Below are 144,179 nucleotides of genomic sequence, written 5' to 3'. Positions count from 1 at the left end.
TTACACTACAAATAAACTGCAGAATTTCAAAATATTGTGCACACAATTTTCAATTTTTTTGCACAGAATTCCGCCAGAAATAGTAGATGTGAATAACTTGTGTACTCTTTCCAAAAATACTACGTAGGACTAGGGGGCATGTGATGAAGCTACTAAGTAGTAGATTTAAAACAAACAGAGCAAATATTTCTTCACACAACGTGAATTAAACACTGGAATTTGTTGCTGGAGAATGTGGTGAAATCAGTTAGCTTAGCAGGGTTTAAAAAAGGTTTGGCTAAATTCCTAAAAGGAAGTCCATAGGTCCATGGTGCCTACATCACAAGCATACTTAACCAGATAGAACTCTGGATGCTAGCCTACAGATTAAAACTAAACCCGGGCAAAACAAAATTCTTCCTAGCCTCCCCCAATGAAAAAATCAAAGACTCCACAATCCAGGTGAAAGGTCTGGTCTTCCCCCTCGAACAAACATTAAAAATACTGGGAGTCACTCTAGACAAACATCTATCGCTAGAAAATCACACCGATCTTACTGTCAAGAAATGCTTCTCGGTCCTCTGGAAACTGCGCACCATAAAAAAATACTTTGATGACTCCTCTTTCCGCCTTTTGGTACAGTCCTCCATTCTCAGTGTACTAGACTATTGCAATGTCATTTATTTGAGCTCCACGAAGAAAACCAGGAGGAGACTAAAATTGATCCAGAACACTGCCGTCCGCCTCATATTCGGCCTGAACAAATGGGACCACATCACGCCTTTCTACCACCAACTGCATTGGCTCCCTTTCGAATCCAGAGTCCTATTCAAATTCGCCTGCTTCTGCTACAAAACAGTTTTTGGCCTACTACCTAGTTACCTAAATCATCATTTCACTCTGAATCTCACCAACAAGAAATCTCGCAGAATCCAGCTGTTCATCTTCCCATCACTAAAATTATGTCACTTCAATAGATTTCTCGACAAAACCTTTGCGTACCAGGCGGCTAAGCTGAACCCTTGGCTTGCCCAAATGATACTCGAGGCCCCCTCTTACCTTAGTTTTAGAAAACTTCTCAAAACACACCTCTTCCGCGAACAGGGCTTTTAATCCCCCTTGCCCCCTGCTTCTTCCACTCCCCCCCGTTCCCTCTACTCCCCCTCTTCCCCCCCTCTCCCCACTAGGTCTCTCTCACGTTATCGCTTACCTTCCAACCCTACCTCTGTCTTACCGTTACTTCTGCTAATTCCCAGTTAAAGTGTTCCCCACGGCCCCCTCTTCATTGCCTGTAATTTTGTTAAAATTTTGTAAATCCATGTGTCACCATGGATCTTAATTAATGGATGTGAACCGCCTAGAACTTCTTTGGGTATGGCAGTATACAAGAATAAAAATTATTATTATTGAGATGGCTTGGGGAAATCCACTGCTTTTTCCTAGGATAAGCAGCATCAAATCTGTTTTACTACTTGGGATCTAGCTAGGAACTTGGGACCTAGGTTGGCCACTGTTGGAAACAGTATACTGGACTTGATGGACCTTCAGTCTGTCCCAGTATGGCAATTCTTATGTTCCTTTAAATATTCATCAGCTCATGTGTGATGTCTTTTTATCTGGAGACAGGAATGACTGGGAGTCACTCTTGCCTCCTAAGGTATGATCATGATGAGGATTTGAGGGTACCTGGGGGAAAGTCTGGTGGTTGATGGGTGCCACTAGACATCAGTGATGAGTTTTTTTCAGTTGGGGGAAGAGAGAAGGAGAAGGTGTCACTAGACATAAGGGAGTATTGTTGTTTTTTAAGTCAGGGTGGGGAAGGAGGTCATGTTAACTTGTTATTTATAAGTATTGATAAGAATGGTTTTAGTTATTGTATTACTTCCGGGTTTTGTTGCTGGTTTCTTTGTTTTGTGATCCATCTTAGACCCAGCAGGAAGTGGGCAGGGTACAAGTAAGAAGATTAGATTTGATAAATTTACAGTCATGTGACTCTCAAGAAGAGGTCTGTGAGTTCCCATAAGCTACTGTTCCATGATATCTTTATTTGCTGGCTCTTTAAATCACCTCAAAACCTATAAAGATGCCTTGGTATGGTTTCCAGATGCTAAAGAAGCCAAGTATATAGCTGCATTACATCGTCACTGAAGACACATAGTTGCTATAATCATGGACTGCCCTGATGGAAAGAGTAGAACTTTTCATGGTCTCAAATATTAGTTCAGTAAAAAGGTATCATTTGGACTTTGCTGAGATATTTCTGTGCCACATTGCTAAGTTTGATATTCCAGAAAATGCCACCAGATGGCGACATCACTCCATCTAATCTGACTGAGAGCCCATCACAGGGCAATTTAGTTTGTTTTCATTTTGTATTAAGGTATCTCCAGATACTGTACACTGTGCACCTGCCAAAAGTAGAATAAGGACCTTCCCCTGCTATCCCCCTGGATCTCCTATGCTCCCTGACAAATTCCCTTCTCTTCCATCCTTACAGTTGACATAGTCTATGGGTGATTTTGATTTCCTGAAGTAATACAAGGTGAAATGAATGAGCACAGGCCATCTTCTTCAGCTTATAAAACTGCAGAGAATTTATTGTCTCTGATGTAATGGCAGCAATCACTTTCAGATGTTAATAGGGTGAAAACAGTAATAGTGAGGGTAGCAGGCCTTCATGAGGAATACTTAAACAGTTTCCTTGTTTTTCTTCTGTGAAGCAAGCACAGTTGAACATATTTTTTTTTCTTGAGGTCTGCAGCAAAAGAGACATCTGACTAGATATAATTGCTCATTTATTCTAAGTTTAGAATTTAATCCTTGTTTCATCATTCCCCATTGTGCCTTAAAGCTTGGTTAGTGGGCCTTATTTATAGGCGCAAACTTTTTCATCTTTCTTCTTCTCTACTTTCTTATCTTCCCTCTTTGCTACCCTCCTGATGTGCTCCCCATAAATGTCTCTTTATTTTCTTTAATGATTGTAGTTCATCCCCCTCTCCTTTTGTATTGGTAATTAAATTTGTACGTATATATTTTATTTGTAATTAATTGTCTTATAATTTGCATTGAAATACTTGATATTGCATGCACAACAAATTTTAATAAACTTGAAACTTAAAACAGCCCCTTGGACCTTGAGAAAAGAAATGATGCTTTTACACCAAAAGCATGATTCTCCATTCGAATTAATGGTTTTATTTGTGATGAAAATATGAGAATTTGTTTGTCGTCATTAATATACAATAATTTAATCTCACATACTCTGCAATTAGTTTTAAAAAATTTCTGCTTTCAATAAAACTCATATATCTAGAGTTATTTATCTTTCTTTTTTTAAACTATGGCCCTTTGAAAAGTGCTGAAGTACCCAATGTGGCCCTCTTGGCGAAAGGTTTGGAGACCCCTGCTCTAAGAGATCCCACGTGCCTATCCCATGCTTTCTTGAATTCAGACACAGTCTCTGTCTCCACCACCTCTTCTGGGAGACTGTTCCATGCATCTACCACCCTTTCGGTAAAAAAGTATTTCCTTAGATTTCTCCGGAGCCTATCATCTCTTAACTTTATCCTATCACCTCTCATTCCAGACTTCTTCAAATGAAAGAGACTCGACTCAGGAGCATTTACGCCACATAATAATAATAATAATAATAATAATAACTTTATTCTTTTATACCGCCATAACCAAAAGCTGGACAATCAGTGAAATACAATAATACAGTAAAAATTACAAATACAGTGGTACCTCGGTTTGTGAGTAACCCGGTTTGCGAGTGTTTTGCAAGACGAGCAAAACACTCAGCAAACTTTTGACTCGCAAATCGAGCACTGCCCCAATCAACGAGCACTTACAGTCCAGGAAGCGCTGCTTCGGGGGATTCCTCTTCCGTCTTCCAGCCAGCCTTCTACATCAGGTGTCTTCCGCAGGTTGGAGGACCTCTGTCTGGGCCTGCGCGGCTGGGTGCTGTCCCGCCTGCGCGTTGCGTGTGACACGCACAGCGTCAATCATCGGCGTTGTGTGTGTCGTGCGGCGTGTGGGTGGGGTAGCGCTTGGCTGCGTGGGCTCGGGTGGGGGCTCTCCTGCATGTGAGGGGCATCCGACGTGGAGGGCTGGCCGGCGGATGGAGGAGGCATCCCTCTAAAGACACTGCGAGGTTCTCCGGTGGCTGGCATCCCCCCCGAAGCGACACTGTGGGGTTCTCCAGTGGCTGGCATCCCCCCCAAAGCGGCACTGTGGGGTTCTCCGGCGGCTGGCATCTCCCCGAAAGCGGCACTGTGGGGTTCTTCTTCAAATGACCGACGGAGGAGATGGCAGTGCAGCACCCGTCACCCGACAGGTATAGACCCCGGGTTCTAGAACGAATCATCTGAGTGTCCATTATCCCTAATGGGGAACTTTGTTTTGATAAACAAGCATTTTGGATTACGAGCATGCTCCTGGAACGGATTATGCTCGTATTCCAAGGCACCATTGTATTTGTAAAATAGAATTTCAATAATAAAACTCACTAAGTAATAAACTTATCAAACAAAGTGGTCTTAATTTCTGAAAACTGCAATAGGATAACTTAGCTTGCTGAATACATTTACCTAACCAAGATTGTTGCCTACCAGTTTGAAACGCTAGGGTCCTATCTAAGAAGGTCTTATATCTACACCCATTAATTTTTGGATAAGCAAATATGTAGAAGTTTCAAGTTTCTTTTGATGGTCTATGCAACACAAAATGAAGAAAAAGGTAAGCTGGAGACAATCCCGATATCAGCTTAAAGCAGACGCAGGAAAATTTGAATAATACTCTTACCTCCTAAAGGTAGCCAATGAAGTAAACGATAATATGGACTAATATGGTCGTTCTTATTTAAACCAAAAACCAATCGAACAGCTGTATTCTGAATTATCCTTAATTTCCTTAGAATTTTTTAGGGTGCTCCTAAATAGATGATGTTACAATAGTCTAAAATAGATAAAACTAATGCCTGGTGAGTCTGTAAAGTGTACCCTGGATAGAGTGGTAGGTGAGTTATCCACAGCTGGTACTGGAATTTGATAGTGATTTAATTCTTCAGACTTATTTTAGACATATGAATGATAAATTTTTCAGTTCCACAGTATGTCTTTTCCCCTACATTTCTCAAGTAACACATAAGAGAAGAAAGGACTTTTTGATTTATTGGTCAAGGGTTTAAGATTTGGGATTATGATAAACATACAGAGGGCCTCAAAATAGTACCTGGAGGGCTGCATGTGGTCCCCGGGCCGTGATTTTGAGACCACTGGCTTATTCTCACCCGGGCGCTGTGATCACCTTGCCCCATCACTTCTAGCATAAAGCCCTCTTCAGTAGATTAGCCAGCCTGCCGCTAAAGACATTTCTTCCCTTCTTTGATAGAAGGATACCATCCCTGCTCAGCAGCCCTTGGAAAATCATCCCATGGGCATTTACTCAGTTTCTTGTATAAGAACAAGTCTAAGTGTTTATGTTAAGATGTATAAGTAAGGTGTGCTCTATGGACTTAAATCCCCAGAGGGCTTTGCTTCTCCCAGAGAGCTAGGCCACATTCACAGAGCTTAAACCCTATTTCTTCTTCAGATTGAGATAGAACAGTTGCCATATTTGTAGACCACTTGGCTGCATGAGTATCTGAGTCTAGCATTATTCTCCCACCAGGTTTTTACCCTTTATTTCTAACAATCTAATACAGCTTAATTTTGTAACTAAGTCTGGAGAACAGTGTTATTTCCACAAGGTGTGGACACACTCCCAGCTCCTTTTTTGAATAGGAGGGGCTGGTAGAATAAGAAGATTCTGTGACAAAGTTGAACTGCCGTGAAGTCATCAATTGTAAGTGTTTATTCTTTACTTCATGTTATTAAAGAAAGCTGATCAAGAACTACAGAGTCTGGCTGATAACACTAAGATTACCGAAGTAAGGGTTAACTGAAGAGGAGCTTCATACAATTGCCAATATAACTCAGAGTGAGGAAATCTACAAAGACTGTTCAGGGAAGCTGTAAACTGTCCAGTAAAGCTATAATCAGCACACTTGGCCTCCCTCAGAGATGGAGGAAAGGGCTGAGTAGGGCTATTGATGTAGATATTCAGAGAAAACATCGCTATTAAAAAAAATGCTGTCCAGGGGGGTTTAAATACTGATCTGCATATATCTCTAATGACAGCAATTTCCAAAAATGACTTGGGTAAATGAGCTATACGAAATTGCTCACCCTTCCTCTGGGTTAAACCATGTACTGATGGTTCATTGTGTGAGTTTCAAAATCTTGTTTTGCTTTGACTACAGCTGTTCTTTGTCACCCCCAGAAGGTTCCTCTCTAGGTGATCAGCTGTCTTGCTTAATGGTTGAACCAGCCCTGCTGTCAGCATGGAGTGTGCAAGGATTAGGGGACACTCAATGAAATTACATGGAAATACTTTCATAAAAAAAAAAAAAAATAGGAGGAAATATTTTTTCACTCACAGAATAGTTATGCTCTTGAACTCGTTGCCAGAGGATGTGGTGACAGCGGTTAGTGCAGTTGGATTTAAAAAAAGGTTTGGGCAAGTTCCTGGAGGAAAAGTCCATGATCTAGTATTGAGACAGACATGGGGGAAGTCACCGTTTGCCCTGGATCGGCAGCCTGGAATGTTGCTACTATTTGGGTTTCTTAGCTTCTGTGGAAACAGGATATGGGGCTAGATGGACCATTAATCTGTGTGCTATACTTATGTTCTTATGACAAAAGATCCGTGGACAAATCATCCCTGTATAATGCAGTAAGATAAGCCTGTCATAAGTGTCTTGAGATTCCACCGACAAAATTAGCATAAACCAGTTTTTAGTGTCCTAAAACAAGTAATATGGAGCACACTCTGAATAACATAAGAGCTAATGCTCTGGTATGAGGGCAGTAAAAACCCTTCAAGTGTGAAAATGGTGACCTTGTTCAGAGCAAGCATTAGAGTCGGCTGCAAGTATACTATGAATTGTTTTGCCATTAACAGGGAACCGTCCCTACTGATTCTGATGCAGATAACAAGCCTATGAAAAATACTAATGCAGATAGTCTGCTACCTAAAGCAGGTGGAGGCAAGGTAAATGATTGGACCTGATTTACTAAGCTTTTATTTCATGGACACGGGATCCAGCCCATGCAAGTGGTTTTGAATAGATGTGCATATTAAGGACTGGTTGCCAGATTTCCTCTAGAAAAAAAGAGGACACCCGGTCCCGCCTCTTTCTGACCCTAGCCCCGCCTCCAGCCCTGCCTTGTTCCGCCTCTAGCCCTGCCCTGTTCTGTCCCCAGCCCAGCCCCCACACAAACCTCCCTGAGCTCGGGAACGCGTATGACATCGACGTGATGACATCAGGCACATGCACGCCTATATGTGATGTCATCACGCCGACGTCCACGCCTGCGCAGATGCCCTACAGGCGCAGCCCTGAGGCCGGGGACTTCCAAAACTCAGACAAACTGCCGGGTTTTGGAAATCTCTCTGGGCACCCAGACAGTCCTCTAAAAAGAGGACAGTCCGGGTTTTCCTGGATGTCTGGTTACCCTCGGTTTCTCCCACTCCATGTCTATAGAAAAAATGTTTTATTAAATCAGGCCATGGATTGTTGTTGTTTTTTTTTTTTTTTTACTGTTGCTATTAACTACATCATTTACCTCACAATAATCCTCATTTACCTTGGAAACCACAGCAGCAGTTTGTAAGCATCAAGATTATTTGGCATAATTGTATTGTATTTGGTGTGGGGAGATATGATGCAGACATTTAAATAATCAAAAGGTATTACTATATAAACAGCTCTTTTTCACAGATGGGAAGCAAGTGGAGCTAGAGAAAAGGAGGGTGAAGACCAAAGGATATGCAGATGACATCCTTTCTCCCTCCTCCCCCAACATTATATTGTAAATCCCACTTCCTGTTTCCTCTTAGTCCATCCTATTTCCCTCCCCATATATATTTACTGTCATAAACTGCCTCAATGGTAATGCCAGTTGGTGGCTTATCAAGATAGAAATAAATTTGAAAATAAACTTAGGAAGTGAATTGCAGTTGCAGGATGGTAGAAAGGAAATGACATCAGGAATCTACTATTTCACAGGGACGAAAAGACGGGGACCAATATAGTGACGGAATTGCATGTGGCCAAAAACCCACACTGACCGCTGCTGGCTGAATACTGCCCCTTTAGAATATAAGCCTTCCAGGGACAGGAATACACCTAGTGTAGCTGAATATAACTCATCTTGAGTTACTACTGAAAAAGGTGGGAGCTAACCCCTCCCCCCCCCCCTTCCCAGGTCTATAGTAGCAGCAATTCCAGCAAGAACAATAAAAACTCAGGCAGCCAAAAACACTTACCCCTCTTTTACAAAGGTTTTCTTTTAATGTTATGCTCATGTGTGTTTTTTGTAATCTGTCAAAAATTATAGACTAGGGGACACTAGATGAAGTTTCATGGAAATGTTTTTAAAACCAATAGGAGGAAAAAAAATTTCACTCGGAGAATAGTTAAGCTCTGGAACACGTTGCCAGAGGATGTGGTAAGAGCGGATAGCGTAGCTAGTTTTAAGAAAGTTTTGGACAATTTCCTGGTGGAAAGGTCCATTGTCTGTTATTGAGAAAGACATGGGGGAAGCCACTGCTTGCCCTGGATCGGTAGCATGGAATATTGCTACTTCTTGGGTTTTGACCAGGTACTAGTGACCTGGATTGGCCACCGTGAGAACGGGCTACTGGGCTTGATGGACCATTGGCTGATCCAGTAAGGCTGTTCTTATGTTCTTATAGATTGTTGGATATAAATGTTTTTCCACTTTCCAAACCTTGTGAAACACACTAAAATCTTATATTGGTAGGCTGTCACACAAAATATAATCTTCAAGGTAAGTATTACAGAGAGAAACCAGGGGTCTCAAGTGCTCCCAGCCAGAAGCCCAATGCGAATGGCCAATGCGGTGAGCTATCATCGTTCCCGTTTATTTTCTCTGTAAAATTTTTAGCTATTTTTTTGCTCTTTAATTTTTCAACTTTTTTTGTTGTTTAACTTATTTTATGTTGTATATGCTTTTTACTACATTTAGCATTTAACACGACTGTGTTGCTGATCTGTTACTCTTCCACTTTATGCATGAGTAGCTAAAGTTTGTTTAATAGTTACTCATGCATAAAGTGGAAGAGTAACAGATCAGCAACACAGTCGTGTTAAATGCTAAATGTAGTAAAAAGCATATACAACATAAAATAAGTTAAACAACAAAAAAAGTTGAAAAATTAAAGAGCAAAAAAATAGCTAAAAATTTTACAGAGAAAATAAACGGGAACGATGATAGCTCACCGCATTGGCCATTCGCATTGGGCTTCTGGCTGGGAGCACTTGAGACCCCTGGTTTCTCTCTGTAATACTTACCTTGAAGATTATATTTTGTGTGACAGCCTACCAATATAAGGATATAAATGTTTTACATTTTAAAAAAAATATATTCTAAAAAAAAATAAAAATAAAAATGATGTTGGACTACTTCTCCACTAGAAGGATAATATTTTGTAGTTTTGAAGCCTTGAAGTGGTAGGCCTTAAACTCTTCTGTCTTTTGAGTGTGGATGGTCCCTCGCATCTGTTTGTAAATTCTGAATGAGGTAATGGTTGGGTCATGGTGTTATTGGCTTTTCAAGGAGTGTTTGTACTAGGCTGAAGAGAAGCCTTTCTTAGAAAGCCACAGCCCAGGAAGGAAATTACTATACAGTAAGTCACAACAGATAATTGTTACCCTTCAGGATTCTACAGAATAGAGCAATGTAGAAAAATTTCCCAGCACTAACCAAGGCAAATAAAGGTGGCCAAGTAGTTACTATTAGAGCTCAGTTACTCAGGACAACTGACAAGCCACAGCAAGAGACACAACAGATTTCAAGGGAGCATGAAATCTCTGCTTTTCTTCTTTCTCATCGAGGACTCCACCGGACAACAAGACAGGACTCATTTTCTCTGTTTAGTTTCATCCCAGCCATTTTGTGGAAAGCTCTCAGTAAATGAAGGAGTGGAGTATCGGGTCAACCCTGCTTTTATCAAATGGAAAAGCAAAACAGCCACTTGTGTACTATTCCCTCAGACAGGAGCCTAATCCTGATGGAGGAGTAGCATAATGGTAAGAAAAGTGGCCTGAGAACCAGCTCAAATCTCACCGTGGCTCCTTGCGATCTTGGTCAAATTACTTACCTCCACTGCATCAGGTACAAACTTAGAAGCCAATATTCAAAGCAATTTAAACAGCTAGGAGAGGCTTCTGGCCATTTAAATTGCATGTCCAGACAGGGCAGGATTAACCAATAGACCAAGTAGGCACGTGCCTAGGGCTGAAATTGTCAGGGGGGCCTGATGAAGGAGGGCATCAACATTGTTTTTTCCAAGCGGCGATGGGCCCCTCCAGCATCGATCGGCAACGCGGGCCCCCCCGATTGGCAATGCAGGCCCCACCCTAATCAGCAACGCAGCCCCCCCCCCCCATCGATGGAAAGTAAGACAAGCAAGCAACGCGGGTAAGAAAGGCAACGGGAGCTGTAATTATGCAAGCAGTACTGCTTGCCCAAAGCTTCCCTCTGACGCAGCTTCCTGTTTCCGTCTGGGCGCATGATGGGGTGGGGTGGGGCAGGGGACCCAGTGTACTTGGGTGCCTAGGGGCCCTCAACGAATTAATCCTGCCCTGTGTCCAGGGCTAGTGCCGTATAGTGCCACTGAATATACCCAATTAGCATCGAAGCCAAAACTGGCTATTATGTGGGTAGAGCTGACACATATTTCGTTAAATGCCAATATTCAGCAGAAGTTCAAAGAGCCCTATCTCTATCTGGTTTAACTTATCCAATTAAATGCTGAATATCACGTAGCTGGATAAGTGTTAAGGGCCAGATTCTATAAATTGGCGCCTACATTGTAGGTGCCACTCCACACGGTTGTCAATCAATCGCTATGTATCACTTATAGAATCACGCTTGGCGGTGAACTTACGTGTTGATAGGCTCTGTAGAGATAGGTGCTGGTACATTAGGCCCTGTTTTACTGGGCCTAATTTACCGGGGCCTAACTTGGATGCCTAGTAATGCCTAAGTCAACCATGCCTATTCTCCACCCCTAACCATGCCTACTTTGCAGGCATCATTAGGCGTCAGAGGGTACCTTGACTTAGGTGTCACTAGGGTCCGCTCTAAGTTCCACATGGAACTCTTAATGGGCTATTATTATTATTATTTTTTAATTATCAATTAGCTTCAGTGGTGCGGTCAATTACCATATCATTTAAGCTAACTGAAACAATTTGGGTTGTGAGTGGATTTTAGTTAGGTGTCGCTAGGCGTCCGCAATTAGGGGTGCCTAGCAACGCATTACTAGGGCGCCATTTATAGAATCTGGCCCTATGTGGCTAGGTATAACCTGATATTCAATGATGGTACCTGGACATGGCCCAGGATTGAATATCTTGGGTTAACTTCTGGCAGCGGCCAAAAAATCCCACTGACCGCTGCTGGCTGAATACTGCCCCTTTAGAATATAAGCCTTCCAGGGACAGGAATACACCTAGTATAGCTGAATATAACTCATCTTGAGTTACTACTGAAAAAGGTGGGAGCTAACCCCTCCCCCCCCCTTCCCAGGTCTATAGTAGCAGCAATTCCAGCAAGAACAATAAAAACTCAGGCAGCCAAAAACACTTACCCCTCTTTTACAAAGGTGCGCTAAGCTTTTTAACGTGCGCTAAATATTAGCGCACGATAAACACGTGCTAAAGGCTAACGCATGCATGCTATCCTATGGACGCGTTAGCGGTTAGTGCACGCGTTGATTCCGTGCTAAAACGCATAGCGCGCCTTTGTAAAAGAGGGCCTTAGGCCCTTTTTTACTAAGGTGCGCTAACCGATTAGCGAGCGTTAAATGCTAATGCGTGCATGTCAGTCTATGGATGCGTTAGTGTTTAGCACACGCTAATTCAATTAGCGCGTGCTAATTGGTTAGCACACCTTAGTAAAAGAGGCGGTTAGATTTGGGGTGAAGTCTTTGTGGATTTTCCTTTTGAAAACCGGTGTAAAGCTCACAGATAAAATGTACCCACAGACATTTCCATCTGCTTTTTTGGGGGGGTATAATTTTGCTTTATAGTAGGCTCATAATTTGAAAATGTGGAGGGGCATAATCGAAAGGGACGTCTAAGTCCGTTTACGTCCATCTCGCAAGTCGTCCAAAGTTAAAAAGAGCCTAAGACACATTTTCGAAAGAGACGTCCAACTTTTTTGTACTTTCGAAAATCGTCTAATTATACGTCCTGCCGATCTGATCGTCCAAGCCGCTAAATCGTCCATCTTTATACCACATTTCCGTCCAACTTTCCGTCCAAGTCTAAAACACCTAGAACAAGCCCTGTTGGACGTGGGAGGGGGTCTGCAAAGTGATGGATTGAACACCCAGACATGCCACCTAAATAGTGGGGTACCTTACAGGGCACTGCTGTGAACTTCACAAAAAGGGTGCCATGGCTTCTCCTCACTACAGCTCCCTTGTAGGTCCCCCCATACCACCTCCAGAATCCCCTAGACCCACTTATCTACCACCCCAATAGCCCTTATGGCTTCAGGAGCCACTTATATGCCAGTCAAAAAAGGTTTTGGGGTGTATAGGGGAGTGCACATGTTTCAGTATCAATGAAGTGATTACAGGGGCTTATGGGCATGGGTCCTCCTCTCCATGGGTCCCTAACCCACCCCCAAGACGCCTCTGTGCAGCACGACTAGGCTTTCCTATGCCAGGCGGCCAGGCGATGATGGTCTGGAGGCTGAAATTTAAAGTTGTGAATAAAATTTTTATGGGGGCGGGGGGGGGGGGGTTGGTGATCACTGGGGTAGTGTGTGGGGGTCTGTGTTATATGTTTTCAGTGCTTATCTGGTGAGTTTAGGTGGGTTTTTGTGACTTAGACCATGTTTCACATGGTCTAAGTCACAACGTCCAAGTTCCGTCTAGGCTCTGTTGTTAAACTTTTGGTTATACATGCTGTATGACTAAGTCTAAGCCGGGGATTATGAGTTGGAAGCCTTTGGTGAAAATCTCCTTTTTCCAGATGAGTGTATTTTGTCCACATTGTTTTTGATTGTGTGCTTCACATCTCCAAGAGTTCTTGCACTAATTTAATCAAGCTGTAGCCCTTGCTAACTAATTGAGTTAAGTTTGGGATTCTGGCCTGTATTGCTATATACTGACGCTTATACATAAAAAAGATTTTGAAAAAAAGTGACCAAAACATGATTTTGTATGTATGAAAACGAATGAAATAGTGACTCATATATATGTTCACGGAGTTTTTTTATAAACCCGTGATGATGAGTGGAGGGCTGGGTACTTGTGTAGTCCCAACCTCCCTCAATTGAGGTTTATTTTTTCTCCGTTTCAATTTTTGGTTTACTTGCTGTCAGCTTTGTTTCTGGTATACATGGCCTGTATGTTTCCCTGCTAATAACTGGATTTTACAAACACGTATTTTTAATATATTTATTAATTATTTGGACGTTTTGACCTTAATAAATTGCTAAGTCTAAGCCGGCCCACGTCCCGCCCAACTCCCGCCCTCGACACGCCTCCTGAAACGCCCCGTGTACCTTTGGACGTTGAGCGGCACTATGAAGGCCTAAGTCATTTAGAAATACGTCCAAAATCCGGTTTTATTATCAGCGCTTGGACGTTTTTGAGAAATGTTCGTCCAAGTGCCGACTTAGGCCAGGTTTTTGGACATTTTCCTCTTTCGATTATAAGCCCCACAATCTCTGCCCCACCCCCTTATTCTATAAAGTTGTGTGCCCAAATTTATGATGGTAACTCTCACCTGTCCTAGGGCTCCTTTTACTAAGCTGTGGTAGCGTTTATAGCACGCGCTAACCCTCGCACTATGCGGACAAACTAATGCCAGCTCTATGGAGGCGTTAAAACCACTAGTGCAGCTTAGTAAAAGGAGCCCTTAGTTTTGTCCCCAACTGCTCAGAAATAATTGTAAGAAAAAACTGCTGAAAAATATTTGTGTGCAAAAAACTATATTCACCAGCCTATATAAATATATATTAAGTGATTGATTTATTATTTCAAAACTTGTTTAGTGCTGTGATTTCTTGAACCGTGATTCGTATGTGAAACCAGAGACCGACGTGCGGAAATGAAAACGTTCCTTCGGTTAAGAATTCATTACAGCTCTCATGAGGGTCCTCTGAAGTAGCAACTTGCGAAATGCGTCAGAACCCTGAAGCCTAAAGCTAAGTAAAATTTATCATTAAATAGTATGCAATTTTCTGAAAAAAGTTGAGATGTGTCCCAAGTGAGAAATGTGTTATGATTGAGAAAAGAGACATTCAGTGGTGGATGTATAATCCATGCAATGGTCTCAAATTCAAGAAATCTCCGAGTACTGAAGAAGTTTTGAAATAATAAATCAATCACTTAATATATATTTAAATAGTTTTGTCCCCACCTTTTTTCCCATGGAAGATACTGGAAGACTCGCACATACTCATCTATGCCGGAGCAAAATTATGACAAATGTGGTCTTCCTGCTTTTGACCTTTGCACTCAAGTTTTATTTCAGTTTTATTAGTAATATAAACTCACTTTGACTTGTCAGCTAGCCTGGCTCTTTATCATTTTTACTATCTTTTAAGGCTTTTTCATTTTCTATTTATTAACACATTTTTCCTTTAATTGACTGATGTCCCATAAGTTTTGAGAGAATTTGTTTTTGATGGGTGTTCTCACTGTGCCATGTATGTTATGCAACCATGCACAACTCTTTGCTAACAGATGTGATCCCCTTTCCCTACCCAGTCTGTCCAGCAGTCTGTGGCAAAGATGCCAATGTACCCATTGTATCATTTCCTCTACCAGAATCTCCCCAACCCTGAGATGTCCTGTCTCTCCAAATTAGATTGCAAGCTCTTCTGAGCAGGGACCATCTATTGAATGTTAAATGTACAGTACAGTGCTGCATATGTCTTTCAGTGCTATAGAAATGATAATTAGGAATAGTATGAAGATCTTAACTCTGCTTGCTCCCTAGTGGTCGATCTGTAATATGGTATATAGGCGGTTTAACAAATGATATTAAACATAACATAAACATAGCACTATAAACAAATTCCATGCATTTGGTTCAAGAAAAATCCCTGTATTAACAATATATCTTTATTATTTAATAATTTGTTTTCTTAGGTACTTTAGCTAGATTGTGAGCCTTCGGGACAGTTAGGGAATTTCCAAGTACCTAATTTTTACTTTTATTTTTGTTTTATTGTAACCCGTTCTGGGCTTCTTGGGAGGACGGGCTATAAAAATGTACAAATAAATAAATAAATATGCACAGTCCCAGGCTGGGGATTTTAGGCCAGTCCTGGATTTTTGATCACCCCCCATCTTGGTGCATCTTAGGACTTGCAGTACTGATGTCAATGGGCAGAATCAGACATCATGTTATTTTATGCTATATATCGCCAAATCCTTGCAGCATATCGCTATATAGAATTATACATAGGCTACGTAGAGTTCTACAGGTTACATAAAATTATACCTGTAATGGCTATATCACTTGAAGCCCAAATGATGAAGCAATACTTTTCCATGGATCAGAAATGAGCAAAAGATCACAAATATCAGTGATCAGAGAGTGATAAAACAGTGATAAAACAGTCGTAAGAAGACTCGAAGCGATCCAGAGGAGGGTGCCGAAAATGATAGGAGGTTTGCGCCAGAAGATGTATGAGGAGAAACTGGAAGCCCTGAATTTGTATACCCTAGAGCAAGGGTGTCCAACCTTTTGGCTTCCCTGAGCCGCATTGGCCGAAAAAATGTTTCTGGGGCCGCGCAAACGCTGCAGCAAGACAGAGGAGGTAGCTAGCAAGACAGTAAACACCCAGGGGCAGCAGAGGAAAACACTGCTTCACCCTTGACCAGGGCCGCACAAAATACTTCACAGGGCCGCATGCGGCCCTTGGGCCACAGGTTGGACACCCCTGCCCTAGAGAAAAGGAGGGACAGGGGAGATATGATTCAGACGTTCAAATACTTGAAGGGTATTAACGTAGAACAAAATGTTTTCCAGAGAAAGGAAAATGGTAAAACCAGAGGACATAATTTGAAGTTGAGGGGTGGTAGATTCGAGAGCAATGTTAGGAAATTCTACTTTACGGAGAGGGTGGTGGATGCCTGGAATGCGCTCCCGAGAGAGGTGGTGGAGAGGAAAACGGTGACTGAGTTCAAAGAAGCGTGGGATGAACACAGAAGATTTAGAATCAGAAAATAATATTAAATATTGAACTAAGGCCAGTACTGGGCAGACTTGCACGGTCTGTATATGGCTGTTTGGTGGAGGATGGGCTGGAGAGGGTTTCAATGGCTGGGAGGGTTTAGATGGGCTGGAGTAGGTTTTGACAGAGATTTCGGCAGTTGGAACCCAAGCACAGTACCGGGTAGAGCTTTGGATTCTTGCCCAGAAGTAGCTAAGAAGAAAAAAAATTTAAAAAATTTAAATTGAATCAGGTTGGGCAGACTGGATGGACCATTCGGGTCTTTATCTGCCGTCATCTACTATGTTACTATGTTACTATAGTATAATTTTATGGTTTATAATGTGATTTTTTTCTATGTCCTGTCTGGTAAGTATAAAAATAGTTCATCGTTTTGGCTTTAAAGGTCTAAAAAACAGAAAAGACGGTACCAAGCCTCGGAGTAAGACAAACCACCAAAGCCAACCTTCAGTTACATATACTTTATTAGTAGTTAGTCCAAAGTTCAAAAATGAGTCCTTGACCATATTTATACAAGGACTTGTTTTTGAACTTTGGGCCACCTACCAATAAAGTATATGTAACTGAAGGTTGCCTTTGACATCTCCTGTGCCTCTTCTTTTGGTGGTTTGACTTTAAAGGTCTTACATTCTTGGATTGTTTTTAAAATTTCCTTGTAGTACTCTCACCATAGAGCAGGGGTCTCAAAGTCCCTCCTTGAGGGCCGCAATCCAGTCGGGTTTTTCAGGATTTCCCCAATGGATATGCATGAGATCTATGTGCATGCACTGCTTTCAATGCATATTCATTGGGGAAATCCTGAAAACCCGACTGGATTGCGGCCCTCAAGGAGGGACTTTGAGATCCCTGCCATAGAGTCATAGGTACAATGCTCTGGTCTCGGAAGTGCTCGCCCAAGGAAGTGTCACCTGATTAGCTTTGTGGTAGAGAGTGAGAATGACACAGGGACAAATTTATCCCCGTGAGATCCCTGACCTATCTCTGTAAGCTCTGTCCTCATCTGCACAAGCCTCAAACACTTAAAGGACAGAGTTTGCAGGGATGGGGCAGGGATAGAACTTGTGGGGACAGGATGAGGATGGAGATAGATCCCGCGGGGATGGGGACAAATTTGTCCCTGCGTCGTTTTCTACTTTGTGGTGTTTAATGTGATGCCTGTGTGTATTTAGGGTAGCCAGATTTCCTCTTTAAAAAAAGAGGACCCCTGCCCCATTCCACCCCAAGCCCACCCCATTCTGCCTACAGCTCTGCCCCCGCTCCCAGCCGGATCTCTTGTCTCCTTCCACGAGGTCTGGAGGGCCTCTGCGTATGCATGGTCGTCAATGCGATGACATCATGCGCATGTGCACGTGTATGATGTCATTGCGTTGACATCCACGCATGCGCAGAGAGTCTCTAGACGTGGCTCCGATCTCAGAACTTCCAAAACCTAGACAAACTTCAGGGTTTTGGAAATCCTTTCGGGCACCCGGACAGTCGTCTAAAAGGAGGACATTTTGGGTTTTCTTGGACGTCTGATAACCCTATGTGAGTTGATACCTGTCTTCCCAGCATAGCGTCCTTCTCCCCATTTTTTGCACTGAATAATATACAGTAATACTACATTTGAAAACAAGCGTGTGTAGGATCCCATTTGAGTGAAACAAGAAACTTGTGGAGAGTTGATGTCCAAGATGAAAGCTTTATTTGAACAAATAAATAATCCGCACAAAAATGTCTAGAGCCTGAACCACTGGAAACAAATGGACCCAACACGGTTACACTGGAAACATATGGACCCAACAAGTTACTTTCATTATCGAGTACATTTCGACTGGTGCAGAGGTTTAGGGCCTGCATATAGGACCTATAGGGACCCCTGAGGAAGACATAGTGTCGAAACACGGACCGTGTTGGGTCCATATGTTTCCAGTGGTTCAGGCCCTAGAGATTTTTATGTGGATTATTTATTTGTTTAAATAAAGCTTTCATCTTGGACATCAACTCTCCACAGGTTTCTTGGTTCGCTTGTGCTCCTTTTTGTGGAGGGATCAGGGTCAACTCTCTTGTTTTGGGATCCCATTTGAGTGACTCTGGGATCCTATGATATTTTTTTAAATTTACAACTGAACTACAAAACGAATCTTAACCAATAAGAAATAAACAACAGTAATAAGAACAAGCGGCTGCATTCTTAGTTGTTACATGGCTCAAATTATGATAGAAATTAATATCAAAGTAAATTCTATAGAATATGAAGTAAGTTCACAAATGTTATAAAAGGGGGAAGCATTGTCTGATAGGCTGATCTAGATTGGGAATAATATGTATCTACAATACTCCAACCTCTAAGAAATGACGATACGTGATTGTGCTTTAACGCAATGATTTTTTCATATTATCTATAGGCACATAATGTATTCCACCATTCATGGTAGGAAACTCTTAAGTTGTTTTTCCAATAAGTGACAATAATATGCAAGGCTAAAGCAATCATAAAATCAAATAATCTAGAGAAGGCTGGCTTTAAATCAAGATTGGGGTCAGACGATTGAAGTATAAGAGTTCTATAAGTTATAGTAAACACATTAGAAATGGTATCCCAAATTTGAGACCAATATTGTGATATTTTAATATGTGTCATCTTTAGCTTATTTCTTACCTGAAAATGAAGGCATTGCCTCTGAAAGCTAGGCAAAAAGGCCCTGATGGCCCTGATTCTATAAATGACTCTTAAAATTAAGCACCTAGATCAGTGCACCTGGCCCATCTAGGCACCTCACTTAATTTAACGGCTAAATCGGCACTGATAATTAACAATTAGCACTTTGTAATTGCCTAACTTGATAGGTACTTTGAGGTAGGCGCCTAATTCAAGACACCTATCAGAAAGTAGGCATGGTTAGGGGGGGGGTAGTTCATGGGCATGTTTTTCATGTAGGTGCCTGTTTTGGTTCTAGGCACACTCATTAGGCCAAGAAGGCCCTGGAATAAGGGTGCGCCTAAGGTTGGGACACCTGCCTATAAGAGGCGCCTAGCTTATATAGAATTGTGCGACTTACATCTATGCCCTGACCATCAGACATTGCTCAGTCTCTAGTCATCCCTCTCCGTTTTCCATAATAGGGAAAGAGGATGGGTCTGCCTTTCTGTGGTTTGCATATCATATACAGGTGCTTATTTTGTACCTGGGGCAACAGAGGGTTAAGTGACTTGCCCAGAGTCACAAGGCACTCTTGGGAATCATAGTAACATAGTAAATGATGGCAGATAAAGACCTGAACGGTCCATCCAGTCTGCCCGTAAGTTATATTCATTAAAAAAATACATGATTAGATTAACTTGTCTCTTCTTTAATATTTCTGGGCCTTAGACTGCAAAGTCTGGTATTGTCCTAGGTTCCAAATGCTGAAGTTACCATCTAATCAAGCCATTGTGACATCACTGATAAGTTTGGCTCTTAAGCATTGGTGGAATGAGGTATTATGACATCACAATCTCAGCTCTGGAATGTTGCTACTCATTTGGTTTCTGCCAGGTAACATAGTAAATGACGGCAGATAAAGACCTGAACGGTCCATCCAGTCTGCCCGTAAGTTATATTCATTAAAAAAATACATGATTAGATTAACTTGTCTCTTCTTTAATATTTCTGGGCCTTAGACTGCAAAGTCTGGTATTGTCCTAGATTCCAAATGCTGAAGTTGCCGTCCAAGCTCACTCCAGCCTATCCAACCTTGTTTGCAGGCCATCTACCGTAAAATCTGGCCACTAACATCCTCCTGTTCCATATCAGTGGAGTTCCCATTGATGCTCACCCTACACCGAATCACCATATATGGAACACAGACCGTGCAGGTGTGTCCAATACCGGCATTAGTTCTTTATTTTACATCCTTCATTTTCTAATTAGAGATCCTCTATTTTTATCCCACACTTTTTTGAATTCCACCTCCTCAGGTTCTCAGGTCATCTGAAAACTTGTCTATTCTCTAAAATGTAACTTTTCTTTCCCTCTCTGGTACACTAAGCCCTCTAACCTCTCTTCATACTTATTTCTATAATTCCATTGGAGTTCCGTTCTTTCCCAATTCCTGTAAACCGTGCCAAGCTCCACGTTGTGGAGAAGATGCGGTATACAAACCCAAGGTTTAGTTTAGTTTAGGTCACTGGACTAACCAACAGGCTACTCCTCAACGCCACACTTTATCAGACCCAAGCAGGCTTGACTTTTATCACTGCTTCTGCCACCACCACCTCTACTTTTAGCCTCTCGGTCAAGAAGTGTTCCCTTAGTTTTCCTCCTTCCAACTTTGTCTTCAGTAGTAGTTTTTATTAGGTATAAATAATTCATCTGGATAACCAGGGAAGACACAGCAAGACAAATACCTTGTTTTCAACTGAGTCTTATTGGCGCGGGAAGATGAAAGAACTGATTCCCTGAGCTTGAAGCTAAAGCTTTTTCAGGGTGACAGTGCTAAATTATTTTTACCATGGGGAGCACAGTTGCATTTAAGTTCTCATCCACTAAGGTAAATGATTCTCAGAGCACGTAATCATTCAGAAAGAAAACGGACACTTTTTTAATATGCATGCTAAACTTAATGTTTGCTCAGGTACACAATTAGGGGGGGTAATTCTATAACTGGGTGCGCTGATGATGCACAATGAAAGCCTGTTCTATTACTGCATCCAGGTGCTCAGATTCCATCAAGTTTCATTTAAAATTTGATGTAAACGCTTATAGCAGTGTGTTGCAAACTTTTAAAGCTGCGGCACACTAAGCTCGGGGCTGCGACTGGAGGGCACCAGGAAATGCGCGGACGTCGAAAAGATGCCTGTGATGTTATCACATCGACGTCCGCAGCCAGTGGGCGGGGGGGGGAGGGATGTACTGTAGAAGGAGCCGGCGAGGAAGAGAGGAGCAGGCGCCGGCTGACCGGCTACAGGATGCGCCTCTCGCCGCGAGAGGCATGTCCTGTAAGCAGTCAGCCGGCACCTCTCCTCCTCGCTGGCATCTCGTGGCACACCTGGAATCTGCTGCGGCACATAATTTGTGATACACTGCATTATAGAATACTAGCGTAACCTGGTATAGGCGCATCTTAAAATTTAGGCCCCTCACTTTCACCAGGTACAGAACTGGTTGGGCACTTGAATGTGGCAAGGTGGTGCATAACTTACTGTTTCTGTAAGTTGTAAGTGGCAGCCCTTCCGTGCCCCTTCCATGGCCCTCCCAAGCTCCACCCATGTGACTGTCCCTTTGCCCTTTGGTGTTATCCCCTGGATTCTAGAAATGGTGCCCAAAGTTGTGTGCCAAAATTTGGGCACATGCCCAACTTGCGTGTGTGCAACTTCATTGGTTATTGAGCTCTTAACTAGCAATTGGGCACTACCAACCAATTATTGTGGTCAATTGGTATCAATTAGAATTTGCATGTGCAACATGCTGTGCGCTATTCTGTAATGCTTGGCGCCTAACTCTCATAGCACGTATCTGAAAAGGGGGTGTGGCCAAAAGCATTCTGAAAAGTTGCGAGCAGATATACAGAATTTAGCCTAAGTCTGCCTAACTGGTTTCAGAAGCCCAGTGCCCAAAAGTTAGGCGCTGGATCCGTGCCTAAGCTCTATTTTATATAACGCATGCATCCTTTATAGAACAGCATGTAGTGACAAATTTTGGGGCGCCGTTTTCCTCTAAGGGGTTAATTCTGAAAAGGTTGCCTAAAGTTAGGCACCAGGATGCCGAACACTAAGGGCCTGATTCTCTCCACACGGGTCCCGATAGCAGATTATAGGCTTTGTCCTCCAGGAATTTTACCAAACCTTTTTTTAAACCCAGCTATGCTAACTACAGTTACTATGCAACGAGTTCCAGAGCTTAACTATTCTTTGAGTGAAAAATATTTCCTCCTATTTGTTTTAAATGTATTTCTATGTAACTTCATCAAGAATCCCTTAGTCTTCGTAATATTCGAAAGAATAAAAAAATCAATTCACTTTTACCCCTTCTACACCACTCATGATTTTGTAGACCTCAGCCATCTCTTTTTCCAAGATGAAGAGACCTAACCTCCGTAGCCTTTCCCCATATGAGAGGAGTTCCATCCCCTTTATCATCTTGGTTGCTCTTCTTTGAACCTTTTCTATATCTTTTTTTGGAGATATGGCGACCAGACTTGAATGCAAAACTCGAGGTGAGGTCACACCGTGAAGCAATACAGAGACATTATAATATTCTCGGTCTTATTTACCATCCCTTTCTTAATCATTACTAGCATCCTGCCGGATATATTGGTGGGCACCATTGAATCTGAACATAGCTGTCATGGTAACCAGCTCACTTCTACTGCACAGATCCTGCCCATCAAACACGAGAATGCATCCTTCAGTCTAAAGCTGACGAACCAGCATGCCTCTCCACAGGGGATTGAAACAAAGGATTTCTGGCTGTTTAAGACCAATTAAAGCAGTCCAGACAGAGAAGCAATAAGGCATCATTTTCACAGATGAACACAGGAGCAATGTTCTTAGGAGAGAATCTTTATTTAAAATACAAATAAATATTTAGATGTGATCAGATGTGTTCATCATCCATGATAAAGGAATTGATTCACTAAAGCAGTGTTTCTCAAACTGTGGTACCCGTACCCCAGGGGGTACGCGGGCTGGCCACCGCCCGGGATCTCTCCCTGCCTGCCTCCCCTCACTGAAGCCACCACTGCCATTGCTGCAGATTTTTCCTTGCCTCCCCACCCCACCCCAAAGCTGCCGTGCTCCATTCCCCCGCCGCCGCCAATGCAGCAACAGAGATGGGCCAGGCGTGTGCAGTTACTGCACAAGCGGCCGGCCCACAAGCCTTCCCCCCGACGTCAATTCTGACATTGGAGAGGAAGTTCTGGGCCAGCCAGGCAGCGATTGGCTAGCCCAGAACTTCCTCTCCGATGTCAGAATTGACGTCGGGGGTCTGGGGCGGTTTGTTAGACTTAGGGGTTACTTGGCTTGAAAAGGCTGAGAAACACTGCACTAAGGGACCTTTTTTTCCCCTTATAATATGGTAAAGGTAAACCTCTGAGTTAATTTCTGGGGGCATTCAGTTATCAGAAAGGAAATGTTTAGTTATCAGAAAGGAAATGTTTCAGTTGTGCGCTAACTGTATCACGGATAATGGGATAGTTTATAGTTTATAGTTTATTCAATTTTTGATTAAACGCTTTTTCGTTTCTTCAAAGCGTTGTACAGAATAAAAATAACTTTACAGAAAAAAGTAAATAAAACATTTAATACAAACTTTTAAGATCAACATGACTGACGTATTAGGTAATTATAGACAGGCATGCAATAGACACGATTGGTAAAGGGGGTAAGAAATACAATTGATAAAATAAAAATAAGAAACATTTAAGGTAAACACAAAAGGAATTAGGGGGAAGGGTATAAATTAAAAACAAGTATTAATTATTTGATCTCTGAAATGTGCCTCTTTTTTTTTTTTTTTTCAGTTAAAAGTTTCGTTAAAAAGGAAACATTTTAAGTTACTTTTAAATTTTTTTAAGTTTTTTTCCATTTTTAAATATAGTGGAAGAGTGTTCCAGATTGTAGGGGCTGTAACTGAAAAAATTGCAGTTAGCTACATTTATTTGGGCAGACTTAGCTGCACAGTTTTATCTACCATTTTAATAAGTAATAGGTAGTAACAAACTGTTAAGATACAGCCTTCACCGTGCTTAACCCCCATTCCCTGTTACTTGTTAATGTGGAAATAAGCGCATGCTAACTGCAAGGGGGAAGTTTCGGGATATTTAATTGCACAATTTAGGGTTTTTAAAAAAAAATATAAATCATTCTTTACGGAGTGCATCCATTTTCACCTTTCCACCGGTAAAAAGTTGTACTCATAAGAGGTTTTGACCTAGGCTGATTTCTTTTCAGGCTGCTAGTTGGGATGACGAATTTCGAAAGCTGTTCACGCTAGAGAGTTGCGCGGGGACATAAATCCCACCCATCCCTGCCCGTCCCTGCCAGAATCCTCTCCTTCCCCACCCGTCCCCACCAGGATCCTCTCCGTCCCCGCCAGGATCCTCTCCGTCCCCGTCAGGATCCTCTCCGTCCCCACCCATCCCCGCAAGGAATTACCTCCATCCCCGCCCGTCCCCATAAAAAGCAGCAATTACTTCTGACAGGATCATCAATTCCACAATTTCTTTTGCTGTTTTCCTTGTGGAATCTCTTTGGTGGAACCCTTTTTTTGTTTTCTGTTCAGGTAATTAACTTATAAGCCCCCTCTTTTACTAAGGCTGACGTGTCCATTATATTATATGGACGAACCCTGCTTCCAAAGCCTTCCATCCCCATGGGAGTCCCGTTGGCTAGACGGGGGTCCCCGTGGGAGTCCCGTGGGCCAGAGGGGGGTCCCCGTGGGAGTCCCGTGGGTTAGGGGGGATTCCCGCGGGACCTGCGGGATTCCTGCGATCCCCGTTCCCGTGCAGGCCTCTAGTTCACGCTGTCCTCCTCATATTTGCAATTTAGAAACTTACTGAAATCATTTATTTTTGTTAAATTTATGAGTAACTGAAAATCTGGTCATTTTCTATTACTAAATTTTGGAAATCACCGTTATTGTACGGCCTCTGTACTCTTTTGTACACCGCAACGAACTGAAAGGTATTTGCGGTTTAGCAATAGAAACGGAAACATTAATAGAGTCACAGTGGCATAGCTGTGGAGGGAGGGGGGCTTTGGGGGACTAGACCCCACCAGTTTGGGTTCAGGCCATCCCTCATGCCTCCACCCGTACACTATGCTCAAATTATCAAGAAAAATTAAGTTGTGTGCGGATTTCGGCTAGATTTCCCTGATTAGGGTGCCTAGCGGCACCTTAGCTAACCACCATTTATAGAATTCCCCCAGTGTGCCCCAGCAGGTATTAATATGTGAGGAACATGGGTATGTCGGGGGCATTCTGATTATTCTTGTGGACATTTTATAGAACACTAGCATGTACATGCCCAGCTACTGCATTTGGGCACCATCGTGTATGCCAGACATAGACATGGCGTAAATCAGGAGTCCCCAAAGTCCCTCCTTGAGGGCCAAATCCAGTCGGGTTTTCAGGATTTCCCAGATGAATATGCATTGAAAGCAGTGCATGCACATAGATCTCATGCATATTCATTGGGGAAATCCTGAAAACCCGACTGGATTCGGCCCTCAAGGAGGGACTTTGGGGACCCCTGGCGTAAATGGTCATGCCTAAAGGTTGGTGCTTAACTATAGACTTATACTGGTATTCTATAATGGATTTGCTGCACAACTCTGCCGTAATAGTGTAGCGGGAAGTTCTATAAAAGGTGGTTAAAGTTAGGCGCTTAACTTACCCCCCTTTTTAACAAAACCGCGCAAGAAGTTTATAGCACTGGCTGGCGCTGCTCCGACGCTCATAAGAACTCTATGACCGTCGGAGCAGCGCAGAGCATTTAGCGGGCCAGCCAGTACTAAAAACCTCTTGTACGGTTTTATAAAAGGGGGGGGGAGGGGAGTTAATTAGTTTTATAAAGGGGAGGGTGTTAATTAGTAAATGCCTTCAATTCTGAGCTTTAACAAGCTCATCATTGAAAAAAAAAAAAATTAATTGGGAGGCAGACGCCTATCTTCTTAGGTGCGATTCTACAAAAGATAGGTGCCTGTCGGCTCCTAATACCAAAGTAGGCATGTTTGGGGGTGGAGCAGGACTTACCCCCCCTTCTACGACACTGCGATAGCAGTTTTTAGTGCAGTGAGCCGCGCTGAATGGCCTGCGCTGCTCACGACGCTCATACAGTTCCCATGAGTGTTGGGAGCAGCACGGGCCATTCAGCGCGGCTCTCTGCGCTACGAAACTGCTAGCGTAGTTTCGTAGAAGAGGGGGTTAGGCACCGCTAGGCGCGATTCTCTAAAGAACTTAGGTGCCTCTAATGTAGGCAGGGCAGAATTAACCAATAGGCAAAGTAGGCACGAGCCTAGGGCCCGAAATGGTCAGGGTGGCCCGATGAAGGCCCTCCCGATCGGCAACACGGGCCCCACTCCGATTGGCAACGTGGCCCACCCCCCCCCATCGACGGAAAGTAAGACAAGCAACGCGGGTAAGAAAGGCAACGGGAACTGTAATTGTGCAAGCGGTGCTGCTTGCCCAAAGCTTCCCTCTGGCGCAGCTTCCTGTTTCCGCCTGGTCGCATGGTGGGATGGGGTGGGGCACGGGGCCCAGTGTACTTGTGTGCCTAGGGGCCCTCGATGAATTAATCCTGCCCTGAATGTAGGCCTTGAAAATCCTGGCCTACATCACAAACACCTAAGTTTTATATTAGGCGCTGCTCAGTGTGATTGTGTAATGAGCGCCTAAGTGTGATTGACATACAATGGGAACCTAACTTTAGGCGCTTATCTTTTTAGTCACCCAGTTATAGAATCTGGCCCTTAGATCCCAGTTTTTTGGAGTCTTTTGGTGACCTATATAGAATTTACCCTACTTGATAATGGGCAGAAATTCAGGGTTCATAGACAACCCCGCGAAAGACAAAGGCGCGCGCCGACAACTGAGCGCAAGACGGAGGCGCACGCCGAAGAAAATTAAAGTTTTTAGGGGCTCCGACGGGGGGTTTTGTTGGGGAGCCCCCCCAGTTTACTTAATAGAAATCGCGCCGGCGTTGTGGGGGGTTTGGGGGGTTGTAACCCTCCCCATTTTACTGTAAACTTAACTTTTTCCCTAAAAACAGGGAAAAAGTGAAGTTTTCAGTAAAATGTGGGGGTTACAACCCCCCCACACCCCCCACAACGCCCCCACAATGCGGCGCGATCTGTATTAAGTAAAGTGGGGGGGGTTCCCCCATGCCCCCCTCGTCGGAGCCATAAAACAGTAATTTTCTGCGGCGCGCGCCTCCGCGCTGCGCTCAATTGTCTGCGCGCGCCTTTGTCCCGGCGCGCTTTTGACCTGACTCCGAAATTCAGTCCTTTAGTCTCTTTTGGAAAAACCTTTTGGTAAATGGAATCCTAATAGTTTCAATGCAAAGGAAATAAAAATGGTAGAAATAAATTAGCCTAGTTCACTGCTGAGAACAAAGTACGAGATCTGAGGCATCTTGGAGTGTGCTTCTACTTCTCTACCATCGATGACAGTGTCTTTGCGAAAGGTGTGTATTATTTCAGAAGAAAAGTTAACTCATATTCTCCGGTGAAATAACATCACCAATATGATTCAACTGGCACCAGGACCCGATAAGCTGCAAAAGCTATAATCCACCATACAGACAATACAAACAAGAATAATATGGAGAAAATGAGTACCGGTAGTCATCCAGTACAGAGTCCACGTTGGGTAAAGTAGGAAAAAAAAATAAAAATCAAGAGACCTCCCCCACAAATTCTAGTTGCTTCCTAAGTTCACATCCCCAGCCGCATTGTCTTTATTCACGTTGGGTTGTGGTGGGGTTTTGGGTGTCACTTTGGCTGACGGGTTTGGCTTGCCCTCTCTTGACTTTTGCAGCCTAGGGGTGGCTTGTTTCGCTGTCTCCGGATCCCCCTCTAAAGGCTTTGGCGCTTCCTCGGGGCCTGCAGCCTTCATCGCTTTATCAGCCGAGCTCTTTTCTTTCTTGCTTGGTGTCCCTACTTGGCTTTTCCTTTCCGTAACGTTGGCTGGGAGACTTGATAATTCTTGTGCAGTTGGGTCTACTGTTGCTAGATCCGTAGGTAGCTTTGTATCTTTCCATCTTCTGGCTCCAGATTTTGAATTATATTCATAAATTTTGCCAGTGACTAGGGAAAAAATTGCAGACACGGGCTTATGAGTTAATTTTAATACACAGTTTCCCCCACATTCTATAAATGGTGTTCAAAGTTAGGTGGTAATTCAATGTGCAGTGAAAGAATAGGCACCGTTAAATGTACAATATAAATAATTGCCACTAAATTGGCAAATTATTAGTGATAAATACCAATCGTTGGTGTTAAAAAGGTACTAATTAGCATTAATTTGCAGTTGTTTACATGACAGACTGATGCTCCTCCTCCTGCTAATTTCTATTGTGCTGCTAGATGTATGCAGCGTTGTACATTAAAACATTCAAAAGACAGTCACTGCTTAGTAGAGCTTACAATCTAACCAATCAGACCAACAGGACAAGTAGGGGGTTAGAGAGTTTCTCGGGCATGGGTAATACACCAGCGAGTGGGGGTTAGGAGTTAAAAACAACTGCAAAAAAGTGGACTTTAAACCTGGAGCTTGACCTAGTGACTCTATTCTATGAACTGTGCACTAGAGAATGACACGGTGGCTGTTATCCGCGGCTAGTTACCGGTAGCTGCGGGTAACCCACCAAAATTTTGGGAGGGGGGGATAAATGCTCCCGGTGGGTTTGGGGACAAGGCCATCCACTGCCCCATGGAACGGTGAATGGCCTTGTCTCCGCAGTTAAGGGAGGGAATGCGCGTGGTCACCGATCGCGCATGGCCCCCCTCCCTACCTACCGGCCACATCTATCTCCCCCCCCTCCCCCTTACCTTTGTGGCACGTTTTACTTTACAGTGTAATTTGTTCAAGCCGCCGGAGCCTGCCTGAAGTCGCGTGCATCTGTGGGTGGAAGCTTCTCTGATGCAACCGTCCTCCACCACCCCTTACTACGCCACTGTGCATGACTTATACTATTTACCAAGTTTATTTAAGATTTACTACCCCGCCCTAGGGAGAACCTTCAGCGTGGCTTACAATCTACAACAGTGGTTCCCAAACTTATCCTGGGGGACCCCCAGCCAGTCAGGTTTTCCATATATCCCTAATGAATATGCATGAGAGAGATTTGCATATAATGGAAGTGACAGGTATGCAAATCTCTCTCATGCATATTCATTAGGGATATCTGGAAAACCTGACTGGCTGGGGGTCCCCCAGGACAGGTTTGGGAACCACTGATCTACAAGAAACTGTAATAACAATAAAATCTACATAAAATACATGAAATTAAGGTTTGGGAAAAGAACTACAAAATGCGATAGAGAAAGTAAGGGGAGGAAAACACAGGGAAATTTTTTTCTGTTTTTCGTGATACCAACAGCACTATCCATTAGGGATGGGAATGTGCATCAGAGAAAAGGTAGGCTTTCAGGCTTTCCTGAAACTTATCGATAGAAGTTATTGATTTAAGCGGTAATGGCAGGGAGTTCCAGTATTTTGGGCCATTAACAGAGAAAATTGCGTCTCTGACATGTTCATGAACGATTTCCTTGTGGGACGGAATTACAAGAAGTTGTTTGTTTGCGGATTTTAGATTTCTTACAGATGTATATGGACTCAGCAAACGTGCTAGATACTGTGGCTCATCTCTCTTCAGTACCTTGTGTGTAACTGAGTAATTTATATACAATGCAATATTTCACAGGGAGTCAGTGAACGTTTTTCAAGAATGGAGTGATGTGGTCAAATTTACGAAGACCATGAATTGGTCTGATACCTGTATTCTGTATTATCTCTAATCTAGGTATATCCTTTTGACAGAGTCTGGCATAAAGAGAATTGCAATAATCAATTTGATGAATGACAAGAGATTCAGCCACTCTTTCATTTTCAAACTAACTGAGCACTGGAACATAAGAACATAAGAATTGCCACTGCTGGGTCAGACCAGTCGTCCATCGTGCCCAGCAGTCCGCCCGGCGGCCCCCAGGTCAAAGACCAGTGCTCTAAATGAGTCCAGCCTCACCTGCGTACGTTCCAGTTGAGCAGGAACTTGTCTAACTTTGTCTTGAATCTCTGGAGGGTGTTTTCCCCTATAACAGACTCCGGGAGAGCGTTCCAGTTTTCTATCACTCTCTGGGTGAAGAAGAACTTCCTTACGTTTGTACGGAATCTATCCCCTTTCAACTTTAGAGAGTGCCCTCTCGTTCTCCCTATCTTGGAGAGGGTGAACAGTCTGTCTTTATCTGCTAAGTCTATTCCCTTCAGTATTTTGAATGTTTTGATCATGTCTCCTCTCAGTCTCCTCTTTTCAAGGGAGAAGAGGCCCAGTTTCTCCAATCTCTCACTGTACGGCAACTCCTCCAGCCCCTTTACCATTTTAGTTGCTCTTTTCTGGACCCTTTCGAGTAGTACCATGTCCTTCTTAGAAGTCTAGGCCCCTTCGTTTTATTTCGGAAAGCTCTGAAAACTTTCTTATTTACTAAACACTTTGGAAACTAAACCATTCTGGTTTACATTCTTCTTCCATATTTATGTACTATACTTACATTATTGTAAACCGAGTCGAGCACCTTTTGGTTGAAGACCCAGTCTATAAAATTAAGTTTTAGTTAGTTAGAATGGACTAGAATGTTCAGGGCTTCAGGGAAAAATAATGAGCGAATTGATCTTATCAAACATAATCTGAGAAAAACGAGTTTTTCACTACTTTAGAAATTTGTAGATGATAGGTTAGTTTTGAGTCTAGAATTACTCCTAAAATTATCTGTGATGGTAAGATTACTGGATCGCGTGGGGGTAAATATTATCGTTGTTGATTTTTCTGGGTTGAGTTTTAATTTCTGGTTGTGCAATCAGTTTGTAATATCCTTTTATATGTTTCTATTAGTGTCTTTTTACTTGAGCTCCTATTTCCTCAATATGTTCCATTACATTAACCATACATACAGTAGTATGGATGTCCTGTGAGATTGGTTTCAGAAGGATGCATTTGACTAGGGTTACCAGATTTTACTCCTATAAAATCTGGACCCATGGCCCTGCCCCCAGTCATTGCCCAGTTTCACCCAGCCCCCCCCCCCATTCTACCCAAGTCATGCTCCATTCCACCCCAGCCTCAACCCCCAGCCCCGCCCACCTGTTCTCATCCTCGGGACTGTGTCGGGAGGGCATCTGTGCGTGTGTGGATATGTAATGACATCATGAACATGCATGCATGATGTCACTGCGTTGCATCTGCACTTGTGTAGATGCCCTCCGGACGCAGTCCCGAGGTGGAAGCTTTTCAAAACCTGGACAATGTGCCGGGATTTGAAAAGCTGTCCAGATGCCCAGATATGTCCTCTAACATGAGGACATATCCATGGAAATCCGTACATATGGTAACCCTACATTTGGCCAGTTGTAGCAACCATTCTTCTGTGGTGCCTGTTGCTATGATGACCTTGCCTCAGAATGGGAGTTTGATAATAATAATAATCAGTTTATATACTGCAAGGCCGTAAAGTTCTATGTGGTTTACAATAGTTTAAAAAAAAAAAAAAAATCAATAAAAGAAGTTGAATAGAACTAAAAAAGTTAAAAGCCAATAATTAGAGACACTAAAATGATCAAAATAGTGCATAATAAAATTTTTACGAATTAGCTGCCTAAATACTTCAAAAAAAGATATGTGCATGACACAACATAGAAAAATGAGAGGAATGGAGGGAGATAATCAAAGAAAAAATACTAATTACTCCAATATTATAACAACACACACCAAAAAGCTAGAAAAAAATGTACTGTTTAAAGCGAAAGAAAAGCCTCAGCCAAATGGAGAGGTGTACCCACACTCTTCCAACCTAGCATCATAGGCTGAAAAACTTTCACAAAACAATAATTACTGGTAGGTGGGAGCATATGAATAGCCAAAGAAACTCAATACTGCGGAAAAAACCTACTAGTAGGAAAAGACGATCATTTTGTGGCAAAAAAAGCTTCAGGGCCTTGACGCCAACAAACCAGGCTATCGATTCACAGAAACCAACTGCCGCTTACTACCAGCATAGAAACACGATGGCAGATAAAGGCCAAAATGGCCCATCCAGTCTGCCCATCCGCAGTAACCATTATCTCTTCCTCTCTCTAAGAGATCCCACATGCCTATCCCAGGCCCTTTTGAATTCAGACAAGTCTCTGTCTCCAACACTTCTTCCGGGAGACTGTTCCACGCATCTACCACCCTTTCCGGAAAAAAAAAAAGTATTTCCTTAGATTACTCCTGAGCCTATATCACCTCTTAACTTCATCTTATGCCCTCTCATACCAGAGCTTCCTTTCACATGAAAGAGACTTGACTCATGCGCATTTACGCCACGTAGGTATTTGAACGTCTCCATTATATCTCCCCTCTCCTGCCTTACCTCCAAAGTATACAGTGTGTTTCCTTTTCTCACAGCATGTGGAGCTGGTGGGGGTGGGATGGTGGTCAACAGTGGAAGATATCCAGCAATTGAAATGCTGCATTGATTTGAACCAAATGTGCTATTCTGTGACTTTAGGTCTTTATCCTCTCTTTAACTGGTGGAAGAAAGCTTTTGAAGAATGTGGTACTTTTGATCATAATAAATTCTCCAGTTTCTCCATTTAATGTCAGATTGGAGCTGTCAGGCAGCAACTCGGGAAGTTGATTTCCATCATAAACAACACTTGAGTTTCTGATTAAGAAAAAGGTTTTGAATAATTTATCCCCAACCAGGGCTGATGTAATGGTATTAGGTACCCTAATACCAGCCTCCCCCCTCCCCCCCCCCGGGTAAATGGCTTTGAAAACTGTCCTAGTTTCCTTGAGAAATTCATTTTGCTGTATGAAGAAGTCTAGAATTCTGATTTATGGCTTTCGGTTTTTGTTGTTTTATGCCTTTGAAAGATATTAATTGTGATGTGCTTTGGGATAATATTATTTGGCTTGTTTACCACAGAATATAGTTCTGATCTTTTTCCCCTCGAATCTGTGAGTGGGTGTATTTATGCGACTGTAAATGCTGAAGCTGATTATACATTAATTATATCATAAACTCTCTGTTTTTCTTATTGAAAATGAGACCTTTTTTGGTATTCATTTATTTCATGGAGGAAAATAAGGAAACAGCGAAGGGAGTGTAAGCTCAATGCAAAGACCTCACTGCAGCCTCTTTGAAGATCTCCATTCCTTTGTATTAACTGAGCTAACACAGGAAGGTAATTTTCTAGATCAGCCACCTATTTCAAACAGAAAAATTGGTGCTTACTTTTCTTTGTAAAATACTAGTGTATATGGTCAAAATAGTGCCTTCATTTGAGGCTCAAACCACCATCTTATCTACCTTAGACTATTGTAATATCATATATCTAGGGTCAACCAAGAAAACATTGTTAAGACTTTACTTGGTTCAAAATGCAGCCGTACGTTTGATCTTCGGATTAAGAAAGTTTGACCATGTAAGCCCTTTTTATGCGCAACTTCATTGGCTCCCTTTTGAAGCTAGAGTAATTTTTAAATTTGGCTGTATTTGCTATAAAGCACTCTTTGGGCACCATCATACTTGTCTTCCCAATTAAAATTATTTATATCAAGTAAGAATACAAGAAATTTGGGTATGTTTATGTACCCTACTCTAAAAGCCTGCCGTTTTAAAAGTTTTTTTAGACAAAACACTGGCTTTTCAAGCAGGAAAAATGAATTCCTGGATGTGTTCTCTGACTGACCACTTTCAATCGTATTATGTGTTTAGAAAATCGATGAAAACCTATTTGTTTGGTACATTTATGCAACGATTTTGTATTGTGTTTTACTGAATTTGTGCCTTCACTGATATATCTCAGTTCGCTTGTTGTGAACCGCCCGGATCTACTGGTTGGGTGGTATATAAGAAATAAAATTATTATTACAGTGGTACCTCGGTTTACGAGTGCACCGGTTTGCGAGTGTTTTGCAAGACGAGCAAAACATTTGCAAAATCAGAAACCGAGTGTGGCTCGATTTACAAGCGCCCCCCCCCCCCCCCCCGCGATCACGCACCCTCCCCCCGGGATCCAGAACCCCCCCGCCGCAATCCGGCAACTCCCTGCTGCGACTGGGCACCCCCCCGCCGCTTCTTACCGTCTTCTGGGCACCGGCACTGGCATGTCCTGTGCGTTGGTGCCGGTGCCCGAAGATCGGCCTCCTCTTCTGCTGGGCCTTGAGCATCTGCACATGCTCAAGGCCTGCGAGTTCACTTTCTGTCTCGTAGAGAACGTGAACGTGGGGGGGGGGGGGTGCCGGATCTCGGGGGGAGGGTGCCGGATCACAGGGGGGGCCTTCGGGGGGAGCAATGCTGGTTCTCGTGGGGGGGGGGGGGGAACTTATCAAAGCGAGTTTCCATTATTTCCTATAGGGAAACTCGCTTTGATAAATGAGCATTTTGGATTACGAGCATGCTCCTGGAACGGATTATGCTTGTAATCCAAGGTACCACTGTATTATTATTCTTATTATATGCAGCCCCGCGGCTGATGCAAAAGACTTTGCCTACATTTACCATAAACATGTGCAAATTATAGCATTCTATATTTTATGTGTCCACTAGCTCGTATTGCCCACAGTCTGTTCCAGAGGTTGAGCGAATTTTGGTTTGAGTTTTGCTTTCAGATCTCAGCACTGAATCTGACCAGAAATCTGGATTCAGGTTTTAGCCAAAAATTCCTGTGCATTTTTGGCTGAAACCAAAACTCACGCCCCCCCCCCCCCATGATCACTAGCAGACTCCCTGCAATCACTCCTGGTTAGGGTTATCAGATTTTCTGCTTGGAAAATCTGGACCCCCTAGACCCTCCCCCAGGCCCACCGAGTTCTACCTATCACTGCCCTGTTACAGAAGCACAGAGGAAGGGATGGAGAATGAGTGTGTGAAATTGGGGGGAGGGGTCAGAGAAGAGGGAAGGGGAGGAGCACCCTGCCTCAGGTTCTTCTCTCACCCTCGCTATGCCACTGCCAACCAGATAAGGATTTTCAAACATAGACCTCAGCGGTGATACCCAGGATTGCCAGCTTTACGCATAACCTTGGGAAGGAGTGTTTCTCCGAAACACGGACTGTGTAGGGTCCGTATTCCATGTACATGAGAGCCATTTTTAATGGATTACAAATTTATATTTATTTTTATATATATTTATATTTATTTTTATATTATATTAATATTTATATTTAATAAAGATTCCTGTCCTTGTACATTTCCATCTGCAGTTTCTTTTTTGGTTGGTTTTTTTTATTTTTTTAAATTTGTGCCATTGTTTGGAGAGTGAGCATGCCTAAATATAGTCACATTTCCCAGGCAAAAGCACTATTCTATAAACTGTGCCTAACTTTAAGCAAGGTTTATAGAATAATGCTTTTTTGAGTGCCACATATAGAATTTAGCCCTTTGTGCTGTAAAGCCATCGCTGTTTTTGCTCTCCACGCAGGAGACTTGGCAGGTTTCCCAGTTTTATGGATTAGCCACTGCAAAAAATTTGTACTTGTAATACCAGTGTTCTTCAACCACCGGTCCATGGACCAGTGCCGGTCCACAGAAATTTCCTGCCGGTCCTTAATGGCGAGATCCTAACAAGAACTGAAGCAGAACGAGACTTAGGGGTGATCGTCAGTGAGAACATGAAGACTGCCAATCAAGAGGAGCAAGCTTCATCCAAGGCTAGGCAAATCATAGGTTGCATACGCAGGAGTTTCGTCAGCCGTAAGCCTGAAGTCATTACGCCATTGTATAGATCTATGGTGAGGCCCCACCTGGAATACTGTGTGCAATTCTGGAGGCTGCATTACCGTAAGGATGTGCCGAGACTGGAGTCGGTCCAAAGAATGGCCACCCGGATGGTCTCGGGACTCAAGGATCTCCCGTACGAGGAATGGCTGGATAAGTTGCAGCTGTACTCACTCGAGGAACGCAGAGAGAGGGGTGACATGATCGAGACATTCAAGTATCTCACGGGCCGCATCGAGGTGGAAGAAGATATCTTCTTTTTCAAGGGTCCCACGACAACAAGAGGGCATCTGTGGAAAATCAGGGGCGGGAAACTGCACGGGGACACCAGGAAATTCTTTTTCACTGAAAGGGTGGTTGATCGCTGGAATAGTCTTCCACTTCAGGTGATTGAGGCCAGCAGCGTGCCTGATTTTAAGGCCAAATGGGATAGGCACGTGGGATCTATTTACAGAGAAAGGTAGGGGAGGGTTATTGGGGTGGGCAGACTAGATGGGCCGTGGCCCTTATCTGCCATCTATTTCTATGTTTCTATGTCCACAGGGCCAGCACATGCATCAGGCCCAAAACAGTGTTCTTCAGCCGCTGGTCCACGGTGTGATCGATGTGGCGTTATTTTCGAGCCAACTCCCTCTTCCTAACTGATTCAGTGCACAAAGCCATGGGCAGTGGCTTCTACGGGCATCCTGCAATGTCAGAGGGAAGGCTTCCAGATGAGGCACGGGACGTGCAAGGTGCAATTAGTACTATTAGGGGGGGGGGGGGGGGGGGCGGGGTCTTAGGAGGAGATTGGGTAGAGATGGGCGGGGTCTGGCCCACAACTTATCCCAGTGTTCTTTAACCGCCAGTCCACGGACCGATGCCGGTCCACAGAATAATTCTTTTATTTCTGCCGGTCCATAGGTGTAAAAAGGTTTAAAAACACTGTTATACAGATACTTTCAGGCCTTTTAAATCGCTGAAAAGTCTGACATGATCTGTATAAATGTGGCCTGGGACAAGGTGGAAGCGGTCCGAAAAAATGATTCCAAAAACAAAAATAGGGCAGTGGAAAGGATGTTCTTAATGTCAAAGTTGATTTGTTGAAACAAAATTATATCCGATAAACGTTACAAACTTGTCCAATCCATGCAGAAAACATAAAATCAATAAAGCACAGGCACGATGGAATGAGACCCGACACGGTTGCATTGTTTATTACACGCGTGAATCACGAGGTTCGCATTTTCTACTACAATATAAACACAGCGCTGGTATATGCCATTGTTATGACCACAAATTTGGATTCAATTCATGTCCATTTAATTTGTGGCTTTTTTTTAGCTGGACCCCCGAGGAAGGCGCTAATAGCCGAAACATGGACCTTGTTGGGTTCGCATTACATTGTGCCTGTGCTTTATTGATTTTATGTTTCCTGCATGGATTGGACAAACTTTTAACATTTATTGGATATAATCTTTCCCCCCCCCCATTTTTACAAAACCACGAAAGCAGTTTTTTTAGCGCAGGCTGGCACGCTGAATGCTCCTGATGCTCATAGAACTCTATGAGCGTCGGGAGCAGCGCACCAGCTGGTGCTATAAACCGCTTTTGTGGTTTTGTAAAAGGGGGGGGGATAATTTGTTATAACAAATAAACTTTTACATCAAGAATATCATTTTCACAGAGCTATTTTTGTGTTTGGTTTGACTTTTCCTGTCTGCCCTCTGGAACTTGCTGGGTTTCTTTTTTGTTTTTTTTTACTTCCCAAAAATTTATTTGCATACTGCTCGCACATTCACTGGTCAATCTACATTTCATATGAATTAAGTTAACCAGAGGGGTCAGCATTTAAGTTTATCTTTATTACAAATTTCGACTCCGCTTATACTGACACAACTTAAGGTGGTGACTGGGCCAGCTCATTATTGGCCTGCTTGATCCTTGACATGGACTCTGCTTCCCCATGTATAGGGTTGCCAGATTTTACGCTTGTAAAATCCGGACATCCTAGACCTGCCTATCTCTGCCCCAGTCCCATTGCCTGCTTTGGTCGGGCAGGAGGCAATCCGTGCATGCACGGATACCACACAATGACATCATGCACGTGCGTGTGATGTCATTGCGTGGCATCCACGCATGTGTGGTTTGCCTCCTGCCCGACACGATTGAGAGAAGGTTTTTCAACACCCAGACAAAGTACCGGGCTTTAAAAAGCTTTCCGGACCCTCGGTCATGTCCTCAAAAGGAGGGCATTTCTGGGGAAATCCGGAAGTCTGGTAACCCTACCCATATATAATGATAATTCCAGCTCATTTGTATAGGAAACATTACTTAAACTCTTACTTGGATCTACAGCTTCTCCATCAAATACAGTGTTCAGCCTGGTCAGTTCCTGTCAAGAGACACAGAAAGCGGCATGACGTGACGTGTCAGAACTGTAACAATAAGTCATTTGCAGTGGATCCAGCATTCACATTCCTGAACCCAACCCAGGTGTTATCTCCCTCTTCTCTTGGCACACTCTGTCTCTCCCACCTCTTTCTTATCTCCCAAGACATTCTCTCTCTTTCTCTGTCCCTTTTCAGTTCCCCTCCCCAAGACTCTCTTGCACTCTCTCTTCCTTCCCTCCCTTTCACTGTTCCCTGTTTGCAAAGCATGAATCCTGCCAATGGAGGGGGGGGGGGGTGCTGTTTCATTATCACATTTTCAGTGGCCGAACAGGTAGAAAAGGCGACAGTGAAAGCTAGAAGGCTGCTAGAAGGTGCATAGAAAAAAGAATGGCCATTAGGAAAAAGGAGGTAGTGATGCCCCTGTATATGACTCTGGTGAGACCTCATTTAGAATATTGGGTACAAGTCTGAAGACCGTAACTTCAAAAAGATATAAATAGGATGGAGGAAAGGCGGGAGAGGTGAAATATGACAGAGATGTTTAAGCACCTATGTGGCATAAATGTGCATGTGAGGCGAGTCCTTTCTTTTGAAAGGAAGTTCTGGAACGAGAGGGCATTGTGTGAAGTTAAGAGGTGATAGGCTCAGGAGTAATCTAAGGAAATACTTTTTTTACAGATGGTGGTAGATGCGTGGAACAGTCTCCTGGAAGTGGGGTGGAGACAAAGACTGTATCTGAATTCAAGAAAGCGTGGGACAGGCACGTGGGATCTCTTAGGGAAAGCAGGAGATCGTGGATACTACGGATGGGCCATTTAGCCTTTATCTGCCATTAGTTTCTAATTTTATCTGCAGGACTCCAGGGAACCTGCCTGTTACTAGTGATTGAAAGCACAATATTGAAGCAGCACCCCCTGGTGGTAGCAATGCAGTTGGAGGACTCCCGCTCAGCTTAGATGGAACAGTGCTCCCTTCTTCTACTCCTATGGCACTGGGGCTCTTGAACTCTCATAGTGCCACTCCAGCAGGTTCGATCCTCCATTTATATGTCGTTTACCAGTGGGGCGCACATGCCTGCAAACAGTGGCGTAGCAAGGGTGAGAGGCACCTGGGGCTGTGGTGTCCCTCCCCCGTCCTCTTCTCTGCCCCCACCCACTTTCGCACGTGCGCCGTTTCCCTTGTACATTTGTAACGTTCCTGGCACAAGCAGCAACCCTCAAGCTGCTGTTGCGCCAGTGTCGGCTCTTCCTCTGACATCACTTCCTAGGCCCGGGTCCAGGAAGTGACATCAGAGGAAGAGCTGCCACCAGCACAACAGCAGGTGGGGGGGAGGGGAGAGAGTGGTGGGGGAGGAGCAGGAGGCGGAGAGGAGAATGGGTGCCTATACCCTCACTAAGACGGTGCCCGAGGTGGACTGCGCCCCCCAACACCACCTTACTAAGCCACTGCCTGCTGATGAACGCATGTGCATTCCTGCCAAATAGCTAGATATTGGGGGCCCATATTGGTGTCTATCTATCTGTAAATGACAACAACGAATACTTGTCTTGACAATAATATCTGTCATACTTACTATTTGCTTCAAAAGTACCCAAAGTACCTGCTCGAACTAAGCACTAATCATGATGTCTCCCTATCTTTCACTTATCCACTAACAATCCATTTTGATTGCATAGGGAATCAAGTTCCACTCCTATAGCTCTGCCCTTGCCTCCACGCTCTTGCTTCCCGTTCCCTTCAGCTCAAAAATGCCTTTTCTTTCCTTCATGGCCTTCAGCCCCACCCATGTCCCTTTTACCAGCCCCCTCTTGTCCTACACAGACCACCCCTTAATCAGTCTACTCCGAGTATCTTCACAAATATCCTCAACAGCTGGAACCTCCTCAAACATGTAGTATACTAGGCCGATATCCTCCTAGGCTCTAACATTTATGCATGGGTTACACCCATACCTATTTTGGAAACTAGCATATATATATATATATATATATATATATATATATATATATATATATATGCGTATATGTTTAGAATAGTATCATACAAAACCAAAAGTGGATCTTATTAATTGCCAAAAGGTCATAAAAATAAAAATATTTTCTAGTAAATCAGTTTTTGGAGGAAAGATCTCAGATAGGTTGCTGATATATTCAAGTCAGCTAGAATAGCTGTTCAGCCAAGGCAACCATATTCTAATCATTGATCTTCCACCACCTCCTTAAAGCTTATGAATGTGCAAACTGCAACTATATCATTTGGGTGTGCAAAATTGCAAATCTACCACTATGCAAAAATTAATTATATAATTCATTTTTTAAAAGTTTTTGTTTGTATGCTTCTTAACATTTCATCCATATAAAAAGCATTATAATCATTGTCAGCTATCAAGGCCACGTTTCTTATATAGGTGATTCTGACAGGCCCGTTTCGCCACGCTTCCTCAGAGAATCACTTGAAAGAACAAATCTCAGAGGGTAAGTGCACATTGAGCATGTACATGTGTAAATGCCAAAATTCCACCTAAGCACTATGTAAATATGCATGTATTTTGCGTAGGACATGTATTTGCAAGGGAGCATACAAAGAGTGGGACTCACACTTATACATGTACCTTATACCATACTATATAGTACACATGTAAAGTTGGCATTTAAGTGCCCGCAGTTACATCACGTCTATGTCTGAAATAAACGTCTGTGCCTATATCCCAGTTAGGCTAGTGTTCTATAAGGGAATGTACAAATCTATGCTTCAGTATAACAGTGATTCCCAAACCTGTCCTTGGGGAGCCCCAACTAATCAGGGTTTCAGGATATCCACAATGAATATGTGTGAGATAAATCTGAATGCGTTGCCTCCTTAGTATGCAAATCTATCTCACATATATATATATATATATATATATATATACTAGTATTTAAGCCCGTTACATTAACGGGTGCTAGAATAGATGTGTAGACTTTTAGCACAATGGGTCACTGAGGCGTTTCTTTCTTTCTTACTTTATGTTTTTTATCTCTCTCCCTGCCTCCCTTTCTTTCTGTCTCTGTCCCCCTGTCTGTCTCTGTCTCTTCCCTGGCCCCCTGTCTTACTGTCTCTCTCCCTGGCTAGCTGTCAGTCTTTCTTTGTTTCTGTATTTTCTCCCTTCGCGAGTGTGGGGCAGTCTTAGGCGCGCATGCGCACTCCTTCCGGCCACGGACAAACGGAACACGCAGGTAGGAGTGCGCATGCGCCACTTAGGGTTTTATTATCTAGTCATTAAGCCCGTTACATTAACGGGTGCTGGCATATATGTCTGTCTGTCTCCCTCCCGCTGACTCTCTCTCTCTCCCTGGCCCCCTTTCTCTGTCTGTCTTTCTGTCCCTCTCCCTGCCCCTATGTCTTTATTTCTTTCTGTCTCCCTCCCTCCCGCTGTCTGTCTGTCATTTTTCCCCATTTCCCTGTGCAGTAGCATTTCCATCCCACTTCCCTATGCAGCAGCAACAGCATTTCCTTCCTATCCCCCCCCTTTCCTGTGCAGAAGCAGCAGCAGTATTTCCCTTCCCCTCCAAGTCCCTGTATAGCAGTAGCAGCATTTTCCCCCACCCCCCTTTCCCTTCTCTTACCACGATCTGGCCTGCTCTGTTCGGCCCCTCCCCCTTCTTTTACTGACGTTGTTCTGCTGATCTGGCCTGCTCCTGACCCTCCCACCGCCGACAAACCTCCGGGCTCCAGTCGCGTAGGCAGCACTTTAAACACGCTGCTTCGCGGCCTTCTATTGCCGATTTCCTCTCCCGCGTCTGTCTCCGATGATGTCATCAGAGACGCAGCAGAGGAAATCGGCAGTAGAAGGGCGCGAAGCAGTGCGTTTATAGTGCTGCCTACGCCGCTGGAGCCGGGAGGTTTGTGGAGGGTCAACGGGCGGAGCGGGGCTGCTCTCCACCACTCAGTTGCTGCCACTGCCCCACAGGGCCGCGAGTGTGGGGCAGTTGTAGTCGCGCTTGCGCACTTCTTCAGGCCACAGACATACGGAACACGCAAGTGGAAGTGTGCATGCGCGGCTTAGGGTTTTATTATAGAGATAAATATATATTGTTTTAGTTCAATCTTTATTAAAATTTCAACATCTTACAGAATAATGCAATTCACAAATAGATCATAACATATGTATACATACATTAAGAAAATCTTAGCAAAAACACATCAATATCTATCCACCCTCCCTCCCTCCCTCACCCAAACCCCCCACCCTCCCAATTGTCTGGCACTGCTTAACAAAGCCCTCTAAAGGGCCCCACACCTCTTTAAATGAGGCCATTTTCCCAGATTTTTCAGCTAAATTAGCTTCATATCGATAATCGAGGCACACAGTTTCCCACCAAAAATGGAAGTTCACGCATATTAATTGTGGATACCCAGAAACCTTGACGGGCGGGGGATCCTCCAGGACAGATTTAGGAACCACTGCTTTATAGAACAGCCATTTTAGTTTTCAAGTCCTAAATGAAGCCATGCTTCCATGAATGCATTCCACTAATGTCTACGGTACGCTACTCCCACTATTTTCTCCCGCATCTTATATCATTTCCTCTCTCTACGCTTTGTTTAAATGCTAAGAACATCGTTCCTCCTTCACTCTCTTGATTTCTTTTATGCATTGGAAACATGCCAGCAGACAAGCTCTAGCAAGTCTTACATGTACATTTTGGAAGTATACAGCTGAAAAATGAATTTGGAACCTGTTTGGGTAAAAAAGCTCTAGAGAAAGCTACTCATTACTGTTCCCATACCTTTATACTGACTTGTCTACTTTATATTTTCCTTGTATATAATTAGGTAGTCCTTCAGTGCAATGCAAACATGAAATAATAATAACAATAAAAACCAAATAAAGTTACCCTGGACACCTCGCTTGCAGGGTGCAGTCAATTACATTTTAAGTAAACACATAAATCCTTGTATTCAAATTCTTGGAATTCAGCCTAACCATACAGTTCAAGCTGGAAAGAAAGAACGCTTTTTGGAAGTAAGTTACTTTTGTCTTTTCATGTTTAGAAATTTTTTGGCAATAAACAAACTGAGTTTAATTAGATCCTCAGTACAGGACTACACAGTGCTGTGCATCAGGAATCGCATATTAATTAGAGAAGCAACAGACATATGGACTTAAATGGTACGAAAAACGCTGTAATGCTTTACATGAAAGAAGAGAAGGGGTGTGAAGAGGGTAACGTTCTTCCCATCAGTACTGCTGCTGAATAGCAGTTTGGATAATATCGAATGAGGATTACGAGGACACGCATCACAGCCCCCATCGCAGAAAGTGCAGAAATCTCAGATGCTCTGTAAAGAAACCATATTCCCTGCCTCTCAATATTTAACTTAAAAACATGTCAATAAAAAGTACTGGCTTAGAAATTCTAATACACCAGAGAAGAAAAAGAAAAAAATGGAATCTCCACAGATCAAGGTGAAACAAAAAAGGGCGGAGGTGGTCAACAAAAGGAGACATGAATCCCAGAGGGCTGACCCAACACGGCCGTGTTTCAAATTCCTCTTACTGACCTACATATGCATTCACTCAGCTGCACCTCACTATCTCTCTTCACTTAGCTCCCCCTTATGATTCCCCCCCCCTCCCCCCATGAGCTCTGATCAGCTGGTAAGTTCCTCCTTTCTGTGCCCTTCTCTTCGGCTGCCAACTCCAGACTCCAGACACTGCGTTGCTGTGCTGTATGCTTGGAACAAGCTACCCGAATCCCTACGGCGGGCTCCGTCTCTTGCAGAGTTCAAGGCCCAGTTAAAAGCCCACCTCTTTGAGAGTACTTTCAACTCCTAACTCCTCTCGCCTTGGGTTCTGCATCCCCAACCTTATATGTCGTGTCTGTCTGCCAAGTTAGATTGTAAGCTCTTCTGAGCAGGGACTGTCCATAAATGTCAAAATGTACAGAGCTGTGTATGCCTTTCAGCGCTATATAAGTGATAAGTAGCAGTAGTAGTTTCAGCACAATGCCTGCGTTAGGGGTCATTGCATGTGTAAGAGAGCTGATTTGGACAGTATTCACAATTCCCAAAAGTCATATATAACATCAAAAGCATCTTAGAACGTAAGAATAGCCTTTCTGGGTCAGGCCAATGGTCCATCAAGCCCAGTAGCCCGTTCTCAGGGTGGCCAATCCAGGTCACTAGTACCTGGCAAAAGCCCAAAGAATAGCATCATTCTATGCTACCGATCCAGGGCAAGCAGTAGTTTCCCCCATGTCTTTCTCAATAACAGACTATGGACTTTTCCTCCAGGAACTTGTCCAAACCTTTCTTAAAACCAGCTACGCTATCCGCTCTTACCACAAACTCTGGCTATGCGTTCCAGAGCTTAACTATTCTCTGATTGAAAAATTATTTCCTCCTATTGGTTTTAAAAGAATTTCCCTGTAACTTCATCGGGTGTCCTCTAGTCTTTGTAATTTCTGACGAAGTGAAAAATTGATCCACTTGTAGCCGTTCTACACCACTCAGGATTTTGTAGACTTCAATCATGTCACCACTCAGCCGTCTCTTTTCCAAGCTGAAGAGCCCTGACCTTTTTAGTCTTGCCTCATACGAGAGGAGTTCCATCCCTTTTACCATCTTGGTCGCTCTTCTTTGAACCTTTTCTAGTGTTTCCAAGTTCCAAGTTTATTATATAGTTTGATTAATCGCCTAATCTACATTCTAGGCGATATACAAAATAGTAAAAGTATTTAAAAACATAGGTAAATTATTACATAGACAAACAATGAATTAAAAACAAAAAAAAAATAATTAAGTACAATATAGAAACAATAGGAAAATTCTTTAAAGGTTACAATCTGTATCAAATTCAAAATATAAAGGTAAAAACATTAGGAGGGAAGAGCAACATAAAAAAAAAAAAAGAAGGAAATAAAAAATAAAGAGGAATTGAAGAATCATTTAATCACTAAAAGCATCATTAAAAAGGAAACTTTTAAGCTTAGTCTTGAATTTATCTAAGTTCTTTTCTTCTCTTATATAAAGTGGGAGATCATTCCAAGACTGGGGGGCAGTCACTGAAAAAACAGTAAGACGTCTTGTATTAATGACTCTCAATGAGGGAATGGCCAACAAATGTTGATCCTGGGATCTCAGTGTTCTGGAAGTAGTGTAAGGAATTAAAACTCTAAAAATAAAAGCGGGGGCTTGAAATATTAATGATTTAAAAGTGCCGCTATATTTTTCATGAGATAAGGTGACCACAATTGAACACAATATTCCAGATGAGGTCACACCATGGAGCGAAACAGGGGCATTATAACATACTTAGTCTTGTTAACCATCCCTTTTTAAATAATTCCTAGCATCTTGTTTGCTTTTTTGGCTGCCATCGCACATTGGGTGGTAGGTTTCACCGTATTGTCTATGATGACACTCAAATCCTATTCTTGGGCACTAACCCCCAAGGTGGACACTAGCATCTGGTCTTAGATTACAAACCTCTCTACAACTGTTTAAAGTAGACCTCAAGACATTCCTTTTTACCAATGCTTTTACACAGCATGGAATTCTTGTCTCTCATGATTGATTGCCTCTAATGATTGATTCACATTGGCTTCCAATAAGCCATCGAATCACATTCAAAATACTACTTCTAGTTTTCAAAGCCCTAACTTATAAGGAACCACAGTTCATTACTCGGATGCTTATTCACATACAACGCAGCTAGGACTCTTCGATCATCCTCCAATAATTTATTAACAGTTCCATCTTTGAAAAATAATCGGAACCAGATGACAGGATATGTTTTCGGTCACAGCACCTAGGGAACTCCATTCCTCAATTTATTAGAAACGAAAAAGACCTTGTCTCCTTTAAAAAATCCTTAAAAACTTATCTCTTCAAAGATGCTTTTAATCTATGATTTTCTCAACCAAAATTTCTTTTTAACTTCCTATTCCCCTTATGTTATTTTCCTTTATATGTTCTTCAACTCCTGAAAAGAAATGGTAACTTCTCCCTTTTTTTCCTTCCCTATTCGTGTATTGTCTTTTTTAGTTTGTCTTTTATTTATTACTAGCTGATGCCCCGGCGTTGCACAGGTATTTAATTATAGCAATAACACTGTCAATGGATTCAAATAAAGATACTTTATAGTGGTGAATGAAATTATTGTTTTACAGCTTAATAAAAAGTACAATATTCAAATTATAATGTGAAATATTTGACAAAATGAAGACAATACAACTAACGCAAAACGTGATTATAAACAACATTTTTTGTTTCACATCCAGGAGCAAGAACATATAAATTCTTGGGTGAACCCACCCTTGAGCAAGCAACATAGAGTTGTGGGCCGCGAGACCCCCAGAACATATCACCCCAGGTAGTGAGGGATCTGCATACCAAGTGTCGTTCAAATCGGTCAAGCCGTTTTTGCGTGATCGCGGCACATACACACACACATACCTCCGATTTTATATATATAGATTAGTTGTTATATTTTAATTTGTATTGTACATCGCTTAGGAAATTAAATAGGCGACTTATCAAGCATTAATAAAACTTGAAACTTGTATGTGTCTGGGGGACACAGCTAATCCTAATTTACTTATCTATCCCTCTATCTTATCAACTTCATGGTTCCTCCCCCACTATCCTCTCTCTCTCGTCTAGTCGTATCTATCTTACTTTCCCCCCTCTTAGCTTTGTAAATCACTCAGCTGACTGTGCTTGATGGGCAGGATAGTAAATCTCTCAAAAATTTGGAAACGTGGAACAGTGGCTGAAATGCTGAGAATAATGCGATGCTCGCCACAACACCACTTTCATTGTAGGTACCCTGGGAATTGCGAAAACTGCCTAAATCAGTTCTCTGACACAGGCAAGAACTCCTGAAGCAGACATTGTGCCAAAATAGAGTTATGTTGACTCAGCCCAGTAATAAAGACTTTACACTCACACCTGGGTTTCACGTCTCTGTTTGTTGGGCCATCTCTGCTCTGTGTTTCACCTTAGATATAATAATGATAATAAAAATGAACAAGACATTTATTTGGCACCTTTTACTTACCCAAACAGTTTCTAATTTCTCTTTTTTTCTCTTTTCTGTGGGATATAAAATGTATATTTCAGTTACAGAAGGCAAATAATAAACTGAATGTAGATGATTCATCCCTTTAATGAGGCACTAGCTGCAGCGGCTGTCAGCCAAAAGAAACAACCAATGGCTTACAAATCTCATAGAGGAGATTTATTAAAAGAGTCCCCAATAAACATGGCAGTTGGCTAACAAGATCCCAGATAACAACAAACTAATAAGAAAACGAAATATTTGATTTATTCACTACTTGCTCTGGGCGGTTAAGAACAGGTGTCTAACTTGGCCGTGTTTCGTCTAGGGCTGCTACGGGGGCACAACGCCTCCAATACGAGTTGCAGTATAGCGAATCTATACTGCAGCTCGGATGAGCCACAGAGGTCCAGATGTACCAAAGGGCTTTTCCCAATTTGTTTCAATGGAAATGCTTAGCCTATCTGTCTCCTGCAGCACGTGAATGATATTATTCAGAATTTACGAGGGTCATTTCATAAATAATACACACTATTTTTTAAATTTGACATGTTAAATTTTTTTTCAAGTATTTCTTTACAATCCTTCAATATAGTCTCTCTGCTTTGTAGTGACCAAGTCCCAACGTCCAAGAAGGTTCATTATTCCATCCAAGACGCCGTTTTTGTTCAGTTGCTGAATGGCTCGGGTATCGGAGGAAAAAAGCTCTTCTAGAGATGCAAAACGATGTCCACGCATAGGTTGTTTCAACTTTGGAAAAAGGTCGAAGTCTGGTGGACTCATGTCTGGACTGTAGGGAGGATGGGGCAACACCTCCCAGCCGTATTTACGTAGTTTTTCAATGGCAACATTCCCTATGTGCGGGCGAGCGTTGTCGTGAAGAATGAGTGGCCCAGCCAAGAGCAACTGAGGTTGGGTTTTGTCCATTTTTATGCGCAAAAAAATCATGATAATACACTGCTGTGACACTTCTTCCACATGGAACTTTGGGCAGGATTTACTAACCTGCCAGATCGGGCCCGATTCGGGCCCAATCAGGGCAGGTCCAACTAATTCAGTAAACTTTAACATGCAGATGAGGGCGGTCGGAGGTACGCCCCCATCTGTAGGCACGGATCGCACTATAGCGATCCCCATGCATGCACAGACCATCTGTAGATGGTCTGAGCATGTGTGGGACCTCCGTGCCATCGGAGTTGGGGTTTTTTTTTCTTCTTCTTCTTAGTGCAGCCAGGCCCACAAGAAAGCCTACAAAAATGCTATTGCCGGACCTCAGGGCTGGCAATAGATTTTTTGGGGGGCGATTGAGGAACTTTTGGGAGCCTGTGGTTTTAACCCGCTTAAGCCTGCGGATTAAAACCACGGGCTTGCAGTGCAGGGAAGGGTGGGAAAATTGGGGCAGGCAGGCAAGTGTGTTTGGGTTCTGGGCTGGAAGGCAGGTGTGTTCGGGGCAGGCAGGCAGGCACGTTCGAGGCTGCAGGAGGCATTCGGGGCAGCAAGAGATCGGGACTAACAGGGCAGTCGCAAAGGGCTTCAGCGACTGGTCCTGAGCAGTCGCTTTTTGGGAGCACAGTCGGATAGGAATAAAGTTTAGTGAATCGCGTCCCTGCCTACATTTGCATGTGCGGATCAGAGGATGGTCGGAAGACAGGTAAGTGAATCGGGCCGGGGTCGCTAAGGGTCACAAACCGATCGGTACGCTTTGTGAATCTAGCCCTATGTCTGTAATGATGATGCCTTCATGATCATAAGCAAAAATCATCATTTGTTTGACTTTTGATTGAGCTCATTGAAATTTTTTTGGCCATGGGGAAGATGGAGCTTTAAACTCGTCATTGAAAAACTACACAAATACGGCTGGGAGGTGTTACCTCATGCTCCCTACAGTCCAGACATGAGTCCACCAGACTTTGACCTTTTTCCAAAGTTGAAACAACCTATGCGTGGACATCATTTTGCATCTCTGGAAGAGCTTTTTTTTCGCCAGTACCCGAGCCATTCAGCAACTGAACAAAAACGGTGTCTTGGATGGAATAATGAAGCTTCCCGAAAGTTGGGACTCGGTCATTGCAAAGCAGGGAGACCACATTGAAAGATTGTAAAGAAATACTTGAAAAACAAACAAACATGTAAATTAAAAAAAATAGTGTGCGAACAGCCACCAGGATGGTCTTGGGGCTCGAGGATCTCACGTATGAAGAAAGACTAGAGAAATTGCGGATGTACTCACTTGAGGAAAGAAGGGAACGGGGAGATATGATTGAAACGTATAAGTATATCACGGGGCACATCGAGTCAGAAGATGATATATTCCGGCTCATGGGACCCTCAACCACCAGAGGGCATCCGCTAAAAATCAGGGGAGGGAAGTTTCATGGCGACTTCAGGAAGTATTTCTTCACCGAGAGAGTTGTGGATCATTGGAACAGACTCCCACTCCAGGTGATAAAGGCCAGCAGCGTGACGGATTTTAAGAGAAAATGGTATACTCACGTGGGATCTTTAAGGGAGTAAACTCAGGGGGGGAGGATACTTGGAATGGGCAGACTTGGTGGGCTATAGCCCTTTTCTGCCGCTTTTTTCTATGTTTCTATGTATGAAATGACCCTCGTATATAGCATTCCACGTCAGGGAAAAGGGACTGGACTTGAGATATCACCTTTCTATAGTTGCAATCAAAGTGGCTGACAAATTATATACAGGTACGTATTTTGTCCCTTGGGCAATGGAGGGTTCCGTGACCTGGCCAGAATCAAAAGGAGCTGCAGGAGGAATTGAACACAGTTCCCCAGGTTCACAGGCCTCTGCACTAACCTCTAGGCTACTCCTCCACTCCCAGGGTGTTTTCCCACAAGCTAGCTGGGGGATGCACAAAACCTACAATCGTCTACCCATCGTCTAGTGATCGATCAGATCGGATCGGATTCCCCGACCCCATGCACCAAAAACTGCTGTCCGAGCGCTTTTCCCCTCGATCGCCTAATTTCTGATCCGATCCCTTCAAATTAGTAAAACCCCCATGCAAAATAGCCAAACGATTGATGCACTAACATGGCTTGGTTATTTAGCAATCGGGTTTTACTGATCGGAAAACCCGATTGCTCTAGATCTGTCGGTAACTGTGTCAACCGCGTCGAGCTTCCTTTGCTTGAAGACCCGGTATATAAAGTTAAGTTTTAGTTTAGTTTAGTTTTCAATGGCACAGATATTCTGCGTGCAAATCGTTTGCTTGCAAACTTGTTAGTGCATCGATGGCTGTTGGGGAATCGGCCGGGGAATTGGCCAACAGCAAATCAGTCGGTAATACCGACTGACTTTTGTGCATTTAGGCCTATGTGTAGGTACCTACTCTAAGTACCTGACAATAATTAGGCACCTCATCCTCGGTAGATAAAGTGAGCTGCTTAAGATCAGGCCTAGCTTACCCATTGGTCAGGACTTGGTGTTTGCCTTCAGCATCTTGCCCTAACGCGCCTTTGTAAAAGGAGCCCTTGGCAAATGATCTTTGTTATAGCAATACATTTATATTTACCTCTATGTACAAAACAGAGTTTTAATATTTAAAAGTTTGATGCCCAATTGTGCATCCTTTCGGGATTGCTCTGGGATGATCATAATTGTTGCGTTTAATTATCAAAATCTTGGAAGGTGTGGGCTAGGGGGCCTGTTAATGATAAGTACTCTGTAATATTAAGTAATCCTTAATATTAAGAAGAAAAACTGTTTAGCATATACTTATTTAGCTGCTTAGAAAAATAGCACAAAAAAAAAAAAAAAAATTACAAAAATGAAGTAGAATCAATGACGATTGCCCCAGCAAAGGTCATATTCCATGGCTGGTACGCTGATGATTCCTGAAGATCGACTGATTGCCTGTCGGTTGCCTTAAGGTTTGCACTTTACCTTGTTGTATGATTATCAATAATGAGAAGACATATCTTAATCTGTGAGGCATGAAAACACATCTTATATTGTATGATGGCTGTTCCATCAAACAGTATGATGCTGGGAGGACTTCAGAATGATAAGGCAAGAAAGGCAGGCTGGAGGAACAATTTAGAACCACCAATAAATGCAGCGCAGAAGAGGGTTTGCCAACCTTAATATTTAATTTCCGAAATGCTATTCTGGTTGTTATAAAGAAAGGTAAGTAAGAAATGGAAAAGTTAAATAAGGTTTATGAAAATACAGGTACATACCTATGGTTTTGCTTTCAATTCTGCAATAATAATAATAAAAAATTGTTAAAATACATTTGTGCTAGATTTTGTGTACGTTGAAACATAGAAACATGATGGCAGATAAAGGCCAAATGGCCCATCCGCAGCATTCACTATTTCCTCCTCTTCCTATTGGCTAAGGCTCTTTACACTTGCATTGTGATGTCATAAAGCCTTATGGTTATAGAAACATGATGGCAGATAAAGGTCAAATGGCCCTTCCAGTCTGCCCATGTGCAGCATCCACTGTCTCCTCTTCTCCCTATTGGCTAAGGCTCTTAACATTTGCATCTCCTCTTCCTATAGGCTAAGGCTCTTGTGCAGTCATAGAGCTGCCCATCCGCAGTAGTCATTATCTCTTTCTCTCTCTGAGAGATCCCATGTGCCTATCCCAGGCCCTCTTGAATTCAGACACAGCCTCTTTTGAATTCAGACACAATCAATTTTGTTTGCTGTGTCCTGTCAACAATTAAAATATCAGATTCTGCTGTGACCCCTCTCAGTCCAAATTAATTTACCGTGCCTAGCAAAAAAATCTTCACAGTCTTGTACATTTTTCACTTTCTGCTATCTATAAATACAATTCAAAATAGAGTTTGTTTCATTGATCTTTACAGTACTTTCAACTTAAAACCAGAGAAAACAATGAAGGGAAGTAAAGGTCATATGGTCTAGCCAGTTTACCCATCCGTGTCTTCTACCAGTGGCATAGCAAGGGAGGTTGGCGCCCTGCATCGCAATGCCATGCACCCCCCCCCTGCTGCTTGAGCACCTCCCTACTCTTTCCGTTGCGGGAGCGCCACCCCCGTGTACTTCTTGAAATATTTATAACAATACCTACGGAACATAAGAACATAAGAAACGCCTTCACCGGATCAGACCCTAGATCCATCTAGTCCGGCGACCCACACACGCGGAGGCCAAGCTAGGTGCTCCCTGATGGAGACCTTGATTACCGGTATCCCTCAATGTGATTTGCAAGAAGGTGTGAATCCAACTTGCGCTTGAATCCTAGAATGGAAGTCTCCGTCACAACCTCCTCCGGGAGAGCATTCCAAGCGTCCACCACTCGCTATTCGAAACAGAACTTCCTGACATTTGTCCTGGGCCTGCTGCCCCTCAGTTTCAGTCCATGACCTCTTGTCCGTGTCTATTTTGTCAAATCCTTTTAATATTTTAAAAGTCTCTGTCATATCCCCTCGCAGCCTCCTCTTTTCGAGGGTGAACAGTCCCAGTTTTCCTAGGCGTTCCTTGTAGCTCAAATTTTCCATACCTTTTACTAGTTTCGTGGCTCGCCTCTGCACCCTCTCCAGCAGGGTTATATCTTTCTTTAGGTATGGAGACCAGTGTTGGACATAGTATTCGCATGAGTCGAGTCTCTTTCATTTGAAAGGAAACTCTACAATGAGAGGGCATAGGTTGAAGTTAAGAGGTGATAGGCTCCGGAATAATCTGAGGAAATACTTTTTTTTACAGAAAGAGTGGTGGGTGCGTGGAATAGTCTCCCGGAAGAGGTGGTGGAGACAGAGACTGTGTCTGAATTCAAAAGGGCCTGGGATAGGCACGTGGGATCTCTCGGAGAGAGAAAGAGATAATGGTTACTGCGGAGGGGCAGACTAGATGGGCCATTTGGCCTTTAACTGCCATCATGTTTCTATGTTTCTAACTGAAATCTGGTATAAATTCTGGCATGTAAGTTAGGCACAATTCCTGGAGCTAATATCCAGTTGAGGCTCACATATGATAGTTATGTGGGCCCTGGCTAATCATCGACTAACACCTGCATAACTTTTAATATGGTCCTTTAGCTACTCCAATCCCCCTTCCACCCACTGAAACAGAACCCTCCTTCTGATTCCCTTCTCCCAGCTCACAACATCAGGACCCCTCTCCCATCTCTCACTAGTCTTAAGAGACCCCCTGCCTGCCTCAGATCCATGGTGCTCCAGTGGGGGCAATGAGGGCAGGATCAAATCCTCCTCGCCATTGCCCCTAGTGGCCGCATCATTAAAATGGTTGCTATGACCTCTCATGGCAGCCTCATGCTAAACATGGCTGATGCTTGAAGAAATATCATCACTATCGCTGCTGAAAACTGAACTGGCTTTTCTCACCTATGTACTCCCTTTAAAAGCAGATGTGACTACAAGAGTGAAGGAAGGTATCATGTACGTGGAGAATGTTGTGAGACTGGAAATTCCGCCGTAGAGATTTCCAGCAGGTGTCAAGTGATGACTAGGTTAGCATCAATTAGTATCAATTAACTGAAGCTTGGCTGCCAGAAATGTTAAAAGTATTATGAACAGGCTGCTAAGAAGCACTTCATTAGGACTGAGAGTGAAAGGAATCAACAACTACCGGGGCATACAGCAAATTTTCTGATCTGCTACTTACGAAGGTGCTTTATGCGCTTTGGTTCTTGGTGGGCAGCGGATACATTTTGCTAAGCGGTACAGAAGATACGCCAATAATCCAGCTAGAAGAATGCTGCCTAGGGTGATGATGAATGGAACATACCAGGTTGATGCAGAATAAGCGTTTTCACGTTTTATCAGATATGTTATGCTGGGCTGTGGGAGATAAAAAATAAAAAGCAAACAGCTTTTACAAAACATAAGATGGGTATGTGCAGAAAATAAGAGTTGTTTCACGCCTGTTAACTGCAGGAGGTATATGTGATAACAGGTTGAATTAAAATATTGCTCCTATTGTATAATACCTATTTATTTAAGTTATTTATATACAGTACTCCTCCGAAATTCACGGGGGTTACATTCACGGAGTGACCGTGAATGTCGAAAAACCGTGAATATCGGAAGAGTACTGCAATCGGCACTTCCCCCCTTCCTCCTCCTCTCTTGCTCCAGCCCGAGCTGCGCCATTTACCTGGTCGTCTTAGTTGGCGGCGTCTCGGGCTTTCCCGTTGCCGGTTCCTGCGCACTCAACCTCCCCCTCCTCCTCCCTGTGCGGGAAGCGCGCTGCAGGTTTTCACGAGAAGAGGCTGACGTCAGGAGTGATGCGATCGCCATGTTGGTGGTGGGAGGAGGGAATTTGTAGTTCTGCTTTCCCCTCTCACTGCGTTGTGGGAGGGTGCACGGGAGGCACATGGCCAGGGAAAACAGAGAGCTTTTCCATTGGTCGGTCATTCGCGTTATTTTCTGACCGGAAGAGGTGGTCAGAAAATACCACGAATGACTGAGTCCGTGAATCGCCGACCACGAATTCGCGGGGGTGTACTGAACCGCCCATTGTCTAAGTGGTTTACATTCAGGTACAAGTCATTTGTCCCTATTTGTCCCGGTGGGCTCACTTTCTGTCTAACGTACCTGGGGCAATGGAGGATTCAGTGACTTGCCCAGAGTCACAAGGAGCAGCATGGGATTTGAACCCACAACCTTAGATTGCTGAAGCTATAGCTCTAACCACTATAAACCAATGGAGAAGAATCTTGTAATGAACAAAAATACGAGTAGTGTGTTCAAACGTTTTCAATAACATCATAAACCACAAGACCAAACAAAATGTGACTTTTTTTTTTTCTGTCAGCAGAATCCTTTACTAATAATGTCTTTGGACAGTGGTTTAGTAAAGCACATATAAATCCAAAGGGGCATAATTTCCATTACTGTAACTAATTAAGTTATTTCCGTAGAAAGAATATCAACAGGTCAGATTACAAAACTTGGGTTTCAAAATAAGCATGACAGCAGCAGGACCTGTATCTCCTGTGCCACGACGAGTGTCTTTGAAGGCCTATGTTTGCATATTTGACTGCGCCCTGGCCAATAGCAGTATAACATGCTAATTAGGACTAGTAGCATCACAATGGGTCATTCAATGCACAAATTATTTTAAGATTAAAATGAATTGTGACATCTGAGCTTAACCTTAGTGCATCGACTCCAGTTGAGCCAGACGAGTTTGAAACTGTCACACGTTTACACAAAGGGCTATTCACCGGTAAACAGACTATATCACGGTTGTCGGTTTGATGTCGAATTTATTCTGAATGCTCACAAACTAAGGGAGGGGAAAGGGAGATGCGACATTTGGATTTAACTGACACCTTTTCAGGAGTTAGGTGGTTCCTGTCCCTGGAGGGTTACAATATAAGAGATTAATTCTATAAGGTGGACAGTAATATTTCCATGCCAGTTATGAATTTAAATGCATAGAATAGTAGCATGTGTGCATATGTACAGTATATGCCTGTATGTTGCCTAGGCGCTACCCTGTAACCACGTGCACATGTGATAGTGTGAGATTAGCAGGTGGTCGCACATATGGGTAGAGCTCACATTGACGTGCGTAACTAACAGAAAACTAAGTTATAAGTGTATCACTGGAACTAAGCTGACCTGGGGGAAAGTGTGGCGCAGTGGTTAAAGCTACAGCCTCAGCACCCTGGGGTTGTGGGCTCAAACCGATGCTGCTCCTTGTGACCCTGGGCAAGTCACTTAATCCCCCCATTGCCCCATGTACATTAGGTAGATTGTGAGCCCACCAGGACAGACAGGGAAAAATGCTTGAGTATCTGAATAAATTAATGTAAACCCTTCTGAGCTCCCGTGGGAGAGCGGTATAGAAAGTTCAATAAATAAGTAGTGTGAAAAGTTTCAGCCTCTGCTAACCAGAGCTGGTATTGTGATGTCATAATGCCTCATTCCACCAATGCCTAAGAGCCAACCTCATCAGTGATGCCACAATGGCTTCATTGTCCTATACTTGGCTCACTTTTACTACATTTTGATTTCTAGAGTAGTGCAGTGGTTAATGCTACAGCCTCAGCACCCTGAGGTTGTGGGTTCAAACCCACCTGCTCCTTGTGACCCGGGGCAAGTCACTTAATCCCCCCATTGCCCAGGTACATTAGATAGATTGTGAGCCCACCAGGACAGGCAGGGAAACATGCTTGAGTACCTGAATAAATTCATGTCAACCGTTCTGAGCTCCCCAGGGAGAATGGTATAGAAAATGGAATAAATAAATAAGTGCTTACATTTAAGCTAGTATTCTATAAAGGAAAATGGGCACCTATTTTTCTTTATAGAATATGCACCAATCAGGTGCCTGTATATAGGTCAACCAGTATAGAATTGTCCTCTAAGATTGCATCTGAAGCAATGGAGGGTTAAGTGCCTTGCCAAGGATCAGAAGAAGCAGCAGCATTGGGATTTGAACCCTGCTCCTCCTATTTTGAAAACCAGCAGCAAAAGTCTGAACAAATAGCAGCCAATGCAATTGTCTCATTAATGAGGCAACACAATACCTCCAAGGGGCACGACAAAGAAATCTAGTTCAAATATTCTGTGGAGGAGTGTGTGGTGCGGTAGTTGAAGCTACAGCCTCAGCAGGGTTCAAACCCCGCGCTGCTCCTTGTGACCTTGGGCAAGTCACTCAGTCCTCCGTAGCCCCAGGTACGTTAGATAGATTGTAAAACTGTTTATATAACCTTGATAGGCAGTATATAAAATCCTGATAAACTACTGTACTTGCAACTTCCTAATCACCCCAACAGGAAGGGTATTACAATAATCTAATCTCGTGGCCACTATCTATTGGACCACAGGAATGAAATGCCTATGCTGATAAAAATGAATGCAATTTGCTAATCTCTTCCTGTTTGTCATTCGTTGTTAATGACGTTGCCATAATCCTCCTTTAGACTAATCACATCTTAATGACACTGCTAGACTGTACTGCTGACACAGGGAAGCAGGTCCAAAAAGCCCCATTTTAAGATCAATTTTCAAAAGTCGTCTGGGTAAATTGCCTGTCTGAAGATTGTCTGTCTGAAGATTGTCTACCCTTTCACTGTGTACAGGTGAGGATCAACACAACACACTTTTCTCTGGACAAAACAATTGCATGTTTGGGCCTGCAGGGTGGGGAGATAGTTCACCAATGTATAGTTTTGCATTTTCAAAACTGTGGATATTGCTTTGCAGAGAAAAGGTACTCACAAGAAGAGCAAGTATTTTTTCTTTAGGTAGTTTTTCAAGGAAATCTCTGTGTATGTTTTCCTTTTAGAGCTGGTAAGAATTTTGCCAGTGAAAGTACCTGTGATCTTTGCATCTAACTCAGGGGTCTCAAAGTCCCTCCTTGAGGGCCGCAATCCAGTCAGGTTTTCAGGATTTCCCCAATGAATATGCATGAGATCTATTTGTATGCACTGCTTTCAATGCATATTCATTGGGGAAATCCTGAAAACCTGACTGGATTGCGGCCCTCAAGGAGGGACTTTGAGATCCCTGATCTAACTTCTATGTACATATGAGGGTGAATCAAAAATTAAAGTAAATTATTAAATTACATGATAACTGGAAGAGAGCTAGTGAAATGCAATATATGTACTTATACATTGCCTGTTGGATAGTTCATCCATGCACAGTACAACGCTCGGCCTTTAGCCGTGTGACAGCCACGAAGTCAAAAGCACGGATGCTCCATTGCGAGATTGCACCATCGAAGAACAATGTGCAGCAGTGCGCTTTCTTTGGCCAGAGTTTTAAAGCGGAATGAACAGGTGTGACCGACAAAGGTCATTCTAGTTGCCCATCAACATCGTGCTCACAAGAGCACATTGACAGGGCGGATGCTTTGATTAGAGAAGGCCAATGGATAATGGTGTCTCAATTGGCTGCAAATTTGGATATCAGCTAAGGATCTGCATTTGCCATAACGCATGATGACCTGGGATACAGGAAAGCCTGCGCACGTTGGTTTTCCAAAAAAGCTAACTGATCGTCACAAGCAACAATGTGTGGCGGTTGTGAGCCCCTTTCTGAGACGGTATGAAGAAGATCCGAGTATTCAGCGACGAGACACGTGTGCGTCACTGCGACCCAGAGAGCAGAAGACAAAGCATGATGAAGTAAAGGAAACGGTGCTCACCTGGCTTCGGGAGCAGCCGAAAAACTTCTCTGCAGTAATGCAGAAGGTAGTCGAACGATACAACAAATACGTCGTCTTGCATGGGGACTGTGTGGAAAAGTGATTTGTCCAGTTGCTCACATTCGCTTCTATTAAATGTATTTTGCCTTTACTTTTTGATTTATCGTCATATAACCAATGCTAAGATTTCTCCAATGGTCGTCTTAAGATCCCAATATTTTCCACATTAGTCACTAGGTGCCTCTGCTGCTCTTTGCTAGCTCAGTTGATGCCACCCCTAAGGATTGCTAGAGGAGTTGAAGGGAATAGAAATGAACTCTGAAGGCACTTTAAGTTCTTTATCTGTTTATACAGGTTGCAAAATCCATACCATATCATACCATACTGATTCTTGTATCCCGCAAATGTCGACTAGGAATCATTGCGGCTTACATAATATTAGAAATGATACAGAGGAAATGATTACGAATGCTGAAATGCTGGGGCATAGTAAAGTATTTAAACCGGTTTGGGGCCCGTTGACATCTTATATTACTTCTTTGTAGTTGTTTTTTGTCTTTAATTCTGTGCCATCTCCTTGCACATCCAGGGTGGGAAGGAGGGAGGGGGGTGAGATTCTGTTATTGTATTATTTTAAATAAGTGTAGATTATTGAAAGAGTATATACGTGGAGGGGCATAATTGAAAGGGACATCTAAGTCCGTTTTCGTCTAAGTCGCAAGTCGTCCAAAGTAAAAAACATCCTAGGACACATTTTCGAAAAATACTTCCAAAATTATTATTTTTTTTTTTTTTCGAAAATCACCTAACTATACGTCCTGCCGATCTGATCGTCCAAGCTGCTAAATCGTCTTTCTTTATATCATATTTTCGTCCAAGTCAAAAACGCCTAGAACAAGCCCTGTTGGACGTGGGAGGGGTCTGAAAAGTGATGGACTGAACACCCAGACATGGCACCTAAATAGTGGGGTACCTTACAGGGCACTGCTGTGAACTTCACAAAAAGGGTGCCATGTCTTCTCCTCACTACAGCTCCCTTATAGGTCATGGTGAGCCCCCCCAAACCACCTCCAGAATACCCTAGATCTACTTATCTACCACCCCAATAGCCCTTATGGCTGCAGGAGTAAAAAAGGGTTTTGGGGGTGTATAGGGGAGTGCACGTTTCATTATCAATGCAGTGATTACAGGGGCTTATGGGCATGGGTCCTCCTCTCCATGGGTCCCTAACCCACCACCAAGATGGCTTAAGCCGCCTATGTGCTGGACGACTAGGCTTTCCTATGCCAGGCTGCCAGGTGATGGTGGTCTGGAGGCTGAATTTTAAAGGTGTGATTACGATTTTTATAAGGTTGGGGGGGGGGGTCGGTGATCACTGGGGTAGTGTCTGGGGGTTTGTTTTATGTGTTTGCAGTGCTTATCTGGTGACTTTAGGTGGGTTTTTGTGACTTAGACCATGTTTTAAATGGTCTAAGTCACAACGTCCCAGTTCCGTCGATCCTGGGATATATAACTTTCGGTCTAAGTCTAAGCCGGCCTTCGACCCGCCCAACTCCCGCCCTCAACACTCCTCCTGAAACGCCCTGTTTAGCTTTGGTCGTTCAGCGGCACTATGAAGGCCTAGGTCATTTAGAAATACGTCCAAAACCCATTTTTATTATTGGCACTTGGACGTATGTGGACAATGTTCGTCCAAGTGCCGACTTAGGCCGGTTTTTGGACGTTTTTCTCTTTTGAATATGAGCCCCATAGTGATTAATCAATGGGTGGGTGGGATAAAATGATTGATTTTGAATATCTGTAAGTTGAATGTGCTTTTCTTGGCTTGTTATATGTTCTTATACCTGTGTATTGCACTGTTAATATTTAAAAATTAATAAAGATTTATTACAAAAAAAAGAAAAGAAATGATACAGAAGTATAGACTTCGTGCACATGAATACGTTATAGCAGGTCAGTGCAGTGCGTTGTCAGTGCCTTTCTGAATTGGAAGTACATGGTAAGTCGTCGTAAGCTGCTTGGGAGTTTGTTCCAGACTTTGGGACCTTGGAATTCAAAGATGGTCTCGAAGAAAGCTTTTCTCCGGACCTGGCGTGGGGAAGGGAGTGGCAGCTTCCAGCATCGAATTGTCCTCGAGTCGTTGAAAGACTGTATAGCAGAAGTGAGTCCAGCTGAGTTTTCATGGACCATACACGCAATTTTGAACTGAACTCTGCATTTCACTGGTAGCCAGTGTAATTCCTTGTGGACTGTTTTAGAAATCCTAGGATTCTGCACATGGAGGGGAAAAAAAAAAACCCCTCACACCTCCCCCTCCCCTTCTTGTAGTGTTGACTCTGCAAAAATGACCAACTGCTTTGACACACTGCATGAGTTATTGATGGCAAGCGTTGTGCACATATCTCGAACTGAATTGATTATTTGCCGCTTATGGTCTCGGGAGAAACTGAACAACACACGTACATCCAGATCGAACATTTCAATTTTCTTCTGGCTACAGTGGAAGTTGTCGTTGTCAGGCTGATTCTGTTACTATAAATGCAATCTTTTGTTTTTTGCAAAGTTCGTCCCGTTCCTGCGCATGTGCTTTTAAGTTTTACTGCCACCAAGTAAAATAAAACCAAACAAAAACTTTGAGGGTCCTTTTACGAAGGCGCGTTAGGGCCTTAACGCGTGGAATAGCGTGTGCTAAAATGCAGCGCGCGCTAGCCGCTACCGCCTCCTCTTGAGCAGGCGGTAGTTTTTTCAGCCAGCGCGCGCTAATCCGGCGCGTGCGCTAAAAACCGCTAGCGCACCTTCGTAAAAGGAGCCCTTAGTTTTATACACCGAGCCATCAACCAAGAGGAGCTCGACTCGGTTAACAATAATGTAAAACATAATACAGTGGTACCTCGGTTTGCGAGTGTTTTGCAAGACGAGCAAAACATTTGCAAACTTGGTGCCTCGTAAACCGAGCTTGCCTCGCTGTACGAGCGCCCCCCCCGGCGATCCGGCATCCCCCCCAGCGATTCGGCATCTCCCCCCACTCGCATCTGCCCCCCCACGATCCTACATCCCCCCCCGAGCACGGCAATGACATCCCTTACCCCAACTGGGCACCAGCGCCGGTGCCCGAAGATCCTCCCTCTTCTGGCGCGGCCTGGGCTGGGCGGTGCGTCGGAGATCCTCCCTCTCGGAGAGAGCGAGACCAGAAGGCTTTGAGCATGCGCAAATGCTCAAAGCCAGTCCAGCCCGGCCCAGCCCAGAAGAGGGAGGATCTCCGACGCACCACCCAGCCCAGGCCGCGCCAGAAGAGGGAGGATCTTCGGGCACCGGCACTGGTGCCCGGTCGGGGTAAGGGATGTCATTGCCGTGCTCAGGGGGGGATGTAAGATCGTGGTGGAGGGGGGCAACGCGAGCGGGGGGGAGGATGCCGGTTCGCAGGGGGGGATGCCGGATCATGGGGAGGGGTACGGAACAGCGTCGGTGGCCTCAAGGGGGGGGGGAATGGAGCAGCGCCGGTAGCCTCGGGGGGGGGGGGGGAGGAGGTGGAACCAATCAAAGCGAGTTTCCCTTACTTCCTATGGGGAAACTTGCTGTGATATACGAGCAATTTGGTTTACGAGCATGCTTCTGGAACGAATTATGCTCGTAAACCAAGATTCCACTGTTCATAAATTTTACAGAGTAGACTGAAATAGTTAATTTCCACAATGTTAAGCAAACAAAAAAGTTTTTCATAACTTTCCGGAATAAAGCAAAAGAACCTAAGCTTCTTAATTTAAGCGGTAAAGCATTCCAGAATTCGGTTAAATTAAAAGCAAAAGAATAACTAAATCTCTTACAGGTTCTGTTTTTACCACTGAGAGAGGGAAATGTAAGTTTTAATTTTTGAGAACTTCTGGCAAGATGAGATCTATGAACATTCCAGTCTAAAGGAATCAAACTACAAGCAGTTCTGACTCAGGAAAACTGAGAAGAACATAATTTTGCAACCATTGGAGAACGCACGTAAGATTTTGTACGCTTCCTGCCTGCTCAGATGAGGAGGAGCCAGGGGTTAGGAAGGGTTACATGCAAAGCATGTCGGTCAAAGAAAGGGAAAGGGAACTAGGATTGGCTCCAGAAAAAGGAGGACGGATTGAGACATCCAGGTTTTACTTCCATTGCTTTCAATGGAAGTACGGTAGATGCTCATTTAACCGGCACCCATGGGGATTGATTGGTACACCGAAAAATCCACACATGACAATTGCGAGCATGGACAAGTGTGCGCTCGACAATGGCGCCCCGTCAATTTTTTTTTTTTTTTTTTTGTAATTTATTTCTTATATACCGCTACATCCGTTAGGTTCTAAGCGGTTTACAGAAAATATACATTAAGATTAGAAATAAGAAAGGTACTTGAAAAATTCCCTTACTGTCCCGAAGGCTCACAATCTAACTAAAGTACCTGGAGGGTAATAGAGAAGTGAAAAGTAGAGTTAGAGGAAAAATAAAAATAAAATAAACATTTTAACAAGACAGCATTGATCTAAATACAATTGTGCCCTGTGACTGAATCTGCCATAAGTGGATACCTGGAAAGGCCTGATTTGGTCACCCTTCTCAGGCCCCGTCCCTTGGGAGGGGCTTGAGGCACCTGAGGAGTGTGACCAAATCAGGCCCTTCCAGGTATCCACTTATGTAAAGGGTTCCCATAATCATATGTAAACCTTACCCTAACACTAGATAGCAAGTGAATGTTTGAAGTGTAGTTTGGGGTGTGTGTGTGTTCCTCCCCCCACCCCATCTCAAAAAAGAGGGTTACTTTGTAACCCTCTTCAAGACAAAATAATATCCACCGTCAGGGCGCATTTGACGGGTCACCTCCCATTCAGTGCGCATGTTTGTTGTGTGCGTAATTGTCGGGGTGCATTTGTCAGGGCGCGATTGTTGTGGGCGCATTTGACGGGTCTCCGGATTGACTAGATGCCAGATAAATGTAGTTTCTGGTTGCTTGAGAGTTACTATTAAAAACAGGCCTATCTAATACTATACCCCATACTATGCCATACCACAAACTGTTCCAGACAAACTACCGGACATATGGTAAGCAAAGGGTGGGTGAACTCAGGTGTGGCGTACCAAGTTTACACTTAAATTTCTGGCAGAAATTGATTCTATGTACATTTTTATTTAAAGTATTACCGTACTGGTTGCTTGAGTTCGGCTTAACAGAGAGTCTACTGCAAAAGCCAGATGTCTCAGTCTGTCATGCTTCCTTACATTGCTTTCAATGGAAGTAAAACCCGGATGTCTCAATCCGTCCTCCTTTTTCTGGAGTCATATGGTAACCCTAAAGGGAAAGGGATTGGGACTTGTATACCACCTTTTTGTAGTTTTACAACCACACTCAAAGTGGTTTACATAAAGGCACTTCAAGCATGTTCCCTGTCTATCTAATGTACCTGAGGTAGTGGAGGATTAAGTGACTTGCCCGGGGCCTCAGGGAGCAGCGAACAATGTACTGCTCCTGCCAAGAACCACTAGTCTTTACTGACATTGCAGAAAATATCTCAAGAAATCCATCAGTAAGGTCTTCATGTTTATTAAAGAAACAGTGGTGCTAAACAGGAGATCATTGCACTCTTTTTTGAAGGAATGTAATCAGGGCAGGATTAATTCATTGAGGGCCCCTAAGCACACAAGTACACTGGGCTCCCTGCCCCGCCCCACTCCACCATGCACTTAGGCGGAAACAGGAAGCTGCGTCAGAGGGAAGTTTTGGGCAAGCAGCACCACTTGCACAATTACAGTTCCCGTTGCCTTTCTTACCCGCATTGCTTGCTTGTCTTACTTTCCGTCGATGGGGGGGAGGAAGGAGCTGCGTTGCCGATCGGGGTGGGGCCCGCGTTGCTGATCGATGCTGGAGGGGCCCATCACCTTTTGGAAAAAACAATGTTGATGCCCTCCTTCACCTCAGGCGCCTCAAACCCCTCCCAAGGGAAGGGGCCTGAGGTGTTTCAGCAAATCAGGGCCTTCCTGATATCTACTTATAGCAGATTTCACAGGGTGTAATTGATGGGGCGGCATTGTCGTGCGCACACTTGTCTGTGCGCTCAATTGTCAGGGTGCATTCGTTGGGGTGCAATTGTCATGCGCGGATTTGTCGGTGTACTGGGGGAAAGTAAGGGGGTGTGCACGGCAAGGAGAGGAGCGGGGCAGAGCGGTGAAGAGGAGGGGTGTCATGCCCTTAGGAAGGCCACGCTGGGGGCAGACCCCCCCACCCTCCCTCCCCCACTCTGGGGGCAGACCTCCCCATCCACCCCCACTGAACAAATATGTTCAGTGAATGTACATAAGCTGGTTATTTTATTTCTCACTCTTTGATAAACTGTACTTCCTAGATAAATGTTCTCTCTCTTAAGATGCAATTTGCCCTGAACATTGTGGCACAGGCGGAATAGAAGAGACGGATAGAATGTAAAACCATAAACATAGTATGTGAAAACTAAATAAAATGAAATTTTTTTGGGCTCTTGCACTCTTACTCATAGGCGTCAGAACAGGGGAAGCCACAGGGGCCATGGCCTCCCCAAAAATTGAGAGTCAGTTATGGCTCTACTCTCCCACTCGCCTCCTCCCAGTCGCTGTAATTTTAAATCTGCCGGCAGCTGCCCGCAGCGTTGCTGCAGAATGAAGACTTCCGGGGCAGGCCTGCTCATTGACGCCGCGCGGCAGCTGCCGGAAGATTTAAAATTACGGTGACTGGGGAGTTGGGAGCTGGAGAGAAAGGTTGTGTTAGGGCGGAGCCTTTGCCCTTCCTAATCATTTCCTAACAGTGACGACCTTACGGGAGTCACCAACTCATTGCATGATTTCTTGGCCAGAGCGTCAGTTTATTTTGTAAGCCATTTTGCTTTGTCTCTTACCCTTTCCAGTTCAATCACAGATCTCCCATTCCATTTGCATTGGGCATATTCCAGCTGTTTGCAACGCAAAGTAAATAAATGTTTTGCAGACTTACTGTGGTTGTAGTGATCTGAGTAGTTAGGCCTGGGACGTAAACATGGATGTTTAACGTCACTGTCCCCGTCTGTGTGTTACGATTGAATTTTGGTTCACTTGTCATTAAATTGTTATCTGTTATGTATACCAGTAACTTGTAGTCCCATATCATTTTAGACCCAGTAAGATAGCCAAAAGGAGATGCAAGAATTAAACTTGTCACATTGGATCCAGCATTTGGTGAGAAGGTGAACTGGTTGTATATGTTGCCTGGAGAAATCAAAGCAAACAGGTGCAGTTTAAGAGTCATCATTTTACACAAGGAGGAGGAGCAAGTCTAATAAGGGAGTGTATGTGGTTCAGTGGTTAGAGCTACAGCCTCAACACTCTGAGGTTGTAGGTTCAAATCCCTCACTGCTCCTTGTGACCTTAGGCAAGTCACTTAATCCCCTCATTGCCCCAGGTACACTAGATAGAGTTTGAGCCCACCGGGACAGATAGGGAAATATGATAAAGTGCCTGAATGTAAAACCACTTAGGATATAAGTGGTATAAAAATAGTTAAATAAAATCTAGGCATTAAGCTAGTATTCTAAAATGGCAAATTTGTGTGCCTATTCTTTTGTAAATAGTAGTGTAAAAGGCAGCAATTAGGCATCTAAATGCCACAGATGTGACCACTTACACTTGCTCCGTGCAGGGTTACTAGAAGTCCAGAGGACATGTCCGGGTGTCTGGATGGTTTTTCAAAACCCGGCACTTTGTCCAGGTTTCGAAAAGTTTCCTCTTCAGATTGTGTCGGGAGGGGGCATCCGCGCATGCACGGATGCCCTCCTGACCAATGAGAACAGGCTGAGGGGGCGGGGCTGGGTAGAAGTGGGAGGGTCTGGGGGCGGGTCTTTGGGTCTGGATTTTACACAAGTAAAATCTGGTAACCCTAACTCTGTGACATTGTAAATGTGCTCTGTATGCAGCATTTAGGTGCCTGACAAAATTCAACAAAGCACACGCCAAAAAACTTGGAACACTCTTGACCTACCCATGCCTCTCCCAGTGGTAGAGCCAGACAGCTAAGTTAGGGTGGGCTCAAGACCCAAAGTGTGTGTGTGTGTGTGTGTGGGGGGGGGGGGCTTTCAAAATTGCATCATTACCCCTGGCATCTCCCAATTAAAAGAAATACCCAAACTTCATTTCCTCTCCCTCCCGTCAACTAAAAGTAATACCTGAGCTGGTGGGGATTCCCAAATCAGACCATCTGAAGCCCTCCTTCCCACTGAATGAAATTAGACCTTGGGAGGTGAGAGGCAGTGTCCCTGAACTGCCATAGTCACTGGCCACAAGTGCACAAACTGAGCGTGTGCAGGAGGGCCGGCAGCCAGCTGCAGCAACTCCGGGACACTGCCACCAGCCGCCCAAAGTTAGGTTCGTTTGATGAGGAGGAAGTCCTTAGCTGGTGGGGTTTGCGATCCCTGTCAGCTGCATCAAAGGAGTACAAATTTTGGGTGGGCCTGAGCCCAAAATGAGTGGGCCCTGACCCACTTGGGCCTAGCCTGTCCTATAAGAACGTGCCCTTTGCAGTTACGCACTAGAACAAGTGGAAGGGCATTTTGGAATGGACATCCAAGTCAGAATGTCCCAAACGGACATCCATCTCACATGTATTCTCAAACAGGAAATATGTTAAGATTTGCTGTTTGGAAATATGTGAGATGTCCAGCATGAACATCCACTGTACAAACTGGAACAACCAAATTGCGAATGGGGAACTGATGTTTGAGTGCTATTTTCCGAATCTAGCCCATATTATAAATACATTAAACAACAACAACAAAAAAAAAGCCGTAACGCTCAGGAAAAATCCACAAAAAGTGTGCCCTAAGGCCACTTTTTGGGGTCTCTTCTATTAAACTGCGCTAGCAGCTTCTAGCGCAGGGAGCCGCGCTGAATGGCCCGCACAACTTCCGACGCTCATAGAGTTCCTAGGAGCATCGGGAGCAGTGCGGGCCATTCAGTGCGACTCTCTGCGCTAAAAACTGCTAGCGCAGTTCAATAGAAGGGGGGGTTTGTCTCAGCTTAAGGGCCCCATTCTGTGCAGTGAGAGCTGTGCTGTGGACTAAGGGCAAGTTTTTAATGAAGTCACAGTGATATGCATTAATGTTTTAATTTTAAGATTTATTGGAGTATCGATTAGGGATATGCAGTACCCTGATAAGATGCTATGACACATATATTTGCTTTTACTTGCTGGTGTATTTATAGTTATTAATTTAGGCCCCCTTTTATCAAGCTGCGTTAGGGGTTTTTTTAAATCCCGAGTCGCTGCAGGAAAAGCTCCAATGCTGAAAGGAATTCTATAAGCATTGGAGCATTTACCGCAGTGGCCTGCGATTTAAAAAAAACCAAACAAACCCTAACATGGCTCGATAAAAGGGGGCCTTAATTTATTTGGGGGCCCTTTTACAAAACTGTGATAAGCCCTAACACGTACTTGCCACATCTTAAAATGGTGTGCTGTGGTAGCTTTTGAATTTGCATGCGCAAATCGCACGCTAAAATATATTTTTTTAATTTTTCTCCAGAAGGGGCCTGTCTGGGGGGGAGGTCAGAGAGTAGGTGTGTCTATGCAAATCAGTTCCCTTTAGGCATCTAAATATAGGCAACTCTTTATAGAATTGCCCTTATATTGACTAACTGGGGATCACTAAACCCCCGGTGTCTTAAGAACATAAGAAGTTGCCTCCACTGGGTCAGACCGAGGTCCATCTCGCCCAGCGGTCCGCTCCCGCGGCGGCCCATCAGGTCTGCGACCTGTGAAGTGGTTTCTGACCACTTTTATAACCTACCTCAAGTTCTATCTGTACCCCTCTATCCCTTTATCCTCCAGGAACCTATCCAAACCCTTCTTGAACCCCTGTACAGAGTTCTGGCCTATCACTTCCTCCGGAAGCGCGTTCCATGTGTCTACCACCCTCTGCGTAAAAAAGAATTTTCTAGCATTTGTTCTAAACCTGTCCCCTTTCAATTTCTCCGAGTGACCCCCTAGTGCTTGTGGCTCCCCTCAGTTTGAAGAATCTGTCCTTATTTACTCTCTCTATGCCCTTAAGGATTTTGAAGGTTTCTATCATGTCCCTTCAAAGTCTTCCTGGTAGTGCGATTTTATTTTAAGAATACAACTGGAAAATGTGGTTCAGCTACAAAACATAGGATAAATGTTCTAATAAAGAAGTACTTCAGCAATACAATATTTAATTACTCCGACACAGCTTTACCTCAAAGATATTGCCTTCTTATTTTATTGGGATATGCTTGCCAGTAAAAGAGCAATAAAGAGAATTTGCACAAATGTAAGTGAATGGTACCAAAGTGGAAGTGAAGAGAAAAGAACAAAATGATAATCTCAAGCTTTGCTCAAAGTGTAGCTTGCAGAATATGTCTCTGGTTTCTCAGGGTCTTGGATGCATTTAACATAAAGTTGCAACAGCTAAACTAAACTAAACTAAAGCTTAACTTTGTATACCGAGTCATCATTCTGAGAAGGCTCGACTCGGTTTACAGCAATTAAATAAACAGGGAATGATTTACAAATGATAAATAGAAGATAATAGCAAAATTTCAAAAGAATTAATTTTCAAAATGTTTGGCAAATAGAGTAGTTTTTAAAGATTTACGGAAAAATTGAAATGAACATGAACTGGAACTCCTTAAAAAAAGGGGAGATCATTCCAGAGTTGAGAGAATTTAAAGACCAAAGATTGACTGAAGATCTTGACTCCTTGAATCCCTTTTTTAGAAGGAAGGGAGAGTTAAAATTGTTGGATCCCTCTTGCAAAGGAGAATCAGTAAACGTTCCAAAATAAAGGAATAAGAGGATTAAAGATACCATGTAGAATTTTAAAAGAAATATAAGCGCATTTAAATTGAATTCCGAAATGATTTAACTCTACTATGAAGTAAGAAAGCATAAATCCTTATGGGTCACGATTGAAATAGCACAGCAGGTATTTTCTTTTTAAATGCTAGCCTTGGCGTTTAAAAATATGCTGTCTGGATTGCTGACACAAGTGTTGATGCCCCTGTACAGGTCGATGGTGAGGCCCCACTTGGAGTATTGTGTTCAGTTTTGGAGACCATATCTGGCAAAGGACATAAAAAGACTTGAAGCGGTCCAGAAGAAGGCAATGAGAATGGTAGGAGGTTTACACCAGAAGATGTGTGAGGAGAGACTGGAAGTCCTGAATATATATACCCTAGAGGAAAGGAGGGATAGGGGAGATATGATTCAGACGTTCAAATACTTCAAAGGTATTAACGTAGAACAAAATCTATTCCAGAGAAAGGAAAATGGTAAAACCAGAGGACAGAGGCTGAGGGGTGGTAGATTCAAGAATAATGTTAGGAAGTTGTTCTTTACGGAGAGGGTGGTTGATGCATGGAATGCGCTCCCGAGGGAGCTGGTGGAGAAGAAAACGGTGACAGAGTTCAAACAAGCGTGGGATGAACACAGAGGATCTCTAATCAGAAAATAATGGGTATACATTGAAGGAACTAAGGCCAGTACTGGGCAGGCTTGCAAGGCCTGTGTCCTGTATATGGACATTCAGTTGAGGACGGGCTGGGGAGGGCTTCGATGTCTGGGATGGTTAGGATGGGCTGGAGTGAGCTTTGATGGAGTCTCTAGTAGATGGAACTAAGCACATTACAGGGCAGGGCTCTGGGTTTCTGGCCCAGAAATATCTAAGAAAAAGGACCATTTAAACTAAATAATTAATTTATAGAGCATGTATGGTTGGACAGATTGGATGGACCATTCGGGTCTTTATCTGCCGTCATTTACTATATTACTAGGACTATATGGAGAAGAGCATCAATATTGGGTGAGATGGAGCATGGTTTACCAACTCGGAAAGTCTCTTCCTGGCACAGCGAGGCTGAAAGATGGAGTCTGGAGTTGGTGGTGGTGGTGAAGAATACAGATAAGAGTGACTTACTTGATAAACAGAATTCCCATGGAAGAGTATAGGGAGAGATACTGAGGAGCTGCAAGATATGGACAGCAAATCCTTCTAGCCAAAAAAGCACAGTTACTTACCATAACAGGTGTTATCCAGGGACAGCAGGCAGATATTCTTGACTGATGGGTGACGGCACCGACGGAGCCCCGGTACGGACAATTTTAGAGTGATTGCACTCTAAGAACTTAGAAAGTTCTAGCTAGGCCGCACCACGCATGCGCGAGTGCCTTCCCGCCCGACGAAGGCGCGCGGTCCCCAGTTAGTATAAGCCAGCTAAGAAGCCAACCCGGGGAGGTGGGAGGGATGCAAGAATATCTGCCTGCTGTCCCTGGATAACACCTGTTATGGTAAGTAACTGTGCTTTATCCCAGGACAAGCAGGCAGCATATTCTTGACTGATGGGTGACCTCCAAACTAACAAAAAGAGGGATGGAGGGAAGGTTGGCCATTAGGAAAATAAATTTTGTAAAACAGATTGGCCGAAGTGTCCATCCCGTCTGGAGAATGCATCCAGATAATATTGAGATGTAAAAGTATGAACTGAGAACCAAGTAGCAGCCTTGCAGATTTCCTCAATGGAAGTGAAGCGGAGGAAAGCTACAGAAGCTGCCATAGCTCTAACTTTGTGGCCTGTGACAGAACCTTCCAGTGTCAGGTCTGACTGAGCATAACAGAATGAAACGCAAGCCGCAAGCCAATTGGATAGAGTGCGTTTAGATATAGGATGACCCATCTTGTTAGGATCAAAGGACAAAAACAGTTGAGGAGATGATCTGTGAGGTTTAGTGCGTTCGAGATAGTAAGCCAAAGCATGTTTACAGTCCAAGGTATGCAAAGCCTGTTCACCTGCATGAGAATGAGGCTTCGGGAAAAAAACAGGTAGGACAATGGACTGATTAAGATGAAAGTCAGACACACCCTTAGGGAGAAACTTTGGGTGTGTACGTAGAACCACCTTATCATGGTGAAAAACAGTGAAAGGTGGATCGGCAACTAGTGCATGCAACTCACTGACCCTCCTGGCAGAAGTGAGAGCTATAAGGAAGACCACTTTCCAAGTGAGAAATTTGAAATGTGCTGTGGCCAAAGGTTCAAAAGGAGGCTTCATTAAAGCGGAAAGAACCACATTGAGATCCCAGACCACAGGAGGGGGCTTGAGAGGTGGTTTCACATTGAAAAGACCCCTCATGAACCTGGAAACCAAAGGATGAGCAGAGAGGAGTTTTCCATGAATTGGCTCATGAAAGGCAGCAATGGCACTGAGATGAACTCTGATAGAAGTAGATTTGAGACCAGAGTCAGACAAGGAAAGAAGATAGTCCAACACCAGTCCCACTGCTAGAGACATGGGATTATGGTGATGTAAGAGGCACCAGGAAGAAAACTGAGACCACTTCTGTTGATAACACTGAAGAGTGGCTGGTTTCCTGAAAGCATCAATAATAGAACGGACAGGCTGAGAGAGGAGTGAATGAGCCGAAGTCAGCCCGAGAGATACCAAGCTGTCAGGTACAGAGACTGTAAGTTGGGTTGCAGCAGGGACTGTTGATGCTGAGTAAGCAGAGAAGGAAGCAGTGGAAGAAGTATGGGTTCCCTAGAACTGAGTTGAAGAAGAAGGGAGAACCAATGTTGCCTGGGCCACCGTAGAGCGATGAGAATTATGGTGGCTTGTTCCCTCCTGAGCTTGAACAATGTCCGCAGCATGAGCGGTAGAGGGGGAAATGCATATAGGAAGAGATTTGTCCAATCCAGGAGAAATGCATCGGGTGCCAGACGGTGAGGGGAGTAGAGTCTGGAGCAAAACAGGGGCAGTTGATGATTATGAGGAGCTGCAAAAAGGTCCACTTGAGGAGTGCCCCATTGAGTGAAAATGGACTGGAGAGTTAAGGAGTTGAGAGTCCATTCGTGAGGTTGGAGAATTCTGCTGAGATTGTCTGCTAAGGAATTCTGTTCCCCTTGAATGTAGACAGCTTTCAGGAATAAATGACGAGCTGTCGCCCAAGACCAAATCCGTTGGGCTTCCTGACATAACAGGCGAGAGCCCGTCCCTCCCTGTTTGTTGATGTAGTACATTGCAACTTGATTGTCTGTGCAAATGAGTAGTACTTGAGGAAAGAGAAGATGTTGAAATGCCTTGAGGGCATAAAACATTGCTCAGAGTTCCAGGAAATTGATGTGGTGTTTCATTTCCTGGGCAGTCCAAAACCCCTGAGTTTGGAATTTGTTCAAGTGAGCTCCCCAGGCATAAGGGGATGCGTCTGTGGTGATCACAAGATGATGAGGAGGTAAATGGAACAGTAGACCTCTGGATAGATTTGAAGATGTCAACCACCAAAGAAGCGACTGTCGAAGAGATGAGGTCACAGATATGTGTTGTGAGCAAGGATCCGTCGCTTGTGACCACTGGGCTGCTAGGGTCCATTGAGGAGTACGCAGGTGGAGACGTGCGAAGGGGGTGACATGCACTGTTGAAGCCATGTGCCCCAAGAGCACCATCATGTGATTCGCAGAGATGGTAAGCTGTTGCAACACCTGCCGACAGAGAGAAAGGATGGTCTGAAGGCGGTTGGATGGAAGAAACGCCCTCATCAGACCAGTGTCCAGAATGGCTCCAATGAATTGAAGTCATTGGGTTGGAATGAAGTGTGACTTGGGTAGATTGATTTCGAAACCCAACAGTTGAAGAAAGTGAATGGTCTGGTTGGTGGCAAGCAGAACCGCTTGAGGAGAATGAGCCTTGATCAGCCAGTCGTCCAGATAAGGGAAGACTTGAAAATTGTGAGAGCGGAGATAGGCCGCTACCACAATCAGACACTTGGTGAATACCCTGGGAGAGGAGGCCAGACCGAAGGGTAGCACCTTGTACTGATAATGATTTTGATTGATGAGAAAGCGTAGATATTGCCTGGACGTCAGATGGATAGGAATATGTGTGTAGGCCTCCTTGAGATCGAGGGAGCATAGCCAGTCGCCCTGAGTGAGAAGAGGGTAGAGGGTGGCAAGAGAGAGCATTTTGAACTTCTCCTTGACCAAACATTTGTTGAGATCTCTGAGATCTAAGATGGGTCTGAGGTCTCCGGTCTTTTTGGGAACTAGATAGTACCTGGAGTAAAATCCCTGACCTCGCTGATCTTGAGGAACTTCTTCGATGGCATTGAGAAGAAGGAGGGATTGAACCTCTTGAGCGAGAAGGAGGGACTGAGACTTGTTGGAAGCAGACTCTTTTGGCAGGCCTAACGGCGGAGGAGTCTGAAAATTGAAGGAGTAGCCGTGGGCTATGATAGAGAGCACCCACTGGTCGGTGGCGATTACTTCCCATCGAGTCAGAAAAATGTGTAGTCGACCTTCTATAGGTTGCAAAAGAGGACACGAGGGAGGAAGACTGGCAATGCCCTGGAGAAGCGAGTCAAAAGGGCTGAGTCGGTTTAGGCTGAGCAACAGGTTTTATGGCAGGCGGCTGTTGTTGGCGAGCCTGTTGTTGTTGCGGCCTTTGCCTCCGAGGCTGAGGAGGATGAGGCTGAATCGGCCGAGCAGAGAAACACCGCTGATACGACGTCTGCTGCCTAAAAGGACGAGTAGGAGGGGGGTTTCTTTTTGTTTTTTCAATAAAGTATCCCACCTCGTCTCATGAGCAGAAAGCTTCTGAGTGGTGGTATCCAGAGATTCACCAAACAGCTCATCACCCAGGCAGGGAGCATTGGCAAGGCGGTCCTGGTGGTTCACATCAAGGTCTGAGACTCGAAGCCATGCTAATCGTCTCATTGCTACAGACATAGCAGTAGCTCGGGAGATCATTTCAAAAGTGTCATAGATGGAACGGACCATAAACTTCCTGAGCTGAAAGAGACTGGCAGTGCATTGCTGAAAAGCAGAAAACTTGCGGTCAGGAATATATTTTTGAAAAGTCGTCATCTGCTGGATAAGATGTTTCAGGTAAAAGGAGAAGTGGAATGCATAGTTACCTGAACGGTTGGCCAACATAGCATTCTGGTAAAGTCGTTTACCAAATTTGTCCATAGCCTTGCCCTCTCTGCCAGGAGGGACTGAGGCATACACACTTGAGCCTGCAGATTTTTTGAGGGTCGATTCCACTAGTAAAGATTCATGTGGAAGCTGAGATTTGTCAAACCCTGGAATAGGGATCACTTTGTAAAGTGATTCCAATTTCCTTGGAGCTCCTGGAATGGTGAGAGGAGTCTCCAGATTTTTGTAAAAAGTTTCCCTTAAGATATCATGAAGGGGTAATTTTAAAAATTATTTGGGAGATTGGTCAAAGTCCAAAGCATCCAGGAATGCTTTTGACTTCTTAGAATCAGACTCCAAGGGGAGAGAAAGGGTGTCTGACATCTCCCTAAGAAATTTGGTGAAGGAAGAGTGCTCTGGCTTACTAGCAGGATCCTGCACCGATAGATCAGCCTCGTCCGATGAAAAATCCTCCTCGGTACCAAGGGGATCCTCGGAGTCATCCCATAAATCAGGGTCACGTACCGATGGAATGTGGCCCTGAGATAGAGGAGTAGAGGATTCAGTATGCCTGGTCTTGCATACCGATTTGCCGGAACGCATTGACACCGTTCCCGGTGACTGTAAAGTGGTATGGGTGTCGGAGAGCGGTACCGGATCAGAGACAGCCTGAGCAGCTCGACGAAGAGACTTTGGCTCTACCGATAAAATAGGCATAGATATAGAAGAGGCAGATTTAAGCGGTGCCGATAACGTTGATGCCGACAAAATAGGCTGATCGACGATTGGCACCGTAGGCTCAGTAGGTACCGACACTGGAAGGTTCGGAGTCAGCAGAGCCGGGAGCAGGTGTTGTAATTGCTCCTTAAGCTGGACCTGAAGGATGGATGCTATATGCTCATCCAGAGACGGTCCCGATGGCACCGGTACCGCTTTTTTCTTGCTCGGTACCTGCGGTGCAGCTCGACGCTCAGGCGAAGTCGATGCCGATGAAGAGGCAGTCACTTCTATGGGAGCGGAGCGTTTGCGGGGCCGGCGCGCAGTCTGCAGGACTTGGCTCACTACATGTTCGACTGGCGGGCCGAGAACTGTAGGGGATGGCTTCTTAGCCGGCTTACCTGTGGGGTGCGACACCGAAGAGGCATCCTGCGGTGTCAAAACCACCGGTGCCGACTTGGAGAAAGTTACCGATGCCAGGGTCGATGTCGGTGGAACTTCCATAGTGGCACCGAAAAGAATCTGCTGTTGAATTTGGCGATTCTTCAAAGTTCTCTTTTGAAGAGAACTACAACGGGTGGGTGCACGTCTCAGCCCTATGGTCCGGACCCAAGCACTGAAGGCACCACTTGTGCGGGTCGGATAAGGAAATAGGGCGGGCACACCGCTGACACTTTTTAAAACCCGGTGAAGGGGGCATGAAGGGAAAAACGGCAGTAGCAAAATCGAAGCCCGAGGCTTCGATGGTGCCAACAGGCCCCGCCGGGGCCGACCGAAAAAAGTCGAAAAAAATAGACTTTTTTTTTTGAATTTTAATCAAGAAAAGAATAAAAAAAGAAAACGTGAAGAGTTTCACGAAGAAAAATACGCGAGCGGGAAGGCGAAAAAAGTAGTATCCAACAGCCATTGGAAACACGCGTCTTCTTAGCTCCACGGAAACTAAGAAACTGGGGAAGGCACGTCGTCGTCGTCGTCGGGCGGGAAGGCACTCGCGCTCGTGCGGTGTGGCCTAGCTAGAACTTTCTAAGTTCTTAGAGTGCAATCACTCTAAAATTGTCCGTACCGGGGCTCCGTCGGTGCCGTCACCCATCAGTCAAGAATATGATGCCTGCTTGTCCTGGGATAATGTAAATTATGTTACAAATGGTAAAATTTTAAAAAATATCAGAATTATCTCTGACATATCTTGTACTCTTGCTCCTCTATAGGTTCTCAGAGTCTTATATAAAAAAAATCTCTGCTGGTGCATCAAAGAACAGTGGGGAAAATACTAGGAGAGATGATCAAGAAACTGCTTTTCTCTAATCCAGTCCCTCCTCGAGGGCCACAATCCAGTCGGGTTTTCAGGATTTCCCCAATGAATATGCATGAGATCTATTACCATACAATGAAAGCAGTGCATGCAAATAGATTTCATGCATATTCATTGGGGAAATCCTAAAAACCTGACTGGATTGCGGCCCTCGAGGAGGGACTTTGACACCCCTGCTCTAATGCATTTTCTTGAGACAGGAAAAATGTCTTGATTTTCACTACCAGTCTTTGAAAGCTTTAAGCAGGCTTCCGACACAGGCGGCGATCGTGAGAGGAGCCGCCGGAAAGTTAAAAAGCTGTGGTATATATCGAGGGGACCGCGGGAAGAGAAGGGAGGGGGGGGGGCCGGAAAGGGACTAAGGGAGCCAAGGCGCTATCCTGTCGGCTCCCAGACACAACCTACTTCTCCCCTGGGCCAGAAGACCTACCCGACAACCCCGGACACCAAGCTCCACAGACGCAGTGTGGGCAAACCAGCTTCCCGCAGCCCAGCAGAGGCCCCACAACAGAGTGCGTCGGCACCTGATGCACAAGTCAGCTGCCCCAGAGCCCAAATCCCACCACCGCCAGACAGAAATAGGGAAGGTAAAAGGGGAAATGGGAGCCTGAATATGGGTAGGTAAAAGGAAGGGAGAAAGGCTACTGATGGACAGGGGGAGCAGGGAAAGGGTACTACTGGACAGGGGGGAGGTAAAAGCAAGGAAGAAGGGCTACTGCTGGACAGGAGGAGCAGGGAAGAGGCGCTGTTGGACAGGGGGGAGAGACAGAAAAAGAGAAAGAAAAGAAAAGCCCAAGTCTACACATCTATTCTAGCACCCATTAATGTAACGGGCTAAAAAACTAGTACTCTATATTTGCATTCAAAAATACATTCCCACAGGATTAATATATATTCTAATCACATCTCACTTCTCTAAGCTATTTGCATATCTGAGTACAGATATCAATTACTACACGTTAAAGATGACTGTGGGTCTGCAGGAGAGAATGTCCCACGTATTAAACTTAAATTACCTTTGTCGAAGAAGTAGAGGAAAGACCTTGGATCAGAATCACGGTCAGTGCATGTCAGCCTGAAATTCTGAATGTTTGTACCAACAGCTAGGCTCACCGGGACAGCTAGTGAATAAGAATTAGGCTTACAGATTGGCTTTTCGTCATTAACTTCTAAAACATCGACAGTTACCTGCAGAAGAAGTGTACTTACTTAATTAATCATTCAACTAAGTTATATTTCAAGGTTTCCAGTTCAAGAAAACGATGCGTGTGCTTGCAATTTTATGATACCTGGATAATGGTCTACTTTTGGCCACCTCTTAATCACCCTCACATATATTATTAATCTTCAGACCCTCAGAAATGCCACTAGACAACAGGGTTTTGGTGGTCGCGTTGCGGGTAACTAGTTTCATATAAGGGATTGTGGCCCTGAAGAAACCCCCCCAGGGTGAAACATGTTGGCGCACTTATCCCTTAGAATTGACCACCCAAGTTAACTATAGACTATAAATTATTCATTAAGTTTTACCAAATAATCATGAATTTCTAAGATGTTCACTACATTCAATTTAGAATATGAAAAATTGATTTGTGACCCAGTGAAGACTAAATCAAGTTCAAGTTTCAAGTTTTATTAGGATTTATATACCACCTATCAAGGTTATCTAAGCGGTTTTACAATCAGATACTCAAGCATTTTCCCTATCTGTCCCGGTGGGCTCACAATCTATTTAACGTACCTAGGGCATAAAGCCAGATACTATGAAATGTACTTGAGTATCTGGTGGCATTTCTGAGGGTCTGAAGATTAATAATATATGTGAGGGTGATTTAGAGGTGGTCAAAGGTAGACCATTCTCCAAGTATTGGTGGATATATACCCTCTTACAAATATTTTGAAACGCAGATTATCAATGCAATTTTATGATGGCATTAAGGAGAAGTCACTATTGTCTTGAAAATGTACCTGGCCAGCGATTATGCCAGTCCCCACCCGAGTCCTGCCCCATTCTGCTTCTGGCTCCGCCCTGTTCTTCCCATAGCTCCGCCCACCACACGAACCTCCCCGAGCTCGAAGGCCGCATTTGGAAGCCTTCGCACCTGCGCGGATGTCAATGCAATGATGTCAAATGCATGCGCGTGTACGTATGTTGTCATCACGGTGACGGCCACGCATACAAAAATGCTTCCAATCGCGACCTCCGAGCTCAGGACTTCCAAAACCCGGACAAACTGCTGGGTTTTGGAAATCCCTCCGAGTGCCTGGACAGTTCTCTAAAATGAGGACATGTCTGGATTTTCCCAGATGTATGGTAATGTTATACATGTACAGTATTTATATATACAGTGGTGCCTCGCACAGCGAACGCCTCGCACAGCGAACGCTGCGCACAACGAACTTTATGTCTTGATTCGTACAACGGACTTTGTTTCACACAACGAAGTTCGAGGTTCCTGCGGGGTTGGATCGCAGCGGGGTTGGTCGAGCCACGAGGGTAGTCTCCTTCTCCTTACCTGCCCTGTCGCAGCACACAGCCGAACGGAAATCTTCCCGATGTCAGCGCTGACGTCGGAGGGAGGGCTTAAGCAAAGCCCTCCCTTCCTCCGACGTCAGCGCTGACATCAGGAAGTCTTCCGTTCGGCTGTGTGCGGCTGCGGCAGGGCAGGTAGGAAGAAGGCAATGGCGAACGAAAGAGGGGGGAGGGGGCGGTCCGCCCCGAAGAATGTGCACAGCTGGTCAGGTCCCCCGATCGACCGACAACAGGCCCAGCCGACAAACCTCCCTGCCCTGTAGCCGCGAATCTAAATTACCTCTTACAGCAGCTTCAATAATCCAGCTGCTGTAAGAAGGTAATTTAGATTCGCGGCTACAGGACAGGGAGATTTGTCCGACCGGGCCTGTTCTGTTGTCGGTCGGGTGCAAAAGCGCCACAAAGGTGGAGGCAGGGAGGGAGGAAAGGTGGAGTGGAGAAGAAAAGACGCTTAAGGGGGGAGAAGGCCGCTGAAAGCACATGTTGGAGCAGGGGATGAGAGGGAGGGAGAGAAGGGGAAATATTGGACAAGGGCAGAAGGGATGCTAAATCATAGGGTGACAGGCAGAGAGAACAACAGGAAAAAGAGTGGAAACAATCTTGAACCCTGAGGGTGAGGGCAGAGAGAGGTGGTGAGATGATTGATCATGGGGAGAGGGACAAAAGGGAATAGAGATGGGATAGGAAGATAGTGGAAGTAAAAGGACAGGGAGATGTATGTTTTTAGATGTATCTAAATAAAAATAATAACAAAAAATTTATCTTTTTTATGTCATCTTAGCATATTTTATGCTGCAGAACGAATTATTTTTTTTTACATGTATTCCTATGGGAAAACGCGTTTCACATAACGAACGTTTCACATAACAAACTTGCTCCTGGAACCAATTAAGTTCGTTGTGTGAGGCACCACTGTATATATATATATATATATATATATATATATATATGTATATATATATATATATATATATATATATATATACAGTGGTACCTCGGAATCCGAACGCCCCAGAACTCGAATGACTTGGAATCTGAACTTTTTTTATAGTAAATTTTGTCTTGGAATCCGAACACCTTGCACATTGTACGTGTGTGTTTGTGCCTCAGAATCTGAACGCTGCTTTGGAATATTTGTTAATATTTTACCTTAAAATCCAGTGTATTTCCTGTTAAAATTTGAGTTTGTGGGACCCAGGAACGGATTAATCCAGTTTCTATTATTTTCAATGGGAAAAACTGTCTTGGAACTCGAACGTTTTGGAACGCGAACGGGGTTCTGGAACGGATTAAGTTCGGATTCCAAGGTATCTCCGTTTCTGTGTTCAACATTTCTACTAGCGTCTTGAAAACATAATGCCACATGACTTACCAACACTGTAGAAACTGCTGAACTTAAGTCGGTGGCCCTAACAGTTAAATTATATTGTTTAGTTGTCTCGTAGTCTAAAGATGTGACAATATGCAAACTCCCTGTATTTGGATCCATCCAAAATAATTTCGAGTAGTCCAAGGTACCATCTCCAGCCTCAATAGAGTATGTAATTCCATTGAATGGCCAGTCTGGATCGCTTGCATAGACTTGTCCAATCACAGCGTAAGCTAAATAGAAAAAAAAAAAGCAGATTAATGTTAGAAGCAAAGGTACGAAAGGAAGAACTCCCAGTATCATGAAATCCAAGAAGACCTAGGTTCCTAGAAACATAGAAACATAGAAACAAGGAAGATGACGGCAGATAAGGGCCATAGCCTATCAGGTCTGCCCACTCTACTGACCCACCCTCAAGTCTACTATCCTAGGGATTCCACTCCTGGTGACAGGTTCCCTTGGCTTAACCCTCTAAGGGATCCCACTGGGCATCCCATTTGCTCTTAAATTCTTGCACGCTGTTTGCCTCGATCACCTGCACTGGGAGCTCGTTCCAAGGATCAACCACTCTCTCGGTGAAGAAATATTTCCTGGTGTCGCCATGAAATTTCCCGCCCCTGAGTTTGAGCGGATGCCCTCTTGTGCCTGAGGGTCCTTTGAGAAAGCTATTTTATAGAGACACATAGACCCATATTCTATAAACAGCGCCCTACCAGTGACTATCTTAAGTGTAAATTGCCGTTAAAAAAATACAGTAAATGCAATAGAAAAAAAAAAAGTAGGCCCTTACTGGCACCTAAAAAAAGTGTGTACATCACAGCTATAGAGGCACTTTAGGACACTTAGGACTCCTTTTAGCGCACGTATGATATTACCACACGCTACACCATGTGCTACGCAGCTAGAACTAACGCCAGCTCAACGCTGGCGTTAAAGTCTAGCGCTCGCGGCAATTCAGCGCACGCTACTCCGCGCGTTAATGCCCTAACGCACCTTCGTAAAAGGAGCCTCTAATGTCACTCCAGGCGTGGCTAATGCCAGAAGTGGCAATAGGCATTATAAAGTGCCTCCGTAGCTGTGATTCACGTGAAAGGCAGGCGCTGGAAATGTGGGCCTTGAAGCCGCGATTCTACAAACGGACCAGTGAATCCGGCCCATAGGGGACCTTTTACTAAGCAGGGCTAAAAAAAATGGCCTGCGCTATCTCCAGCTTGTTAAGGCCACTTTAGTGCTGCTGGGAAATGGCTGATTTTTCTGTTTCAGCCATAATGGCCATACATTCATTTTCCCATTAGCGCATGACCATTAGTGCATGAGCACTTCCTGACACCTGTTTTGCAGGCGATAAGGACTCGTGTGCTAATCTGTTGGCGTGTGGCAACGTACCTGCACTAACCGATTAAGGCAGATCCCACCTACTCTTTGCACCCAGACCTGCCCCCAGCACTAAAAGATAAAAACTATTTTTAGCACATGCATGCAAAAGTTAGCACGGAATGCTTGAGGCGCCCCATGGTAGGGCATTTTAACCTGCGGTAAGCAAGGATGTGGTGAGACTGGAGTCGGTGCAGAGAATGGCCACCCGGATGGTCTCGGGACTCAAGGATCTTCCATACGAAGAACGGCTTGACAAATTACAGCTATACTCGCTCGAGGAGCGCAGAGAGAGGGGAGACATGATCGAGACGTTCAAGTATCTTACGGGCCGCATCGAGGCGGAGGAAGATATCTTCTTTTTCAAGGGTCCCACGACAACAAGAGGGCATCCGTGGAAAATCAGGGGCGGGAAACTGCGAGGTGACACCAGGAAATTCTTTTTCACTGAAAGAGTGGTTGATCGCTGGAATAGTCTTCCACTACAGGTGATTGAGGCCAGCAGCGTGCCTGATTTTAAGGCCAAATGAGATCGGCACATGGGATCTATTCACAGGGCAAAGGTAGGGGAGGGACATTAGGGTGGGCAGACTAGATGGGCCGTGGCCCTTATCTGCCGTCTATTTCTATGTTTCTATGTTTCTAGTAGGGTTTCTAGACATCCGGAAAAACCCTGACATGTCCTCCTGTTAGAGGACTGTCCGGGTTCCCAGACAGACTTTCCAAAACCCAGCAGTTTGTCTGGGCTTTGAAAAGCCCCAATGAGCTCCGGCCGCATCTGCCATTTTCTAACTCTGAAAATGGAGGCTCAAATTTTCTGGGAGCAGCTAAGGGGACCATATTAGCCCTATTTTAATCTGAACCAATTGCAGTTATATCTCTGGGGACCATTCAAAGTGCAGGTTTTAGCTTTTAGAAATTTAGGCTGGTAGTTACTAAGCTGTAATAAAATAATGCATTTTACTGCAACTTAATTTACTGAAGAATCCTTTTACTAATGCATTCCTACCGCTGCTTCAAAACTAGGGTAACCAGATTTTACATAGAGGATGCTGTGGATGGGCAGACTGGATGAGTCATTTGGCCTTTATCTGCCATCATGCTACTATGTCTCTAAAAACATAAAGTTCTATGATATCACAATGCAGGTGTAAAGAACCTTAGCCAATAGGGAGAGGAGGAGATGGTGGATGCTGTGGATGGGCAGATTGGATGGACCATTTGTCCTTTATCTGCCATCATGCTACTATGTCTCTAAAACCATAAAGTTCTATGACATCACAATGCAGGTATAAAGAACCTTAGCCAATAGGAGAGGAGGAGATGGTGGATGCTGTGGATGGGCAGACTGGATGAGTCATTTGGCCTTTATCTGCCATCATGCTACTATGTCTCTAAAACCATAAAGTTCTATGACATCACAATGCAGGTGTAAAGAACCTTAGCCAATAGGGAGAGGAGGAGATGGTGGATGCTGTGGATGGGCAGACTGGATGAGTCATTTGGCCTTTATCTGCCATCATGCTACTATGTCTCTAAAACCATAAAGTTCTATGACATCACAATGCAGGTGTAAAGAACCTTAGCCAATAGGGAGAGGAGGAGATGGTGGATGCTGTGGATGGGCAGACTGGATGAGTCATTTGGCTTTTATCTGCCATCATGTTTCTATGTTAGAGGTCAAGCTGCAAACTAAGGACAGTGCATAATTTTTTACATTACTCACCTGGAACAACTTCCGAAACACTAAACACATAGGATGTTCTCTTGAAGACTGGTGGGAACTCATTCACTTGTGTGGTTTTGACGTAAACATAGATTGTTTCTAGAAGAATATAAAATAAAGTAGCAGAACGCTAGGATTTGTTCTTATTTGCTCTGCTTCAAATAAAATATCGTTAGCACCTTGTGAAACCAAAAGGAGAGGAGTATAATTTATTTATTCTCTGAAGATAATTTTTGTTCTCAAGTCAACAGGGTTAGCAGCACGGTTGAAGTTGTACTCAGTTATACTCAGAGCTTACGAACTGAGCCAAAAACTCCTTCTGTTTTCACACATTCCCCTGTTGACTGAATTTAGGCACCCAGATTTGGGCATGGTTCCCAGATCTGCCTATAAACTAACTAGTCAATTAAGTACTTACAATCAATTATTAGAGTTAACAAGGACTTAAGTGGGCATTAATTAAGAGTTGTGTGCGGATTTGTTCTACACTTTATTTTATAACAAGTGTGCCGAGTGGCATAGAAAGGGGGGCAAAGGGGTGGAGCACCCTGGCAGCCATCTTGGCAGGTGCACTGGCATCCCTCTTCCACCCTCGAGATAGGGGGGTTTCTCTTAAATGCACAACCCCCCTCAGTAACTCTTAAAGTCTTCTATTCTTTGCCGACAGTCAGCAGGAACTGCTTCCTGCTGTTCACATCGGCTCCGAGTCCTCCATCTTGCACAAGGTGGTATAAAGGAGACAATGACTTAATGTAGAGGATGCACAAGAGAAGAAATAGAAGAATGACCCTATGTATATGCATAGGGTTACCAGAGATCCCGATGTCAGAGGACTGTCCAGGTGACCAGAGGGATTTCCAAAACCCGGCAATTTGCCTGGGTTTTGGAAGGCCCTGAGATCTGAAGGGCCTCTGCGCATGCACAGATATTGATATGATGACATCACACGCATGGCCCCAGACGTGGTCCCATCCTCGGGGAAGGAGGCAAGAGGTTTATATGGGGTGGGGCTGGGGGGGGCATAACGGGGCAGGAAATCTTGGAACCCTATATATGCACAAAAGCAAGGCAACCAAGAGAGGATCAAAAAGATGATTTATTTTTTATATATTTCTAAAATTTCTAGACCGCCTAAAACTAAGTGGTTAACAATTAAGAAACATTCATGAACGATACATTTACAAAATGCATTCAAGTTTTATTGCAATTACCTAGTAATTTCATCCTCCTAAAATAATGTTGAGAGCTCAGTAAATTTATACAGTAGCCATCCCATTAAATAAAGTGCAATAACCACAGCTTAAAATTCTTATTAAATATTTCTCACAAATAGTTAAAATAAAAAAGCACCTCCACAACCAGTTGTGTCTTCAACATCATTCTCTTTCTGGGCACCATATCCAAAACCAAGGTTTATTGCCTTATATCAAAATCCAACACCACACCATGTTTCGATGAAAAATACTTTCCTCGGGGGTTAACAAAAATCGTACATTGTGTGCAAGTAATATATAACAACACTCTCAAAATCTTACAGCACAGCAAACATACATACCATGAGAAATGCACAGAGCCCCTTGGACAATGCACTTAAATATTCATGGGGTTATAAGGACTGCCTGGCCTGGATTTGGAGGCCATTAGCAGCTAAGTTATTTTTTCTTGCTTTTGCTATGGATGTTATGAGCTGGACTATACTGCCTTTTGTTACATTCACCCACTGACTTCCATCTGTATTAGGCGTGCCGTTTGATACCACCTGGCAGGCTACTTTAGTTGCCTTGTTTTCTTGGACTATTTTTCAGCATTTACACATAAACAGCTTTTGTAGGAGTGGAGTTTTTTTGACCAGATGAAGCTGAACTGAGGCCTTTTTCTCCACTTCTTTTCTTTTTCTTTTTTCCCTCTCTCTTTGGGGAGTGTGAATGTTGTGGGTTGTAAGTAAGGCCTTGTAGTGTTGCTGGGTGTGTGTATCGTTTGTCCGTGTGGGGCTTGTTTTTGAGTGAATAAGGGATATATTCGGGCACTAATCCTTGAGTAGTTATTCAAAATACCCAGGTCCAGCACATTTACGTCTTTCCCTTGAAATATAATCACCTCGAGGTAGGAAAAAGCCGCAGAGCCCCTCCTCCACAAGCCAAACAACAGGATTAATGAAAAGGTGGAGACTCTCACGGTGTAAAATTAAATCATTGGCATAAAAAAACTCCTCGATTGATATTTTACTAGAAAAAAAGCCTTGTGCAATGCAAACCTTTGGGTATTTGAATAAAGCCACCGTAGAAATGTTATTTTACAAACCAATTTTCTTATAACCACAATAGAGAGATACTCACTTGAAATCAGAAGTGATTTTTTCAAGGGAAAGCCGTAAATGTGCTGGACCTGGGTATTTTGAATAACCCCATGAATTTTTAAGTGCAGTTTGTCCCTGCCGACTCTCCTGCTATCTGCCGCCCTGAAATCCCAATAAATCCCTTATTCCGCAGTGCAAGCCCGTGGTTTTAACCCGCAGGTTAAAAGCCTGTTCTGTTCCACAATCTGGCTGCAAGCGTGTTCTGTTTCATGTAATTTGGCTGCACCTAGGCCAAATTGAAATGATTCCTGACGAATGTCCATTCGTAGGGCCAGCTAAACTGCCGCCACCGCTTCCCCTTTGACCTCGCATGTGCTAAGAGCTAGCACATGCGCAAATCCACAAGGATGATCTGCACATGCGTCTCGATCACTCTACAGCGATCCATGGGATGACTGTGCGTCCGATCACCTCATTTGCATGCTGAAGCTGTTGTGAATCGGTCGCTCGGCAAGACTCGGCTACGGATCGCCCAGCCACGGTGAGTTTAGTGAATCTAGGCCTATGTGTCTGCAACCTGAAGCTTCCCTTGTTTTCTGAAATGGATGGAGGATCTGTGCCACCTGAACAACAAACAGTTTATATCATCTAGACAATGGTAGATAAGAAAGAAATAGAATACTTACGTTTATAATGTGGAGAAGCAATGTTTTGGATCATTACTCTCAATGAGTATTCATTTCCAAGTGCTAGATTATTTGGGTCCTCAAAATTCAGATCTCCGTTTACCTAGGTTAAAATGAAACATGTCTCCACGAGTTAATAGGACTCTCTGTAGCATATAGTATGCAAACTGCTTTGGTTGTACCACAGAGAGCTGATATAGCATGAATAATTAGTGATTTTTATTTCGCCATTACCTTGTGGTTCAAGGTGGATTACAGAAGAGGATTCCTGGACATGTCCAGAGGTGTTACAGTTCTGTGCATAACATGACGAGAAAATCTCATTGGCAAGCTTAAACTTAATTTTGGTGACAGAAAAAAGAAAAACTGAGCCCAATGAAGGCCTGGTCAGAATTTTGAAATATTGTGCTGAACTCTTCTCTAACAGCCTCCTCTACGGGGCCGACATAATCAAAAGTCAGATGGACAGAACTTCTCTTAATGCAGACATTTCAACGTTGGTTTTCATGGACCTTACACAGGTCTGGTTTTCAAAATATCAATATAGATATTGACAACAGACATATCGACAAACAACAATTCTAGTCTGAGAATTTCTAATTTGCACATCTGGCTATCATGAAAATCAGTCCTTTTTTTGTGGCTCTTATAGTTTGGAGCCTGGTCTAAGTTGGAATCAACATGTAATCCTTTTGCAGAGCTCTGACTGAAATCACAGCAGGACCTCCATTTACACCCGATGAGGTAGATCAGATATACCTGAGTAATAGCATTGAATAGAATGCATATGTAAGACTTAGAATGTTTTGTATTATATTAACCAGATCTATATCTGGGATCTGGGATTTTTGTGTTATATTAAAAACAGATTTATATCTGCGATCACAAAGCTATTTCATAATCATTGTTAAAAATGGGGACGGGGTAGAATAAACAAGGGGTTGAAAGGCTGCAAGATGAGAGGGATTAAGAAGAGAGATGACTGTAGAGGAGGGTCACAGAGGGGAGACAGAGAGCTAGAAATGGTGGGGAGATGGAGGAATATCAAAGGCTCTTAATCCGGTCTGAGTGTACAAAGGAGGTGACCCAGTATATCAAACAACCAAAAAACCTCATACGAACATAAGGATTGTCATAGGACAGAACAAAGGGCCATCAAGCCCAGTATCCTGTTTCCAACCCGGTTCATAGACAATTGCGCACAAGACAATTGCGCGCGGACAAAATCACGCAGACAACTGGGCGCGAGACAACTGAGCGCAAGACAAATGAGCGGAAGACAATTGAGCGTTAAGACAAGTGAGCGCAAAGGCAATTGTCTTGCGCTGAGTTGTCGCTGCGCTCAATTGTCTAGCGCGCAAATGTCTTACGCTGAATTGTCTTGGCGCTTAGTTGTCTTGCGCTGAATTGTCTTAGCGCTGATTTGTCTGCGCGATTTTGTCTGCGCGCGATTGTCTTGCGCGTTTTTGACCTGTCACCTTCCAACCCAGGTCTCACATACCTAGCTAGATCCCAAGTAGCAAAACAGATTCTATGCTGCTTATCCTATAAGCAGTGGATTTCCCCAAGCCATCAGAGGAGAAGCTTCTGCCCACACAAACGCAACTTCAGGGCGGCACAGGCAGGCTTCACCGGCTTCAGTTTATTTTTTGAAGTGCCGCGAAGGGAGGGGGGAGGGAAGGAGATAGATTTTGCCGGAAGTAGGGAGGGGGCTGCAGCGCAATCGGTGACCGCGCGCCTTCCCTCCCTTAACTGCGGGGACAAGGCCATTCACCGCTCCACGGGGCAGTGGATGGCCTTGTCCCTGTGCCCGCAGTGAGCAGTTCCCCCCCCCTATTTCGGCGGGGTACCTGCAGCTACTCGTGGCTTGCCGCGGGTAACTACCACCGTGTCATTCTCTAATGTGTATGTTACTTATAATGTAGCATCCTACATATATATATAAAAAAGTAAGCCCCTAATTTTCTTCACAGAATAGGCTCCAAATAGCCACCTTCTTGGTGACTAAAAATAGATTAAAGGGGCATTTATTTTTAGATCTGGAAATGGCATGAGATTATCATTGGAGAGTATGAGTAAAGGTAAGTGTTGGAAACTCTATGTTTTCTGTGGCAGAGGTGAGATTTTGGGAACACTTTGACAGGCCGATTACGCTTAAACTTTTGAAAACCCAACATTCATGTGAATGAAATGAAGATGGTTAGTAATGGAGAAAGTAAGATTAGCATTGTTTAACACGCGACGCATTGTTTTAAATTTATTTTGTACGTTGATTGTAAACTGCTTACGTTTAGAAGCGGTATACACATTTTTAAAATAGATAAATAATTATTTTGGCGTCGGTTAAAACATAAAACAAGCAAACGAACCAACCACTATTCTTCCAGAGCCAGGTGATTCCATTTTAAATCGCTGATTTTCTCCAAGACCGGACAGCCCAGTGAAGTTGAATTCATTGTACCGGTCTTCCACATCGACATCTTTGCATTCCTGTGCCAAATCTATAATGTTGCGACCTTTCACTTCATTTTCGGGCACTGCGACACTATAGAGAAAACATCAATTCCTTAGATTACTCATATTTTCCCTCTCCAGTTACAATTTTTAACCCCAGTGGGCCAATATTTAGAAGGCGTCTATCTGGGTTAGAGAGTTGCGCGGGGACAGAAATCCCACCCGTCCCCGCCAAAGTCCCACCCGTCTCCACCCGTCCCCGCGAGGAATCCCACCCGTCCCCACACGTCCCCGTGAGGGATCCCTCCGTCCCCACCCGTCCCCGCGAGGAATCCCCTCCGTCCCCACCCGTCCCCGCGAGGAATCCCCTCCGTCCCCGCCCGTCCCTATAAACTTCAGAAATAGTTATTTCATTTAATTATGCTACTGAATTAAAGGTTCTGGTAGAAACCCATTTACAAATAAGCAAAAAGACTTTATTAATTTGAAAATATTAATTGGGAAGAATACATACTTTGTAAACGGGTTTCTACCACAGCCTCTAATGTTTATAAATTTTTATCAATACAACTAATATACTACTTTATCCTGAAGCAAAAAAAAAAAAAAAAGAAATAGAATTCTTTTCCTACCTTTGTTGCCTGGTTTCTGCTTTCCTCATGTTCTCATTCAATTCCTTCCATACACTGTCTCTCTTCCTTCTACATCTTCCATTTGCTCTGTTACTGTGCCTCTCCCTTTCTTCCCCCTTCCAAATTGGTCTGGCACCCATCTTCTTCTCTCCGCTCCCCCCATAGTCTGGCATCTGTCTTCTTCCCTGCCAGCATCTTCTCCCTATTCTCTCTTCCTCATTTCCTTTCAATGTCCTTCTCCCCCCCATCTTCCCCATGTCCTTTCAGCGTCCTTCTCCCTCTCTGTCTTCCCCATGGCCTTTCAGCGTCCTTCTCCACCCCTTTGTCTTCCCCATGTGCTTTCAGCATCCTTCTCCCCCCTCTGTCTTCCACAAGTGCTTTCAGAGTCCTTCCCCCCCGCCCTTCCCATGGCCTTTCAGCGTCCTTCTCCACCCCTTTGTATTCCCCCATATGCTTTCAGCGTCCTTCTCCCTCCTCTGTCTTCAAGTGCTTTCAGAGTCCTTCCCCCCCCTCCTGTCTTCACCATGGCCTTTCAGCGTCCTTCTCCCCCCCTCCTTCTCTACCGCCTCGGGTGCAGCACAGCCGGCCAGGTCCCCTTACTTTTGTGGCACTTCCCCGACCGACCGACAACAGCCCCGGTCCGACAAACCTCCCTGCCCTTAACCGCGAATCTAAATTACCTTCTTACAGCTGCTGTAAGAAGGTAATTTAGATTCGCGGCTACAGGGCAGGGAGGATTGTCGGACCCGGGCTGTTATCGGTCGGTCGGGGAAGTGCCACAAAAGTAAGGGGACCTGGCCGGCTGTGCTGCAACTGGGGCGGGGCGGACCGCCCCCTCCCTTGGTAGCCACTCGAACCGCCCCCCTCCCTTGGTAGCCACTCGAACCGCGAGGCTACTCTCTTTCTCCTTACCTGCCCTGCCTGCAGCACAGAGCCGAACGGGAGTCTTCCCAACGTCAGCGCTGACGTCGGAGGGAGGGAGGGCTTTGTTTAAGCCCTCCCTCCCCTCTGACGTCAGCGCTGACGTTGGGAAGACTTCCGTTCGGCTCTGTGCTGCAAGCAGAGAAGGTAGGGAGAAGAAGAGCCGCGCGACTGAGTACATCCAGCCCCGCAGGAGCCCCGCGACCCTCGGAGGCGTCCCCATGGGATCCCTGCGACCCTAGGGGGCGTCTCCACGGGATCCCCGTGACCCTAGGGGCGTCCCCACGGGATCCCCGTGACCCGAAGGGGGAACCCGCGGGATGCCCGCGGGTCCGCGGGATGCCCGCGGGTCCGCGGGATTCCCGTCGTCCCCGTTCCCGTGCAGCTCTCTACTCTGGGTAAAGTCATCTGGATAGATTAAGTACATAGTTTTAACCAGATGTTCAGTGGACTTAACCAGACAGACTCAACCACTAAATGTAATTAAAATTAACTAGATAAACTTATTTGGATAACTTTTAGACCGTTATTTCAGCGGACTGACTTATGTGGTTACATTTAGCAAGACAACATTGACATTTGACATCGGGGAAGGGTGTGTGTGTCAATATTTAAGAAATTTAATTGGCCAGAAGAAGATCCTGGCCACTTAACTCGCTTGCACAAGGTTATCTGTTCATAGTCAGTGGTAATTAACTGGTTAGTGTCACTGAATGTCAACACTGACCACTAAAATGAAAACCAGCTATTTTATGGCTGGTCTGGGGGCAGAGTCGGCACTTATGCAATTAAGTAGCCAAATTGGACTGCATAAAACTTAGGGCTCCTTTTACTAAGGTGCGCTAGCGTTTTTAGCACACGCGGGATATTACTGCACGCTAAACAGCTAGAACTAATGCCAGCTCAATGCTGGCGTTAAGGTCTAACACGTGCGGCAATTCAGCGCATGCTATTCCGCGCGTTAATGCCCTAACGCGCTTTAGTAAAAGGAGCTCTTATGTGGTGTCACTTAGGGCTCCTTTTACAAAGGCGTGCTAGCGGTTTAACACGTGTAATACCGCACGCTAAACCGCCAGCCGCGCTAGCCGCTACCGCCTCCTCTTGAGCAGGCGGTAGTTTTTAGGCCAGCGTGGCGTGATGAAAATTCACGCGCATTATCCCCGCTTAATAAAAGGAGCCCTTAGGTGATTAAGTGCTGAATATCACACGTGGAGGGACATTTTCAATAGGATGTCTAAGTCTGACTTTGGTCGTTTCTCGGAAAACGTCCAAACAGAAGGCGGAGAAAATGACCATTGTCGAACTCTCAAGACATCTGACTTTTTCCCCCCCAAAAAATGACCTACTTAGACGTTTTGGCCCATAGGACATCTAACTTTTTTTAGCCATTAAAAAAAAAAAAAAAAAAAAAAAGTCCAAATTAAAAATGTCCACAACGAAACCATTTGGACATAAGCGGAGCCACTATTTATACTACACTGGCCACACAGACATGCCAGCAGAGCAGTGGGGCACCTTAGGAGGCACTGCTGTGAACTTCACATAAAGGGTGCCAGGTACACATCTCACCATAACCCCCATGCCTTATACAGTGAGCTCTCCAAAGCTCCCCCCCAAACCCACCTACCACCCCAATAGACCTAATAGCTGCAGGTGTCGCCTATATCTAGGCACAGTGGGTTTTGAGTGGGTTTTGGTGGGCTCACACTTTCTTCCACAAGTGTACTAGTTAGGGTGGCATGTGGGCCTGGGTCCTCTACTCTGGAGTCTACCGCACTGCCCCCAGGCTACTCCAGGAAGCTGCTGGCAGCTCTTCTAGGATTAGATATAGTATCTGCAGCTGTCATAGAGACGATATGTACTGTTTCATGCAAATCTTTTTGGGTGGGAGGGGGCCAGTGACCATTGGGGGCATGTGGGTGACATATTTCCATCTCTCCAGCGATCATCTGGTCAGCTTGGGCACCTTTGATCCGTATTGATTTTAAAAGCAGGTCTAACCCCCAAAAATCCAAATTGTGTCCTGGATGTTTTGTAAAATGTTTGATTATCACTGCAAAACATCCAAGTCCTAAGTCTGCCCAAATCCCACCCATAACACGCCTCCAACATGCCTCCTTGAAATTTAGATGCACTGCAGACAAAAAGCCTAGCAAAACTTTAGAATGTCAATTTCAAAAATGGCAGCTTGGATGTTTTGGCAAGAAACACATCCAAGTGCCATATATGCTTTGTTTTGGATGTCTTTCTGTTTGGAAAAATGAGCCCCTTTATCCACATAAGAGAGCCAAATACATAAACCTGGACAGGACCTGGCATTGAACATCCAGGGTTAATGCTGAAAGCAGCTAAAATCACTTACTGTGGCCAGTTGAATATCTACCCCTATCTAGCTAAACTAAAGCCACAGGCCTGGAAAGCCTAGGATGCTGCTTCAAGGTATCTTAAACCAGTGGTTCCCAACCCTCTCCTGGAGGACCACCGGGCCAATCGGGTTTTCAGGTTAGCCCTAATGAATATGCATGAGAGAGATTTGCATATAATGGAAGTGACAGGCACGCAAATCTGCTCCATGCATATTCATTAGGGCTAGCCTGAAAACCCGATTGGCCTGATGGTCCTCCAGGACAGGGTTGGGAACCACTGCCTTAAACGATCTTTCCCCTCATTAAAAGGCGTTATCTATGCTGGAAAACTAGGGAAATATCTTTTCTTCAAAATCACTGAGCTTTGGAATAACCTTCTTGCCCTGCTGCCGAATCAGTGCTCTTTCCAAGTATTCCGAAAGCAGCTGAAAACTTGGCTATTCTCAAAAATGTAAATCTCGCTCCTCTCTTTATAATCACTAATTCTTATTATGTTTTACTGCCTTATATTAAAGGTCCTGTAAACCGTACCGAGCTCTATCTTTATAGAGAGGACGCGGTATAAAAAACGTAGGGCTCCTTTTACTAAGGTGCGCTGGAGTTTTTAGAGATTTCAGATTAGCGCCTGCTAACCCCACGCTACGCGGCTAGAACTAACACCAGCTCGATGCTAGCGTTAGCGTCTAGCGCACGCGGCATTGAAGCGCGCTATTCCACGCGTTAAAGCCCTAGCACAGCGTAGTAAAAGGAGCCCTTAAGGTTTAGTTTAGTATCTGGATTAATTTTATCCATTCGATCAGTTGGCTGGACAAATTTTAACCGTCTGCGAAACTTCTTCCGGGCAAACGCACAGTGAAAGGCAAATTGGTTCATAGTCATAATTGCGCCGCACAAACGCGCGGCGACAAATTGGAGCAGACAATTGAGCGCAAGACTTCAGCGCGCCACACAAAAGCCTTATTTTAAAGGGCTCTGACGGGGATTGTGGGGGGGAACCCCCCACTTTACTGAATACTGTTCGTGCTGCCATGTTGTAGGGAAAAAGTTAAGTTTCCTCTATAATGGGGGGTTACAACCCCCCAAAACCATCCCCAACGACAGCGTGGTTTACATCCAGGTACTCAGGCATTTTCCCCTTTCTGTCCTGGTGAGCTCACACTCTGTCTAATGTACCTGGGCAATGGGGGATTAAGTGACTTGCCCAGGGTCACAAGGAGCAGCATAGGATTTGAACCTATAACCTCAGGGTTCTGAGGCTGTAGCTCTAACTACTGCGCTACTGTCTGTGTTCCAGAAGCTGTCAGACAGCCAGTGTCACGGTTGAGGGTTCACCAACCACTACGGGGATAAAAGAGGTGTCCTCTCCTAATCCCTCCAGTTGAGCACTACTCAATATGAGCACTTTTCTGATGTCTAGATGTCCCAGGTAGCAGGTGAAAATCCTGACAGAGACATCCATTCTCCTTCTGAAATAGGGTATAAATATTCATGTCTTGAGCCTGCTCTAGTCCTGCCTATAACATTCTCCCCTTGCATAAGGATGTTCTTGAGTTTCCAGCTTTGTAAAATTAAGGTTTGGATGCCTGCCCAATATGGACACCTAATGCCAGTTTATGGATGTCTTAAAACATGAATAACACCTTCTAAAATAAGCAGCATCAGGAAACAGGTGACCTTTGGTATCAGATTTTGTCACCACTGGTGTTCTGAAGAAGAACGTGAGTAGGGCCAAGATCGAGGCTTTACAAAAAAAAAAATAAAGCTCTTGAAAAACTCATTTTCTATGGTGGAATTAATTTAACGTTTGTACTAAAATTAAGATTTGTGCAAAAATCCAAATCTCTACACCAGAGCTACTAAATTCTGGTCCTTCAGTTCCATAGACAGGCCAGGTAATCAGGCTATCACAATGAATATGCATAAAAGAGATTTGCATGCACTCACTCCTTGGTATGCATATCTCTCTCATGAATATTCATTGTGGATATCCTAAAAACCTGGCCTGCCTGTGGACCTCAAGGACCGGAATTGAGTAGCCCTGGCCTAAACCATGCTGCAGTAAAACAGATGGTGCAAAAGAAAATCCACAAAAAATGCTGCAAATCATTTTGAAACGACGCCAGAATTCCTTAAAGCGCTAATTTGGTCTAAGTCAATCATTTAGTATAGAAAATTGCACAGGTAAGAAGAAGCAAAAAAAAAAACCCAAAAGAAGGTACCAAGCCTCGGGGAAAACAGACAGCAAAAACGAAGAGGCACAGGAGATGTCAAAGCCAGCCTTCAGTTACGTATACAGTAAATCCGCACGACTTTGCGGTTCGCGAATCAATGACTCAGTAATTCACAGTATTTTCTTACCACCTCTTCCTGGTACCAAAGTCAGGCTACACCAATCAGGAGCTTCTTTGACACGCTATCTGGTATGTTAAAGCAGCTCCTGATTGGTATAGCCTGACTTTAGTACCAGGAAGAGTCGGTCAGAAAATACTGAGAATGATTTTCGGCGCCCCAGGTGCCCTCTCCTGTCTTTGATTAGCTCTTAATGATTTAAATTTGTATGAAATATTATTGTGATTCTTATTGTATTGAATGTATTTTTATATTATCCTATTGTACTGATTATTTGATTCTTTCAAAAAAAATTGTTATACATACAATAAGAATCACAATAATAATATTTCATACAAATTTATATCATTCCTTCAAATTAAATTTCCACATGAACTAATCCAATCTTATCCACACCCCCCTTAATTCCATCCCCTACCTCCCTACCTTTCCCCCCAAATGAAATCCCTCACCCCGGATGAAAGTTGACAAAAATAAAGAAAAAAAAATATAACTGGAATGTAATTAGAAAACCTAATTTTCATGATAAATCATTGAGAACCAATCTTCTTATTCTTGGTGAACGATTATGAATATAAGGATCCCAAACCTCCATAAAAAGACGAGTTTTTCTAGGCGAACGTCGAACTTCCCACTTTAGTTTATATGTGCAACCTTTATTTGTTGATTTTATCCCTCTCACACTCATTCATTCACATGTCACATTTATCCCATCTTGTTCCTTATGTATTTTTTCCATATACATTTTTATATTTAAAGTTTTAGTTTATTTTTATATTCTCTTAATGTTATGTCATTTTATTACAATTTCAGTTTCTGGTTGTCCCCTGAAAAAGGTGACGTAGTCGCCGTTACGTGGATCCTAGTCGGGACCACATCTATATTGTATGTCAAGGACTTGTTTTTGAACTTATGATAAACCATCAATAAAGAATACATAAGTGAAGGTTGGCTTTGACATCTGTGAATCTTCTTTTTTGCTATAGGTAAGAGGAAGGGCATATAACACTTTTGCCTAAGCCTTAAATCCCTCTTCTTGCATTTTAACACATATCAATGTGGTTTAATATAGTCAAAGTGATTAAACATACCTCAAGGCATACGCCTTACAAACTGGTGGGTTATCATTGATATCGTCAATAATGATTTTTAGTTCAAATCTTTCAGACGGATCAAAGTTGATACCATCTTGTACAACAATTTCCAATGTTACTTCAGGGTGTTGTCTGAATGGTTCATTTTCCCGATCGATTATCCTTAGAACCTGAACGACACCTGTGACTAATAGGAAAATAAAGAATAATATTATCTTAGAACATGAGGAATCAACTGGCTACAGGACCTTCAGTGCTTGCTATTGATTATGTAGAGCCATTGGGCTTTTGCTAGAGGGAAGGATAGAGAATGACACGGTGACAAAATTCATCACCGTTCCTGTCCCCGCGGATAACCACGGGAAATAATCCCATGTCATTTTCTAGTGTCTATTTCAACCTCAGTCCTTCTACACCAGCATTCTTCAAAGCAAAGCTTGTGGGTCAGTGGTTGTGGCCATTCATACTCTGATTCTTATCTTAGCCAAGGATAATGAAGCCATTGTGACATCACTGATGTGATTGGCTCTTAGGCACTGGTGGAATGAGGCATTATGACATCACAATATCTGCTCTGGATACCAGAGACTGTCATTCTGTAGTGTCTATCTCAACTTCAATCCTTCTACACCAGCATTCTTCAAAGCAAAGCTTGCGGGTCAGTGGTTGTGGCCATTCATACTCTGATTCTTCCCTCTCTCCTTAAAGAATGACATGAAGATGGTTTCCCGCGGTTATCCGCAGGGACGGGAACGGTGATGAATTTTGTCACCGTGTCATTCTCTAGAAGGTCACTCTGCACCTTTGTATAAAATGGAGAACTTTTGGTAAGGAGAGCTTTCTTGAGGTGTGATGCAATGCTGATTGAAGTAGCAGCCTGTCCCCCGTGGTGAGGGTGAGGGAACAATGGTCAGACTGGAGACTGAAAAGTCAGGAGGGGAGTCAGATCTGGAGAGCAGAAAGGGCTAGATTCACAAAGGGCATGGATCGGATCCGATCCGTGAGGGATCCGATCTGATCTGTGTCCGGGGGGGCTGATTCATGTATCGCTCTCATGCAAATGAGGGTGATCGGAATCACACCCCCATCCGACTGTCAGGATCGCTCTCTAGCGAGCCCAACGCACACGCAGACCATCTGTAGATGGTCTGCACATGCTTAAGAGCAGCGACCTTTTTTTTAAAATTTTTACTCTTCGCGAGCCAATGGTTTTAACCCGCTTTAAACCCACGGGTTACAACCACGGGCTCGTAGTGCGGGGAAGGGAAGGAGAGTCGGGGCGGCAGGAGAGATTCGGGGCAGGCAGGAGAGCAGATTCGAGGGCAGAGAGTCAGGAGCAGGAGAGCAGATTCGGGGCAGAGCAGGGCGGCAGGAGAAAATTGCGGCAGAGAGTCAGGGCAGAGAGAGCAGGAGAATCAGCAGAGAGCTGGAAAGACAGCAGGCAGAGCAGGAGATGGCAGTCTAAAAGCTGTGAATGACTGGTCCCCAGCAGTCGTTTGTTTGTAATCGGCCAACCGAGTCGGTGTTGCAGGGTTTTTGTTTGTGAATTGCTGCCTGCCATCATTTCAATGCCGTTCCCCCTCATTTGCATGCACCGATCGGAGGATGATCGGGACAGAGGTTAGTGAATCGGGTCGGAGGGAAATCGGGTCGCAAAGGGGTCGCAAACCAATCGGTACACGATCGGTTTGCTTAGTGAATCTAGCCCTTAGTGGAGGCAGCAAAGACGCTGCAGCTCCAGGGAGCAATAGACGCATCTATACACTTCTCCCTCCGATTCCGCGATTTCAGAATCCGCGGATTCGGTTATTCATGATTTTTTTTTAACAAAAAAACCTATTTCCATTTTTTGTCTATTTTTAAGCCGTCCAAGCCTCCCCGGAACCTTACCTGGTGGTCTAGCGGTGAAGCGGGGCAGGAGCGATCTTCCTATGCTCCTGCCCCGTGCAGAGCCATCATCAGAATGGCTGCCGCGAGTTCCCATTGTCTCGAGACATTGCTTTGGGATGTAAGTGAAAACCCGGGACTGGCCAAAATGTCACCAGCTCGTAACTGGGTAACTTGGCATCTCTGATGCATACCCTAGAGCAGTGTTTCTTAACTTCTTCAAGCCAAGTAATCTCTAACCCCCCTCTTTTCCAAAGGTGTGCCAAGCTTTTAATCGCGTGCTAAAAATTAGCGCGTGCTAAACGTGCTATACGCTATCGTGTGCATGTTATCCTATGGACGCGTTGGCGGTTAGCGCATGTGTTGATTTAGCGCGTGCTAAATCTGCGCTAAAAGGCTTAGCGCGCCTTTGTAGAAGAGGGCCTAAGGGGCAGAGCTTGGGCGTGTCTGGGGTGAAGCTTGGGTGGCCCTCTTTTACAAAGGCGCGCTGAGCATTTTAGCGTGGATTTAGTGCTCACTAAATCAACGCATGCGCTAACCGCTAACGTGTCCATAGGATAACATGCACGCATTAGCATTTAGCGCGTGTTTAGCGCGTGCAAAAAAGCTTAGCGCACCCTTGTAAAAGAGGGAGTAAGTCTAACAAATATCAACCAAGGACCCCCACCCAAGCTCTGACCCACCAATGCTCCACCCAAGCTCCACCCCAGATACGCCCAAGCTCCACCCCTGACCCCCACCCCCATAATAATAGTATTAATTGTACGGCAATTTCTTCCGTTCATTTTTCATATATATACACAATATAATCTCATTAACAATACATAATGGTAACCAGAAAATTAAAAAACACAGTTCGGGCAACACTAAGCTAACTCCAGTTATGAAGAGCCCTCCGTCTTCTGCTATCCTCCTGCTGCCTGTCAGGGAGTCTGGAGTCTATACAAGGCCTGGCACTGGCGCTAGCTTGACTGATGCAGAGCCTTTAAGTCTATCTGTTTGTGAGGCCCTGTTAGTACCGCCCCTCTGATGTAAACGTGTCTAAGTGGGTGGAGCTGCCAGGACTTTCCTGAGCGCTTGGACATGAAGGCTCTTAGGTGGAGGGGGTCATGCTGCTGGAGGAAGGGGGGATGGAGACCTGTGCCATGTACCTCCCACAAGCAGCTCACATACCCCTAGGACTGGTTTGAGAACCTGTGCTATAGAGCAGTGTTTCTCAACTCGGTTTTGGAGTACCCTCTTGCCAGTCAGGTTTTCAGGATGTCCACAATAAATATGCATGTAAGAAGTTTGCATATAATGGAGGCTGTGTATGCAAATCAAATATATGCATATTCATTGTGGCTATCCTGAAAACCTGATTAGCAAGTGGGTACTCCAGTCCAGGACTGTGTTGAGAAACACTGCCTCAGATACATCCAGCCAATCAGGTTTCAGGATATCTACAATGAATATACATGAGACAGCTCTGAATGCATTACCTCCATTGTGTGCAAATCTACTGTATCTCATATCTATTCACTGTGAAGATTCTGAAAACTGACTGGTTGGGGGTGTCCCGAGGACTGGATTGAGAACAATAATAAGACAGGGCTAATATGAAAAAAAAGAAAAATAGAAAACTCAAAGGAAAATGTCTAACTTCTCTGCATTTGGCACAAAGCCCATGGAAAACATTTTTGCTGTGGGTTTAGTTTAGTCCATTGTTTCAAAGTAAAAATACAAGCATGCCTTCATTTTGAAACTTGTTGCAGATAGTAATAAAAATAACTTTATTTTTCTATACCGCCAACACCCAGAAGAGTTCTGTTCTCTGCCCGACTCTCCTGCTCTTGCTCCAACTCCATGGTTTTAACCCGTGGGTCAAAGCGGGGCTGCACTATGGCGTGTCCTGTTAAGTTCATCCAAGTGCCAATAATAGAACCAGGTTTTAGATGTTTCTAAAAATGACTTAGGCCTTTTCAGTGCTGCTGTATGCCCAGAGCTAAAAGAGGCATTTTAGGAGGAGTGGTGAGGGTGGGATTTGGGTCGGCCGTGGGCCGAGTTAGACTTAGTCGTACTATAAGTATAACCAAAAGTTTAACGAGGCTGCCCAGATGGAACTTATACATAGCAACTTAGGCGATTGAAAACCAGGTCTAAGTGCTCAGAAGTTATCCAAAGTGACCAGATAACCACTGCAAACACAAAGTACAGTCCCCCACACACTCCCCCAGTGATCACTTATACCGCCCCCCCGCCATAAAAATTGTAATAAAAACTTTACATATCTGCCTCCAGACCATCAGCACCTGGCATAGGAAAGCCTTGTAGAGCAGCACAGAGGTGGCTTAAGTAGTCTGGGGCTATTGGGGTTGTAGACAGGTGGGTATAGTAAGTTTTGGGGGGCTCACCATGACCTATAAGGGAGTTGTGGTGAGATGTGTATATGGCACCCTTTTTGTGAAGTTCGCAGCTGTGCCCTGTAAGGTGCCCGTCTACTGTGTTGCCATGTCTGGGTGTCTAGTCCATCGCTTTACTGGTCCCTCCCACGTTGTTCTAGGCGTTTTTGACTTGGACAAATTTTTGGATGAGAATGGGGTATAAAGATAGACGATTTAGCGGTCTGGCCGATCAAAAGGCTGGACGTATACTTAGACGATTTTCAAAAAAGAAAATATTTTGGACGTATTTTTCGGGAATGGACTTTAGACACAGCCGACTTTGGGCGACTAGCGACTTAGGCCCAAAATGGACTTAGACGTTTCTTTTGATTATGCCCCTCCCTCCACTTGTTTGGGGCAGGGGTAACGAAAATCAAATATCTTCTAGGTAGTTGTTCTTAATCTGGCAGAATCTAACCATAATATCAATTTGCTCTCTGGATAGCAGTGCTGTTCACCGTTGAATCCAGATGTTCAGTTCTGAACACTATCCTGACTGTGGCACTGAATATTTGCACTTAATCCAACCACTGCAGCTGGCATTTAAAAAGTGCTGGCCGCCCTAACCGAGTGCCACAAACTCAATACCTTTTACAATAATTTGTCGTGTTAGATATTGCCTTGGTTTATAAGGCAAGGCTCCTCCTCAGTTTTAGACATATTTCAAGCAAGGGCATAAAACCACAAAATAATTGCAGTGATATATTTGCCTTACACTGATTGATTTCGAAGAACATAGTTGGCGTATTGAAACTGTATAACAGGGTGCTTTTAGTACCGTCATCATCTGGATCCACAGCAGTCACATTGGCAATGACGGTCCCTGGCCTTGTTTCCTCATCAATATGGAAAAGCAAGTATTTTGGTCTAGAAAATATAAATTCAAATGAGCAAAAGATACACGGAGCCTAGATTCCTTTCTTACAACACGAGGCCACCCTTGGGGCTCTTGCCATACTCATTCGGTATTTAATAGCACAATCCTTATCTTTTATTGCAGTGGTTCCCAACCCTGTCCTGGAGGACCACCAGGGCCAATCGGGTTTTCAGGCTAGCCCTAATGAATATGCATGGAGCAGATTTGCATGCCTGTCACGTCCATTATATGCAAATCGCTCTCATGCATATTCATTAGGGCTAGCCTGAAAACCCGATTGGCCTGGTGGTCCTCCAGGACAGGGTTGGGAACCACTGTTTTATTGTATGTTCAGAACAGACTGCACAGATGAACGGTAAAGTGTGTATATCTTTCAGCTTTGAAAAAAACACTAATGTTGTTCTAACGTAAACATCTTTTGTGACAGGGGCATTTCCAAAAAATAAAAATGTCCAAAAACTGTCACAAAGGCGGCCTAGACCAGTGGTTCCCAACCCTGTCCTGGAGGAACACCAGGCCAATTGGGTTTTCAGGCTAGCCCTAATGAATATGCATGAAGCAAATTTGCATGCCTATCACTTCCATCATATGCAAATCTCTCTCATGCATATTCATTAGGGCTAGCCTGAAAACCTGATTGGCCTGGTGTTCCTCCAGGACAGGGTTGGGAATCACTGGCCTAGACATCCAAGGAAATATAGAACATGTAACCCAGGGGTGGGCAACTCCGGTCCTCGAGGGCCTGAATCCAGAAGGGTTTTCAGGATTTCCCCAATGAATATGCATGAGATCTATGTGCATGCACTGCTTTCAATGCATATTCATTGGGGAAATCCTGAAAACCCGACTGGATTCCGGCCCTCGAGGATCAGAGTTGCCCTCCCCTGATCTAACCCCCATAATCAAGAATTTTTAAAAAAGACGTCCCTGTCCTCTGGAGCAGCCCTCCTCATCATTCTGGCTGTTTTTCTGCTACTCTTTGCTTCTCTACCTGAGCCCAGGCTCAAAGATGAAAGTGGATGGGAGGAAAAGCTGCACGCTTGAAGACATTTCTCAGTAGATGAAGGTAATATTTAGAAATAAAACAAAGGATGGGGAGGGGGTTCTCTCATTAGATAGGGGGGGCAGATAGGCTGAGGGGGGTGACGGTGGGGGGATAAAATAAAAAATGGCTTTTGTATTGGTGTGGGGGATGGGGGTTCTCTCATTAGGTTGGGGGCAGGTAGACGGGGGGGGGTGGACGGGATGTGGAGGATAAAATAAAAGATGGCTTTTGTATTGGTGTGGGGGATGGGGGTTCTCTCATTAGGTTGGGGGGGCAGGTAGACTGTGGGGAGGGGGTGGATAAAATCAAAAATGGTTTTTGTATTGGTGTGGGAACTGCGCAGATGTCTTGGACTGTCCTTATTGGGGGTGGGGGGCATATTCTGTTCCCTTTTCCTATTTTTCGGTTGTGGTTTCCTCCCCTCCAGAAAGAGTAGACTTGTATAATGATATGTTTTCTCTTGTTTATAGTGTTATACCTGTTGCTTGTTTCCTCACTGATAATGAAACTTAATAAAAATGTATTTAAAACCCCCCAAAACAAAATAAGGTAATACCTTGCTTATTGGACTAATTCAATGCATTTTATGGTAAACCCATCTTCTTCAGATCAGAAATAAGCAAGAAGACGATAAGTCTTATACTCTGGGTGTCAGAGAACTAGTGAAGAGCAGTGAAGAAAGATTTTTCTACCCAAGGTTTTGTTAACTTTTTGAGAGATGACACAGAATATAAGACTTATCGTTTTAACAGCTTTATCGTTTGGCTTCCTGAAGAAGGGTCAAAACGAGGGGAGCCAAAGACATACTAACATAAGATAAGTGCTTGTTACCTATTGTAAGATCCAATATAACTTTAGCATTATTGTATTTTTGGAAGAGATGTGATGATTGGGTGGTGAGGATTTTTTGAGGAATTTTATTCCCCTGGTTCCTCCATGTCTCTGAGCACAAATTCTTCCTATATGAAAAGTTTATTGCAAACAGTGAATTATATATTACATTTTTCTGGCAAGTGTGTTGTTTATTATTTTGAGTTTTTATTTTTCATGCTTCCCATTCCAGAAGCATTTAGCTTTTCCTCCTTTTTTGGGGTTTTATACTAAAAACCTCTAGCGCTGTTTAGTTAAAGCCAAGAAGCCCTTATTTTTTTAAAATTAGCTTAATCAGCGCTAATAATTGAAAGCACCATTATAAGCCAATTAAGAAATGATAAGTAATTTGCCAGCAGGCACCTACCACTTTGAGGAGCCTACACTGAAGAGCCTATCAGCAAGTAGGCGTGGATAGAGACAGATTTGGGATAGATTCAGGGCGGAATATAAGTGTGGATCGACTTAGGCATCTGTAGGTACCTACCTTAGGACCACTCATTTAGAACAAGTTTCAAGTTTATTTATGGCTTGATATCCCGACCATCACATGTATCTGGACGGTTTACAATATTAAAAATTAGAAAAATCTATTAAAATTTAAGATTTAATTGAAAAAATAAAATAAGAGGAGGGTAAAACTAAAACTATGACAAATTAAGACTTATTAGAGACGAAAGGTACTGGGGATAGGGAAGTTTTAATTACAATATGTAAATAAAAAGGAAGGATAGAGGGATAGGGAATAATGAGAGGAAGACAGGGATGGCGCTTCTTAGAAACTTTTTTTTTTTCCACTTATTGATAGGCATCTTTAAAAAGAAATGTTTTAAGATTCGTTTTAAATTTATTTAGGGAATTTTCATTGCGGAGATAAAGTGGCATTGAATTCCAGAGCGAGGGTGCGACTACAGAAAAAATGGAATTTCTAGTGTAGTATAGGTCCCTGATTGAGGGTACTGTCAACATCTACCACTGCCTAAGAAGCATGATTCTATAAGTGACGCCTAGTGGTTGAATGACAGCGGCACTGTCATTCCCAAGGTGGGGAGAACGAGAGGGCACTCTCTAAAGTTGAAAAGGGATAGATTCCATACGAATGTAAGGAAGTTCTTCTTCACCCAGAGAGTGGTGGAAAACTGGAACGCTCTTGGAGTCTGTCATAGGGGAAAACACCCTCCAGGGATTCAAGGCAGTTAGACAAGTTCCTGCTGAACCGGAACGTACGCAGGTAGCGCTAGTCTCAGTTAGGGCGCTGGTCTTTGACCTAAGGGCCGCCGCATGAGAGGACTGTTGGGCAAAATGGACCACTGGTCTGACCCAGCAGCGGCAATTCTTGTGTTCTTGGGAATGGCGCCTAGGAGTTAGACGCTGTTTATAGAATTGGGGCTCTCCTGTCTGGTTAAATCATTTAAATATTGAGCCCAACATTTTCTACTGTTAACCCTCCTTTTACAAAACCACGCAAGCGGCTTTTTGCGCCGTCTGGCGTGCTGAATGCTCTGCGCTGCTCCAACGGTCATAGAGTTTTAGCGCCAGCCGGTGCTAAAAACTGCTTGGATGGTTTTGTAAAGGGAGGGGGTTAGTTCTGTTTTGTCCTCCTGTACTGGGAGGGGTCTGCCATTTTTCAGGGTGCCCATGAGAGACATGACACCATGAAATGTGAAGCCAATTTTTAAAAATCAGTATTCACAAAACATACATTAGAAAATATTTCAGATGATTAATTAACCTGCACAAAACCTTCCAGTACAGGGTTGGGGGTTTATTTTTTCCACTTACCCTATAAATTTAGGAGGTTCATCATTGATGTTGACAATTTGGACTACCAGTGCTCCTTTCACTGACAATCCTTGAGGATCCTCCACTGTGACACTCAGGTAATAACTATTGAAGAAATTGGAACATGGGTGACTATGCTTGGTTCCTTTCACAGCTGCTGATTCTGAATTGATAAAAATGCTATAAAATTCAGTCCTTACGTATGTTCATCTTTCTCATAATCAAAAATCTTGGTAGAAGAAATGGATGCAGGTGGAGACACACTGAACAGAGCAGGTGAAGCAGAGTTTATAGTGTACTAAAATAAAAATATTTATGGTTAGTACATCTGGTTTCTTTTTGCTTCTATTAATGTTACTTGGAATTCAATGAATGATTTGGGATACATTTTCTAAAGCTTAGCCCCCCCCTCCCCAGTTACAAAGTTTCTTAGCATGGGCTGGCATGGTAAAGGCCCCGAAGCCCATAGGGATTTAAAGGGCTTTGGGGCTTTTGCCGAGTGGCACTTGCTAGCTCTGCTTTGTAAAAGGGCACATTAGTCAGGATTTATGCTCTACAGTAGAGAGCTGTAGGTAGGGCTACCAGATTTTACATCAGTAAAATCCGGACCCTTAGACCCGCCCAGTTCTACCCACCCCGCCCAGTTACGCCCAAGGTCCGCCCCCAGCCCCACCCCCACTGCCTGTTCATCAGGCAGAATGGCTTCCGCACATGCGTGAATGTGACGTGATGACATCACACACATGAAACATGATGTCACCATGTAGCATCCGTGCATGCAATTTCTTTGGCAGGTTTGAGAACCCTGAGGTACTACAGGACCTGGGGACCATGATCTCCAAATTGTGAATCCCATTCATAGGTTTATGAACTTGGGGATGCTGTGATGGGTTTTTAACTTCCTACTGATTTCCATTGATGTCAATAAGAACTTTGAACTTTACTTTCCTGGGTCTTCCCTCTGCCACATCCCACCTCCTCTGATGCAATTTCCTGTGAGTAGGACATTCTAGAAGGAAGACCCGGGACATGGGCAAAGACAGTCCATCTTCAATCAGTTCCTGGCAGCAACTCTCACACAGTTTTAGGACCAGAGGAAGAGAGAAAAGAGAAGGAGCAATGCCAGACCCATGGGGAAGGGGCTATGGACGGATGAGAAACAGACCGGGCTGAATGAATGGGGAGAGAAGGGGAGAGATGCTAGATCAGTGGAGGGAGAGAGAAATGCAGGGGAAATTAACATTTATGCATGCAAGTGCCCTAAGCATTATTCTATATTGCAGGGGTGGGCAACTACAGTCCTCACAATCCAGCTGATTTTTCAAGATTTCCACAATGAATATGGATGAGATCAATCTGCATACAATAGAAGCAGTATATGCAAATTGATCTCAAGCATGCTCATCGTGGAAATCACTCGCTGGAGGGAGGCATGTACTTGGGGCACAGAATGGAGGGAGAGAGGGACACGTTAGGACATGGGGGGAGGGGTGTTGTTTGGACTCGGGAGGGAGCACAAACTTTGGACAAAGGAGGGAAGGAAGGAGGGAGGGGGCATGAACTTGGGACACAGAATGGAGAGAGGGAGAGGAGCATGAGCCATAGGATGGAAGAATGGAGGGAGGGAAAGAAATGCTGAGGTGGGGGAGGGAATAGAAAGGGAGAATTTGGTGTCTGAGACTCTGAGTGAGAGGGAAAGAGAGATGGTGCACATGGGGAGATGAAGAATGAAGAGATGGACATGGCAATGGGAGAGGAGTGAGGTAGAGATGCATGGGGAAGAGAGAGACGAGAGGGAGTAATATTGGATGTGGTGAAGAGGGTACAGTGGGATGGGTGGAAAGGGATGCAAGAGGGTCCTCAAGGAGGTGGAGAAGGTGGGAAGAATACGAGGATCTAAGTTGCATACAAATTCAACAGAACCCGTTCTTAACCTGGGGACTGCCTGTAATTAAGTTGGGTGCTCTAGGCACCAACTTCAGGCTCCGTTTAAAGAATCTGGGCCATGGTGTGTGCATTAAAACCCGAATTACAGCTATAATTTTCCCAATACCAACAATATTTATGTACAGAATAGCATCCCATCAGATGCATATAAATGCAGCTCCAAGTGCCAGTCCTCGTGCAACTTTTCTTGGGCACGAAATATAGCACTGACCCATGTGAACATGCTTTGACGTGCTCTCTCATGACAGGGCACATTTTTTTGTGCGCACCATTATTTGGTTACTAACGTTTGGAATCGAAACCTTTTCTTTATGTTTGCATTAGGAAATATCAGAGATTATTGCACCGGCCTTAGTAAGAACCCTGCAACTTCAGTCTGTTTCCTGGATACAAAATGGCAAAGCAAACAAGGCTGGCAACCCAAGGGCGTAGCCAGGATCCGAGCCAGGGAGATGCAAACGATCTCAGACTGAGAGAAACCCCACTGGGATTCGACTCGAGCTTGAATACACGGGTGTAAACTAAGTAAGCAGACTTTTGTTCAAGGCTGAAGGTTGGAGGACATCACAAAATAGGCTATTGAAAAAAATGTTTTAAACTTAGGGCTCCTTTTACGAAGCTGCATTAGGGCATTAATGCGTGGAATAGCGCGCGCTACATTGCCGCTGGCATTAGTTCTAGCCACGTAGCGCGCAGTGTAGTGCACGGTAATATCCTGTGTGCGCTAAAAACGCTAGCACACCTTAGTAAAGGGAGCCCTCAGTCTTCGACATATACTAAAACAAATTTTCTTCTATCAGCCCTAAACTTTTTCAGAACTTCCTTTTCTATTTCTATCCTTCTTTCCAGAACCAACTTTCGATGCGCACTTCACATCCTTTCAAGCGAACCCCTGTCATTGTTGAGCGTAACCAAGTTTTCACTCTGCGCATGGTACTAAACGAGTACGCAACAGTACTCGTAGTACACGGTTGGGACACATGCATGTTTTGTTTGTGGGAAAAAAGGTCATCACTTCTTTCACCAATCCCTCTATTGTCAGCTCCTTCATATTGTCGTTCTTTGCTTTCTTCTCTCTCCAAAACTTGCACCAGAGTTCTACCTTACTATCAAACTTTTCCAAATTGTAAAAATCACAGAAACATTGTACTTTTTTTTTTGCTAAACTCTTCGATCGACATCTCCAACATAACAGCAGGGTGCACTAAAACTAAAGAAAATGTGAGTAAATTGTCTTTGGAAAATCTTTCCTCCAGGGAAGCTAGGGCTAGACGCGCTGAAGTCAGTCGGACAATACCAATTGGATCGCTGTTGGCTAGTTCTCTGGCCGTTTGTGGAACAGCAATCGATGTGCTACCAAGTTTGCTCTTCAATATATTTATCAATGACCTGGAAAAGGAGGCGAAGTGCGAGGTTATAAAATTTGCAGACGATACCAAACTGTGCGGCAGAGTTAGGTCCAGGGAAGAGTGTGAGGACCTGCAAAGGGACCTGGACAAGCTGGAAGACTGGGCAAACAAATGGCAAATGTGCTTTAACGTGGAAAAATGCAAGGTCATGCATATAGGGAAAAAGAACCCGTTATTCAACTACAAATTGGGGGGGGGGCATTGTTGGGAGATAGCAGACTAGAGAGAGACTTGGGTGTGCTGGTGGATGCATCACTGAAGCCATCTGCACAGTGCGCAGCAGCCTCAAAAAAAGCCAACAGGATGCTGGGCATCATAAAGAGGGGCATAACAACCAGGACGCGGGAAGTCATCATGCCATTGTATCGAGCGATGGTGCGTCCACATCTGGAATACTGCGTTCAGTATTGGTCGCCGCACCTCAAGAAAGACATGGCGGTACTTGAGAGAGTCCAAAGGAGAGCAACGAAACTGGTAAAAGGGCTGGAACACTGCCCATACGCTGAGAGGTTGGATAGGCTGGGGCTCTTCTCTCTGGAAAAAAGGAGGCTCAGGGGAGATATGATAGAGACCTTCAAGATCATGAGGGGCATAGAGAGGGTGGATAGGGACAGATTCTTCAGACTGAGGGGGACAACAGGTATGAGGGGGCATTCGGAGAAACTGAAGGGAGATAGGTTCAAAACAAATGCAAGGAAGTTTTTCTTCACCCAAAGGGTCGTGAACACTTGGAATGCGCTACCGGAGGAAGTGATCAGGCAGAGTACGGTACATGGATTCAAACAGGGATTGGATGGATTCCTGAGGGATAAAGGGATTGTGGGATACTGAGAGAGGTGCTGGGATGTAACACAAGTATAGAAAGCTAACCAGGTAATAAGTATAGAAAGCCAACCAGGTCGTGCATGGGCAAAACCAGAGGGTGAGGACTTTGATGGGAAGATAGGACTTTAATGAGAAACCAAGGTGGAAAGGGGCCCCTTCTGGTGATTCAGACAGGTCGTGACCTGTTTGGGCCGCCGCGGGAGCGGACTGCTGGGCAGGATGGACCTATGGTCTGACCCGGCGGAGGCACTGCTTATGTTCTTATGTTCTATGTAAATGATTTGCACGGAGATGCAAATCATTTGCATGCAAACCTGACCGATCAATCGCTCAGCGAGCGAGTGACACATGCGCAGAGCCCTAACAGCAGTGACAGGGGAAGCAGCCTCCTGTCACTGCTGTTAGGTCTTCCTTTTTTTTTTTAATGGCACAGATGTTACATAGGCACAATCTGCCCCATTAAAGAAAACGAAAAAAGCTCCCTGCGCTGATGGCCCTCCCCAATGATCCCTCCCCCCACAAACCCCCTTGGGAGGGGCCTTAGGCGTCTGAGCCAATCAGGGCATTAGGCTTCTCCCTCTGTATCCTATGTGATGCACAGAACGTAACACAGAAACCGACAGGCTTGGACCAGTCGTTTTTTTTTCTGATAGCTAAAACTCCTGGGTTTTTTTGTGTTTTTTTAAAAATTTGCATAGCAAAGCAATGTTAGTGCATCAATCGCTTGGCTACTTTGCATGGGGTTTTAGCTAATTTGCATGACTGGATCAGAAAATTGGCAATCGAGGGGAAAAACACGCCGTAAGATGTTTTGTGCATCCAGTCGGTAAAAGTGATCATCACTAAAGCTATGAAAACAGGTTTAGCAATGATCGCTGAATTGAGTGCATCTAGCTCAGGGGTAGGCAATTCCGGTCCTCGAGAGCCGGAGCCAGATCAGGTATTCAGGATCTCCACAATGAATATGTATGAGATGGATTTGCATGCACTGCCTCCTTGAGATGCAAATCTATCTCATGCATATTTATTGTGGCTATCCTGAAAACCTGACCTGGCTCCGGCTCTTGCGGACCGGAATTGCCTACCCATGATCTAGCCCCAAAATAGGGATTATTAGTGATATTTTCCAAAACTCGTCTGTCACTTTCTTCCTCCCCCACTTATGAGTCCAGCATACGTCTCCATCCCCTCCCCTCCCCTTCACCCTGTGGGTCCACCATCCATGTCCCCTTCTCTCCCCCTTCCCCAATTGCGGTTCGCCATCTGTCCCCTCCCCCTCCCATTTTCCTTCTATGAATCTGCCCTCTCTCATTCTCCAACTCCCCCCTCCCCCCCTACCGGTGACATTTCTCTGCTGTCCTGCTCCTGACCAGATAACCCCCACCCCCGTACAGGTCTGGCCTCCAATCAATCCCCATGTGGAACCGGTATTTCTTACCTGTGGGTCCTCCCACAGCAGCAGCTGCAACTGGCCAGCAGAGGAAATGCTGTAAACAGGCTGCCTGTAGCTAGCCCCGCCAGGGCTTTTCCTCTGCTACATCAGAAGTCGATTATGGGAGTGCAACTGCACCCCGCTAGCTACACCCATGCTGGCAACACTACCTTCAAAGTAAGCATAACTTCTACCAAATTGCAGTAGTTACAAAAGTTATCGTACATGAACATGCATCGGGATACTTTTATTAGCTACAAAGGCTTGAGTTTTGCAGAGAAGACATTGTGTTAGAAAATCTGTAGAGACGTCATTGGAAGAAAAGTAAATCTCAAGTTTGGCAAGCTGCTGCAGCTACCTTGTTCTTAAGAGTCATTATGATTCATTTCACTATTAAACCCACTAAAATGTTAAAGTGAGTATCTCTTGCAAATAGAAAATTGTTACTCTCAGCTCATTACAATGTGTTGAGAATCCTATTTGTTGAAGTGGACCCAGAAGTCTTAAATAGGCCTGGAAATCATTCTTTGGCACAAACAATCAGTTTCTTGACGTTTCTCCTTTTTCAAACCTTGTTTATGAAAACGGCACAGGATTACTTTACGTCTCCTCTCTCTCGTGGTTTGAGTCCACTGAAAACCCAAAGCTCGCTCTTTCGCAAAGCTGCCGCTTATGCGAAGTCATGCCAGACACTTTTTAAAAAATCTTCCTTCTTTACGCTAGTTTTCACAAAGCCGTGCTAGAGGTTTCTACTGTGAGCTGGCGAGGTAAATACTCTGACGCTCGTGGAATTCCTATGATCATCGGAGAATTTTTACCTCATGGATTTGTAAAAGGGGATCTTAAGCTAGGGTTACCCATAGGGCTCCAGAAAAAGGAGGACGGCTTGAGACATCCGGGTTTTACTTCTACCGAAAGCAATGGAAGTAAGGAGGACAGATAGAGACATCTGGGCTTTACTTCTATCGAACCAAATGGAAGTAAAACCCGGATGTCTCAATCTTTCCTCCTTTTTCTGGAAAGAAATAAAAATGGAATTGTCCAGATCAGAATGATGTGCACTGAAAAAGTGTCCTCCAACTCATCTGGTATTGTGAAGATCTTTATTCCTCCAATATCACAATAGTACATCCAACGACTCAATGACTCGACATGTACATGTTTCGGCCAACAGGCCTGCCTCAGGAGTCTTAAGAATCACGAATGATGATATTCGAAAGAAGCTGCCACTCACATCGATTTAACCAAAGTTCAAACAAAGGAACTCGTGTATTTCAGCTGTTACCAACTGGTGCCGTACAGCTCGATACTGATCTGGACAATTCCATTTTTATTTCTTTGTATTTGTGTTTGTGGTTTTGTTTTCTCCTGGTTTGTTCTTCCTCCTTTTTCTGGAGCCCTATGGTAACCCTACCTTACGCATTTGTGTTGCATTGTATAGTATTCAAAGCAAATCCTAGAAGAGATATTTAAGCTGTTTTAGAATAGTTGCACAGGGATGGAGTATTCAAAGAACCAGAATATCAGGTTCAAATCCCACAGCAGCAACTGTGTCCTTGGACAAGTCACTTAATTCTCTACTGCCTTGGGTCTAATGCTGGATGGATTCTGACAGCAATTCCAGTCTAGGCCATTCCTCCCATCTCTTGGGCAGCAGCAACATAATGGCGCTTTACATTGTGTAGGAGAAGGCATTGGCAAACAACTTCTATATCATGGCATGGGGGTTGGGTGGTCCTTCCATTGTATGGTCACCAGGAGTTGTTTTGATTTAAAGGCACATCTGGATTTCGAGAACAGATGCACAACATTCACATATGCAAATAATAGGGTATCATGTTTAACACCATTAATGAGTTAAAATAAATTAATGTTTGTGCACCCCCCCCCCTTCCACACACACACATGGGTCTAGCATCTGTCCTTACGTCTCTCTCTCCAAGGTCCTCCAAGTTTGCTCTCTTCATCAGCAAAGATTAACCAGGCTGCCTCCAACTGGGCCTGGTGTCCTACTCTCTATTATAGCTTTTCTGTTGCTAAATAGGCAGAAGGATTCATTAAGGAGGCCCTTAAGTTGGCCTAAAGCGGTTTTCTTAATTGCTGTCACTGGTAACAAAGATAGCAAGTTTGGAGGACCAGGGAGGGAGATGGAGGTAAGGAGAGATACTGGTAAGGAGAGATGGAGGAAAGGAGAGAGATAAGCAGGACTGGGGAGAGGCAGGAGGAAGAAAGAGTTGGAGAGACATTTGACCCATAGAAGGAAACAAGGAGTGAGAGGTGCCAGACTGTGGGAAGAGAAGGGAAAAGGGAGGAGGAGAGAGAAATGCTGGAAATGAGTGATGGAAGATGCTGTATATGAGCGATTGAAACGTCAGTTTTGTAACTGCATTAATAATCTACGTTTGATAAATTTTCCCAAGATCTCAACAATTCCCCCAAGGGATACGGTACAGCGTTACTTTATGGGAAATTTAAAAATACCGGAATATTCCCTACCTCCCTTGACAAGGGTTTATTATTTGCCTACTAAAGAAACGTGAAAACAAGAGGACGGAAACCTGCAGGAAGGTCGCTATTTTGGAACAATCTGATAGAGAAGTGGCGGTCCCAGCCACTCTCTTGTTGACTGTAGCTTTAAAAATAGGGCTAAAGACTTCCTGGGGCTTCACATTCAGATTTTTCCTGATGTCTCGAAAGAGATACAGAAGAGAAGACGAGAATTTCTAATGTTAAAACCTAGGGTGACTCAACTAGAGGGGGGGGGTTCTTTTTTCTTAGATACCCTTGCAAATGTGTTATTAGATATCGCTCCTTAAAATACGTCTTTGTAGATCCTTCTCACTTAACTAGTTTTATCTCCCTATAACGCCTAGAGATTGAAGGAACACCTGGACCTTTGTAATTACTTAGCTCTCCGACAGCAACAGTTAGATTTTTCTTTATTGCATGATTACGTTAATTTGTAATTACTCTAACTAAAGTCTTGGATCCAATTTTGTGGACTTGAGTGGATCAAGTTTAAAGTTCAAAATAACAATTTTGCTTTTCCATTTTCTATTATATAGGTTTGTTAATTTGAATGAATATTTTCTCTTGATCACAAAGTTACAGCAGAGGTGAAGGCTCTGCCACGCATAGAATTCCTATGAGCATCGAAGCATTTACTTTGCCGGCCTGCAGTAGAAACGTCTCCTGCGGCTTTGTAAAAGGCCGCAAGGGGACGATTTATGTGGTTAGTCTTTCCAGTTAAAAGTTTTAATTCCTTTGACCTTAGATTTCTTGCAGGCTAGAGTTTGTTCTCTTCAAAGTGAGTCTGTATGGGAATTGAAGTCTTATGAACCTTTCACAAAGGTGCACTAGCGTTTTTTAGCGCATGCACCAGATTAGCGCACGCTAGCTGAAAAATTACCGCCTGCTTAAAAGGAGGCAGTAGCGTCTAGTGTGTGCGGCATTTTAGCGTGAGCTAAGCGCACGCTAAAACCGCTAGTGCACCTTCGTAAAAGGAGCCCTTAGTGTTTTACCCCCTCTTTTACGCAACGGCGATAGCAGTTTCTAGCGCAGAGAGCCAATCTGAATGGCCCGCGCTGCTCCCGACGCTTATAGGAACTCAGTGAGCGTCGGGAGCAGCGTGGGTCATTCACTGCGGCTCCCCACGCTAGAAACTTCTATCGCGGTTTCATAAAAGGAGGCCTTACCCCCCCCCCCTTCTACGAAATTGCGATAGCAGTTTTAAGAACGGTGAGCCGCGCCGAATGGCCCGTGTGGCTCCTGACTCTCATATAGTTCCTATGAGCGTCGGAAGCAGCGCGGGCCACTCGGTGTGGCTCACCGCGCTACAAACTGCTATCACAATTTCGTAGAAGAGGGGTTTAGTGTTTTGACTTTTTTTTTTTTTTTGCACGGCGCAATCCCCTGAGTTTTTATTGTACCTGCTTGTATGGACTTTATGCCCTTGAGCAGATAAGAAAATGAAATAAAACTGGAAACTGAACTTGATGCACCTTATGTGACCTCTTCTAAGTTGGCTGCCTTAAAAGTTAAGTGCTAATATATATATTTAATATTTTTGAACTGTGGAGCAGCGTTTAAAATGTGCTGAGTGGCTTGAATTTGAAATGGAGTTTTTCTGACCTGAAATGCTGAATTTTTTATTTTTTTTTTGAGAGCTTAATGTCCCTAATGCATTGTATGATTTACTAAGGTCTTTTTCTACCCAAACAACGCTTTGCTTAGGACATCTGACTATTAAATTTCTTTATTACAGATTGGGTTATAGTATTGGTTATTGCTTTATCTCATCTGTTCCCTTTTTTTTTTTTTATTTGTTTATACCATCCTTTTCGATGTGCTTCCTTGGATAGCTGTCTGAGCTGTTGGAAAGGTTGCATCAGCCCCAAACACAGCATTATGCGTAACTTTGAACTTGATATCTGTTCTGGTTGCGTGCCAAGAGCCATATCTACTCAGATGCACACTGGCATTGCAGAACACAGTTTCAAGAGAATGGGCAGAGCAGGTTTTAGTCATATACTTTAGCACTGAGGAAACTGGGCCCCAAATATGCAAAGTGGGTGATGAGGGAATACATTCCAGCATGAACTATCTGGTTAGCTGAGAAGGGGAATGAGATTCTACGCTTACTGAAGGTTGCTCATCTTGACGGCACATGATCTCACGCTTTTTTTGGAGTCATAGACAATGGCGCGAAAGACAAAGGCGCACCCAGACAATTGAGCGCAGCGCGGAGGCGCGCGCCGCTCAAAATTACTGTTTTTAGGGCTCCGACGGCGGGGTTTTGTTGGGGAACCCTCCCCACTTTACTTAATAGACATCGCACCGGCGTTATGGGGGGGTTTGGGGGTTTGTAACCCTCCACATTTTACTGTAAACTTAACTTTTTCCCTAAAAACAGGGAAAAAGTTAAGTTTTCAGTAAAATGTGGGGGGTTAGAACCCCCCACACCCCCCACAACGCCCCCCACAACGTGGCACGATGTCTATTAAGTAAAGTGGAGGGGTTCCCCCCCCCACGCCCCCCTGTCGGAGCCCTAAAAACAGTAATTTTGAGCGGCGTGCGCCTCCGCGCTGCGCTCAATTGTCTGGGCGAGCCTTTGTCCCGGCGCGCTTTTGACCTGACACCTTTTTTTGTTGATGTTGGTGCTGTTAGATCAATGTCTTGGAGAGAATATTTTGGATTTTAGAAGGAAGTTGGATATGCATGATCAACAGGTTTCATTTGGGGTTCTTCTTTATTTCATGCATATTTTGTGTGCTTCATTTCTGTTCTTCAATTAATATTTCTCGATCTGCTGAGGACTCAGAATCTGCAGCTCAGACTTGCTTTAAAATAAAATATAGGCCCTCTTTTACCAAGGTGCGCCAACCGATTAGCGCACGCTAAACGCTACCGCGTGCATGTTAGTCTATGGACGCATTAGCATTTAGCGCATACTAATTCAATTATCGCGCGCTAATTGATTAGTGCACCTTAGTAAAAGAGGGGGATAGTTTTACATGTATAGAAATAGCATTTATAGGTGCTTACTCATAGAAATTTAGGGGCTCTTTTACCAAACTGCCCCCCCCCCTTTTACAAAACCGTAGCGCGGTTTTTAGCACCGGCCGCGGCAGGAACAACTCCAATGCTCTTAGAATTCTTATGAGCGTAGGAGCTGTTACCGCCGCGGCAGGAGCTTAAAACCGCGCTACGGTTTTGTAAAAAGAGGTGTGCGAAGAAAAGTGACCTTAGTGTATCCTTATGTAGGTCATTCAAGTGCACTAAGGCCATGTTTAATACCGGGGTAAAATGCCCAATTTTTCTCTTTTCTCTATTAATGGCCATGTGCTAGTTTTTCCATTAGTGCATGGCCATTAGTGAGTGAGCTCCTACCGCCACCCGTTATGTAACTGATTAGCACTGAACATGTCCACTCTCCATCCCCGAATTGCCTCCAGGGCTAAAAACTACATTTTATTTTTTAGAATGTAGTTGCACATGCTCATCCCCCAAAAACCATGGGGCGTCTCAGCCCATCCCTTAGTAAGCCTTATTTTGCTGTAGTAAGGGTACACGTATTAGTGCAGTATATTATGAAAACTGTTCTTCTGAGAGCAATGGGGTTAGGTTTGGGAAGAAAAGCGTGCATGGGTTTTTCATTTTGAAACCCTTGCTTCCGCCTTCAAGTGTGCGCTTTGCTGGCACTCAAACGATACAAAGTACGCGGTGCTTTTGTTTGGAAATGATTTTTGTTGAGCTATTCCGAGCCATCTTCGAAACAAAACAAGAACATGAAAACAAGTACCCACAATCCTCCACAGATCTGAATTTTTAGAGGAACTCACCTTTAATAATGATGTTGCTCTCCCAAGGGTGAAGTGTATTAATGGGACACAAGCCCCAGGGACTGCTTAAAATTTGCTCTCTACTCTGACTCCTGTTGTCTATTCCAGTGGTTCCCAACCCTGTCCTGGAGGAACACCAGGCCAATCGGGTTTTCAGGCTAGCCCTAATGAATATGCATGAAGCAAATTTGCATGCCTATCACTTCCATCATATGCAAATCTCTCTCATGCATATTCATTAGGGCTAGCCTGAAAACCCGATTGGCCTGGTGTTCCTCCAGGACAGGGTTGGGAATCACTGGTCTATTCTCTACCGAGTCACACGTCAGCCCCAGTTGCAGGATTATGCACAAGTTTGAATTAGGTGGCAGTTCTGGTTGCATGCCAAAACAGATATTGGCTCAGATACATATTGCTTTTCCATAATGCAATTAGAAAGAGAATGATATGACTAGACTGCTGTGCCTGCAGGACAGCCTTAAGCCTCCCACTCCAACTGTTCACACACAATGTTCTGCTGTAATGCATGCTCCACTAAATTCTTTGCATGAAAACAAATGTAATTGATTGTGTTACCAGTATGTAACTGACTGGCTGTTTTAGTGGCGGCCAATAAAAAAAAAAAAATCTTGCATAAGAGGAAGGAACCATCTGCCAAAAACATAATCAACAATGCGATTAATCTGAAAAATCTTTCTATATAATAGTAGGGGCCGGTTTTCTGTTGCTGGAGGGCAAGTATGCATACACCACTAGGTGGCACTGCTTTTGGGGGGAGCATGGGTAGAATTACAGGATGCAGTCGATCCAGAGAGTGGCTGCTAAGGTGGTCTTCCTGATAAAGCAGGACTGCGGACTTTTGATGTATTCCTTTAATTATTCAGACTTACCTTGAGGTTATCATGTGGATCTTCCCTATCACATATCCGATCTTCTGGGTCACATGCCTGAATCTTGTAAATAACTCCAGCTGCTGCTCTCTCTCTAATATATATCGATACAGCTGCAAACAGTCAAGGATAGAAACTTTTAAATACCGTATTACCTAATGATTAGGAAAGTAACTTCCAAAAGCATTTCCACTTTAGCTGCCTGTTACAACACTGCCTGCAATCTTAAATGCATGCAATATTCCAAAGGAAGGGTAGCAGCAGGAGTTATTACAAATGCTTTAGAAAGTTTGTGTGCATGCATGTAGTTTATCATAGAAAAAGCATGCTCTTGCATAGATTGCCTAGAGCAGGAGTAGACAATGCCGGTCCTCAAGAGCCGCAGGCAGGTCAGATTTTCAGATATCCACAATAAATATGAGATAGATTTGCATTGCAAGGAGGCAGTGCATGCAAATCCATTTCATACATGTTCATTGTGGATATCCTGAAAACCGGACCTGCCTGTGGCTCTCGAGGACCAGAATGGCCTAGAGCAGTGGTTCCCAAGCCTGTCCTAGAGGACCACCAGGCCAATTGGGTTTTCAGGCTAGCCCTAATGAATACGCATGAGAGAGATTTGCATATAATGGACTTGACAGGCATGCAAATCTGCTCTATGCATATTCATTAGGGCTACCCTGAAAACCTGATTGGCCTGGTGGTTCTCCAGGACAGGGTTGGGAACCACTGGCCTAGAGCATAGAACATAAGAATAGTATATTGGGACAGACCGATGGTTCACTTAACCTGGGATTCTGCTTCCAGCAGTGGCCAATCCAGGTCACAAGTATCCTACAGAATCCCAAACAGTAGCAAGATTCCTTGCTACCAATCCCAGGAACAGCAGTGGCTTTCCCCATTTCTATCTCAATAGCAGACTATTGATTTTTCCTCCAGGAGCTTATCCAAATATTTTTAAAAACCAGATACGCTAGCTGCTGTTGCCACAACCTCAGCTAATGAATTCCAGAGCTTAATTACTCTTAAAAAAAAAAATTCCTCCTATTTGTTTGAAAGAGCAGTGGTTCTCATATCTGTCCTGGGGTCTACCAGCCAGTTGGGTTATCAGAATATAAATGAGACAGATTTGCATGTATATCATTTCCATTACATGCAAATCTCTCTCATGCATATTCATTAGGGATATCCTGAAAACCTGACTGGCTGGTGGTTCCCAAGGACAGATTTGGGAAAAAGTGATATCCAAGAGGAAAAGGGATATCCAAGTCTGGATGTTCACAATCAGCAAAATATTTTACAAAATCTAACGTGAAGCTTTTGTAAAATAACTCTGGTGTGAAGAAATAACACGTAAACAGCAGTATATACAGTGGGAACACCGCTTTGTACCTCAGTTCAGGTGTAAATGCCTGCATCTAGATTTTTTTTATTTTTAAGTATACATATATTATCATTGCAAAATCAGAAATGCATGCATATTTTTCAGGCCTGCCCAAACTATACACACATAGCACATCTCCTTCAAAACTGTGTGTGTCTTGGATATACATACGAGGGGCCACTGAAAAGTTCTCAGCCCATCCAAGAAGAGAATAATGTGGAGCCATGAAACTTACAAGTTAGTTATTCCATACTTTTCTTGACACTTTTAGTTTCATTTCATATCATTGACTTGTAAGTTTCATGGCTCCACATCATTCTCTTCTTGGTTGAGCTGAGAACATTTCAGCAGCCCCTCATATCAAAGCATTGGTTTTTATAAAGTCACCACCAATATATGAAGAGCATTTACTACATAGGGCCGGGTGAAGGGGTTGCGGCAGCGGTCTCAAAATCAAACCCTTTGCAGGGCCACATTTTGGATTTCTAGGGCCGCAGAAAAAATAGTTAATGTCTTATTAAAGAAATGACAATTTTGCATGAGGTAAAACTCTTTATAGTTTATAAATCTTCCCCCCTCCCCCCGAAGGTCTGCATGTTACCCCCTTCTTTGCAGCATCCTCCAGCTTCCCCCCCTGGCCTCCCGGTCTTAGTTTCAGCTAATTACTGCAGGGGCAGGATTACGGCAGAGGGAACGTGTTGTTGAGGACGACGGCAGCCTGCAAGGATCGCTACAGCACCGGCGATCCTCTCTGTAGGCTGCGGTAATTATCTGAAGGTAAGAGCGGGAGACATGGGGGGAAGCAGGAGGACGCTGCAAAGAGCGGGCAGCACTAGTAGAGACAGCACTATTTCAGACCATAGGCCGCAAAATAGTACCTGGCGGGCCACATGTGGCCCCTGGGCCGCAAGTTTGAGACCACTGGGTTGCGGTGTTCAGAGCAAAGTTTTGCTTATGTGCCCTCTTCCTGGGACTAGTTTTGTGTTATGAATCATTCAGATTTCAGGGTGAGAATGTTAAGAACATAAGAATTGCCGCTGCTGGGTCAGACCAGTGGTCCATTGTGCCCAGCAGTCCGCTCACACGGTGACCCTTAGGTCAAAGACCAGTGCCCTATTTGAGTATAGCTTTACCTGCGTACATTCTGGTTCAAAAGGAACTTATCTAACCCTTTCTTGAATCCCTGGAGCATGCTTTCCCCTATAACAGCCTCTGGCAGAACGTTCCGGATTTCTACTGCAGAAGGTATCATTATTGTCTATCATTTTATTTTCTAATTGGGTTGGTCCTAGTCTCTCTTTGCTCCTTTGGATTTTTTTTTTTTTTTTTAAGAATGGCACCTTTATAAAAGATGTACGAGTGTCAAGGTGCAAAAACAAGAATGGCCCAGCTGGGTCAAAACAATGGTCAACTTAGCCCAGAATTCGGTCTCCAACAGTGGCCCTATAGAGCTCTTAGTAACACCCAACAGACCTAAACCTGGGTGCTTTTTGAAAATTTGTAAGCAAGTAGGCTCAGCAATGAAAGAATAAAAATAATTCAGATGTTGAGTATAAGGAAATAAGGTTCATGTGAGAAAAATCCAAGAAAAGAAAGAAAAAAAAATGGATCAGGAGACTGAAATGATGAAAGAGCATAGGAAAGGTTTGGATAATTTCCTGGAGGAAAAGTCCATAATCTGTGATTGAGAAAGACATGGGGGAAGCCACTGCTTGTCCTGGATCGGTAGCATGGAATATTGCTACTCCTTGGGTTTTGGCCAGGTACTAGGGACCTGGATTGGCCACCGTGAGAACGGGCTACTGGGCTTGATGGACCAGTAAGGCTATTCTTATGTTCTTAAGGAGGAGAAGCAGAACAGCTTAATTTTGTTAAGAGCAATTTCCTGAAAGAGTGATGCTCTCAAATCGTATCCCTGGCGAGGAAGCCTTACATTGGAATGCCATGTTGTCCACAAAGAAAGGCGGCTCATTGACGTTAATCAACTGCACGGTTAGTGTTTGAAGGTTGGTGGCTCCTGTTGCATATTTTGCAAATATCTGCAAGTCGAAGCTGTTCGGCATAGTTTCATAATCCAGCACAGGATCCCCCGTGTAAACAACCTAAATACCAAGTTACAATGCATTAGCATGCTGAAATTATGCAATGGAATTTGTACCGTCCCAACTCCCAATGGAAGAATTACATTAATGCTGAACTCTCCTCACTTATCTCCCTCTATGCTCCCTCCCCCTGTGAACTCCGTTCATTGGGTAAGTCCCTTTTTTCTGTACCCTTCTCCTCCATTGCCAACTCCAGACTCCGTCCCTTCTTTCTAGCCACGCTGTATGCCTAGAACAGGCTGCCAGAATCAATACGTCGTGCTCCGTCTCTAGCAGTCTTCAAATCCAAGCTAGAAGCCCACTTTCTTGAAACTGCTTTCAACTCATCTCCTATTGACTGCTGTCAGATGCCTATACCCATTGTATCATTTCCTCTACCAGAATCTCCCCAACTCTGAGATGTCCTGTCTGTCTGTACAAATTAGACTGTAGGCTCTTATGAGCAGGGACCATCTATTGAATATTAAATGTACAGCACTGCGTATGCCTTTCAGCGCTATAGAAATGATAAATAGCAGTAGCAGAAGTAACATTAGGGTCTTTTCGCTGGTGTTAGTGCCTCAATGCGCATTAACTGGGGAAGTCTATAAACTGCGCCTATAATAGGCATCGCCAGGTGCCCTAGTGGCAGCCGCCTGGCGATGCCTAAGTTCAGGATCCACACCTAACATTTTTCTTAATTGGCTTAATTGGTGTGGTAATTGACCATGCCATTTTGCAGCCAATCCCCCCCCCAAAAAATTAAACAATTTAAGAGTTTGGTGTCAAACTCTTAGGACTCCTAGTGATGCCTAAGTGGAGGTTCACTCCCATGCCTAAGGATGTCTAAGGATGCCTATCTTAAACTGTAGGCGTGGTTATAGGTGGAGAATAGGTGTGGTCTACTTAGGCATTGTTAGGCCAATTTAGGCACGTGAAAAGCTGGTGTAATGGAGTGGCGCCTGTGTTTAGGACACCTAATGACACCTAAGTCCACTTAGGCACTGCTAGGCGTGATTCTATAAATGGCGCCCTTTTTTGATTGACAACCCCACTGAGTGGGGTTTAGGTGCTACTCGGCACTGTTTATAGAATCTGGTTCTAAGGGAATTAATGTGCGCTAAATGCATAAAAACCCATAACAACCCCATAGGTTTTTTTTTTGTTTGTCCTTTTGTGATCCTTAGCATTTAGTGCATATTAATTCCCTTAACACGCATGAAGGCCCTAACACTGCTTGATGAATTCCCCTTAAATCACTGGTGGTGAATGCTGTGAGAGGACTTCCAGAGACAGAGAGATTTTCACTGGTGAGAATTTGCTGGGAAGTTGCTTATAAACTTGGGGAAAGGTAGACTTAACCCCTCCTTTTACAAAACTGTAACGTGGTTTTAGTGCTGGCGGCGGCGGTAACAGCTCTGACACTCATAGAATTCCTATAATTGGAACTGTTACTGCTGCAGCCCGCCTCCCTGGTGCATCTGGGGAGGGGCCTAAGGCTCTGATTGGCCCAGATGCCTAAGGCTTGACCCATAGGAGGGGCCTTAAACAACCTGGGCCAATCAGAGCTGATAATCAAAACTGCCCTTCTGGACATCTCGCAGTAACCCAGCTATTGTGTGTCCAAAGCAAGAGATGGGCATGGTAGAGGCATGTTATGGGTGAGCTTAGGGGACTTTGAAACTCCTGCTCTAAGCACTACATTTATGGTAGAAAATGTGAGCCCACCCAAACCCTACTATACTGTCATATAGGTGCCACATGCAGCCATAAGTGCTATTGGGGTGGAACATAGGTGGGTTTAGTAAGTTTTGGGGAGGGAGAGGAGGTTGGGGGGCTCACCATAAATTATAAGGGGGTTATGGTGAGATATACATCTGGCACCCTTTATGTGAAGTTCACAGCAGTGTCCTCTAAGGCAGTGTTCTTCAACATTTTGACACCTATGGACCGGCGGATAAAAAATAATTATTTTGTGGACCGGCACCGGTCTGCGGACTGGCAGTTGAAGAACACTGGGCTAAGTCGTGCCCATCTCCACTCAGTCTCCGCTCCAAACCCCGCCCCATAACACAATTTTTTCCATTCATTTTTCATATACAGTGCTCCCCTGAGATTTTCAGTGATTCCATTCCAGGAACCCCCGCTAATCTTGAAAAACCACGAATACGGTTTTTCATGGGGGAGCCGGGAGAGGGCAGCAGGAGAGCAGCCGGAGCGCCGCGAGTGCAGGAAATTACTTGTGGTTCGCCCCGACCGCCTCTTCCTGCACAAAGTCAAGCCTTATCTAATCAGGAGCTGCATATCAAAGCGAACCGGCAGAAAATGTCTGCCGACCGGCACCGGTCCACGGACCGGCAGTTGAAGAACACTGCTCTAAGGTGTTCCATTGCGCTGTCGGGATGTCTGTGTGGCCAGTCCATTACTATGCTGGCCCCTCCCATGTCCAAAATGATCTGCATTTGGACGTTTTCAACAGGAATGCTTTTCTGATTGAAAATAAGGTATAAAATTAGACATCCCAGTGGCCAAAACGTCTAAGTAGATGATTTTCAATAAAACAATTATATTTGGATGTCCAGTAGCTTGCCATTTGAAAATGGACATTTCTGTTCCTCCAACTTTGGACGTCCAGCTGGAAACGTCCAGGTTGGACTTAGACTCTTTTTTTGTTTTTAATGCCCCTCCACATGTGTAAGTATTCTTAAAGACTAGATACACTGGCTGTGCAGATACTTGTATGGCATCAAAAAGTTGGTGCCCTCTTATAGACCTGTTTCTTAGATTGTAAGCCCTATGGGAATAGAATTACGTCTACTTAGGGTTACCAGATTTTCCTTCGGGACAATCCGGGCCCATGGCCACACCCCAGGACCGCCCATGTCCACCCCCAGACGGCATGTCCGCCCATGTCCAGCCCCAGTGGCCGTGATGCAGTGATGTCATGAGCGCATACAGGTGACATCATCGCATTGCGTCCGCGCATGCCTCTTCCCGACACGATTTTGTTGGGAAGCATCAGGAAGTTTTTCAAATCCCAGACAAAGCGCCGGATTTTGAAAAGCCATCCGGACCCCTGGACATGTCCTCAAAAGGAAGACATGTCCGTGGAAATCTGGACTTCTGGTAACCCTATGTCTACTGAACCTGAATATAAATGACTACAGGTATGGTATGAGCTCATGACATCTTTGGCAAATTGTCGTCACTCCCCATGCTGTGAACGCCTCTGCCATTTTGTTTAAGGGTCTAGCGTGCATGCACTTTTGTAAAGTTTACAATCACCTGGTAGTCACCGCTTGGTTCTATAGGATCAACTCTAAAGGCTTTGGTGAGTGGATTTGTGTTTATTATAGAGGGAAGGCCAGATGGCAATGTGCCTGCTGTCTTGAATTTATAGACTGCAGAACCTGCTGGAAGGTTTTCTGAAAATTTCACTGCAGCAGGTAGTCCGGTAAATTTCACAAATGCTCCTTCTGCAAAGAGAAAACCAAACGAAAAAAAAAAAAAAAAAGAAGAAAGATATATAATGATTTCTCTTTTCAATGATAAAGTTTAATCACTTTTCTTCCTCCTCTCCAAGAGCACGCACTTGGGTAACTTGTAATTCTTTTACTTGTAAGCATATAAATAATTCTGCTGTAGAATTAAAGTAATAAATTTAATCTCTTGCTGCTTTATTGAAGTTCAGTCTTTCTATTTAGAATTAAGCTATTGATGTACCATTTTGTGCTAATAAATGTATGATGTCATGCACAGTTTTGTTCTAATTCTCCATTACAAACAATATAATCAGAACTATATTTCACATTTGCTGAACTACGATTCTTACCGTTTCAGAGAGGATTATGGATGAATGGATTAATATTTTTCACGTGCACTTACTTATCTAATTTAGTAACTGGGATTATTTACCCTCCAGAAGAGAAGGCTGCGAGGGGATATGATAGAGACTTTTAAAATACTAAAAGGTTTCGACAAAATGGAGCAAGAATCTTCGTTATTCACATTGTCAACAGTGACTCGAACAAGAGGTCATGGACTAAAACTTAGGGGAGGCAGACTCAGGACTAATATCCGGAAGTTCTGCTTCACACAGCGAGTGGTGGACGCCTGGAATGCTCTCCCGGAGGAGGTTGTGACAGAGACCACCATTCTGGGATTCAAGGGCAAGTTGGATGCACATCTTCGTGCAAATCACATCGAGGGATACGGGTGAACAAGATGTCCATTAGAGAACACCTAGCTTGGCCTCTGCGTGTGCAGGTCGCCGGACTAGATGGACCTAGGGTCTGATCCGGTGAAGGCATTTCTTATGTTCTTATGTTCTTACAGTAGTTGTATCATTGCTAGAAAAACTTAAATCACAAGCAGGAGAATCCTCGGTCCTAGCCTAAATCTGAAAGAGTTAAGTAGGGGTTAGATTTATTTTCTAAGAACATAAGAATGGCCGCTGTTGGGTCAGACCAGTAGTCCATCGTGCCCAGCAGTCCACTCACGGGGCGGCCCTTAGGTCAAAGACCAGTGCCCTATTTGAATCTAACCGTACCTGCGTACGTTCTGGTTCAGCAGGAACTTGTCCAACTTTGTCTTGAATCCCTGAAGGGTGTTTTCCTCTATAACAGCCTCTGGAAGAGCGTTCCAGTTTTCTACCACTCTCTGAGTGAAGAACTTCCTTAAGTTTGTACAGAATCTATCCCCTTTTAACTTTAGAGTGCCCTCTCGTTCTCTCTACCTTGTAGAGGGTGAACAACCTGTCTTTATCTACTATCTACTAAGTCTATTCCCTTCATTATCTTGAATGTTTCGATCATGTCCCCTCGCAGTCTCCTCTTTTCAAGGGAGAAGAGGCCCAATTTCTCTAATCTCTCTCTGGAGGGAGAACACTGGGGGAAAAAAGGGAAAAATTATTTCCCTGGTAGTCCAGTGACCTTCTTGCTCCTCAAACCCCTTCCCAACTAAAACTTTTTATCACTTGATATAGCTGATTAATGTTTAGCCACCAACTGGGAATATTCAGTTAAGATAACCAGTTATTACATTACATTACATTAGGGATTTCTATTCCGCCATTACCTTGCGGTTCAAGGCGGCTTACAAAAGATTTATAAACGGGGGTTACAATGGAAGAACGGTTGATATACTAGAGTGGGTAGTAGATCTTTTGACATTTTCGGGGCAAGGATTAATACAGTTTACAAGAAGTGTGTAAATGGTGGTTATCTCGTGCTTATTTGTATTTAACCAGTTAAGCGCTATTTAGCTGGTCAGCGCTATTTCTAGCTGGTTAAATAGTGCTGAATATTGGTTGGATTCTATGTATCTATTCGTCTGTCTGTCTATCTGCTGCGGATGGGCAAATTGGATGGGTCATTCAGCCTTTATATGCCATCATGTTTTTATATTTAGAGAAAGAGAGATAGAAAGATAGATTAAGGGTTTATTTTTTGCTGTCAAAATATCTGCAATGTTGCACTATGTCTGTGCTTTCTCCTTCAAGAGTGGACAACTTGCAGACTGCTGAATTTTTGTCCCGTTCCCCCCCCCCCCAATTAGTTTGAAAATTGTCTTCTGAGAGACCTAATGCTTAATATCACAATGGCCATATAACATAGTTTGCGCGTTTAGAAAGCATCCCTAATGAAGACAGCTCCCTCCATGTAAACAAACTGAGGCCGTGAGACGGTTAGGGCTTCTTTTACACAGGTGCGTCAGGGTCTTAACGCGCGGAATAGTGCGCGCTAAAATGCCACACGCCCTAGCTGTCGCCGCCTCCTTTTAAGAAGGCAGTAATTTTTCAGCTAGTGGACGCTAATCTTGTACGCACGCTGAAAAAGCTAACGCACCTTCGTACAAAGGAGCTCTTAGTATATCCAATTAATGTTAATTGATTAAAAAGATAAAGGATGAAGTCGTGGGTTTTGGATACATCGGGTTATAATTATCTGAATATTTCTATCGGATTAACTTTGGGAGAAATGTCTTTCCCAGCCAGACTCACCTGGCTATATTTAATTGGATAAATGCTGAATTTATTTATTTAAAAGATTTCTCAACCGCCTATATCTAGGCGGCTTTACAAATAGTAACATACATAAAACAGAACAAGATTTGTACAAACATCAAAGATTACAGATCATTCAATAAAGACAGTTAATTCACAGTGCTCCATAATACATTAATCCAAAAACCAGGATACAGTAAGTCAAAATCATCATTCATTGGAATGCTTCTATAAAAAGTGTAGCCTTGAGCATTTTCTTAAACTTCTGAATATCAGAGAGAGCTGTTTGCGGTCCAGCGGAAATAGCAGATGATCTCGTATTCTCTGGTTAAATGATTACCACACCCCAGCATATCTCTCGCCCCTTTTCCTCTTTAATTGAGTTGGCTAGACAAATATTGTGAAAGGTAGTTTTATAGCCAGGTGCCTCGTTTAAGGCTGCATAAAAGCTCCTACTCATATTTGAAGCCTATTTTATAAATTCAAGTTTATTATTAGGTTTTTCATATACCGCCTATCAAGATTATCTAAGCGGTTTTTACGATCAGGTACTCAAGCACTTTCTCTATCTGTCCCGGTGGGCTCACAATCTATCTAACGTACCTGGGGCTATGGAGGATTAAGTGACTTGCCCAGGGTCACAAGGAGCAGCGTGGGGTTTGAACCCACAACCCCAGGGAGCTGAGGCTGTAGCTCCAACCACTGGTTGATGCTAATCGGAATCTGGAGCTCAACACCCAGTCTAGGTTCCAAACGTGATAAATCACTTTGCTCGTAATAAAGTCAAAGCCAAAAAAACCCCCCTTAAAGTTATTTTTCTTCTTTTTTCTATTGCTAATAAGTCTTTTTTCTTATAAGTAGTGTGATGTGGTATAGTGGGACAACATGTACTTCTATACCTTTAGTGAATCCATACGATTAATCAATATAAAATAGTCATGGATTTTAAACAAGTCCCATATCCCATTAAGATCTATCACAGACTGCAAAACCAGCAGTTCAACAATGGTTCGAAACAGCGGTACCAAAAAGAAGAACTTATCTTAAATCTCCTCGGTCACGTTTCTAGGTTGTCTTCTCCGTTTTTTTTTTTTTCTATTGACTTCTCTCTGAATCCTGTTTATTCGCTGCTGCTTATCACCGACACGTCCAGCGTTTCGCAGGGGATATTTCACTCCTGCTGCATCAGGGCAAATATCCAGCAGCTGTCTTTATTTTTAGTTTTCCGTTCCGAAACTGCTGGGTTTCTCAGACCCAACACCCATAACCAGCCTTGCTGCTGTATTTTGTACTAACCAGACTCAGGAATCTCCGATAGAACTTATACTGTGACTCTGTAATTATGTATCGTCATACCACCATATATAAGATAAGATGCCTCAACATGTTTTTATCTAAGAGTATTCTTAGGTGACAGTGTATTGTAATGATTGTAATGCTACGACAATTAATCTGTAACATGTTCTGAGCTTTTTGTGGAGGATGGGATATAAAACTAAACTAAACTCAGCCTTAAGTTTATATACCGCATCATCTCCACGGAAGTGGAGCTCGGCACGGTTAAGAACATAAGAAGTTGCCTCCGCTGGGGCAGACCACAGGTCCATCCTGCCCAGCGGTCCGCTTCCGCGGCTGCCCATCAGGCCCACTGCCTGAACAGTGGTCTCTGACTAATTTTATAATTTACCTCTAATCCTGTCCCTATAACCTTACCTCTACTCCTATCTGTACCCCTCAATCCCTTTGTCCTCTAGGTACCTGTCCAGACCTTCTTTGAAGCCCTGTAGCGTACTTCTGCCTATCACATCCTCCGGCAGCGCGTTCCATGTATCCACCACCCTCTAGAGAAAGATTTACAAGAGCATATGAAAAGAGGGGAAGTGAACAGGAGAAGAGATGTTATATGTTAGAAAAAAGCCAGGTTTTCAGTTGTTTGCGGAATAATTGGAGGGAGCCCAGGTTCCGCAGCGGGATAGTGAGATACTAACCAACTAACTAATTAACTATAACACCCTGCCCTAATTAACAGGTGTAAGTGCCACTAATGTGCAGAAACCATTAAAATGCTGCCAATTACTCACCTTCTTGGAAGCTAAAGCTAGGTGGCTCCTTAGAAAATTGCCCCCTAAATGGCCTGCGGATCCAAAGCGGGAAAGCGATCATTCGTTAACCATGATCTCCTGCTTGAATACTGGCCCCAAATGAACACTATATGAGCTTGAGCACTAACAAATCCTCTCTATTGATGCTGCACCACTGCAATGTAACTTAGCACTCATTTCATCATGTTTCAAATTCAACAGTGTACTAAAAAGAAATAGCACTTAATATTTTTTTTTAAAAAAGTATTCCTACCAGATTTTAGGACCCACAGAATGAGCACCGATAATATGTTCTTCATCATGCCCAGCATACTGATTATCTAATCAAAGTAACGTTTCCTGTGTAGTTTTCCAGCCTGGGAATTCCTGTGTGTCCTGTGAATTAGCTCTTAACGATCCCTTCTTACTTGAGCCTGCTCTGAAGTATATTCAAACAAAGGTGCTGGCGTCTCCAAGGGAGTTTCTAAACACTTCTAGCCTGTTTGCATTTCAATGGGCTGCTGTGCCTAGAGCAACAGAACCAAAAGAAGGGAGGTCCAACCTTGTCTGCAGTAAAAAAAACCCAGCCAGGAACAAACAAACCAAAACTGCAGATATGTACAACGATGTAGGCGAATTTTATTGTGACAAGCAAACTATATATAAAACCTTTTTACCAAACAGGGGACCCAACATGGTCCGTGTTTCGGACAACCTTCATCAGGGGTCCTATTAGGTACAGATATAACATAAAACACAATATTAAAAATACAATAATATAAACAGTTGTAATAATAATAAAAATAAAAAACTAACAAATAGTAAGAATAAGACAACAAGATGATCAATTTGACCATAGACTATAATACTGGAGAATTAAAAGAATGAGGACAAATATATGTTTTAAAAGGTGATAAGTACGCATGCAATATCAATAAAAATGCGTGCAGAAAAGACAGAATTCAATAATAAGTGACTGCTAGTATTAAATTTGAACGGACTGTGACGGAACATAAGCCATTAAGGTAGTGCAAAGAAAAGAAAGAAAAAGAGAAAAGGAGAACCAGTGTTATGATAATACATAAATAATAGCATCAAATTTAAATAATGAAGGAAAATATGAGCAACAAAATGGAGAAAAGGAAGAAAGAAAAACAAATGAATGTAAAAATACATACCATGGTAAATAAAGGTAAAAACATATGTCACAACAAATATTGAAAGGGATAATATAAAACCAAACTATAATAAGGCAGAGGAAGAGAAAAATGAGAAGGAAAAAAGAAGAAACCAATTAGTGTATAGAGTTAAAATCAGTTGCAACATGCACCAAATGTTAAAAAAATATATAATATAAAAATATAGTTAACATATTGAATCATCACATAAATAACCATCACATATAAAACCCTTACAATAAAACCCCATGGGTTACTATATTACCCACTAATATATGCGCATAAGCAAATATATGTTAAGTCATCACATTTAAAAGACATATCATCAATACATATAGAAGTCTCTTATGTTTCTCATATGCATATAAAACAATCATATTCCAACAACGTATTTAAAGAATATATATATATATATATATATATATATATATATATGTAATCACAATAAGAAATCTATAGGAAGATATCAGAAATTAACCCCATAGCAATATGACCCAATTTGAAATATAATAAAAACATCTTTAATAACCACACTTAAAAATGTAAGCATATTAAAATACCACAATTAAAACAACGTAGCAATATGACCCAATGCCTAGAACACAGCACACATGCATCTTTTCCAGATAAGCCCCGCCACTAATGGAAAAAGTGCACGCGCGAAAACTTAAGCCCTGCCACCTTTTGCCAGCGCACGCAACCTTCACCTATTTACCATAAATGAACTTTCTGACGCTCGCGCACCCAATCTTGATCTATTTACCACAAATGAACTTTCTGACGCTTTAGACTCAAACTTTTGTAACGTTTTTTTGTAACGTAAAACCAGACATGAACTTTCTGACGCTTTCGACTCTCGTTCATGACAAGGAGACGGCAATATGTTTTTTTCAAACCCACGGAGGCAAAGGTACCGAAATACGGACCTTTTCAAACAAATGATTAATGACATGTCCCAATTTCACCCTCTTCAATAAAAACTACAAATACAAATTTCATATCCTCTTTTTTATAATCTTTTCTGGGTGGCGGGGGTTAACTTTTTGGCGGGGCTTATCTGGAAAAGATCCGCACACATGACTTCAGGAGATCTGATAAAGGCACATTGGTTTCATCACAAGCCACATTCACTTTGGAATAAACTTCAAGCACAGGTTGTCAACTCTAGAAGGAAGATTCCACGTGATCTTTGTGTTTGGAGAAGACTAGAAAGGATTTTTTTTTTTTGCTAGAACAATTCTTCTGTAGTTACTTAGGGAAATGGACGCTCTCAAAATTTAAGCCAGAAAGAAATATTTGGTTCTGCTTTGGCTAGGTAAATCCAGACTCTCAAATTGCCCAACATGGCCGACTCAAGCAACGCTTTTGGCCATGCAAAATATACATTGGGGACCTGTATAACTCCGCTACTCAAAACCGAACATATGCTTCCAATAGCATATGGGATCCCATTCAAATTCAATGTCCTTACATTTCAAATCAGATCATCCAGGCTTCCAATGTTTCTGTATAACTATTCGATCCCATATATGCCAAGAAGAGACCTTCAATCCTCTTCTCGGCATCTGTTAACTGTACCATCATTTCATCAAATGTTCCTGGAGGCTAACCGTGATTCAAGCTTTTCTGTTAAGGCCCCCAAGCCTCTGGAATTCGTTACCGCTTTATCTAAGGTCGGAAAAATCCCTTAAAGTTTTCAAGTCACAGCTGAAAGCTTATTACTTCCGAAAGTCATTTGACTACGAATCCCAAGAGACTGCGTATTGCAGGATGAACTTTATACCTTTTCACCTTTTGTTTTTTTCCCTTTGTTTTTATTTCCCTCTCCCCTGCAAATATTGTAATCTATCCCTTCCCTGTAAATCCTCTTGTCTTAGTTTGTCTACTGTATTGGTCTTTTCCCTTGTCTGTTTTTTTGTTTTTAATCCACTGTTTTAAATTTTGTTAACTGCTTTGATTTGATTACATTTGTTAAAAAAAATGCGGTGCAGTATACCCCCGCGAATTCGTGGTTCATGGACTGTCATTCACGGTATTTTCTAACTGCCTCTTCCGGTCAGAAAATACCACGAATGACTGACCAATGGATAAGCTCTCTATGCTCAGCCAGCCTTCCCTTCCCTAACCCGCAGTCTTCCCTGGCCGCGCGCCTCCCGTGCCCCCTCCCACATGTAGAGCAGAAAAATCATCACCACCAATCTACGGAAGACGCCGACTGAGGCAACCAGGGCACCTTTGCTGGGGCTGGTCGCAGGGAAACCTCAAGGGTCAGTACTCAGCACCATGCTCAAGACCAAACTGTGGTGCTTTCTGTGGCCTGATAGAGGCACGTGAGACCGGAGTTAGAAGGCAACTTTTTTGTTTTTTTAAATTGGGGACGAAGCAAGAGAGGAGGAGGAGTGCCGATTACAGTACTCTTCCAATATTCACGGTTTTTCAACATTTGCAGTCACTCCGCGAACGTAACCCCCGCAAATTTTGGGGGACTACTGTATATCAGATAAAAAAAACTGTATCAGTGCAATAAGCAATTACCACATAAATTACTGTGAGGTAGCAGTTATCACACTGTTGTAACAATTACTATGCACCGATTCTTATCAAAATCACTTGCAGCAGCAAGGGACAGGAAAGGGGTGGAGAATGAGTAGGCTATGGGTGTGGACAGTGCGTTGCAGTTAACGCATGCTAAGTTACCGTTCGCTGTCACTGCTACAGATAATGCAGAAGCACTTAGGGCCAGATTCTATAAATGAGGGCTTGCATTGCCAGTAGGTGCAGTTGTCAATCAAACACACGACACCACTTATAAAATCACGCCTAGTGGCGCCTAGGCACGTTTAAGCATCACTAAGGCCCTCTTTTATTAAGGTGAGCTACGCGTTTTAGCACATGTTTAGTGCACACTAAATTAACACGTGCGCTAACCGCTACCGTGTCCATAGGGTAACGTGCACGCATTAGCGTTTAGTGTGTGATTAGCGTGCGCTAATATTTATCGCATTCTAAAAAGCATAGTGCACCTTAGTAAAAGAGGAGGTAAGTGTCCTAGAGGTAGGTACTGGTATATTAGGCCAGATTTTATCTGATGCCTATTCTCTGCCCTTAACCGTGCCTACTTTTCAGGTAGGCATCGTTAGGTGTCAGAGGACACCTTCACTTAGGCATCGCTAGGCGCTGCTCTGAGTTCCGCGCAGAATTCTTAATTGTTACCGCAATTTGTTTTTAAATGAATCAATTAACTTCAATGGCACGGCCAATTATCATGCCATTTAAGCTTATTGAAACAATCTGGGTTGTTGTGTGTGGATTTTAGTTTGCTGTTGCTAGTGACACCTAATTAGGGTGCACTCTATAGAATTTAGCCCTTATTATCTCCTCATGAGGAAGCAGGAAGTACATCTATGTGAACAATGATGCACCTACCAAGGTCCTGGCACCTGAAACCTAACCCTTATGCCTTTGACAGCCCCTCAACTGATAAAAGAACTCCATGCACCTAACAGCCTCCCTCCCAACATCAATGAAAGAATCACCCTCATCCTTCTGGCCCTCCCAGCAGGTTAGAACAAGATTCTCGCCTTGGACCCTCCCTGCAGGCCACAACATCCCTGCCATCCCACTTCCAAAGCTTCTCTGGCTCTTGGAAGCAGATACTTCTGCCCTATTGTTGGCCTGGGCTCAAAATGGCAACTCTGACCCCTATTGGTAGTCTTGCAGTACTACTACTAGGGTCCAAGCTGACAAATAAGCAGCATTCGACCTTACAGGATGGTGGTACCTGACCATCAGCAAGCTGCTGACATTAATCTAGTTGGTTTCTGGTAAGTGGTAGCCGGTTGGTTTTCAACCAGCCACTCCATGGCTAGCATTGAACTCATCCTTCATTTCGTTTCTCTCCATCTCTTCCCTTGCTTCTGCTCTTCAGGGAATAGAGAACCAGCTACTTGCAATACTGCAAACTCCTAAGTTTTTTTTTCCTACCGTTGTCCTCTATATCTGTCCCAAATGTGCTTGATTTCTGTCACATTGCTGGAGTTAAAGGCATCTATTATGCTCTCAATAAAGAGATATTGTCTTATGTTTCCATTCTACCTTCCTCTCTGCAGCTTCAAATTGTGAGCTTTTGTTCTTAAATTTCTTTTTTTTTTCCTACTGGAAATTCTTCCTTATGGTATATTATCAAAGTCTTCAGCCATTTATATAATTCTATGATGAATCCATCATTTCTCCTTTATTCCAAGATCATATTAAGCTTTTCTTGCACAGTTTTTGTTGCTGGCCTTGTATTATTTTCATAGCCCATTCCTGAACTGCTTCCATATAAAGGTCTGGTCTCCAGATCTGAACACAGCATTCAAGGTAATATCTCAGTAATGACCTAATTTAACACATGATATACAATGAGAGGAAGAAAACTAACTACACATGCTCACAATTCATTAATAATTTATTCAAACTCAAACACTTTACCATAAAAATCTTATATAAATATATCACCCCCTGCCATTAATCTTTAACCTTCTACTGAACACAGCTCAGGCATAGCCCTCGCTGTTTAGAAAACCTGGAGATCAGTTCCTCATAGTCTAGTTTTTTTTTTCAAGATTTCTGGGGGCCCCACATATCCAGTTTTATTCTGTATATTTTTCAGCAGCCTTATCATATCAAGCCTTCATTAGCTGCCTTTGGAGGCAAGAGTATTATTCAAATTTTCCTGTATCTGCTTTAAGCTGATATCGGGATTGTCTCCAGCTTACCTTTTTCCTCATTTTGTGTTGCATAGACCATCAAGAGAAACTAGAAACTTCTTATTTGCTTATCCAAAAATTAATGGGTGTAGATATAAGACCTTCTTAGATAGGACCCTAGCAACAATCTTGGTAAGATAAATGTATTCAGCAAGCTATGTTATCCTATTGCGGTTTTCAGAAATTAATTAAGACCACTTTGTTCGATAAGTTTATTACTTAGTGAGTTTTATTACTGAAATTCTATTTGACAAATATTTGTGTTTTTTTACTGTATTATTGTATTTCCCCTGATTGTCCAGCTCTTTTTAGAGTAAACCGCCTAGAACTTTTGGTTATGGCAGTATAAAATAATAAAGTTATAATTATTATTATTACTGATATGTCTTACAGGTTTTCTCCGCTACCAATAGTCTCACTGTATCTCTCCAAACAGTGATCCGTTCCCTCATTGCACTGGTGGATTGCTACCTGCCTAAACACCCACTGAGAGCCCAACGTAAGACACATCAGTGTACATACTTTCACTCAACTTGAGCATTTGCACTAATGTTCGGTGATTTCAGAAAGAACCGAAAGCGCTTTTGCTTGAGAAAACTAGGTTCTTCCCTCCCTTTCAGAATCACTCAGCTCTGGAACAACCTTACCTCTCCTCTTAGGAATCTGAGCTCCCTCCAACTCTTCCATAAACATCTGAAAACCTGGTTATTCTCAAAAATGTAACTCCTCCTCCCTCTCTGGTTATTCTAGTCCTCTAAATTTTCTCTTCATTTTGCCTCTTCCCTCCACTGGAGTTCCTTTCTACCCTAACTCTTGTTAACCGTGTCGAGCTTTATGTAGAGATGATGCGGTATACAAACCTAAGGTTTAGATTAGATTAGATTAGATTGGATTTAATGACTTAATATACCATATTTTTGCTCAGCATCAAAGCGGTTTACAAGTTAACAACACTGAAAATAATAAGCAGAACATTCCACAATATAACAAATCAGAACACATGAAAATGATGTGAAACTAGCCAGGTTGTTAGCAATTTATGAAAACCTAGATGTGAAGTTCTTCAGGTAAGGAATTCCAGAATGAAGGTCCCCCATATGAAAATGTTCTTGTCCTACTGTAGTTGAGAGCCTAATAGCTGTTTGTAGAATCGACCCCAGAAGTCCAGACAAATGCATTACAATATTCTATTGGACTGTTCTGAATCAACCAGATTATAGCAAACCTTCATTCATTTAATGGTACTTTCTAGTTGCTGGTGTTCCCCAAATACTTGCAGAAATGGGCAATACTTTTCCTATATGTTCTCCTGGACTGTTCTTTAATGCAAAGAAGAAAATCTTGTTCCAGACTAGTTTCCCTCATTTTAAACCCTGCCTAATCATTTTAAACATAGAGTAATGACAAAACAATGCAGTTATTTAATCCGTAGTGAAATGTAACCATATTTATCTAGAAATGAAGAAAAATACTCCTCGGGTTGTTTCCTAAAATATTTACTAGGAAATATCTTGTTTGTGAGCAACCTGAGAATAAGTAGCTTATGATAGTATGCGAGGAAAAAGTCCCTGAGCAGACCATGCACTGGCGCTGCTGGCAAAACACATAACAAGTCATTTCAAATTTTTCACATTTGGAATGTGCTGTCATTTTAAAAGTACATGAAAACACCAGCAAATATTTCTCTCTTTTGTGTTGTTTCCCCAACCCCAAAATGCCACAAAATATTATCTGCTATTTTAACTTATGTTAAAGTGTTTCGACGTATGCTATTTCTAAATTTTGCCAAAGCACACACATTGTAAAATAACGATATGTGTGTTTTACAAAGATACATACATTGCATAAACATGTGCCAAAAATGAAATGAATAAAGTGATATTGCTAGGCTCCATAGCCATAATGGCACTCACAGGTAAGAGTTTGGGGTTGAAGCTGGAACAGAGTCCAGGCATGTAGGATCTGGAAATTCCAGCAGGAACGGAAGTCTTGAGCTGGAAGGCAGAGATGGATGACACAAGGACCATATGCGGTGATGTCACAAGCATGCGTGCATGCTTGTGACATCACTGCATTGCATACGTAGAAGCGCTCCCAGACGTGACCCCGAGCTCAAAGCTGTTCAAAACCCGGAAAAAGTGCTGGGTTTTGAAAAGCCGTCCGAACACCTGGACAGTCCTCTAAGAAGAGGACATGTCCGGGCAAATCCGGACATCTAGTAACCCTAGCTGAGCGGTGGCCTATTATATTTAAAAGTTCCAAATCATCAATGCCCACACAAGAATCCATTGAAGGTTTCCCAGATCTATGTATCGTCACAGGGGTTCCCAAGCCAGTCCTTGGGAAACATCTATCCAGTCTGGTTTAAAGAATAACCACAATGAATATGAATGAGATAGATTTGCATAGAATGGAGGTAATGTATGCAAATTTATTTCAACAAAGTAACACATAAAGGAACAATATATGCTTCAAACGTCTTTTATCATACAATGGTGCTCAGATTCCACGATGGAAGGGTAAAGAACTCAATGAAGGCAAAAGCCCTAAAGAGACTTAAATGGTATCAATCATTGCACCGGGTTGTAAAAGATGTTGTGAAGTGCTACTAAATTGGTTTATAAAGTTCATAAGTCCAAAAACGGTAAATCCAATTTGTAAATGACTTTAAATAGTTAAAGCTTCAAAAAAAGTGTGAGCAATTTAGGACCCAGTTACACCTATGCACGCTCTATATTTCAGCTAAGTTGCTCACACTTTTTTTGAAGCTTTAACTATTTAAAGTCATTTACAAATTGGATTTACCGTTTTTGGACTTATGAACTTTATAAACCAATTTAGTAGCACTTCACAACATCTTTTACAACCCGGTGCAATGATTGATACCATTTAAGTCTCTTTAGGGCTTTTGCCTTCATTGAGTTCTTTACCCTTCCATCGTGGAATCTGAGCACCATTGTATGATAAAAGACGTTTGAAGCATATATTGTTCCTTTATGTGTTACTTTGTTGTCAAGGACCTTTAGGAACATTCCTTTTTGAATTATACCCAGTTGTTTATATTGGGATCCTGCAAATTTATTTCATGCATATTCATTGTGGGTATTTTGAAAACCAGAATAGCTTGGTGTGTCCTGAGGACTGGGTTGAAAACACCTGAGCTACAGTGTTTACGGGTAAGAGCTGTGATTATGAGGAAATGAAATTGGAAGTTTAAGATGGAAGCATAAGAGGCGGGCCAGCCTCATTGTGATATCAGTTACAAGAACTGCCAGGCAAAGGAGCTGTTGATTTGGCAGCCATCAAATGCACGAAGAGTTGGCTGCAGTGTTTTCTATTGTAGAAGCCATTTTTCCAAGAGTTGAATTCATTCTCTTTGTATAAACACATAGTAACATAGTAAATGACAGCAGATAAAGACCTGAATGGTCCATCCAGTCTGCCCGATAGGTATATGCATTACAAATCCATGATTAAGTTAAATTTTCTTTGATCTTTGATATTTCTGGGTTATAGACCATAGAAGTCTGCCCAGTAATGTGCTTAGGTTCCAATTACTGGAGTTGCTGTCAACGCTCACTCCAGGCTATTTAGACCAATCCCAAATTACTGGAGTTCCCATCAAAACCCTCCCCAGCCCATCCTGAGCCGAATAGCCATATACAGCACACAAACCAAGTCTGCCCAAAACCGGTCTTGGTTCTTCCAATTATACCCTTCATTTTCTGATTAGAGATCTTCTGTGTTTGTTCCAAGCTCTTTTTAATTTTGCCACCACCTCTCTCAGGAGGGCATTCCAGGCATCTACCACCCTCTCCGTGAAAAAAAACTTCCTAATATTACTCCTAAGTCTACTATCCTCTAGTTTTATCACATAAGCATACATCTGCATACATCAACTATGTTACTATGTTACCTGATATTCAGTGCTATTTAACTGGCCAGGAACAGCTCCTAGCCGGTTAAATCACAGTTAGTGGCTTAAACATAGCCAGCTATATTACATAGCCGCCAATATTGAGCCCTGATTGGCCAAGTTTAGTGTAGGGTTACCAGATTTTCCGTCTGGAAAATCTGGTCCCCCTAGACCAGGGATCTCAAAGTCCCTCCTTGAGGGCCACAATCCAGTTGGGTTTTCAGGATTTCCCCAATGAATATGCATTGAAAGCAGTGCATGCACATAGATCTCATGCATATTCATTGGGGAAATCCTGAAAACCCGACTGGATTGCGGCCCTCAAGGAGGGACTTTGAGACCCCTGCCCTAGACCCACCCCCAGGCCAGTCCTACCCATCCCTGCCCCACCCCAACCCCGCCTCCAATCCCACCCCAGCCCCCCGTCTCCGCTGCCTCCTTTTGTCACAGAGATGCATGAATCATCTCCTAAAGCAATGAAATGCATCGATCTTATCTCCAAGATTTTGTACCAGGTAGAATTTGGTATTAAGCTCCATTATGGTTCATGGTATCAGACCCCCGTGCATTAAAATCTTTCTCTTTTTTTTTTATGAGCTCTTGAACATAATCTATCAGCCTTTATTCATGAAATATCTTATTCAGAGTCGGATGGAGGAAACAGAATGACCTGCTCCCTTTTAGATGTAAAACATTCAGAAGATCTGAAGCTGCTCAAGCGATGGAACATCCTAACCAATGCTTTACACGGGCTGCATTTGATGAGACAAATGATAGAATTCTATAATAAGCGGCACAGTAAAGGCGAGCAATTCCGGCATAAGAAGTGCGGATGGGAGATGGAATGGTAGATGTGTATTTCTAAGCCCTACTTCAATGCCATTTGTGAGGATAAATAAAAAGAAATAATGTATTCTGGCTGTGCCTCTGCTATCTTTTTTAGGTGTGACCCAGACTTTCACTGGCAAAGAGCACACAAGAGTCTAGACAGCAAGGCCTATTATTACAGCACAGGAGGCATGCTGAAGGTGAGGGAGGTGACTGCATACTTGCTTAAATGCCTTATATCTGTGCAGTAATTCTGTTACATTGCTTTTCAAAATAAGTAGTCATTTCAGCATTATTTTATTAAGCTGGAATCCATTAGCTGTAATGCTGGCTTGTGTGTGCTCCAGCATGGAAATGGTGCATTATAGTACCAAGCGCTGACAGTTCGATTACTGCCCCCCATATAATAATGCCATCAAGATACGAGCAGGAGGTGTGTTGCATTCCCAGGTAGGCGGCAGATGTGTGAAGCCGTCAGCTGGAGATATTAACTACTTCATTCACCCAGAACTCATATCGCCTTTACGAATTCCTATTTGCCATGTTGTGAAGAATTTATTTATTTTTTTATTTCTTCCATTTGTGCGTCGCATATACCTATACAAGCTCTAGGCGACATTACAGAGGAAGGGGTTGGAAGAGGGTAGGGAGGACTACGGAGGGCAGGAAGGAGTGGAGAGGAGAGAAACATGTAGAATATTTCATAGAAACTCCTAACTTTACAGATAGGAGCACCATCTATGTAAATGATATGTAAATGAATTAAAGGAATATGTAAAAAAGAATAGAAGGGAGGAACCGTTAAACAATAGAATTCAGTTAACAAAATAAAAAGAATAGGGGTTAAAAACAATGGAATAAAATTTAAAATAATTCATAAACTGGAAGAAAAAATTGAAAAATAAAATCAAATAAGTCGGGCAGAAATCCAATTTCCTGAAGCAGCTCTGTTGCCTCAGCATATTTTAAATAATCCCAACGGCAAAAGTCCAAACGGGGCAGATATCAGCTCGGGCTTTCCAGCTGCTGCAGCCCTGACTCATCGCTTCCAGGCAGAAGAAGCACAGAGATAGAACAATCCAGCGCTGGGCCGCACTGCTCTCGGTGGGCAGCGGAAGCTCATGGGCAGCTCCCGAAGAATAGAGCACTCTGCCTCCATCGGACAACCGGGAGGAGGAGTCCACGGCATGGTCCCATTCCATGGATCCAGAGACCCCACCAGCCCTGCTCCAATGAGAGAGCAGACGCCGCCCCATCCTAGGCAACCACCAGCAGCGACCAACCATGCCTTCGCTGGTCCCGCTTCCAGCAACGATCTCCCCGCAGCGATCTCCAGTCACCACACGCAGATAGGAAGGGCCTCTGCTGAAAATGAACCGTTCCAGGCCTTTAGGTTAGTAGACAGTTAGGCTGTGATTCTATAACTGTCAAACTCCTCCTATCCAAAATGTTTTTTGACTCGCCCGAGTGAAAATTAAAAGAAAAAAGTACAGAACCCTGCAAAAACTATGAATAAGGTAAATGAAAGGAACAAAATAAAGCGGAAACCATCAAAATAAAATTGAAGCCCAGGTCTTACTCAGGCAACATTCTAGAACATTCTAGAATTTATAAGATCTAATACCAAATAATTAAGCAAATAGTCGGTAAAAGGGGAAAAGTAAGGAATAGGATGAAGAGGTACCGGATGATGAGGTCAGTTTTTAAAAAGGCGCTTAGATGTTTGGCGCTGTGCCAGCAAGCTCAGTGCCACTTTGGATGCATTTTCAGCAGAACTGCATGCATAAAACTAGGCGTGCACTCTGGTGCAAGTATAATTTTACAATGCTGATTCATGCAAAGTGTCTCAGTATCTTAGATTCTTAACATCAGTATTTGTACTGTTTAAAGCCAGATATTCAGATATGCCTCCCATATACATTGGAACCTGCACGCACCCGTCATTGATCAGCTTTAAATATTTTTTTTTAACTATGTGAATAATTTTCTTCAATAATATGTCTAATCTGTTATATTTTCCATAAATAGTAACTTAAGGTCACTTATCTGTATTTTAATCATGTCGGCCGGGGATTTATTTCATCTGACATGATTCGTCGAAATGGCTGATTCAAGGATACTTCTAGTTATGCCTCTCTGGTCCATTCGCCTATATCCTGTTCATGCTATACATAGAAAAATGGGTGTGAAAGGGGTGTGGAAGGGGTAAGGCTCACTATCTATCAATGGGTACCTGCGTTTATGCACACCTAGTGCATTAACCCCCAAGTTCTGTATATGGTGCCTTACATTGTGCACGCAAATTGGTCCGCATAGTCAATTTACATGCACAGCTTAATTGTTTAATAAGCCTAATCAGCAGCACTGATAATTTGCAATTAACAGCTCATAGCTGATGCTGACTAGGACTAATTAAAAGTTATGCATACAACTAGAAAAAGCGCGATTTTACAAAAAAGTATGCACCAGTCTAGATTCACTAACCTCCATTGCGCTCCCGATCTGTGGTCGATCCGTGCAGGTCTGACGAATTTACAAAACAAAAAAATTCAAGTGGAGGAATGCCCCCCTCTGACCGCAAGGATAGCCAGTGTGCGATCCCAACACATGTGCAGACCATCTGTAGATGGTCTGCGCATGCCTCTAAGAGCTGTCTAGAGCCGCCACTTTTTTTTTTTTAAATTTTACTAGCCCAGCGAGCCCGTGGTTTAACCCGCATTAAACCCGCAGGTTAAAACCACAAGTTTGCAGTGCAGGGAACGGCAAGAGAATCGGGACGGCAGGACAGATTTGGGGAAAGAGCAAGGCGGCGAGTTGGGGCGGCAGGCAGGAGATATTCGGGGAAAGAACAGGGCGGCAAGTCGGGGTGGCAGGCAGGAGAGATTCGGGGCAGAGCACGAGATCAGGGCAGGCAGGAGATTGGAGCTGAGACAGGGCAGGAGATCGGGGCTGAGACAGGGCAGCTGACTGGGGCAGAGAAGCAGGGCAGAGAGCAGGGCGGCAGAAGGCAGGGCAGTCGGAACGGACCCCAGCAACTGGTCCTCAGCAGTCACTTATTTTGGTGTTGCTTTTTTTTATTTTTGTGAATCGCTTCCTGTCTGCATTTGAATGCCGTTCCCCCTCATTTGCATGCACAGATCGGAGGATGATCGAGACAGAGCTTAGTGAATTGGGTCGGAGGGAAATCAGGTCGCAAAGGGCTCGCAAACCGATCGGTACATGATCCGTTTGCTTAGTGAATCTAGCCCCTAGTGTACAAAGTTGAAAAGAGGCATGAACCACATGCTGGATCGAGATGGAGTGCTGATGGGACGTGGGGGGCATTTGCCCTCCACCACATGCACCACATTCTGGATTGGGGCAGGATCCCCGTGAGCCCCGGCATAGTGGTGCAGAACGGTGGGGGCCATGGAGCAGGAGGAACTCAGAGTGCTTTGCAGCCTGGTGCAGGGACGCCAAGCGGGAGTCTAAGATCGGAGAGGAGCTCTGGATAGGCAAGCAGCTCTACCAGCTGAAAATCCAGCTGTCAGAGAGCAATTCTCACACACTGGAGTTTCGGAGCCTGGAAGACCTGATCATGGAGACATAAGCTGAAATAAGTTTTTTGATTGACTGTGAAGGGCTGCTCCGAATAGTCCCGCAATGAAAGGGCCGTGCTGAACTGGCAGCTCTTACACGGCCGCGATGAATTGCCCTGGACCTGCTAGAGGTGCCAAGTTGTTGAACTGACCCCTTTGTGCCTACTTTATAAATGTTATTGCTAATATTGTAAAACAGTTAACTTAGCACTGATAAGTCTCAATCTACCATAAAACAGTCTTTTGAACACACCGGGGATCCTCAGAATACCACCCGATCAAGTCGATCAGTCAGATCAATTAGATCAGTGTGGCAGCACTCCTCAGCGGTTCATAGACAAAAGCGCACCGACAACCCAGCGCAGACAACTGAGCGCAAGGCGGAAGCGCGCCGATGAAAAACAGTATTTTAAGGGGCTCCGACGGGGGAACCCTCCCACTTTACTTAACAGAGATCACGCTGGTGTTGTGGGGGGGGGGGGTTTGGGGGGTTGTAACCCCCCTCATTTACTGGAAACTTAACTTTTTCCCTCTTTTTTAGGGAAAAAGTGAAGTTTTTAGTATAATGTGGAGGGTTACAACTTGAACAACCGCC

The 144,179-nt window shown here is 43.8% G+C and overlaps 1 protein-coding gene across 4 annotated transcripts; it reads right to left on the bottom strand.

The window, feature by feature from the left end:
- Positions 1–27,122: 27,122 nt before the first annotated feature.
- On the bottom strand, positions 27,123–129,748 carry CDHR3 (cadherin related family member 3). 4 transcript variants are annotated; one of them, XM_033957596.1, is made up of 19 exons: positions 129,608–129,748; positions 124,534–124,724; positions 121,101–121,269; positions 117,784–117,896; positions 105,140–105,237; positions 104,940–105,044; positions 101,081–101,232; positions 96,053–96,242; positions 88,613–88,784; positions 86,240–86,342; positions 83,258–83,356; positions 80,161–80,390; positions 77,272–77,443; positions 65,271–65,521; positions 53,783–53,958; positions 51,368–51,387; positions 47,169–47,203; positions 38,079–38,127; positions 27,123–28,079 (listed from the first exon to the last, which is right to left on the bottom strand). In XM_033957596.1, exons 1-19 carry the CDS (start codon positions 129,663–129,665, stop codon positions 27,691–27,693), a joined length of 2,772 nt encoding a protein of 923 aa, XP_033813487.1. In that variant the 5' UTR covers positions 129,666–129,748; the 3' UTR covers positions 27,123–27,690. The 4 variants fall into 4 exon arrangements, with proteins under 4 accessions (XP_033813487.1, XP_033813486.1, XP_033813489.1 ...); XM_033957595.1 differs by lacking the exon at positions 129,608–129,748 and adding an exon at positions 129,334–129,444; XM_033957598.1 differs by lacking the exon at positions 129,608–129,748 and adding an exon at positions 129,334–129,444 and having other exon boundaries at positions 101,144–101,232.
- Positions 129,749–144,179: the final 14,431 nt, after the last annotated feature.

This window comes from Geotrypetes seraphini, chromosome 9 (assembly GCF_902459505.1).
Source record: "Geotrypetes seraphini chromosome 9, aGeoSer1.1, whole genome shotgun sequence".
NCBI lineage: Eukaryota > Metazoa > Chordata > Amphibia > Gymnophiona > Dermophiidae > Geotrypetes > Geotrypetes seraphini.
This window is presented reverse-complemented; position numbering and strand designations above follow the sequence as displayed.

Excerpts from the sequence above, each read along its gene's own strand:
- CDHR3 (XM_033957595.1), bottom strand. The coding sequence starts at position 129,415 with ATGATCGCTTTCCCGCTTTGGATCCGCAGGCCATTTAGGGGGCAATTT. Across the intron at positions 105,045-105,139 it reads TATGAGAAAGATGAACATAC|TTATTACCTGAGTGTCACAG; the intron begins GTAAGGACTGAA and ends TTTCTTCAATAG. Across the intron at positions 80,391-83,257 it reads TGTTTCGGAAGTTGTTCCAG|CTTACGCTGTGATTGGACAA; the intron begins GTGAGTAATGTA and ends TTTTCTATTTAG.